Consider the following 123,538-nt stretch of genomic DNA (forward strand, 5'->3'; position numbering starts at 1 on the left):
CTTCAACTGTTAGAAGAAAATGAGGTTGTTGATTGAAATGCTGAAGAAAAGTAGGCTTTTGTCTTCTCCCCTCCTTCCTCCCATCTGAGTTGGTCTGGAAGTTTCCATTAAAGAATGATATTGTAGGGAAAAAATTATTCCTGACATGCAGATGTGTAGATAAGAGGGAAAGAAAGCTTGGAGTAGGAAATAAATTGGCAGAATCAACCACCATCCATTTAACTTGGCTAAAGGCCCCTGACTACTGTTTCCACAGAGATTGTGCCCAGGAAGTGGCCAAAGGAGGTCCCCTTTCTTTCAACAAAGGGCACCTTCAGCAAATATGATAGAGTTAATACTTATATTAACTAATATACAGGTTGCATTCTACAGCTAAGGAAGTATCATCTATCTTCTTATTTGACCTTCACAAGTCTGTGAGGTAGGAATTAGTTTCAGGATGAGAAAACTGAGGGTCAGAGAGGTTAAATGACTTGTCTAAGGACAAACAGCTGGTGAGGAACAAAACAGGCCAAGAACCTAAATTTTCTTACACATTCCATGTTCTTCATATTCTTTCTTCCTAAGTCCTATGGATAACAAAAACCCACCATTCCCAAGATAGAAGCATTTCACAATGTTTTCCATGGACTATTGATTTTATTGTTTTTCCACCCAAGTGTCAGCATTTTCCTCCATCTTAAGGGTTACCTCTTTCTGGTATATTTGGAGAAGTAGAATGGGAAACAAGGTTTGCCTCATCTCATGCCTGTCCCCCAAGTCTTCTGCTTGACTGGCTGGTTCATTCTGTCCTGGGACACTCACTTGGCTGCTAGCCACAGCCTAGAACTCCTGGTGTGGTTCCTCATGCCTGTCCCCCAAGTCTTCTGCTTGACTGGCTGGTTCATTCTGTCCTGGGCCACTCACTTGGCTGCTAGCCACAGCCTAGAACTCCTGGTGTGGTTCCTCTGAATAAAATGCAACTAGATTCACAGTGGGGCACAGATGTGAATTCTCTCTAACATGACTACACAAGGTTATACTTGACTGAAGGGTTGGGGGAAAATGAAAAAGAATTCCAGTGCATATGGAAAAACATTAAAACTTTGGTTTTTAACTTTCTCTACAATCCAAGTGTAAAATAACTAAGAGTCCAGTCTTTATTATTTATTTATTTTTTTGGTACGTGCCCCTAGCGGGAACTGAACCCGGGACTCTGTGGTCAGCAGGCTGATGCTCCAACTGCTGAGCCAAACCAGCCAGGGCTGTTTAGTCTTTATTAAGGAGTCAGGTCCTTTCATGGATATACCCCAGACCCAACCTGGCTCCCTATTCTCAGGTCTGCTCCCTCCCTAGGGACTCCTCCTTCAAACCACTCCGTTCTGGGAAGCCCCATGTCTGTCCTCCTTCTGGTTCCTTAGCTATCCCCAGAAGTACATTTTCCCAAATCTGACATATTCAGTCTGGAACAGGTGAGTGTGTGGAAGTGGAAACAGGGATAAGGCACCAAAGTGCGTCCCAGTGAGCTTTGGCACACAGCCCATCCAGCAAAATTGTCTAGGGGAGGCTGGCACCCCAAGTCCAGACCCCTTCCAGTCTTCTGAGATGCAAATGAGGTTGTATTCTTCTAAGTGCCCTTTGGAAAGTATGTAACCTTTGGCGCACACACACACACCCCTGGAAGAATAAAATTAAATCTCAACCCGTAAACCAACAATTGTTGTGTATGTTGGGAGAGACAGAGAAAGAAATATCCATCAGTTGCCCCCCTGGTGATCAGGGATCAAACCTGTAACCTAGGTATGTGCCCTGACTTGGAATCAAACTTGCAATCTTTTGGTATATGAGACGATGTGCCAACCAACTGAACCATTACTTAGCGTTTTAAAAAATTACTAAATGAGGCCGGTTTGGCTCAGCGATTAGAGTGTCAGCCCACAGACCAAAGGGTTGTGGGTTTGATTCCGGTCAAGGGCATGTACCTTGGTTGCAGGTTCAATCCCTGGTCTGAGTCGGGGTCATAAGGGAGGCAACCAATCGATGTCTCTCTCCCACATCAATGTTTCTCTCTCTCTCCCCCTTCCTTCCTCCCACTCTCTCTAAATAAATAAATAGCCCTGGCCAGTTTGGCTAAGCGGTTAGAGCATCGGCCTGCGGTTCCGAGAGACCGGGGTTCAGTTTCCGCTAAGGGCATGTACCTCAGTTGCAGTTTGTCCCCGGCCCTGGTTGGTCATGCGGGTGGCAGCCACTTGATGTGTCCCTTTCACGTCAATGTTTCTCTCTCTCTCTCTCTCTCTCTTCCTCCCACTCCATCTGAACAAAAAATGAAAAAGTGTCCTCGGGTGAGGAAATAAAATAAAAATAAATAAATAAATTGCCCTGGCCTGTTTGGCTCAGCAGTTAGAGCATCAGCCTGTGGACCAGAGAGGCCCAGGTTATGTTCCCGCTAAGGGCACGTTCCTCAGTTGCAGTTTGTCCCTGGCCCTGGTTGGGGTCGTGTGGGTGGCAACCACTCGATGTGTCTCTCTCACATCGATGCTTCTCTCTCTCTCCCCACCTCTCTCTCTCCTTCCCACTCTATCTGAAGATAAATGCAGAAATGTCCTCCGATAAGGATTAAAAAAAAAATCAATGGAAAAATATCCTCAGGTTAGGATCAACAAAACAAAACAAAAATGATTCTGATACAGTGATGCAGGTGATTTGGGATTTCATAGTGGAAAAAACTAATCAAAACCCCAAAAGAAGAGACACTGTCTTCGGATCTACTAGGCTGCCCAGCTACTGTGGAGTTAGCCCTGCACACTATTAGGCAGAGCAATGTTAGTGCCTCTCCTACAAAGGCTTGCCAGAAATAAGCAAGGAGGGGTCCATTTCTGAGTCATATATCTTGTAGTCCTTGTTCCCCTAGTTATACAAAGACCAACCAAAGCTTTGAAAAGGCAGCTTCAAAGAACCTGATTGGATTATTTTCTTTTCCCCTCATCTGCCCCCTGCTCCCCATCATCAGAGCCTGATTGGATTATTTTGCAAACCTTCACTTTACCAATCTGGGTTAGGAAATAGGTGTTTTTTTTTTTTTCTAGTTACATAAGTGAAGAGCACACACACAGTACACATTCAATAAAGGTACATAAAAAGCTCTAATCAGCCCTGGCCAGTTTTGCTCAGTGGTTGGAGTGTTGGACTGCAGACTGAAGGGTAGAGGGTTCGATTCCAGTCTAGGGCACATACCTTGGTTGCAGGTTTTATCCCTGGCCCTGGTTGGGGTCATGTGGGAGGCAACCAATCCATGTGTCTCTCTCACATAGATGTTTCTCTCTCTCTCTCCCTCCCTCCTTTCCACTCTTTCTAAAAAAAGAGAAAAAAAAAGCTCTAATCAACCCAGCTGGTGTGGCTCAGTAGTTGAGCACAAACCAATACACCAAGACGTCGCTGGTTCAGTTCCTGGTCAGGGCACATGCCAGGGTTGCAGGCGTGTTTCCCAGTAGGGGGCGTGCAAGAGGCAGCTGATTGATGTTCCTTTCTCATCAATGTTTCTATCTTTCCCTCTTCCTTCCTCTTTCTAAAAATCAGTAAAAATGTATCTATTTTAAACAGCTCTAATCAGTCTTATTAACTGGGATTAGGGGACCCAGCAGGAAGAGGCACCATTGTTCTCTGAGCCCTCAGAGCACAGCTTACTCACCTCTTCTATAGCATTTACCGAGTTCTGCTGTAATTTTCCTTTCAGCACATGTCTTGCCCAACCACATTAAAAGAGTTCATCAGCCATCATCCTTGGCTTTTTTCTCTTCTTCGACCCCACACTATTTTTTTTTTTTTTATCCTCACCCGAGGATATTTTTCCTTTTTTGTTCTGGTAGAGTGGGAGGGAGAGACAGGAACAGAGAGATAGAGAGAGAAACATCGATGTGAAAGGGACACATCAAGTGGCTGCCACCCGCACGACCAACCAGGGCCGGGGACAAACTGCAACCGAGGTACGTGCCCTTAGCGGGAACCTAACCCGGGCCTCTCGGGACCGCAGGTCGACGCTCTAACCGCTGAGCCAAACTGGCCAGGGTTTTTTTTTTTTTTTTTTAATCCTCACTGAGGACATTTTTGCATGTATCTTAAGATAGAGTGGGAGGGAGAGAGGGGGGAAGAGAGAGAGAGAAACATCAATGTAAGAGAGATATATCCAGTGGTTGCCATCCACACGACCCCAACCGGGGCCGGGACAAACTGCAACTGAGGTATGTGTCCTTAGTGGGAACCAAACCTGGGACTCTCCGGTCCGCAGGCCGATGTTCTAACTGCTGAACCAAACTGGCCAGGGCTTAAAACACTTTTATTGAGGTGTAACTAACATACAATAAACTGCACGTTTCAAATGTACAATTTTGTAAGTTTTGACATGTACACACCCATGAAACCTTCAAAATCAAGATAATGAACATATTCATCACCCCCTCAAATTTCCTAGTGTCCATCTCTCCCTCCTGTTCCTTCCTCTCCCTTTACACTGGCAATTACCAATCTGTTATCACTGTAGATTAGTTTGTATTTTCCAAATTTGTATATAAATGAAAACTTACACTATGCACTCTTTATAAAAAATTTGATTTCTTTTACTCACCATAATTGAGGTTATTCATGTTGTATGAATTTGTGGTTCATGCCTTATATTTTAAAAACCCTCACCTGAGAATATGTTTATTGATTTTTTTAGAGATAGGGAAAGGAGAGAGAGAGAGGGAGAAATATTGATTAGTTGCCTCTTGTACTTGCCCTGACTGGGGATGGAACCCACAACCTAGGTATGTTCCCTGACTGGGAATTAAACCCTAAACCTTTCGGTGTACAGGATGGTGCTCCCACCGACTGAGCCACATCAGCCAGGGCCATAGTTCATTCCTTTTGATTGTATGGCACTACCACAATTTATTTATCCATTGACCTGTTGATGGATATGTGGGTTGTTTCTAAGTTTTTGACTATTACAAATAAAGCTGTTATAAATATCCATGTATAAGTCTCTGTGTGTCACTTGAAACTAATACAAAATAATACTGAGTGTAAACTATAATCGAAACATTTTTAAAAAAGTCTGTGTGTGCCCATATGCTTTCATTTCTGTTGGGTTAATAGGAATAAAATGACTGGATCATATGGTATGTATATGTTTAACTTTTAAAGACCCTGCCATACTTTTTTTCAAAGTGATTTTGTACCATTTTATACTCTTACCAGCAGTGTATAAGAATTTTAGTAACTCCACATCCTCACCAACACTTGAAATGGCTAGTCTTTTTCACATCAGGCATTTAAATAGGTGTGCTGACATTGTTTAACTTTTTGAATTGGTAAGCATCCACATGGTTCAAAAAATTTTTTTAATTAAAAGTATATAATGAGCCCTGGCCAGTTTGGCTCAGCAGTTAGAGCGTCTGCCTGCGAACCAGAGAGTCCTGGGTTGGGTTCCCGCTAAGGGCACGTACCTCGGTTGCAGTTTGTCCCTGGCTCCGGTTGGGGTCATGTGGGTGGCAACCATTTGATGTGTCTCTCTCATATCTATGTTTCTCTCTCTTTCTTCCCTCCTCTCTCCTTCTCACTCTATCTGAAGATAAATGCAAAAAAATTTCCTCGGGTGAGGATAAGAAAAAAACAACAACACAAGAAGTATATAAAGAGCCCGGCCGGTGTGGCTCAGTGGTTGAGCATTGACCAAGAGGTCGCAGGTTCGATTCCCGGTCAGGGCACATCCCCAGGTTGTGGGCCCAATCCCTAATGGGGTGCATGCAGGAGGTAGCCAATTGATGTTCTCTCTTATCCATGTTTCTGTCTCTCTCTCTCTCTCCCTTCCTCTCTCTAAAATCAATAAAGAAAAATAAATAAATAAATAAATAAATAAAAATATATAATGAAAAATCTCACTCTCACCTCTGTCTCCTCACATCACCGGTAAACACTTTTTAAAGAACTGATTTTAGAGAGAGGGACAAAGAGAGAGAGAGAGGAGAGATCAGTTGGATGCCTCCTGCATGTGCCCCAACTGGGGATTGCCCACCCTAACTGGTGTGTGGGATGATGGTCCAACCAACTGAGCCACACTGGGCAGGACCCAGTAACTACTTTTATAGGTATCTTGTGTATTCTTCCAGAATTTCATTACTCAAATACTAATGAATATTCTTGGTTTTCCTGTTCTTTTACACAAAAGGCATTATGTGAAGTACACTGTTCTCAAACTTTACCTTTAAAAAAATTAAAAAAAAAAATGTTTTTATTGATTTTTTTAGAGAGAAAAGAAGGGAGAGATAGAAACATTGATGTGAGCCCTGGCCAGTTTGGCTCAGCGGTTAGAGCGTCAGCCTGCGGTCCACAGAGACCTGGGTTCCTTCCCGCTAAGGGCATGTACTTTGTCTGCAGTTTGTCCCTGGTCCTGGTTGGGTTGTGTGGGTGGCGGCCACTCGATGTGTCCCTTTCACATCGATGTTTCTCTCTCTTCCTCTCTCTCCTTCCTGCTCTATCTGAATAGAAAATGGAAAAATGTCCTCGGGTGAGGATAAAAAAAAAAAAAAAAAGAAACATTGATGTGAGAGAGAAACATCGATTGGCTGCCTCCTGCACACCACTTAAAAAATATTTTGGAGCCCTGGCCGGTTTGTCTCAGCAGTTAGAGCGTCAGCCTGTGGTCCAGAGAGACCCGGGTTTGGTTCCCGCTGAGGGCATGTACCTCGGTTGCAGTTTGTCCCTGGCCCTGGTTGGTGGTGCGGGTGGCAGCCACTTGATGTGTCCCTTTCACGTCGATGCTTCTCTCTCTCTCTTCCTCTCTCTCCCTCCCACTCTATCTGAACAAAAAATGGAAAAATGTCCTTGGGAGGATAAAATATATATATATTTTGGGGAGCCCTGGCCAGTTTGGCTTAGCGATTATAGTGTCTGTCGGCCAAAAGACTGAAGGGTCATAGGTTCGATTCCCGGTCAAGGGCATATGCTTGGTTTGTAGGTTTGATTCCCAGCCCTGTCAGGGTCTTTAGGGAGGCAACCAATCAATATGTCATCAACGTTTCTCTCTCTCTCCCTTCCTCCCTCCCACTCTATCTAAAAAATAAATGGAAAAATATCTTCGGATAAGGATTAACAAATATATAAATGCAATGTTTCACTTTTGCATTGATGTTTCTCACTCCCTCTCTCTTCCTCTCTCTCCAAAAATCAATTAATAAATGTAAAGAAAAGAAAAAGTAGAAAGTGACATTTACGGACTATTCACAAAAAAAGGAAATAGAAATGGCTTCTAAACAAATGAAAAGATGTTCAGCCTCATTCTTAATAAGAAAGCAAATTAAAACCACACAGATACCATTATCAGATTGGCAAAACTCCAAATATTTTCTAACTTTGCTAACTTCATGTGCAGGGCTGTGGATAAGCACACACTCTAATTTATTGGTGGTGGGCTGTAAATTGGTACAACTTCTATAGGATTACTTTGGCAATATCATCAAAATTACAAATTACCATTCCCATTTCTAGGAATGATTCCTACAGATATATTTGCACTCTTGAGAAACACTGTACATGAGGCTGTTCACTGAAGCATTGTTTGGAATAGGTAAAAGATTAGAAATAGCCCATATATCCATCAATAGGGAACTGGTAACATAAATCTTAGTACATCTGTATAATTAAATACTGTGTGGCTGTAACAAAGCTCTCATATATATATGAGATTGAACCTGAGTATGTGCCCTGAATGGGAATGGAACCCATAACCCTTTGGTGCACAAGATTATGCTCCAACCAACTGAGCCACACCAGCCAGGGCTATTCTGGTATTGTAACTGGCTTCCTAGACACACCTCCACTCTTACCTTTTTCTAATCTATTCTACATTCTGTAGCCAGAAAGACTTTTCTCAAATAAAAGCATGATCATGTTACTTTTCTGCTTAAAATTCTTCAGTGGCTAACCAGTGCCTGTAGGATAGAATACATGTCTTAAGATAGGATTTTCCACGGGCCCCCTGCAGGGTCTGGCTCCTGATTCCCTCTTCAGCTTCATCTCTTCCCAGGCCGTGCTCCAGCACACTGAACTGTTTCCATGTCCTCCTTCTCCATAAGCTCTCTCACCTCTAGGCCTTTGAAAAAGCTGTTCCCTCTTTGAGGAACCCTTTTCACTTGCTTACCTTCCACTCACCCTGCAGATTTCATCTCAGATATCACTGGCAGCAGGAAGCCTTCCCTGACCACAGTAGAGAAGATTGGGTGTTTTCATAACACCCCATACTGTCCTAGCACTCTATATTATGATTATCTGTTTACTTTTCTGTCTTTCCTATTAGGTAGACTAAGTTCCATGAGGGTAAGAATTAAGCCTGATTCTTCACTGTTGTTTCCCTAATGCCTGTCACAGTGCCTGGAACCTAATAGGTGCTCAATAAATACTTGTTAAATTAATTCAAGAAAGGATGTTTGATAAATGACTAAATGAACATCTTCACCTCCTTGGGAGATCCAGGAGAATGAAGAGAACAGAAAGGCTCTTGATTCCTGTCCAAGAAAGTAGCTAGTTCCTAATTAACCCTACCTGCCAGAGAAAGCAGTGATCTGCAACCCTTCGATTTCTGTTGGAATCTCATTTTGCTCTGCCTTGGCATTCCCTATGCCTAGGTCCCAGGGTGATAAGCAAAATATCTAACATTCTGTACAGGAGGCACTGACCAATCTGAGGGCAGCTTACCTTAGCTAGGTCCTGGAGGCTTCCTGGGTTTCCAGTTAATTAACCCTTTAATCACTGGACCATGGAGAGGTCCAGGGGGGTGAGGGGATTCCAGTGGAGGGGATTCCAGTGGAGGGGGCAGGTACTTGGGGGGAGGGCTTGGGGGCAATGGCTGTTTACCATCCAGGAGAAAAATTTTAATTTTTAATCTTCACCTGAGGATATTTTTTCACTGATTTTCAGATAGAGTGGGAGGGAGGGAAGGAGGGAGGGAGGGAGAGAGAGAGAGAGAGAGAGAGAGAGAGAAACATTAATGTGAGAGAGACACACCGACTGGTTGCCTCCCACACAATCCTGATCAGGGCTGGGATCAAACCTGCAACCAGGAATCAAACCTGTGCCTCTTTGGTCTGTGGGCCAGTGCTCTAACCACTGAGCAAAATCGGGCAGGGTGTATTTGAAAAATTTTTTTTTTTTCTATTTTTTGTTCAGGTAGAGTGGGAGGGGGAGAGAGGGAGAGAGAGAGAAACATCGATGTGAAAGGGACACATCGAGTGGCTGCCACCCGCACGACCAACCAGGGCTGGGGACAAACTGCAACCGAGGTACATGCCCTTAGCGGGAACCAAACCCAGGTCTCTTGGGACCGCAGGTCGACGCTCTAACCGCTGAGCCAAACCGGCCAGGGCTGTATTTGAATTTTTTTTTTTTTTTATCCTCACCCGAGGACATTTTCCATTTTTTGTTCAGGTAGAGTGGGAGGGAGACAGAGGAACAGAGAGAGAGAGAGAGAAATATCGACGTGAAAGGAACACATTGAGTGGCTGCCACAGAGGAACAGAGAGAGAGAGAGAAATATCGACGTGAAAGGAACACATCGAGTGGCTGCCACCCGCACAACCGACCAGGGCCGGGGACAAACTGCAACCGAGGTACGCGCCCTTAGCGGGAACCGAACCCGGGTCTCTCAGGACCGCAGGCCGATGCTCTAACCGCTGAGCCAAACCGGCCAGGGCTGTATTTGAATTTTTAACACTTGGTAGGGCCTGACCAGAATTTACAACATGATTATCAACTCTGCCCACTTCCCCTCTGTCTTCTCAGGCTCCCTTTGCTCTTTTTCTTCTCTCAAACAGAGTCTAGGTTTAGAGCTGGAGGTGACACAAGGATTGTGATTTTGGGGGCAGATGATGAAATTGAGACCCTTGGGAGACAACAGATTAAAAACACTATAAACAGATTAAACAAGGTAAACATGAAAAACAATGCTTGTAAAGTCAAACAAATCTGAGTTTGAATATTGGCTCTTCAGCTGTGTAATTTAGTTTAGTTACCTAAGCTCTCTGAAACAGTTCCCTTACCTGCACCTTTCCTTGGAGTCTGCTATGGATATTGAATAGATACTATCTGTAAGATCACTGGCATAGTATCAGATTCATACGTAGTAGGGAATAAGGGTGAGCTGAATGGATGAGAACCAAAGTCAGTTAAGACCAAAGTCAGAGTAGGACCAGAACCAAGATCCATCTCCTACATCCTCATTGAAATGGGCTGCTATAGACCCTGGCCGGTTTGGCTCAGTGGTTGGAGCATCAGCCTGCGGAGCAGAGAGTCCCGGGTTCGGTTCCTGCTGGGGGCACGTACCAAAAAAAAAAAAAAAAAAAAAAAAAAAGAAAGGGGAAAGTTGGTGGAGCTTTTGCCCTGGCCGATTTTGCTCAGCGGTTAGAGCGTCAGCCTGCAGTCCACAGAGACCCGGGTTCGGTTCCCGCTAAGGGCATGTACCTTGGCTGCAGTTTGTCCCCAGCCCTGGTTGGGTTGTGTGGGTGGCGGCCGCTCGATGTGTCCCTTTCACATCGATGTTTCTCTCTCTTCCTCTCTCTCCTTCCCGCTCTATCTGAGTAGAAAATGGAAAAATGTCCTCGGGTGAGGATAAAAATAAGAAATAAAAAAAGAAATAAAAAAAGAAATGGGCTGCTATAGTCAACACAATTCCAGGATTTCTGAGGGCTCAGAAAGATAAGCCCTGGCTGGTTTGGCTCAGCAGTTAGAGCATCGACCTGCGGTCCTGAGAGACCCGGGTTCGGTTCCTGCTAAGGGCGCGTACCTCGGTTGCAGTTTGTCCCCGGCCCTGGTCGGTTGTGCGGGTGGCAGCCACTCGATGTGTCCCTTTCACATCGATGTTTCTCTCTCTCTCTGTTCCTCTCTCTCCCTCCCACTCTACCTGAACAAAAAAATGGGAAAATGTCCTCGGATGAGGATAAAAAAAAAAAAAGATAAATAAGGGAAGTTTCCTTTCTTAGTTTCACTCGTTTCATTCCTTTATTTTCTGAGGCCCTGAGCACAGGGAAAGGGTGGGGATAGATTAGTGACCTCTCTCTCCAGTTTCAGGCTTTAGGCTGAAATTAATTTAAGATCTGATATGGGGAAAAGTTAGGATATAAGGAAAAAGATTTGCCTAATCTGACCTCCAAGGATTTATTCACTCATTTACTCATCAATTACTGATTGCAAAACCCCTGGGGACAATAGTCCACCGAAAAACAGCACTTTTTAAACTGTGAGTCCTTACTTGTTAGTGAGATGTGAAATCACAACCAGAATTTAAAAAAAAAAAAATAGGAGAGAATAGAAAATATCACAGTACATTCATTGTACATAGAAGGATAAGTACTAGGGCATACAAGTTTGTTTCAGTTACATGTATTTATAAATGTGAATGTGCAGGGTCATGATTTACAGTGAATTACTGTGGATTTTGGTAAAAAATTTTTACAAGCTCCTGTCCTAAAAGGTAAGCTTCAGGATAGCAAGGGCTATCCTTTTTCTTTTGGGACAGTGCCTGGAGTTGGTAAGTGCTCTACAAATAAATGTTGCATGAATGAATGTCTAACACTGTGCTTGCCTTCAAGAAGAACAAAGTGAGAAATACAGTGAAAACCCTGGCCAGTGTTTCTCAGTGGTTAGAGCACCAGCCCATGCTCAAAGGGTCACAGGTTCAATTCCTAGTCACGGGTTGCAAGTTTGATCATCGATCATCGGCCCTGGTTGGGCTGATTCACATATCTCTCTCACATCAGTGTTTCTGTCTCTCTCTCTCCTCCCTCCCACTCTCTCTAAAAATCAATGGGAAAATATCCTTGGGTGAAGATTAACAACAACAAAAAACTAAAAAAATAAAAATACAGGGAAAGGTAAATGTTAGAGGCTTTATAATAACAATATTAGTCTGAGTCAAACTAATAACATGAATATACTGCAAGGGAGAAAAAATCCTAAAAGAAGTCCCCAAACAAAAACTTTTGGAAATCATACTTATAGAGTATTTTAGTCATAATAGGCAGCATCAAGTGTTAAGAAAAGAAATAAACAAAAAGCATAACAGCCCTGGCTGGTTTGGCTCAGTGGCTGGGGTGTCAGCCTGAGGACCAGAGTCCCGGGTTCGGTTCCTACTAGGGGCATGTACCGAAAAAAAAAGCGTAACAGAACAAAACAAAAACACTGTCTTGGGAACTCGGGAGCCAGGACACAGGACCTAATTCTGTAATCAGTTCACTGTGTGACTTAGGACAAATCTCTTTAATCATTTCTCTTATTTAAAAAACACAAAAGCTCAAATAAGCCTTGCCTGCCACACAGGGCTATTGTAAAGATCCCTTGAAATAATGCATTTTAAGGGTGCTCATACAATATTGGAGACAAAAGTGAGAGTTGAAGTGAGTTGGTGTCTTTCTAGTGGTTTAATTAGTTAATCAGCAAATATTTATCAGGCTTCTGATGTTTACTGAGGGTTTTTCAAAGCTTTTCCTCTTCAGATGCTTTTCTACTACTGTTATTACTACATACAATGTAGAATGTAAACTCCATGAGAAAAGTGTTGAGTGTCTTGTTCAGCTTCATCTCTGCACCTGCACATAGCAAGCGCTCAATTGGTATTTTAAAATGAAAGATGGAAGGAAAAACTTAATTGCTACCCTAAAGGATGGTATCTTTGCCCCTAAGTACAACTAAGTTAGAGGCAAAGCGATACAGAGAAAACACACACAAGGCACTCTACTGGTCACCTGTAACAGGTGCCAAAGGAAGGGCAGGGCCACAGGCGCTTCTCGGGTACCACGACTATGCCACTTTCAGTGTTTGCTGTTGTGGATGCCCTTACTTTTGGTGAGAAAGACAGCGGCATGGAAGTAAATATTGACAGCCTGTCGGTGGAACAGACAAGGTAGCAAAGATTCTAGTGACGGTCTAATTCATAAAAGCACTGATGTGAGCTGGACTGGCTAAGTCTTCACCGAGTTGAGGCTTAAGCTGGGATTGGTAGGAACGCGCGATAGATGAGGGTTTAGGGAGCACGTTTCAGGAAGTTAGATAAATTACTGAGCCCCATGCCCGTCGTGGGAAGGCCGTCAAGGTGAGGTGACCTTGAGCTGATGCGCGTAGGTGGGAAGTTAAATGGTTCTGCCTTCAAGCACCCTAGAGCAAAGGTCCTGTTGTGAGACGATACCTGCACACGTAGGTAATATTTGGTTTTCCACCAGCCGACCCACAGGGTGAGGGTGTCGGAGCACAAGACCGAGGAGGCGGGCCAACGCGAGTGGGCGGGACCACGCGGGCCCTCCATTTGGCTCCCGGAGGCCAGGCAAAGGGGCGGGGTTTCCGGCGGCAGCGGCACTAGGGCGTCGGGTGACGCTAGAGGACGAATCGGCACGTGACACGGAAGTGACTACGAACAGGAAGAGGACGAAAAAAATAACCGTCCGCGACGCCGAGCCGAACCAGACTCGCAGCCACCATGAACAGCAAAGGCAAGGACAGGGGGCGGCTGAGGCCGTCGGGGGGAGTAGTGCTGCCCGGAGCGGGCGGGCCTGGAGCGCGGGGTCCCCCAGCGCCGAGCGTGGGGCGAGCTGTACCGCCCTCCTCGGCCGGCTGCAGTCCTCGGGGCTGCGCCAGACGCCTTCGTCATCCCCGAATTACGGCTGCTCGCTGCCTCCCGGCCCTTTCCCCCTTCAACTCTGTGGCGCAGTTTGGAGCTGCGGATCCGGGGGGAGGGGTGAGGGTGGGGGGTAGGTTTGTCATGATGGGCAGCTGCAGGAGCAAATGGGGAGTTAGAGCAGGCATCTGGGCAGGCCAATGGACAGCCGGTGGAGGCGGGGCGCCGCGCTCCGGAACCACAGGCAGGCCCCGCCTGGGCTTAACTAGTAAGGTGCGGGCGCTGGTGGGCTGGCCAGCGCCTCAAGGGGCACTTTCCCCTTCTCTTCCCTGGCGGCCAGAACTTATCCCGGTTCCTGTGATGCCACCACTGTGTTTGGGAGAATGCGATCCTCGGCTTTTCAAGTCAGGACCTTCCCCTTCACCCTCTGTCCAGTCTCAGGATTCACTTCCACCATTCACGCCTTCCATTAATTTGAAGTCGACCTTGAGTGGACATCTGTGAGACAAACACCGTTACTCACGAGTTCTTGGCTGGTTACAGCTAGGCCTGTGGAGACTACCCAGATCAGCGGCAGGGTGCAGCCTTGAAACATGGGCAAGAACTTGCCCTGCATTTTGGAAGGAACTTGGGCCTAGCTAGACTTTCCACTCACACCAGTATACTAGTGGGAAGAGCGACTTTCCTGTCCAGTTATAATCTAGCATCTTCAGTGATAAGGGTGCAAAGAGAATGCTTATTATCTTGGCTTCAGGAATCAGGCCCTCCGGGGCATTCTGTTTTTGCAAATCCCCTTCTACTTGCTCCCACTAGTTTAGCAATATGCATTTTTTTTTTCTTGTCTTCCAGGTCAATATCCAACGCAGCCAACCTACCCTGTGCAGCCTCCTGGGAATCCAGTGTACCCTCAGACCTTGCATCTCCCTCAGGCTCCACCCTATACTGATGCTCCACCTGCCTACTCAGAGGTGCTTCCAGTTTACCAGATTTGAACTGGTTGAGAATACTTTTGGATCACGTTTTCAGTCCTTAGCTAAGTTTGACTCTATATATTTACAAACAGAAGAGAGTGCTCACTTGAATAATCTAAAACAATATATAGTTTATCAATTTCTGTTGGGTTCAGAATGCATTACCTGATTATTTTACATTATTTGGCACAGGCCGAGGTTAAGATGAGTTTGCGCTCCTTGAGCCTAACATTAGTGATAGCAGGAAGTGATTTAGGAGAATATTGAGTGGTAGGGGAAGGGCAATTTGTATAACTCCTAGATTGTAATCTGCACAAAGAGAATTAAGAATGATTCATGGAAGAGGAAACAGGAATGAAATCTGAAATAGAAATGTCATCAAGTAACATTTTGCCTTCTGCCTTTTCTAGCTCTATCGTCCGAGCTTTGTGCACCCAGGGGCTGCCACAGTCCCCACCATGTCAGCTGCATTTCCTGGCGCCTCACTGTATCTTCCCATGGCCCAGTCTGTGGCTGTTGGACCTTTAGGTTCCACAATCCCCATGGCTTATTATCCAGTTGGCCCCATCTATCCACCTGGTTCAACAGTGCTGGTGGACGGAGGGTATGATGCAGGTGCCAGATTTGGAGCTGGGGCTACTGCTGGCAACATTCCTGTGAGTATGACTTTATGAGAAAAAACTCAGCCCTTGTATATTTTAACTTTCTAAAATGATTACATATTTACCCTTTCGCCATCCCTGGATAATAGTTGCTAATATTAGTGCAGCTAGTGACAGCCAGTAATTAGTCAGAAAGTGATTGAGAGGATAGAACTGTGGCAGGTCAGTAGAATCTGGAACATTTATGTGGGGTCTGAGTTGACCAGATTCCTTTGTTTTCCTGTCCTAAGAGTCTTGCCTGCTGCGTTTGTAGTTTGGTACAGTGAACTGGTCTAGTAACATTCTTTATCTTTGTTTTTATTAATCCTCACCCGAGGATATTTTCCCATTGATTTCTAGATAGAGTGGAAGGGAGGGAAGGAGAAAGAGAGAAACATCTATGTGAGAGAGAGACAATGATTGCCTGCTTCCCCCACGACCCCAACTGGGCCGGGGATTGAACCTGCAACCCAGGCATGTGCCCTTGACCAGGAATTGAACCTCTTTGGTCTGTGGGCCAACACTCTTTTTTTTTTTTTCATCCTCACCCGAGGACATTTTTGCATTTATCTTTAGATAGAGCAGGAGGGGGAGAGGGTGGAAAAGAGAGAGGATGGAAGAGAGAGAGAGAAACATCAATGTGAGAGAGATACATCGAATGGTTGCCACCCACATGACCCCAACCGGAGCTGGGGACAAACTGCAACTGAGGTACATGCCTTTAGTGAGGTACATGCCCTTAGCGGGAACCGAACCCGGATCTCTCTGGTTCGCAGGCCGACGCTCTAATCTCTGAGCCAAACCAGCCAGGGATGTGGGCCAACACTCTTAATTGCTGAGCCAAACTGGCCAGGGCTCTAGTAACTTTCTTTATTCATTCCATAGCATTTATTTAATATTTGCTATGAGCATGGCATTGTGTTAGGAGCCATGATGATTAAAAAAGTAGAATGCATAATCTCTATTAAATAACTTTTAGAAAGATACCAGGGGTTTTGGTTATGTCTCCTGCTTAGTTTCCCTATGCATGGGATTTAGCGCCCAAATGGTCCTTGCTAGATCTTGAGGCCTGTCTGCTCACCACGTATTAGAGATGAGGTGGGAATTGTGTCTTAGGTAGAGCCTTTTGGTTATCCCATTGTCATTTGAAAACTATTGAGGGACCCTGTGGTATAGGGCCATGGACCTGGCACCCCATCCTTGTTTTAGAATGTGGGTAGGAAATCACTGGGTCTTGACTACCATATTCAGAAGATATCCATAGACTTTATCTTGGATCTGAAACTCTTTGAATAAGTGATGCTCCCTTTCCTGTTTGTATCTTTGAGTTCACAGATTTGCTTTAGAACTCACATTGGTGGCAGAACTAGCTCTTAAAGATGCTTTTGGTTAGCACATTGCCATCTTTCTAACAGGTCCTCTTTCACTGGTGTTCATTTCCCTTGTATTTAGCTGCCTTGTGTCCAATTAATCTTGTCTTTTCCTTTCAGCCTCCACCCCCTGGATGCCCTCCCAATGCTGCTCAGCTTGCAGTCATGCAGGGAGCCAATGTCCTCGTAACTCAGCGGAAGGGGAACTTCTTCATGGGTGGCACAGATGGTGGCTACACCATCTGGTGAAGAACCAAGGCCACCTCTGTGCCGGGAAAGACATCACATACCTTCAGCACTTCTCACAATGTAACTGCTTTAGTCATATTAACCTGAAGTTGCAGTTTAAGACACATGTTGTTGGGGTGTCTTTCTGGTGCCCAAACTTTCAGGCACTTTTCAAACTTAATAAGGAACCATGTAATGGTAGCAGTACCTCCCTAAAGCATTTTGAGGTAGGGGAGGTATCCATTCATAAAATGAATGTGGGTGAAGCAGCCCTAAGGATCTTCCTTTAATTCCTCTGGAGTAATACTGTACCATACTGGTCTTTGCTTTTAGTAATAAAACATCAAATTAGGTTTGGAGGGAACTTTGATCTTCCTAAGAATTAAAGTTGCCAAATTATTCTGATTGGTCTTTAATCTCCTTTAAGTCTTTGATTTATATTGCTTGTTATAAATGAAATGCATTAGTTGTCTGCCTTTTCTCTTCCATCCTCTGTCCCACATCCCACCCTCAACCTGTCTTCCATTCCTTCCCGCCAATGTCCATTGAATCAGTGGTGCAGGACAGAAAGCCAGTCAGACTAATTTCCTTCTCTCCTTGCACTTCTCCCCACTTGTCATCTTTTAACTAGTCTTTCACAAGGATCCTTTGAAATCTCCTCTGTGCCCCAAGCGCAGACCCCATTACTTCTGCTTAGCATCTCAGGCAAAAGTGGAGGGTGCCTTTTGGACCTTCCTCATAGGTTGTCTCTTCATACATGAACCAAACCCAAATTTGCTTTGGTGCCAGAAAAACAAAGGATAGCAACACAAACTGTACTGTAACAGTAAACAACAGTTTGTTTAAATGTGTGTGGTGGTGGGGAGGGCAAGGAGGAGGATGCATTTTACAAGCTTGATGACTTTAGAGCCAAATTTAAGGGGAGTTTAGAGATAAAAAATTGGTTACCATTTATTGTCCAAGTGTCTGATGCAGCCACTCATGACTCCCAGTCATTCCTAAGCTGGGTTTATGGGGTCATATTGTGAATGCCTCACTACAAAATGACTTGAGTCCAGCAAAATCTCATTAGGTTAAGAATATTTCAGGGATCCTTAATACTTTAACTTTTGTTTTTGGCAATTGGATTTTATTTTATTTTATCTTATAATTTCAGTTCATCTAAATTTTGTGTTCTGTACATGTGATGTTTGACTGTACCATTGACTGTTATGGAAGTTAAGCGTTGTATGTCTCTCTCTACACTGTGGTGCACTTAACTTGTGGATTTTTTTATACTAAAAATGTAGAATAAAGACTATTTTGAAGATTTGAATAAAGTGATGAAGTTGCATTACACCTCACTTCAAGGATTCTTTACTCAGATTGTTTTTAGATTTCTTCTGTTTACCTTTTATATCCTACCAAGAATTCAGATAGGTGCTGCTGCCATTAAAAAAAAAAAAAAAAAAAAAAATGAAGCCTTTGAAGTAAATGCAGGAGGATAAGGCTAAAATTGGACCATTTTCATGAGTTTCATTCTTGATGTTTAACTTTTCTCATTTTACTTCCTAAGCTCTTTCAAATTCATTTTTTTTTAAGTATTTGAGATTTTTTTCTTTATTTTTTCATCACCATCTATCCTCCATACCCTCTTTCACCTCCACCCACCCACCTTTCAGATTCTTGAACAAAAAAAATACACACACACACACACACACTGATTTCAGAGAGAAGGGAAAGGGAAATAGAAACATCCATGAGAAAGAAACACAGATCAGCTATCTCTTGCACGCCCCCTACTGGGGATCGAGCCTGCAACCCTGGCATGTGCCCTGACTGAGAATCAAACCAGTGACCTGGTGCATAGGTTGGCACTCTACCAACTGAGCCACACTTGCTGGGCCCCTTTCAGATTCTTAATAAGTATGTTATGCCAGAGGAATTCAGAACATAGAAATAAGGTAATGATACAGACTCTCCTAACTTGCCCTGAAGTTTGGGAAATGTTTTTAGTATAACAGTTTGTGTAAGTTCAGGGGGACCTTCAATTTCTCCAGAGTTCTGTGTGGAGAAATACTGAAAAGGAATCTAGGTTGTCAAGATTGATTCCTCAACTTGAGGTCTGTCTTTGGGTGGACTTAGACAATGGGGGCAATACATTTAAGACCTCAAAGAAGATCTAGTTTCATCCCAAAATAAATATCTGGGGAGCTAATGATTTCTACCAAAACAATTGTGCCTTTTAATCCTCACCCAGGGATATGTTTTTTCTTTTTTCTTTAAATTGATTTTAGAAAGGAAGGGAGAGGGAAAGAGAAATAGTTATTGAGTGCCTCCTATATGCTCCCTGACCAGGGATCAAAATCCCACAACCTGGTTATGTGTCCTGACTGGGAATTGAATCTGTGACCCTTTCATGAACAGGAGCACACTCCAAACAGCCACACTGGCCAGGGCCAATTGTGCCTTTTAAACATACATCATTTTGAGATATAGGTTAGATCCAAAAAGCTTCTTTGGGCTTGATTCAAGGACACCAGTGGGAAAAGTGGTAAGTTCCCTGTTCCTGGTTCCCTCTGTATACAGAGAATGGGTTCTGGGAAATGGTGGCCCTTGCCGGGATGGAGAAGAAACCATCCATCTCCCCAGGGTATGTTTGTAACGATACTCCTCTGGGACAGCTTCCCAGGGCCAGCTTTGTTTCAAACCCCAGAGATTATTCTGGGAATTTTCCAAACTTCCCTAGGGTTCTTTTTGCTTGGGAGAGAATATATGCAACAGAGTTAAGCAAAAGAAAATGTCAAAAAAGTTTTCAGGGGTAAGTCAAAATGTGAAGTCTTTCTAGCAGTGATGACCTCCCAATAACACGTGTCTCTCCAAGATCTCCTCCATCGCTCTCCAGAAGAGGAGAGAAAACACAGGAAGAAGAGCCTGGTGCAGAGCCCCAATTCCTACTTCATAGGTGTGAAATGCCCAGGATGCTGTAAAATCACCACCATCTCTGGCCACACACAAATGGTGGTTTTGTGTGTTGACTGCTCCACGTCCTCTGTCAACCAACAGGAGGAAAAGCAAGGCTGACAGAAGGATGCTCCTTCAGGAGGAGGCAGCACGAAAAGCACCTCGAATCAAGATGAGTGGGGAACCATCCCAATAAACACATTTTGAATTTAAAAAAAAGTAAAGGTAGTTATTTCTTGCACACGGGAATCTGATTTTCTTAATCAATGAAAAATTTTAATTCTGATAAAAATAGCATTAAGTATGAGGTTGGGAAATACAGAAAGGAAGGGCTCAGATGAAAGGATGTTGCACATTCATTAGGAGGTAAGTATATAGTCTCCTACCCCTCCTGGCCTGGCCTCTAACTGTGGTATCCAGCCTCTGGGAAGAACTTCTATGGACAGTACCTCCACTTGGGCTGTCACTAGGTGACCAGGTTGGGGACAGAGGAGCAGCCAGTGGCCCTAACTCTCCTCCCCTTTGACCTGTGAAAAAAATTGAAGATGACTGGGCACATACTCAAATGTTGCCTGCTACAGCTCCACTTTGTTGGTCAGTCACAAACCCCACTGTCTTACAAAGGCCGGGCTAAAGACATCATAAGCAGTTTTCTCCATGTCCCTGGTCCCTGGCATCAATGATGCTGGATTCGGGCCTCCTCCTGGAAGGAGCTCAGGTTTGCCCATAGCGACCAATTCTTCTCACTGGCTTCAGATAAAACTTTCACCTAATAAATTAAATAGTTAGTGTTTGCATTGGAGCCTGGATAAGCTCCTTGGGGCTGGGAATCATTAGATGAAATATTCCTCCTTCTCCTTGCCCATGGCTGAGTCACTCTCCATCTGAAGGATGGTGCTGGGCTCTCCTTCTGCAGGTTCGTAGGTGACGTAGCTGCCTTTGTTCTTGTACAGGTAGAAGAAGATCAAGATCACGACTGAGAGCAGGGTGAGGAAGACCACGGTGATAACAACTTGGAAGGAGAGGGAAAATGCAGAGATGTTTCAGGATCGAGTATGTATCAGTTAATTCAAGGGGACCTCTGAATTAGATGATTCCTTCACTTTTCATAAGGATCCTCTTGGTCTAGTTAACTAGTGTCCACTTCCAAATCCATATTCCTCCCCACCAAGCCCCACTCCTATGGGACACAATCTCTGGAGTCTTAAGCTAAGGATAAAACTGAACTTTCTTTCCACCAGTTCCTGATGATTATGATAGAAACAGGAAAGAGGCAAACAGGAAATAGCTTATTCCAACAGGAAGAGTTGTTTAAATCCATAGTCTCCTGTAGGGGGTTTTCTGCTCCCTCCCATCCTCTTCCTCACCCACCCAGCAAACTACACACATCCTCCTCCCTACCCACGTACTGCAGTGTAGTGCCCATACACTCCTATATGTATTTGCGGCCACCTCCCCACCTATCCTTTACGGTAGTACTTCTGACAGAAGCCTCGAAGTGTGTTTCAGAGCTGTGAGTGTGTGTGTAAGATAACCTACATGCCAAAATGACCCCTTTGTGGATTTGGTCTCTGATTTGTAGTGTTTTCCCATATAGGGAAATCTTAGTTCATCACGCTGGTTCCTGGCTGGCTGGGATGAGGTGCCCCTGAACTCTGAAGGTCCCTTGGCTTTGGCTCAGAGCCTCTGTTACCTGCAATGAGTGCTGTGCTGGCTTCATCTTCGGGGGACAGGGCCTCAGTGACCTGCCGAATTGTGGTGATCAGTCCTGGGAAATTTAGAAAGTGGAAAAGGAAATGGGGTAAATTTTTTGTTACAAAGCATACATTTGTCCCTTGAATTTCATCACCCCACCTTCTTCCCTATTAAAAAAAATTTTTTTTTTTTTATCCTCACCCGGGGACATTTTTCCATTTTTTGTTAGATAGAGTGGGAGGGAGAGAGAGGAAGACAGAGAGAGAGAGAAAACATTGACGCGAAAGGGACACATTGAGTGGTTGCCACCCACACAACCCAACCAGGGCCGGGGACAAACTACAACCGAGGTACGTGCCCTTAGCGGGAACTGAACCCGGGTCTCTGGACCACAGGCCGATGCTCTAACTGCTGAGCCAAACCGGCCAGGGCACTATTAAAAAATTTATCATTCAACTGCTATAGTAAATCCACATAGAAAACTTGGGCAATAGAGAGAAAATAAACCACCACCCAAAGACAGAGAACATTTTTATGGATTTCTCTCTGCCTCATATAGCAGTTAAGAGTATGGGCTCTAGAGTCTGACTAACAAGGTTCAAATCTGAGCTGTCCTTTACTTGCTGTGGAACCTTGGGAAGATTACACTTCATCAGCTTCCTCATCTGAAAACTGGGGCTAATAGTGCCTACTTTATAGGGTTGTTGTGACATATAGTAACTCAATAAGTAACTTAATAATTATTAATTAGTAATGCATATTTTTGCATAAATGAAATAAAATGATGAGTGTATATACATATATAGATATTTATATGGTACATATATTTCTTCAATGCTTTTACATACTCTTTGTAAACATTATTTTTGTTTATTTATTTTAAAGTGTTTCTATTGATTTTTTAGAGAGAGAGAAACATCAATGTGAGAGAGAAGCATTGATCGGCTGCCTCCTGCACGCCCACTATTGGGGATGGAGCCCCCAACCCAGGCATGTGCCCTGCCCAGGAATTGAACCAGACCTCTCAGTCCATGGGATGACACTCAATCCACTGAGCCACGCTGGCTGGGCTATAAACATTATTTTTAAATAAAAAAAATTTTTTTAAATCCTCACCCGAGGATATGTTTATTGACTTTAGAGAGGGAGGAAGGAAATGAGAGAGAGGGAGAAATATCAATATGAGAAACATCGATTGGTTGCCTTCTGTACAACCCCCGATTGGGGGGATACTGAACCCACAACTTGGGCATGTGCCCTGACTGGGAATCAAACCCAAAACCTTTTGGTGTATGGGACAATGCTCCAACCAACTGAGCCACACCAGCCAGGGCATGTAAACATTATTTTTAAGTAATGTGATAAGATTCCTCCCTTATTAAAAGCCCTTTCTACACTTCTAGAGTAGACCCTGCAATTTGAAATGTTCTGAAACAAGGTCTCTCCTGTCCTAAAATATATCCCACACTCCCTTCTACTCTTTGCCTATCTATTCCTCAGAGCCTAAACATCCCACCCTGAAAGCCATCTGGCTGGGAACACCACAGAATCAGTGGTCTCGAGAAGTCCCTTTTAAATGTTTTTGTGGGAAGTCAGGAAGCCCTTCAGTTCTTCCCTAGTTAGCATTTTAGTATAAAAGTTTGAAAAGGTAACAATTAAGGTTACTACAGCACAGAGGTACCCTGGGGAAAACAGGGGGGCTGCTCCTGGAATGACCCACAGGAGGCATCTTAATATTCATTCAATAGATAATAGCAACACTCATTAACTGCCTACTGTTTGCCAGGCACTGTATTAGGCATGCTGGGGATATAACGGTGAGCAAAACAGACATGAACCTTCACAGAACTCACCCTCCACCACACCACAGTTCATAGTTATGAACTGAGATACATGCGGCAAAGGAAATATCTGGGCTCTTAGCATGTGACAGAGGGGCCTGGTCTAATCTTCCAGCAGGGACAGCCTCCCTAGGAAGTAAGATTTGCATTGGGAGTTTAAGCAAGGGTAGGAGTTTACAAGGTAAAAGGACACATTCTGTGCGGAGAGAAGAGCCTGGGTCAAAGCTCTGAGCAAGGAATCAAAGGCCTGTGAAGCTGGAGCACAGGGCATGAGCGTGATTCTGGTCTGATGCCTGACACCCTCAGGTTCCAGCCAGGGCAAGTGAAATTAAGTGAACAGCGGTGGTCTGGTGAGCCTGGCAGCAGTGCTAAGATGGGGCAATGGTGTTGAGGGGTCTTTTCACACAGGCCAAGGGGAGGCCTGACGGACCACCTGGTTCGGCAACAGAGAAGGCCAAGGTAGGCTGCCCGGAGCACCTCCCCTCTCAAGGCCAGGCCAAACCCTTCTCCACTCTTCTTTAGGAATGGGGATATACTCAGCTACTTTGTGGTCTTGGGCAAAATGGTTTTATCTCTGAATTCATTAATGGACTTTCATCTGTTACAGATGGAAACCGTATTTACCAACTTTGCCAGGCTATTGTGAGGATTAAATGAGAAAACATATAAGCATCACATATAGCAACTATTTAAAATATTATTATTTTTTAAAAAAATTTATAAAATTGATTTTAGAGAGAGGAAGGGAGAAGGGGAGAGAGAATATCGATTGGCTGCCTCCGGCATGCCCCCAACTGGGGATTTGGCCCACAACCTGGGCATGTGTCCTGACTGGGAATCAAACCAGTGGGGTGCAGGGGTCGACGCTCAACCACTGAGCCACACCAGCTGGTCTTAAAATATTATTAAGATGAGGCCTGCTGGTGTGGCTCAGTGGACTGAGTGTGGTCCCAAGGACTGAGAGGTCCCAGTTTGATTCCCAGTCAAGACACATGCCTAGGTTACGGGCGTGTAGGAGGCAGCCAATTGATGTTTCTCTCTCACATGGATATTTCTATCTCTCTCTCCCTTCCTCTCTCTCTCTAAAAAATCAATAAAAACATATTTAAAAAACCTCATTAAAGTGACTTTGTTTATACGCTTAGTGATTAGAAGGGAAAGCTGTTCTGTGTTTGACTCCTACCCCAGCATATAACTGGGGTGACTGAGGAAGTCACTAACTAAACTTCTGAGCCTCAGTTTCTTAATTTGTAAAATGGGAGTGTGATAGGAAGCTTCTAAGCTGACTCCCAATGATCTGGCCTCCTGCTAGTTACACCCTTGTGTAAGGGCCTCTACCTGTGTGAGGGCTGGACCCAGAGACTTGCTTCGAACAAACAGAACACCACAAAAGTGATGAGATGTCACTTGTGATATTATACTGTGACTTCCATAAATTTAAAGAGGGAAAAAAAAAAAAGCCCTGACATTTATCTACCTGATCATTGCATCATACTGCTGCTTCTTGCCAAGCACACTTTCTCTCCCCCAAATCTCCTAGGGCTGACCTCCATCTTCCCACCACTGACCCAGAGTTCTATATAGTTGATTTGAGAACTTAAGATAAAATACCGAGAAGAATAATGTATGCACAGAAGCTTAAAATAAAGGTGAGTAAGATTCAGTTCAATCACCCTGGCTGGTTTGGCTCAGTGGTACAGCGTTGGCCCTCGGACCAATGAGTCACGGGTTTGACTCTGGCCAAGGGCACATACCTTAGTTGCAGGTTGTCCCTGGCCCTGGTCGGGGTCAGGCAGGAGGCAACTAGTCGATGTGTCCCTCTCAAGTCGATGATTCTCTCTCTCTCCCTTTCTCACCCTCTCTCTCCCTCCCACTCTATCTGAAGATACATAGAAAAATATCCTCGGGTGAGGATTAAAAAAAAAAGTTTCAGTTCAATCAATGAACAATTTACGTTGCATCTACTGTGTCTGAGGCACTGCCATAGATGCTGGGAAACAGCAGTGCTGAGGGCAACCAGACTGACCATGGAGCTGAATTTTAGTGAGTGTTCAGGGAACAGATACATGAGTCCCTGAAAGAGAATCTGGGAGGAAAGATGGTTCCTAGTTGGTAAATTCTGCTAACGATCCCAATGATAATAGCTGCCATTTACTAAGCCCCTGCTTTGTGCTAGGTGCTTTATAGACATAATTATTAATCCTTAGAACACCAATCACTTCAAAGTAGGTGTTTTTATTTGCTAATGTAGCAAATAAAGGAATATTACAAATGAAGGAACAGTGGGTGAAGCCATGATCTGAATCAGGATGACCTACTCTAAAGCCCAAGAAAGGTATTAATACTAAACCTTCTGCCTGGCTGGTGTGGCTTAATGGACTGAGCATTGTCCCATGAACTGAGAGGTCCCAGTTCCATTCTTCATCAGGGCACATGCCTGGGTTTCAGGCTCGATCCCCAGGAGCGGGTGTGCAGGAGGCAGCCAATCAATGTTTCTCTCTCACATTGGTGTTTCTATCTCTCTCCTTTCCTCTCTCTCTAAACAAAAATCAATAAAAACATTTTAAAAGTTTTTTTTTTTTCTATATTGATTTTTAGAGAGAGAAAAAGGGAGAGGAAGAGAGATAGAAACATCAATGAGAGAGAACATTGATTAGCAGCCTCCTGCATGCCCCTACTGGGGATTTGGCCTGGGCATGTTCCCTGAGTGGGAATCAAACCGGTGATTTCTTAGTGCATGGGTTGACACCCAACCACTGAGCCACACCAGCTGGGCCAATAAAAACATTTAAAAAACAACTAAACCTTCCTATCACTGTCCTTTTCTTTTTTCCAATAGGGATAACTATGAGGCAGCTCAACAAGCTTTCTGAAAAGTTCAATGTTTTAAAAGACATAGATATTTTATATCAATAATGAACACTCAGAAAGAGAAACAAAAAAACCAATCCTATTTACCATTGCAACAACAACAAAATACCTAGGAATAAACTTAACCAAGGACGTAAAAGACCTGCTCTCAGAAAACTACAGGACATTGAAAAAAGAAATAGATGTCTTATGGGAGCTCCTTTGTAGGTGTCTGGAGACGCCAATGAAACGCAGACTGCAGAAGCATTGAAGCAGTACAGTGATCGGGCATTCTTTGTTGGAAAGCTCTATTTCACCTTTTTGGCCCAACTCATGGGATGGTAAAAAACAAAGCCAGAAATTTTAAAGCCTGTGGTCACTGGGATGAGAAACCACCCTAGGAATTTGCTGCACAACTTGCTGCAAGTGCCTGTGTAGCTAACTTAACCAAGCAGGATATTGCTGCAGGAATGCCTGTCCGACTCCTGACTGTTGTGGCCCATTTGCTGCTGAAAGCTATGGAACATTTTCCTAATCACCAGCAGCTACAGAAGAATTGCCTCCTTTCACTTTGCAGTGACCAGATTCTTCAAGATGTTCTATCTAATAGGGTTGAAGCAGCCAAGCTTGTCAAGCAGTGGCTCTGCAACCATGAGGATCAAAACATGCAAAGGATGGCAGTTGCTATCATTTCTATCCTGGCTGCCAAGCTTTCTACAGAATAAACTGCACAGCTTGGTGCTGAACTCTTCATTGTTAGGCAACTTCTTCAAATAGTGAAGCAGAAAACCAATAAAAATTTGGTAAACACTACTTTGAAATTCACTTTGAGTGCACTTTGGAACCTCACAGATGAATCTCCAACCACTTATAGACACTTTATTGAAAACCAAGGGTTAGAACTCGTCATGAGGGTTCTATACCTTTTTCCAACTGAGTTCTCCATTCAACAGAAAGTCCTAGGACTTTTGAACAATATAGCTGAAGTACAAAAATTGTATTCTGCATTAATGTGGAAGGATTTTACAGACCACATCAGTAGCCTCCTACATACTATTGAAGTGGAAGTCAGTTACTTTGCAGCAGGAATTATTGTCCATTTAATATCTAGAGGTGAACAACAAGCTTGGACATTGAGCCATAGCTGGAGGAATTCTCTTCTGGATGATCTGCATTCAGCTATTTTGAAATGGCCAACTCCAGAGTGTGAGATGGTAGCATACAGGTCCTTTAATCCATCTCTCCCATTACTTGGCTGTTTCACAACACCAGCAGTCCAGCTATGGGCAGTTTGGGCCATGCAACATGCCTGCAGCAAGAAACCTTCAAGGTATTGCAGCATGCTGATTGAGGAAGGAGGATTGCAGCATTTATACAACATCAAATAACATGAACAGACCAATCCCCATGTCCAACGAATTGCTGTGGCCATTCTGGACAGCTTAGAGAAACACACTGTACGCCATGGGAGACCACCTCTCTGTAAAAAGCAGCCCCACAGCCAATCAATGTTCTCTCTCATCAATGTTTCTAGCTCTCTCTCCCTCACCCTTCCCCTCTCTCTAAAATCAATAAAGAAAAACAAACAAAAAAAGCAGCCCCAGACCAGACTAAATTGATAGTCATAGGCAATTGGATAATTAAATCACAGGAATCCTTTTTGTGATAGGTTAATTTGGAGTACCTTTACCCTCTGTGATGTTTTAGGGTTTCTATGACAAGAGTTTTAGTTCAGTATGGGATTGATGATATATAGTGCTGCCCATGTGAACAGTCTCTAACTTGTTTTGTGATTCTTAACTTATGAGGTAAGAAGGGTCTCTTCCTTCATTACTGCATTTTAGGAAATTTTCCACATCTTTCAGAGTTTGAACTCACCTGTGCTTGAAATTCTACAGTTTTATGATAAAGTTTGTATGAACGCTTAGGTCAGACTTTTCTGATCTCAAAGACCCTTCCAATCAGTTTGCAGCTTCAGATAAGCTGTTAACCTGATTTCTGGCACTTCTTCAGTTGTAAATTTTATACTGCTTCTGTATAAAATGCCTTTATTCTCTGTCTGTGTACCCTTTATAAGATGCCCTTCTTAGTGTAAAAGAATGGAAATCTGAATCCTCTCCTTGGGAAAGCTACTCACTGGCTGGAGCCTGGCTGGCTGGAAGAAAAATATATTAAAAAAAAAACAAAACTATTAAGGGAGAACAGAGTTTAGGAACTGGAAAAAGGTCTGGTCTTATGGTATAGTTTTTAAACTGGAGTGGGCTATCTTTCTGGAGCCCACATCTCCTAGGACAGTGAGCACTAGCTGCTTCTGCATATTTATTCCTGGAAGCACGGGCTTCTGCTTCCTACTGCTGGTTACTCTCTAGAAATATCTCCCCAAGCATCACAGTGTAAAATATTACAGCATTCTCTGTTAAAATTAATTGTCTGAATCTATATGTCACATTGTTGCAAAAACGTAAATTTTTATGTATTTTTTATTTTTTTTGGTACGTGCCCCTAGCGGAAACCGAACCCGGGACTCTCTAGTCCTCAGGCTGAGGCTCCAACCGCTGAGCCACACTGGCCAGGGCTGAAAATGTAAATTTTTAAACTGCCTTGTTAAAACTGACCATTCTTGTCCCTCTATTTCAAAGTCATTTTGTTCAGTGGAATAGAGACTACACATGATGTTACCTGCTCAGTTAAAATACATTAACAACAGTAAATTTTGCCATAAGAAGTTAAAACAAAAACAAAAAAAGAGGAAAATATAAAAAAGAAACATATACCATGTTCATGGATCGGAAAAATCAACATCATTAAAATGTTTATACTATCCAAAGGCATCTACAGATTCAATGCAATCTCTATTAAAGCACCCATGGCTGCCCCGGCCGGTTTGGCTCAGCGGTTGGAGTGTTGGCCTGAGGTTCAGAGAGATCCGGGTTCGGTTCCTGCTAAGGGCACGTACCTCGGCTGCAGTTTGTCCCGGCCCTGGTTGGTGGTGTGGGTGGCAGCCACTCGATGTGTCCCTTTCACATTGATGTTTCTCTCTCTCTCTCTTCCTCTCTCTCCCTCACACTCTAAAAAAAAAAAAAAAGTACCCACGGCATATTTCACAGATCTAAAACAAATACTCAAAAAGTTTATATGGAATCATAAAAGATCCCCAATAACCACAGCAATTTAGCCATTGTAATCAAAACAGCCTATTACTGGCACAAGAACAGACATATAGATCAATGGAACAGAACAGAGAACCCAGAGATCAACCCAAGACAGTATGCACAATTAATATTTGACAAAAGAGGCAAGAATGGAGAGAAGACAGTCTCTTCAATAAATGGCGCTGGGAAAAATGAACAGCTATATGAGAAAAAAAGGAAACTAGACCACCAACTCACATCATATAGAAGAATAAACTAAAAATGGATTAAAGACTTAAATAGGAAAAAATTAATAAATGGGATTACATCAAACTTCTTAATGTACATGGGATTACATTAAAAGCTTCTGCACAGCAAAAGAAACCAGCATCAAAGTGAAAAGGAAACCCACTCTCTGGGAGAACATATTTGCCAATGATACATCAGATAAGGGGTTAATATCCAAAACATAGAGAGTACTCATACAACTCAACAAAAGGAAGACAAACAAGCCAATTAAGAAATGGGCAGAGGTCACTGGCTGGTTTGGCTCAGCGTTGACCCGAGGACCAATGGGTCGCAGGTTCGATTCCGATCAAGGGCACGTACCTCGGTTGTCATTTGTCCCCAGCCCTGGTTGGGGTTGTGCGGGAGGCAGCCATTCGATGTGTTCCCTTTCACATCGATGTTTCTCTCTCGCTCTCTTCCTCTCTCCCTCCCACTCTATCTGAACAAAAAAATGGAAAAATGTCCTCAGGTGAGGATACAAATAAATAAATAAATAAAGGGTGGAGGATCTGAGAAGACACTTCTCTAAACAGGACATACAAAAGGCCAGAAGACATATAAAAAAATGCTCAATGTCACTAATCATCAGAGAGATGCAAATTAAAACAACTATGAGTTATCACCTCACACCTGCCAGAATGGTTGCCATCAACAAATCATCAAACAAGTGCTGGCGAGGATGTGGAGAAAAGGGGACTCTAGTACACTGTTGGTGGCAGACTGGTGCAGCCACTATGGAAAACAATATGGTGTTACCTCAAAAAATTAAAAATTGAATTTCCATTTGACCGTGATCCCACTTCTTGGAATATATCCTAAGAAGTCTGAAATACCAATCAGGAAGAATATATGCTTCCCTATGTTCATGGCAGCACTATTTACAATAGTTAATATCTGGAAACAGCTCAAGTGCTCATCCACAGATGAGTGGATAAAAAAGCTGTGGTACATTTACACAATGGAACACTATGCAGCTGTAAGCAAGAGAGATCTCTTACTGTTTTGAGATGACGTGGAGGGACATGAAGAGTATTATACTAAGCAAAATAAGCCAGTCCAAGAAAGACAAGTACCACACGATCCCACTTATTTGTGGAACATAATGAACAAAATAAGCTGTTAACCAAAAGAGATCCAGAATAATGGAAGTGGGGAACAGGCTGACAAAACTCAGAGGGATTGGGGGGAGGTTGGAGGGTAAGGAAGAGATAAACCAAAGAACTTATGTGCATATATGCATAACCAATTGACACAGACACTAGGCTGGGGAAGGTGGGAGAGAGGGAAGGAAGGAATCCATGGGCAAAAAAGGGGGACATCTGTAATACTTTCAACAACAACAACAACAAAAAAAAAAAAAGAAAGAAAGAAAGGAAAAGGCTGGCTGATGTGGCCCAGTGATTGAACACTGACCCATGCATGGTGAAGTTGCCGGTTCAAGTCCCGGTCAGGGCACATGCCCAGGTTGTGGGCCCAATCCCCAGTCGGGGGCATGCAGGAAGCGGCCAATCGATGTTCTCTCTCATCGATGTTTCTATCTCTCTCTCCTTTTCCCTTCCTCTCTCTTTAAAATAATAATAAAAAAAGACATAGATAAAGTCAGAAGAAAATCCAGATATGTACAATCAAATTCAGACTGTCATGCTTCAGAGTGCTCCTTTGACGTTCATGCTTCAGAGTGCTCCTTCGAAAATGAGAATGTTATCAGTGCAATGTGGAGATCATGTTAACTCATAAGCAACTTTTCCAGCTTTCATGTTTGATGTTTTACACCTAAAGTGAACATTTCAGCAATATCAAGACCTTAAGAAACATAAAATTCAATGGAAGTGCCTTTCTTGGATGCAGTTATCAGTTGTCTTCCTCTTTTATTAAGCCATCTGGTGAAGCAGTAAGTACAAATAAAAGAGGTACAAAGACATTCACCTCTATGTGAAAACCAAGGATTAATGATGAAGGCAGACTCTGCATCATATTTTTAGTTTCGATGCACAACTTCACTCTGTTAGAAGTGAAGGCTCTCTGGAACCTCATTCTAAAAGGAGGAACACCCCAGGACACAGGGGCAAAGGACTGACAGGGGTTGGAGATTCAGATGCTGATGGAGACTTAACCGTCAATAATTTAACTGAGATTGTTGTTATTTTTAGGGTTCTCGTTACAGAGTTGCACAAGTGTTGAGTGGTCAGCCTTAATCCTGTTTTTCCTGTAAGCCCATTTTCAGTAGCGTAATTTCAGAATGTGGGTCTTTAAAAAAAAAAAGCACACTTCCGGGCAAGATGGCGGTGTAGGTAAATGCGGTATCGCATCCTACCACAACCACATCAAAGTTACAACTAAACTACAGAACTATCATTCAAAACTGCCTGAAATCAAGCTGCATGGAAGTCCTACAACTACAGAATTAAAGAAGCAGCCACATCGAGACCGGTAGGAGGGGTGGAAGTGGACAAGCTGGTCCCACACCCACGTGTGGCGGATAAAAATCAGGAGGATACCTCGGCTGGGAAGGTCCTCCCTGAGGACTGAGGGGTCCCCATCCCACACTAGGCGCCCCGCTCAGGGTTCTAGTGCCAGGAAGAGAGTCCCCATAACTTCTGGCTGGAAAAACCAGCGGGAACTGAGGCTCAGGGAGGCTGACGCGGCTGGAGCCCCAGGCAGCTCCTTAAAGGGCCTAAGCACGGACTTATCGGACTCTCTCCCTCTAAGCTCAGAGGGGAGGCAGCTTGAGGGGCTCCAGAGACATGCAGGGAAAAACTGAGCTGTTTGACACTGGAGCGAGGGCTGGAGAGGCGGCTTTCTCCTGGACAAACATACTGTCAGAGGCCTTTGTTCCTTTGGTGAGCCCTTCCCTGGGGCGGCAGACAGTCGCCTTATCTGGGACTCCAGCAACCTGGCTCACACTGGTTGCCCCGCCCTGGGGATTCCCTGAGGCCACGCCCCGCCCCACCCAACTTTCAGGCCCCACCCAAGCTGTTGCCAGTTGCTTAACCATAGGATTGGCCTGTCTTGGATCCTGCTTCAGGTTTTCCTAAATTTTTTCAAACAAGCAGCATCTGGTCTCAGATAGCCCCATACCTCTCATTAAATAATACACAGAAACAAACGCAGGGAGGCAGCCGAAATGAGGAGACAAACAGGTCCCAAATGAAAGAACAGAACAAAACCCCAAGAAAAGAACTAAGCAAAATGGAGATAAGCAACCTAACAGAGGCTGAGTTCAAAATACTGCTTATAAGGATGCTCAATGAACTTAGTGAGGGCCTCAAGAGCATAAAAAAGGACCAGTCAGAAATGATGAAGGCACAGTCAGAAATGAAGGAGGCATTAACTGAAATAAAGAATAATTTACACAGCCCTGGCCAGTTTGGCTCAGCGGTTAGAGCGTCGGCCTGCGGTCCGGAGAGACCCGGGTTCGGTTCCCGCTAAGGGCACGTACTTCGGTTGCAGTTCGTCCCCGGCCTTGGTTGGTCGTGCGGGTGGCAGCCATTCGATGTGTCCCTTCACATCGATGTTTCTCTCTCTCTCCCTTCCTCTCTCTCCCTCCCACTCTATCTGTACAAAAAAATGGAAAAAATATCCTGGGTGAGGATTAAAAAAAAAGAATAATTTACACAGATTCAATAGTACAGTACGTAAATCCAAGAAGCAAACCATCGATTTGGAATATAAGGAAGCAAAAAACGCCCAATCAGAACAGCAAAAAGAAAAAAGAATCCAAAAATATGAGGCTAGTGTAAGGAGCCTCTGGGACAACTTCAAGTGTGCCAACATTCGCATCTTGGGGGTGCCAGAAGGAGAAGAGAGAGAACAAGAAATTGAAAACCTATTTGAAACAGTAATGGCAGAAAACTTCCCTAACTTGTTGAAGGAAACAGACATACAAGTCCAGGAAGCACAGAGAGTCCCAAACAAGATGAACCCCAAGAGGCCCACACCAAGACACATCATCATCAAAATGCAAAAGGTTCAAGACAAAGAGAGAATCTTAAAAGCAGCAAGAGAAAAGCAGTTAGTTACCTACAAGGGAGTTCCCATAAGACTGTCAGCTGATTTCTCAAAAGAAACTTTGCAGGCCAGAAGGGAGTGGCAAGAAATATTCAGAGTGATGAAAAGCAAGAACCTACAACCAAGATTACTCTACCCTGCAAAGCTGTCATTTAGAATCGATGGCCATATAAAGAGTTTCCCAGACAAGAAAAAGTTAAAAGAGTTCATCACCACCAAACTGTTATTATATGAAATGATGAAGGGTCTTTTTGAAGAAAAAGATAAAATATATGAACAAACGAAATGGCAATGAATACATATCTATTGACAATGGAATCTATAAACAAAATGAACAGGCAGAACAGAAACAGTCTCATAGATACAGAGAACATTTTGTTGGTTGCCAGATGGGAGGGGGGTTGGGGGAATGGGTGAAAAAGGTGAAGGGATTAAGTACAAATTCATTGCTAGACTGACAAACCTCAAAGGGAAGGGGTTGGGGGATGGGAAGAAATAAACCAAAGAACTTATATGCATAACCAATGGACATAGACAACAGTATGGGGAAAGGCGGGAGGGGGCGGAGGGGGTCAGTGGGGGAAAAATGAGGAACATCTGTCATACATTCAACAATAAAGATTTAAAAATAAAAAATAAAATAAAAATAAAAATAAAAAAAAGCACATAAAGTTTTTTTTTTTAATCCTCACCGGAGGACATTTTTCCATATTTTATTCAGATAGAGTAGGAGGGAGAGAGAGAGAGAAGCATCGACGTGAAAGGGACACATCGAGTGGTTGCCACCCACACGACCCAACCAGGGCCTGGGACAAACTGCAACCGAGGTACGTGCCCTTAGCGGGAACCGAACCGGGTCTCTCTGGATCGCAGGCCAACACTCTAACCGCTGAGCCAAACCGGCCAGGGCCACAAAGTTTTAAAGCAGTAATGCCTATATTAGAGGCTACTAGAGACTTAGGAGAATAGTGTCAGGAACTCTATATAGCTCAAGTTGGCAAACAAACTTTAAAAAAGTTATATGTGGAGCAAGAACAGGGAAAGGGCTAAGTTTGCTGTTTGGGCCTGCAGATATTAGGTAGGAGGTAATGGAAAAGCAGAATTCCTCCAGCCCCTTTTGCCTCTGTCTCCTATCAAAGAGAATGATTTTTGCACAAAAGGAGCAGCAGGAGCTGGGTGATGTGGGGAAGTCAGCTTAAGAGAAGGGATGCGATCCAGAAAGCACCAGACTAATCTAAAAGGGATCCAGATAAATGACAGCCAAGGGCACTGAAAGAACATGTAATGGGTCACTATCGGTGATGTAGGAACTTCTGAGGAAGAAAGAGGGGCCTGGCCCGGCTGGTGTGGCTCACTGGTTGAGTGTCGACCCATGCACCAAGAGATCGACGGTTCGATTCCCGGTCAGGGCACTTCCTAGTCAGGGAGCATGCAGGAGGCGGCCAGTTGATGTCCTCTCTCATCAATGTTTCTCTCTCTCTCTCCCTCTTTCTTCCTCTCGCTCTCAAAAAAAAAAAACCAAAAACAAAAAACTATTTAAAAAAAGAAAGAGGGGTCAGGAGCCTGACGAGCCATAGGAAGAAGGTAGATTCTGTAAGCAGCTGGTGATTGTGACGTGGTTTCCCAGCAAAATTCTAGAACAAGTTATTAAGGCCTACTTTGGGGGCCTTGACAGAAAGAGCACATATTAGGAGCTAGTACGGGACCACTATGAGCAAGCAGCTCAGACAAGCCACACAGCCTTCTGAGACCGAGAGTCCAGGTTCATAGAGGAATTAAAAGTTAATTCAACAAGTATTTACTGACTGTGTACTCTGTGCCAGGCTCTGTGCTAGGCTCTGGCCATAGATCAGTGGACACAACAAACAGTAGCTCATGTCTCCACAGTTCCTTAAAAAATTAAGCACAATTACCATATGACCCAGCAATTCCACTTCTAGGTATATAACCAGAAGAAATGAAAGCAGTAACAGATATTTGTACACCTATGTTTAGCTATTCATATAGCTAAAAAGTGAAACAACTCAAATGTCCATGGACAGATGAAAGGATAAACAAAATGTCGTATACACATACAAATGGAATATCCTTCAGTCTTAAAAAGGAAGGACATTCTGACATATAATACAAAATAGATGAACTTTGAAGACATTATGCTAAATGAAATAAGCCCATCACAAAAAGATAAGTATCATATGATTCCACTCATATGAGGCACCTGGAATGGTCAAATTCATAGGGACAGAAAGGAGAATAGTGGTCATCAGGAGGTGGGAGAAGGGGAGAATGGAAGATTATTGCTTAACAGGTAGAGTTTCAGTTCGGGATGCAAAGTTCTGGAGATGGATGGTGGTGATGTTGTACAACAACACGAATGACATAATGCCATAGAAGTATATACTTAAAAATTGTAAACTTTGTTCTGGCTGGTTTGACTCAGCAGTTAGAGCGTCGGCCCATGGACCAGTGAGGTACTGGCCAAGGGCAGGTACCTCAGTTATGGTTTGCCCCGGCTCTGGTCGGAGTGGAGCGGGAGGCAACCAATGTTTCTCTCTCATTGATGTTTCTCTGTCCCTCCCCCTCCCTCCTAATCTGTCTAAAGATAAATGGAAAAATGTTCTTGGGTGAGGATAAAACAACTGTTAACTTTAGCCCTGGCCAGGTGGCTCAATTAGTTGGAGCGTTGTCCCCCACACCAAAAGGTTTCGGGTTTGATCCCCAGTTGGGGTGCATAAAGGAGGCAACTGATCTATGTCTATGTCTGTCTCTCTCTCTCCCTTCTGCTCTCTCTCAAATCAATAAAAACATCCTCAAGTGAGGATTAAAACATTTTTTTAATTGTACATTTTATGTTATGTATAATTTACTACAATTTTAAGGAACATTTTTTCATACAACTTAACATTCTGAGGGGGAAGATAGACAATAAAATAAATAAGTGAAAAAACTATTCGATCCTGATTAGTGCTATGTAGAAAAAGTAAGCTGGAAGGGGACAGAAGTTTGGATGTAGATGGGGTGGTTTGGGAAGTCTCCCTGATGAGGTAACTTCAGTAAAGACCTCTAGAGGGTGAGGAAGGCAGCCATGCAGAGACCTGGGAGAGGAACATTCCAGACAGAGTTCAAGGGAGGGCTATCAGTAACACTGAAACGCACCTGGGCCACTGCATACTAGCATGTTACAGGTGCAGCACAAAGGTCACCTGGAGGGAGCAGGCCAGGAGAGCAGGAGAGGAAGTCGAGGGGGCTGTATGAGTGAGTGAGATGGGAATCCTTTAGAGGTTTTTGAGGAGAGATTGGTTGGATTTATATTTTAAAGCAGTGCTTCTCAAACTCTGGTGCATAAGAGCCTCCTACGGATCAGGTGAAAATGCGGATTCTAATTCAGTAGGTCTGGGGTAGGGCCTGAAATTCTGAAGACCACACTTTTGGAACACTGAGTCCACTCTGTTGTGAGGAAGCCGAATCCGGCCCACTGAAGGATGAGAGGCCACGTGGAGGAAAACTGAGGCACCCCAGTACCGACTGCTACATGTGTGAGGGAGGTCATCTTGGACTTTCTGGACCAGCGGACCTTCGGATGGACTGCAGCTGCATCAGTGAGCACAGGTGAAGCCAGCAGAGGAGTGTCCGGCCCACTCACAGAATTCTAAGCAATAATAAACTGCTATTGTTTTAAGCCACTAAGATGAGGTGGTATGTAATTGAAAAGAAATGGGTTTTAAAGAACCCTGTGTGAACCCTGGCCGGTTTGGCTCAGCGGTTAGAGCGTCCACCTGCGGTCCAGAGAGACCCGGGTTCGGTTCCCGCTAAGGGCATGTACCTCAGTTGCAGTTTGTCCCCGGCCCTGGTTGGTCGTGCGGGTGGCAGCCACTCGATGTGTCCCTTTCGCATCGATGTTTCTCTCTCTCTGTCTCTTCCTCTCTCTCCCTCCCACTCTACCTGAACAAAAAATGGAAAAATGTCCTCGGGTGAGGAAAAAAAAAGAACCCTGTGTGAAGGTGGGGGTAGAAGTAGAAGCAGGTTGTACCTGGCACAAGGTTGCAGCTGCACCCACCCAAGGCAGGAGCCTTGTTCTAGTTGGCACGACAATATTGACTGGGTCTAGCAGCAGCTCACTGAGAAAGTGGTGGGATTCTGGATATATTCTGAAGACTGACAGGATGTGGGGCGGAGTCAAGGATGACACCTAGGTTTGGGCCTGAGTGACGGGAGGGAGAGAAGGCATGGTGTTACCCGAGATGGGAAGCCTGCAGGAGGAACCGATTTGAAGGGAAGATCCAAAGTTTAATTTTGGACATGATTGCTTACTAGATATCCAAGTGCAGATGTTAAGGCTGGAATTTTGGGAAGAGGTGTGCACTGGAGATTTAAAAAGTTAGCATATTTAAAATCATGAGAGTGGGTGAGATCACCAAGGGAGTCAGTACAAATAAAGAGGACCAAGGACCACTGGGTTTTGCCAAGCGTAAGTTCTAATGACCTTGACAAGAGGAGCTTTGGCAGCCCTGCCGGGTAGCTCAGGTGGTTAGAGCATTGTCCAGATATACCAATGTTGTAGGTTCGATACCTGGTCAGGGCACATATAAGAATCAACCAATGAATGCATAAATAAGTGGAAGAATAAATTGATGTTTCTCTCTCTCTCCCTTCTTCTCTCTCTAGAATCAATACATAAAAATTAAAATAGAAAAAGAGAGAAGCTTTGGTGAAGTGCTGAGTATAAACCCCTGGTTTAGAGTGGGTTGAAAAAAATGGAAGGAGAGGAACTGAAGACATAATAATGCACTTAAAAAAAAAATTCATCTTGCCCTGGCCGGTTTGGCTCAGCGGTTAGAGTGTCGGCCTGTGGTCCTGAGAGACCCGGGTTCGGTTCCCGCTAAGGGCACGTACTTCGGTTGCAGTTTGTCCCCGGCCCCGGTTGGCCGTGAGGGTGGCAGCCACTCGATGTGTCCCTTCACATCGATGTTTCTCTCTCTCTCTCTGTTCCTCTCTCTCCCTCCCACTCTACCTGAACAGAAAATGGAAAAATGTCCTCGGGTGAGGATAGGAAAAAAAAAAAAAATTCATCTTGTCCCGGCCGATTTGGCTCAGCGGTTAGAGCATCGGTCTGCGAACCAGAGAGTCCTGGGTTCGGTTCCTGCTAAGGGCATGTACCTTGGTTGCAGTTTGTCCCCGGCCCTGGTTGGGGTCATGTGCGTGGCAACCACTTGATGTGTCCCTTTCACTTTGATGTTTCTCTCTCATATTAATGTTTCTTTCTCTCTCTTTCCTGCTTCTCTCCAGCTCTATCTGGAGATAAATGCAAAAATGTCCTCGGGTGAGGATAAAAAAAAAAAAAAAATCATCTTTCTTTTTAAATTATTTTTGCTAATCCTCCCCGAGAATATTTTTTCATTGATTTTGAGAGAGAGTGGAAGGGAGGGAGGGAGAGAAAGAAAGAGAGAGAGAGAAAAAGAGAGAGAGAGAAATGTGAGACACATTGATTGACTGTAAACTTTTTTTTTTAAAGGTGAACAGAGAAATGGGGAGGGAGTTCAAGCTTTTTGTTTACTTTTGCTTTTTTTTTTAAGGATGAGAGAAATGACAGCATGTTTATGTACATATAGGAATGGTCCAGGTGAGAGGGGACAACTGGTGACACACGAGAGAGGAGAGAGGCTAGAACTGAGGCCTGGAAGGGTTTCGGATCTAGTGCACAAATAGAGGGGTTGGCGGCAGGCAGGGCAGGGATCATTCATTATTAGTGTACCGTGCACACAGGAACAGAGGCAAGCAGTAGACAGATGGGGGAGTAGGAGCCTTCTTTGGCAGTTTTCTTACGAGAACTTTAATTTGTTCAAGAAAACAGAATGCAAGGTCATTCATTGAGAGTGAGGATTGGAAGGGGGTTGAAGGAGAGTTGAAGGTGCTGCATGAGCAGACATGGGCTCATCACAGAATGTATGATTTATACTCTCCTCGTGGAGTGATACAGCCTGGCTGTAAGAACTATGTGGAGTAGTAACTGACTATCAAGGAAGGAAGGAAGTCAGTGATGCCAGTCTAAGTAGAGGTTCTTCCACTAGGATTTGACCTTAGTTCTTTTTGAATTGATGTTATTGTCTGAAACCATGCTAGGGCTAAATTAAGGCCTTTATGCAATTCAAAATAAAAAGATTAAATCATAAGACAGGTAGAAGAAAGTCCAATAATATAACTTATTTCTTATGATAATGACCCTGACTTTTTATTTTATTTTTTTATCCTCACTCAAGGACATTTTTCCATTCTTTGTTCAGATAGAGCGGGAGGGAGAGAGAGGAAGAGAGAGAGCGAGAAACATCGACATGAAAGGGACACATCGAGTGGCTGCCACCCGCACGACCAACCAGGGCCGGGGACAAACTGCAACCAAGGTACGTGCCCTTAGCGGGAACCGAACCCGGGTCTCTCTGTACCGCAGGCCGACGCTCCAACCGCTGAGCCAAACCGGCCAGGGCTGTTTGTTTTTTTATATATATTAGATATTAAGTTCTTTGCAAGCTCTGTTTTTAAAAATATGTTTTTATTGACTTTTAGAGAGAGAGGAAGGAAGTGAGAGATAGAAATACTGATGTGAGAGAGAAACATTGATCAGCTGCCTCCTACACACCCCCTACTGGGAATTGAGCCCTAAACCCAGGCATCTGCCCCAACTGGGAATCGAACCAGGACCTCTCAGGCCATCGGACAATGCTCAGTCCACTGAGCCACACTGGCCAGGCTGCGAGATCTTTTGTTTTGGTGTCCTGCTTGATTGGTGCCTTCCACATAGGCTTAGTGCCTTTTGGGTAAACGTAGGTGCCGCAGACCCAGCGAAGGAGTGACAAGTTTGTGAAACACTCAAAGCTAGAGGGACAACTAGTAAGCTGATAAACAGAGAGATTTCAAATAACTGGAGAAATAGGCCAAATTGAACAAGATGAGACTTTAACAGATTCTCTGCTTTTAGGTCCTGGAAACCAATGAACTCACAAGTAAGATGGGGAAGGGGAAAGAATGGGGAAGCCACGGTTAGTGGTGGCATATATAAGAGGCGTATAGTGGAAGCCCTAGAAAGCTACTGACACTGGCCCTGGCCGGTTTGGCTCAGCGGTTAGAGCGTCGGCCTGTGGTCCAGAGAGACCGGGTTCAGTTCCCGCTAAGGGCACGTACCTCGGTTGCAGTTTGTCCCCGGCCCTGGTTGGTCGTGCGGGTGGCAGACACTCGATGTGTCCCTTTCATGTCGATGTTTCTGTCTCTCTCTGTTCCTCTCTCTCCCTCCCACTCTATCTGAACAAAAAATGAAAAAATGTCCTTGGGTGAGGATAAAAAAAAAAAAAGAAAGCTGTTGACACTGAAAGGATATACCCTAAATTAGCAGCAAGAGTGGTAGGCAGGTCATAGAAGTTGGAACAATTTTAATTTTCTTCTACTATCTGCTTTCCTTTATCTTCCAAATTTCTTACAATGATAACTACTCATAAAAAAATTTAAACTTGCTGTTATATTAGGCACCATTAATATGGTCTCTAATAATGGAGGCAACAGTGCAGCCCTCCTCTGCGCCACTCCTAGACTGCTGAGTTGTGGCCGGGTGTCACAATTTTGAGGTGAGAAGCCAACATTGTAAATTGTTTGGAAACCATACCAGATAAAGAAAGCTTGCAACAGAAAGCTCAGAAAGAAAACTTAGGGGAAGCCTAGAACTTGAATGCCATCTTCAAATATGCCAGTGGGTGACCTGTACAAATGGCAGCAACTAATGGAAGACAGATGCCACCCCCACCGCAGGAAGAACACCATGGGACAAATGCTTCAGGTACCGGACAGAATTCTAACACAGAGTGGCTAGTAGATCTAGCCGACCCTCAGGACCTTTCTCAGCCTTAATTTTGGAATTTTTATAAATTGAAACTATTCTATCAGAATTCACTTCAAAATCACATTTTTGAACTGGCGAAATCTCAGTGAAATTGTGGTTGAGTTAACAGTATTGTACCAATGTTAATTTCTTGTTTTTTTCACAAATGTACCATGGTCATGTAAGATACTGACATTAAGGGGAAACTAGCTGACAAGCATATGTAAACTCTCTATACTATTTTTGTAACTTTTCTAGAAATCTAAAATTATTCCAAAATAAAATGGTTTTAAAAAATTAAAAATTTTGAACTCACACAAAAATGCTTTTCTCAGACTAAAGGTCACAGAATGTCCTGAGAGCTGATGAGCTAGTGCCCTTCAGGCTTCAAGTATCAGAATTGTAATCTATATTCATGATTTACAGTTTACAAAACATACATTTAAAAAAAATGTTTTTATTGATTTTTTAGAGAGAGAGGAAGTGAGAGATAGAAACATCTATGTGAGCCCTGGCCTGTTTTGCTCAGTGGTTAGAGTATCAGCCTGTGGACCAAAGAGTCCCGGGTTCAATTCTGGCCAAGGGCACATACCTTGGTTGTAGTTAGTCCCAGCCCCAGTTGGGGTCTTGTGGGTGGCAACCAGTTCATGTGTCCCTCTCACACCAATGTTTCTCTCTCTCTCCCTCCCACTCTGTCTGAAAATAAATGTAAAAATATCCTCGAGTGAGAATTAAAAGAAAAAAAGAAACATCAATGTGAGAGAGAAACATCGACTGGCTGCCTCCTGCACGCCCCCTACTGGGGATTGAGCCTGAAACCTGGGCATGTGCCCTGACAGGGTATGGAACTGGGAACTCTCAGTCTATGGGACAATGCTCAATCCACTGAGCCACACTAGCTGGGCAAAACATACATTTTTAAAATCTCCACCCCAAGAAGGTGATGTAAGCAGCTTCAGTATTATCATTCTGTACAAGCCAAGAAACTGAGGCAGCTCAGCAAGCGCAGGGTCACTCAGCTGTTGGTTGAGCCGGCCTTCAAATCTGTCTCTTCATTCCAAGATTCTTTCTCCCAAACCACCAACTCTCCAGGATCTGTCTCCAGTGAAACTTTGTTTACATGTCCACTGGGTTTGGTTCTCTGAGTTTTATTGCAGATGGAAGAGGTTTTCACTGTCGCATTGTTTGCAAGTGACACATATCTGAATGTGTCCATTGGCAGAGGAATGATTAAATAAATTACAGGCCATTCATTCTGGAAACACTATATAGTTGTTAAGAAGAATGTGGCAGATCTGCAGTTACTGGGACAGGACATGTGGTCAGATGAAAAAAGCAAATTGCTGGGGCAGTATGCGTAATATGATTACATGTTTGCAAAAAAAGTAAATTAAAATAAAATTATAAACACACACACACACACACATATAGAGAGAGAGAGAGGGAAAAGGTCAAGGAGGCTATTCTGAGGGGCATGGAATAGCTTTGTAATGAAAACAACAAAAACAACAATAAAGGTAAACAAAGTTCAGAAAGCCTGGGATAAAAGGGGGGAAATGGCTTACAGCTTTCCCTCCATCATCTCCTGTTTCTTTCCTTTTTTAATCCTCACCTGAGGATATTTTTCCATTTTATCTTCAGATAGAGTGGGAGGGAGGGAGAGAAAGGGAAACATCTACTTGAGAGGGACACATTGATTGGTTGCCTCCGGCAGGACCCCGACCAGGGGCCAGGGACAAACTGCAACAGAGGTACATCCCCTTGACCGGAATCGAACCCATAGATCTTTGGTCCAAGGGCCAACACTCTAACCACTGAGCCAAACTGGCCAGGGCCATCATCTGTTTTCACCGCATTTCTATCCTATCTCCTGTCCAACAAAGGAATAATAATGTTACTCACTTCCTTCCCTTCTCAGGCTTAAAAGGAAGGTAGCACTGTTTTTCCTTTTCTTTTTCTTTTTTTTATCCTCATCCGAGGACATTTTTCCATTTTTTGTTCAGATTGAGTGGGAGGGATAGAGAGAGAGAGAAACATCGACATGAAAGGGACACATCGAGTGGTTGCCACCCGCACGACCAACCAGGCCCGGGGACAAACTGCAACCGAGGTACGTGCCCTTAGCGGGAACCGAACCTGGGTCTCTCTGGACCGCAGGCTGACGCTCTAACCGCTGAGCCAAACCGGCCAGGGCAGCACTGTTTTTTCTTTCAGGGGAGGCGTGGGGCCGAGGACCACAACAAGATGTGAGCTTTTACCCAAATATTAACCAACAGCAAATGAACTTCAAGATCTATTTTGCTCACTCACCCTGCTTTTTTTCCCCTGTTGTTGTTAACCCAGATACAGGTTGGTTTCTTTGTGGCCCTTGTTCCCCTAAATCTCTTATCACTGAGGCATCAGATCCTTTGCCACCTGAGTCTGCCAACCTACTTATTTGTTCTAGAGCTGCCCAACACAGGGCGGCTCCCCCAATCCTCCTTCCCATGGGAACCAGCCTTGGAATTCTGCTCCCTTTCTCCTTCTTTCTCTTTCATGTGTCCTGGCCGGTGGGTGGAGCGACACTTTAAGAGCAGTATACCATGACGGAAAGAACACAGGCTCTGAAGTAAATCAGAGTCGGCACAAACTCCCGCCTCTGCCACTGTTAGCCACAGGACCTTGGGAGAATTTCTTAACCACTGAAAATTTCTTAACTTCCCTAAACCTCAGTTTTTGCTTCTATAAAATGAAAATAAAACGTGCTCACAGGACTGTGGTGGAAAAATGAGACCAAAAATACTGAGTGTCTAATCCAGAATGAGGAAAATCTAGGAAGTAGCTAGTGGGATTAGGTAGAAAGGGATGGGCTTTACTCGTGGGCAGGCAAAGCCCACAATGTCAGGTTCCACTCCATCCTACTTCCAACAGGGTGACCTATGTGCTAGGCACAGCCGGCACAGTGCCTAGGGTCCACAATACTTCTAGGGGCCCATGAAAATGGTTTTCATGATTTGAATTTCTTTTAAATTCACAAGAAGAAAATTGAACATTTAGATCAAGGAAATTGTGATATTGTTATATCAACCAACTATTAATTATAAATGCAGCTGTTAATGATTTTATTATATTTTTCCTTAAACCAACACAGTTGTAAAACAAAAAAAAAATTTTTTTAAATCCTCACCCAAGGATATTTTTTTTCCCATTTATCTTCAGATAGAGTGGGAGGGAGGAAGAGAGAGAGAAACATGGGTGTAAGAGAGACACATCGATTGGTTGCCTCCCGCATGACCCCAACCAAGGCTGGGGACCGAACTGCAACTGAGGTATGTGTCCCTGGCTGAAATCGAACCTGCAACTCTTTGGTCTGTGAGCCGATGCTCTAACCACGGAGCCATACCACCTAGGGTGTACAATACAATTTTTAATATATATCTTTGAAAATGGAGGAACAAGCCCACAAAGGCAAAAGTGCCAAGGGCCCATTAAAGTCATAATGCGGCCCTCAATTTCAACATTCCAAGAGGTTATCTCCTTTAGGAGATCTTTACAGACTGACAGGGGGAAAGGATTGAGGGGACGGAGGTGGGGACATGGGGAAGGGATGCAAGACCCTCAATGATCTCACCCTGTTTGTGATTTTTCCTTTCCTATCTCTAAACTTAATTTTTCTTGGACCCAGTGGATAGGGGACTGCATAAATCTTAAAATACCACATCACTCATGTCACTAGTTGAGTCAAGAATGTAAATATACAACTCGACAACAACAAGAAAACAAACCTATTTAAAAATGGGCAAGTTCATCTGGCCAGTGTGGTTCAGTGGTTGAGCGTCGACCCATGCACTAAGAGGTCGCCAGTTTGATTCCTGGTCAAAACACATGCCCAGTTCTGGGCCCGATCCCCAGTGGGGGGCATGCAAGAGGTGGCCAATCGATGTTATCTCTCATCGATGTTTCTATCTCTCCCTCTCCCTTCCTCTCTCTCTAAAATCAATAAAGGAAAAGAAAAGAAAAAAAAAAGGTCAAGTTCTCTGGCCAGTATGGCTCAGTTGGTTGGGGGTCAGCCCATGCACCAGGAGGTGGCTGGTTTGAATCCTGGTTGGGGTACACACTTGAGTTGTTGGCTTTATCCCCAGTAGGGGGCATGCAGGAGGCAGTCAGATGTTTCTCTCTCTCTTCCTCTCCCTTCCTCTCTCTAAAAATCAATAAAAGCGTTTTTAAAAAATGGGCAAAGGACTTGAATAGACATTTCTCCAAAGAAGATATACAGCTGCTCAATATCACTAGTCATTAGGGAAATGTACATCAAAACCACAATGAGATACCACATCACACTCATTAAAATTTGACCCAGGGCCCTGGCCAGTTTGACTCAGCGGTTAGAGCGTCAGCGGTTAGAGAGTCCTGGGTTTGGTTCCTGCTAAGTGCACATACCTTGGTTGCAGTTTGTCCCTGGCCCCGGTTGGGGTTGTGTGGGTGGCAACTACTCGACGTGTCTCTCACGTTGATGTTTCTCTCTTTTCCTCCCCCTCTCCCTCCCGCTCTATCTGAAGATAAATGCAAAAATGTCCTTGGGTGAGGATACAAAAAAAAAAAAAAATTGACCCAATGATCCCACTTCTTGGAATATAACCTAAGAAGCCTAAAACACCAATCAGAAAGAATATATGTACCCCTAGCAGCACTATTTACAATCACTAAGATCTGGAAACAGTCCAAGTGCCAATCAATAGATGAGTAGATAAAAAAGCTGTGGTACATATACACAATGGAATACTCTACAGCTGTAATAAAGAAAGATCTCTTATCCTTTGAGATGACATGGAGGGACCTGGAGAGCATCATCCTAAGCGAACCAAGCCAATCAGAGAAAGACAAATATCACATGATCTCACTTATTTGTGGAATATAAAGAACAAAACAAGCTGATGAACAAAATAGACCCAGAGACATAGAAGTAGGGTACACACTGACAAAACTCAGAAGAGGGGGATGGGTGGGAAGGAAGAGATAAACCGCAGAACTTATATGCATATATGCATAAACATAGACATAGACAATAATGCTGGGGGGGCAGAATTGAGAGGAGGATGTCAATGGGAGAAAAATGGGGGTGTCAATAGGGGAAACATCTGTAACAAAAATAAATAAATAAATTTAAACTAAAAAAAAATAGCTACTACATGTGCATGTGTGTGTGCGTGTGCATATATACATATATATAAAGTAATGAGAATGTAGAGCAATTGGAACCCTTGTGCACTGCTGGTGGAAATGTAAAATGATGCAGACACTGTGACAAGCAGTATGACTCTGAAACAGTTTTACTCAAAATATTAAACACAGAATTACCACATGATTCAATAATTCTACTTCTGGATATATATAACCCAAACAATTGAAAGCAGGAACTTGGAGAGGTATCTGTACGCCCATGTTCATAGCAACATTATTCACAATAGCCAAAAGATAGAAACAACCCAAGTATTTATCAATGGACAAATGGATAAATATACAACATATATACACACATATATGTATATGTATATAAATAATATATTATTCAGCCTTAAAAAAGGAAACAAATTCTGACACATGCTGCAACATGGATGAACCCTGGAGATGTCATGCTAAGTGAAATAAGTCAGACACGAAAGGACAAACGGTATGATTTCACTTATATAAGGTACTTAGTCAAATTTATACTAAGATAGAAAATATAATGGTGGTGGTTACCAAGGGCTGGTGGGAGAGGGAGTGTGGAGCTATTGTTTAACGAACATAGAGTTTCAGTTTAGGAAGATGAAAAAGTTCTGGAGATAGATGGTAGGTGATGGTTGCACAGCACTGTGAATTAACACTTAATATTACTAAACAGTCCACCAAAAGATGGTTAAAATGGTAACACATTATGTATAATTTACCACAAACTAAAAAAAAAAAAAAAAGAATGTAAATAGTTCCTCTTTTGCCCAAGTGCTGATTCCTCAGCTAGCTACCAAAGCATCAACTTGTTTCCCTATGGGCAGGTTTATTTGGAGGTTCTCAGTCCTCTCCTCCAGAACTCCCTCCAGGGGAAATGTGATCTCTGCAGTTTCACACATGGTGCTGCCTTTATCTGGAATACTGGCTATACCCCGCTTTGACTGTACATACCTCATCTATCCTTCAAGGGTAAGGGGCTCTACCCCATCTCCACTCATGAAGCCTTTGCTGACCAATCTAAACTTCTACCTATTTCTCCCTTTTCTTTGTTCTCACCAGACAACTCACAGTCTGAAATGTGTGCATCACTAGTCATAGAGGACACTGTTTTAGCTTTCCCTGGGGTTGTCACTCAATTGTTTCCATATCAGTAAAACAGAGAATGTCTGTCCTAATGACAAGTGAAATTGTAGAGGAAAACAAAGGTGTATGGACCAACCAAGTTAACCTACCTAGCACATAAAGAAAATAATCAACGAATGTATTATTTCATAACCAGCTTGGTTTGGTTATGAAACGAAAGGTGAGAATCTATTCTCAATGTGATGAGAGCATAGCTTCAGTAACAATGTTTTTTTTTTGTACATGCCCTTAGCAGGAACCGAACCCGGGACTCTCTGGTCCGCAGGCCAATGCTCCAACCGCTGAGTCAAACCGGCCAGGGCAGTAACAATGGTTTTAAAAAAAAATTTTTTTTTCTCCTTTATTGATTCTTAGAGAGAGAGAAAAGGAGAGTGAGAGAGATAGAAATATCCATGAGATCGATTGGCCACCTTCAGCATGCCCTGCACTGGGGTTTTGGCCCACAACCTGGGCATGTGCCCTGAATGGGAATTGAATCAGCGACCTCTTGGTGCATGGACTGACGCTCAACCACTGAGCCACACCAGCCGGGCAACAATGGGTTTTTGATACCGGAGTGTATCATCAGAGGAGTGAACATTAGAAAGCAGGCAGAATTCCTTTCCAGGAAAAGATGGGTTTCTAACAAATACCTAATAATGATAATAATAATAATAATAATAATAACAATAACCAATGTTATCAAATGCTTACTAGCTCTGAGACACTGTACTAGGTGTTTTATAGGAATTGTCTTATCTAATCTTCACAAATAACCCCATAAGATAGGTACTATTTCCTCCATTTTACAAATGAGGAAACAAGCTTAGAAGTTAGATAACTCACTCGGTAACAAAGCTTTAAGTGGTAGTGCCAGGAACTGGCCCAGATCCATGAGACTTAGATGCATACTGCACTAAAGTGCACACTCTAGTTGCCTTCTGTTTCCTCTCAGTAGCTTTTCCTGTGTGAAGCAGCCAGAAAGAGGTGGGAGGGTCATCTCATCTGGTCTGAGGCCTCAGGGAATTCAAGGACTGGGCTGGGGGTGAGGGTGTTGAACAAGTGTCTACCATTCTACAGGAAAAGGCATTCACCTACCTCCTGGGGAAGGTGTGGTTGGGAGGCTAGTCATTGCAGCAAGTGGATGGGCACCTTGCGGACCTGGAGAAGGCTTGATTGGGAGGCTAGACATTGCAGCAAGTGGATGGGCACCTTGAGGAATGAGCTGATCTGTAGGAAGAGGGGAAAATACAGGAATGAGGTGGGTGGGCCACTGACTGGGGCTGGAGACTGGAAATTACAGAAAAGCCACTGGTGCCAGATTTTTCTGAGTCCCTTCCCTATCCCCTCTTTTCCCTGTGGAGCTAGTCCTAAACCCTTGCTGGTTTCCCTGACTATCTCCTCAAGCTTCAATTATCAAGAGCTGATCCGTGAGACCACCTGTATTTGGGCTGCATTACCTTTGAACGTTCTACCCCGAGATCCTTTCACTGGGTCATGACATCTGCTTTAGAGATTTCTGAAGCTGAGAAAGTTAGGCACAGGAATACAAACTAGCAGCGGCCCCAGTTTCACCAAATCTCGGTCACGGGTACCCAGTTCTGTGAGTTTGGGCGGAGCCATTCTCTAGGTGTCAGGCCCTGCGCCCAGGCTCGGCCCGAGTGGGGGCTGAGACAGTGGTGGTAGGTGAACCCGGCAAAGGAAACTGGAGGTAAGGGTCCTTAGTGGCCTTTTGGCCTGAGACAACCGGTCCACTGGGCTTGGCCACTCCCCTCAGTCCTCCCTTCATTGTCCACTGGCCCCGTCGGTGCACATTCTACCGAACCCCACTAGCTGGCCACCGGGTCAAACCCCACTTGGCCGAGCCCAAGCCGCGGGCGCCGCCCGGGACCCTCGATACTTCTGCGGACGTCGGGTCTCACCCCGCGGCCCCGCCCCCTGGACCCGGGCCTCAGCCCTCCTGCGTTACCGGCACCGGCGTGCTCCCTGCGCTCGAGGTGGCCCAGAACCGCGACGGGAGCTCCAGCTGCGCGCCGAGCTCCGGCCGCTCTCGGTTTCAGTTCCAGCCGGGCCGAGGTGGCTGCTGCGTGAGTGTGGGCGACCGGGCTCGCCTGGCTCTCCGCCCTCCCCGGTCCCCTCCTCCGCGTGCTCACCTTACCAGTCGGACGGGCTGCCGGGGAAGGGCCGGCGCCACTGCGCGCGTCCCTGTGAGCTGGACGGGGGCGGAAGCGCAGAGATCCGCGCAGACCCACCGAGGGACACCGGCTGCAGGAAGCGGCGGAGAGGCGCGCGGAGTTAGCTGCGGAGGCCGGCGAGTGGGGGTGGGGGACCCGCCGAATGGGTGGGACAGGAAAAGAGGAGAGAAACCGCCCTCTGCAGGTTCCCTCTGCCCGCGGGACGCCTCTGCTCCCCCAGGAGGAAAGTCTGCTTTTCCTTCTCCGATTGTCACTTTACCCTCCTTCCGGAGCCGCTTCCTCCCTCGCCCCGACGCTGGGGACTGGGGGGTATGGGGTCTGAACCCTGGACTAGCTGGGATCCGCCCGCTTTCCTCGCGATCGACATTATTCGAATTTTCAACGAATGTGGAACATTACATTTACTTGGGTTTCCACATAATGTACTTAAATACTAGGTTTGTGTCCAGAAACTTGGAGCGTAAGGTAACGTAGTGACACACCGCGGGCCGGGAATCCAGGAGGCCAGATGGAGACAGGATCCCCATCCGGATCCTCCTTGTCCATATTCATCCAAGGCAGTGGAGCGGCGTGGACTTTGGATTCAAACAGTCTCAGCTCCGCAGCTTGTTAGTCGTGTGACTTTGGGCAAATTACTTACCATCTCTAAAATCTGTTTCCTCGTCCCTGAAATAGGGGACTAAAACTGATAATGCCTATAAAACCATTTCATTTCATAGACATGGTCCTTGCACAAGGTAAGGACCTCGCTTTAATCAATGCCATACTTTAGCCACTTCTTGACTCACTTCTTTGTGGCAGGAAATGTTACCAAATTAATGATGAACTCAATGACTAAGGATGATAAACACAGGCTCTGGAATATACTCTGCTGTGTGATCTTGGACAAATTACTTGTGTTTCATTTATTTTATTGGGAAAATAATTGTCTCATATAGGAAGGATGGAATGGTTAATACATCTAAAGCAGTGATTTTCAACTCTTTTCATCTCATGGTACACATAAACTAATTACTAAAATTCTATGGCATATAAAAATAGGTATTTGATTCCTTCACAGTAGATGACTATTGTGTTGGCTACTGTTATTTTTTTTTAGTATTGACCTTTTTCCATTTTTTGTTCAAATAGAATAGGAGGGAGAGAGAGGAAGAGAGAGAGAGAGAGAAACATCGACATCCACATGAAAGGGACACATCGAGTGGCTGCCAACCGCACAACCCAACCAGGGCCGGGGACAAATTGCAACTGTGGTACATGCCCTTAGCAGGAACCGAACCCAGGTCTCTCTGGACCACAGGCCGATGCTTTAACCGCTGAGCCTAACAGGCCGGGGCTTGGCTACTGTTACTTTTGACAATCTAAGGAAAAAGAGGTCAATGCCCCTGACTACATAGTCAAGTATTAACTGTTTAAAAATAGCTGTGGCCCTGGCGGGTTTGGCTCAGTTGTTAGAGCATTGGCCTGCGGACCAGAGAGTCCCGGGTTTGGTTCCCGATGGGGGCACGTACAAAAAAAGAAAAAAAAAAATTGTGGCACATTGGTAGAAAGTTGCTGATCTAAAGCATTAGAACCTTATCTGGCACATAGTAAGAGCTCAATAAATGCTAGCTATTATCCTGGCTTCCTACTTGGTGTTAAAACTCTTGTGGTGCCCTGGCTGGTTTGGCTCAGCGGTTAGAGCGTCGGCCTCAGGTCCGGAGGGGCCAAGGTTCGGTTCCCGCTAAGGGCATGTACCTTGGTTGCAGTTTGTCCCCAGCCCTGGTTGGGTCGTGCGAGTGGCAGCCACTCGATGTGTCCCTTTCACGTCGATGTTTCTCTCTCTCCCTTCCTCTCTCTCCCTCCCACTCTATCTAAATAAAAAATGGAAATGTCCTCGAGTGAGGATAAAAAAAACAAACCAAAAAACTCTTGTGGTTATTCTGCCTTACATCCCAGTGATACAGACTTCTGTGCTTACTTCTTATTTCTGTAAAGAGTTCACTAGGTTTGGGAATCAGTATTTATATAGATGGATAGATAGAGAGGGTTTGTGCATGTTCATATGGGAGACCAAGATGGAAAGAAAAGTATCAGCTAATAGAGGTATTGAGTGAAAAAAAAAAGCAAAGACATGAAATAAGCAAGGGTAGTTGCTTTCATTCCTAAAGATGTTATTTGGTTGGTAAAAACTGAGGATAGCCTGGCCGGTGTGGCTCACTGGTTGAGTGTTGACCCATGCACCAAGAGGTCGCTGGTTCGATTCCAGGTCAGGGCACATGCCCAGGTTGTGGGCCCAATCTCCAGTGGAGGGCATGCAGGAGGCAGTCAATTGATGTTCTTTTTCATCGATGTCTCTCTCTCTCTCTCTCTCTCTCCCTCTCCCTTCCTGTCTCTCTAAAATCAATAAAGAAAAAAACAAACCCTGAGGATAAAACAGTAAGTTGATCAATTTGTTTTATTTAAATATATTTTTAAAGGCATAGCAGTGATCAGTGAAGAAGAAAGCCTAGGGTGGGAAAACTGCCACTCCAACCAAGAAAGGCAATGAGAATAACACATAGGCAAGATGTACATATGTTAATAAAAAGGTCAGCTGGCTGGTCTTCAGATAAAAGAATATTCAAGAGAAAAGGAAATTCAGATCCTAAGGGTTAAATTCTAAAGGTGGACAATTGCTTGCATTTACTGACAAGCTGACCATAAATTCCAGGTAAGGCTGAAATCTTTCATGTATCTTGGTTTTTCTCATAGCATATATTCCATTACATATTGAAAACTGGTAGAACCACAGACTCTCAGAGGCCATGAACTGATCTGCTATGTTACTTTCACAATTTAAAGTCTCTCACAAGCAAAGTTTTGCTGGCCTGGCCAGTGTGGTTCAGTAGGTTGAGCGTTGTCCCATGTACCCAGGTTCTGGGTCAGGGCACATACCTTTGTTGCGGGTTCAATCCCCAATAGGGGTCATGCAGGAGGCAGCAGATCAATGTTTCTCTCTCTCTGTCTTTCCCTTCCTTTCTCTCTAAAGTCAATTAAAAAACATATTAAAAAAAAGTTTTGCTGGTATGTGATTTTATCCCTGTAGGCACATACCATTCATTTTAAAAGTGCAAACATGCAGAAAAACAGGACCCAATATGCACACGCTCCACACCAATTTAACATATAATAAACAACACTGTAAGCAGTGCCTATACTCTGCTTTTTGGTGTATCTTAGATGTCCTGGATGTTTCTAGTGTACTCTAGATATATTATGTAGTCTGTCAATATTATCCTTCAAATTGCTAGAAGGCAGGGACTGGGTGATGTTCTTGCAATTAATTCTACGTAGATGCATACAGGTAAATGATGAATGAGGCCTCATGTGGTGACTTACCAGTGTTCTCCAAGGACTAAAGGCTAAACCTCAGAAATCAGAGCAGCCATCCCTTTGTCAATAGACCTCCAAGGGCCTCAGGACAGGGGAAAAGAGATATTCATCTCCACCCAATTTGATTGGATTTCAGCTCCTTGTGCTGTTGCCAAGATGGCAGTTATTCTAAGTCCTGACCTTTTTTCCCTGGACTTTACCATTCTGTAAATCTCGGTAAACAGTTTGGTTCCTACTTGGGAATATCTATCCTAGATAAGCACAGTTATTACTCATGCCCAACGTAGTAGCCCTTTCTCCTCCCCTCCTGGAACCTCCAGTAGCGCCATATACAAATGAAGTGTCCATTTCACAGTTTAGCAAAATTTTCTACTTCAGCTGTGCCTCTGTTGTTACCTTGTGTGCTTGTCTCCCCCCACAAGAGTGTTAATCCCTAGAAATTCTCTCTGGCAACTCCTCAAAGAGAATCAGTTTCCCAGGAGAAAATTGAAAGCCCTGCAGAGAAAAGGTCTGAACTGGGTTTTACCAGATGAATGATGGGGCATTCCAAACAGCTCATGGAGGGCCTTGGACAGCTAGGAGCCTGTATTCCCAATATTTCCCCCACCCTTCCAATACCACTGGAGTATCACTCACAGCAGTGATTCTGAGTGCCAAAGGACTGGGATGTCTTCTAGGAGAGGTATTAAAATATAGGCAGTAGGCCTTTTAGAGGGGAGCATGCAACTCTGTCTACATTGTAACAGGAGAGGTCCTCTGAAGGTTTTTAAATAAGAGTAGTAGGATTAGATCTTGGAAAAAATGACTTCTAAATATAAACATGTATTTCCAGTTTCCTAACGGATGCATCTACTGCAAAGTCCTGTAAGTTCTCATACTTGTGTCCAATATTTGTAGGAGATACCCCAAAATCTGCACATAAAACATAGTTTGCTCAGTTTTGACACATGTATACATCCAGTAAACTATCACAATCAAAATTAACATTTTTATCACCCCTAAAGTTTCCTTGTATTTCTTTGTAACCCAGCCCCACCACTGGTCTTTTTTTTTTTTTTGTCCTCACTCGAGGACATTTTTCCATTTTTTGTTTGGACAGAGTAGGAAGGAGAAAGAGGTAGAGAGAGAAACATCGATGTGAAAGGGACACATCGAGTGGCTGCCTCCCACAGGACCCAACCAGGCCGGGGACAAACCGCAACTGAGGTTCGTGCCCTTAGCGGGAACCAAACCCAGGCCTCTCTGGACTGCGGGCCGATGCTCCAGCCACTGAGCCAAACCGGCCAGGGCTGGTCTTCCTTGTAGATACTATCATGCCTCCCCCCCAAACTGGGCCCAGTCAGATTCTTTCTCCAAGGTATCCGGATCTGGAAAGAACACAGTGGCAGAGTGGCTGAAGCAAAGTCTTCCAATGACAGCTGCCTAAAGGGGCAATCCACACATTCCTGTTACAGACATCCGGGCTGGTTCTTGTCCTTTCTACAGCATGGTTGTTCTTTCAGTTCTATGAGCTGCCTAATATCCTTTGAACATAATTGTGTCAGTTTGTTGTTTGCAAATAGAGAACCCACATACAATGCACTTCCTCCTACAGTCACCATTTTAGGGGATGGCACCATCAAATTCTAGTCTGTCAAGCCTAACCTAGAATAATTCTTTAGTATTTGAGTCTTCATCATATGTCCTCTTCTAACACATTGCTAAATCCTGCCCATTCTTCTCTCTGCTTAATATTCCGTCAATATATGGTTCTTACTTTTTCTACTCATCATTATTTCTCTAGTTCCCAGGAGTGCTTGGTACAGAGCAAGTACTCAATAAATGCTTGCTGAATGACTGAACAAAAGGTGACATTATCCATCACCCTTAGAAACAGAAGCAAAGATGGACCAATGAGCATTTACTTGTGTCCAGGTTTATCAGGATGGCAAGACTTCAGTTAGCTTTTAATGTTTTCACAGAAGCAAATGATACAACTTGACTCCAGGACTTCTGATTCTCAATTCTATACCATTTCCATTATAATATTATACTTTGTATCCTTTCCCTTCATTTGGAGTGCCACTTATTCTTCCATTCTGCTCATATCCTTACTTATACCAAGTACCAGACTATAAACCCTAGATATTGCTCTAAAATGTAATTCCTTTCCAAGGGTATCTAAATTGAGGAGCCTGTGGCCCATAGCATCATCAAATAGTTATAGCTAGGATGTCAGGTGAGCTGGAGGTCAGTGATATGATTAAAGCTTTCTGAACCTAGGGTAGAATCAATAACCTTGTCTACATGGAGAACAGTGTGCTGGGATGGGACAACCTCCCTGTGTCAAACAATGAATCCATACATAGAATATTGCTTTATTTAACAATTTGAAAATATGTTCCTTTGGATTTAAGTCTTGAAAAATGAGAGGTAATCAAAGATTTGTTTCCTGTTCTCTGAGTTGTGTGTGAATCTATAAATGCTTTTGCTTGTTATAGTCATTTTAGCCCCGCTTTAATTAATATATAATGTCTTATTATTATAACAATGCTAAAACCTGAATTAAATATTCCCTGAGTCTAATGATCTCCTCTCCCAAGCCTGCCTGCCTCCCTTTCTCCCCCAAGTCTGCTTCTCAGCCTCCATTAATGCTAGGTCTTTAGAGACCACCAGCACCCGTACTTGAGAACCTAGAAATGAATATTGGATCTTAAGTTCCTGTGACTTATATATCCTCTGAGGAGTTTCTCTGGGAGGTGTGTGTATGTGGGAGGTCTTGAGAGTTCCTCTTCAGAGTTGTGCACTTTGAATTGTAGATACCTGGAAAGTAAACATGAGTGCATTAGACGCTTACCTGCCCTCCCACCAACCACTCAAGGAGGGTAAAAACTCAATTTGTTTCTATCAAACTATATTTCATGTTATGCACTGTTGAGGGAAGTGAAACTGGTTGTTAGGATTATTGTCAAGACTTGTTGCAGATATTATTCATTACATCCTTCATCATCTCTTTATGAGGATTCACAGGAGAAATTTCTTTTTCATTTTAGTAGCAGGAGTTGTTTAAAGGAATAGCATCATGAATTGGTAAAATGATCAGATTTTTCTCTTCATGGATGTTTAGAAAGTCTGGAACCAATTTTGTGATCCAACCTTAGTAAGTTTATTTTATAGAATGTATTTGTCTAATTCATAACTCCATTTTATGTTACTGTCACTAATATGCTTCTGAGTTATTTTGCTGTATTGTGTGTGTGTGTGTGTGTTTACCTTTTCATATCCTAATTCCTTTTTGAAATAAATTCAGATATAACTAAATAAGTACTTAGGAGATGGGCTATGGTAAGAGGTCAAGAGATGCAAGGCCAAGTGTTGGGAAATGGGCATAAAAAACCACAAAGTCCCAGTTTACTCTTGGTTCCCCTGTTCCCACCTGCGTGACTTTGCCCTAAGGATATTTTTCACTGCTAGGTTCCCTTTGTAGCCCACAGTGAAGATTCTAGTCTGTAGCCAAACTTCTATCCACTCCCAATGTGGTCCCAATGTCCAATTTTACCACCCATCTTGGTCTCTATGTATCTGGCCTCCTTACCTCTTCTTGAGGCTCAGGTGCTGTGGCGTTGCTGTCTTCTGGAACCACAGAGACATGAGGTTGGAGACTCTGGCTCTATAAAAAGAAGAGTTCTGCCAGTGAGAGGTGGTTCTACCTTCCCAGCATCTCAGTTAATAAGGCTCTTTTGTGCCTTACGCTCTACAAAGTCATAGATAATACAAAGGGCAAATATACAATGTTGTTTCACTATAGCCTGAAAGCATCAGGGAAGGTTTTACTGTTCTCTTTCACAGGTCAAGAAGTCAAGATTCAGAGGGTAAAATGACTTGCTGGGACAGGTAACCAGGTCATTGGGGTCCAGAGTTGTTTCCATGATCAGACACTATAATTTGTGACACACATGTATATCTATGTGGGAGTCTGTGAGGGTATAAATATAGGTCTTAAGAACACTACCTACCACTTTTAGACTAACCCTCCTCAAGAAGGCACGCAGCTCTCACACTTAAGATGATCCTAACCTATCGCGGTGAGGAGAAGCAAGTGGTATAATGACTTCTCTGGGAAGAATTCTAGATTCTGTGGTAGGAATCCAAGGTGTAGAAAACTCTGTCTAGGAACTGCTAAGCCAGGAGAAGACCTTGGAACTCTATAAGTATGAATGAATTTATTTATTTAAAAAAATTTCTTTTCTTTTATTGATTTAGAGGAAGAGGAAGGGAGAGGGAAAGACAGAAACATCGATGAGAGAGAACATTGACCAACCACCTCCTTCATGCCCCTCACTGAGGATTTGGCCCACAACCTGGGCATGTGCCCTGATCAGTCATCGAACTGGTGACCTCTTGGTGTATGGGTCAATGCTTGACCACTGAGCCACACCAACTGGGCTATTTAAAAAAAAATTTTTTATAATCCTTACCCGAGGATATTTTTTCATTTATCTTCAGATAGGGTGGGAGGGGTGAGATAGAGAGAGAGCGAGAGAGAGAAACTTTTGTGAGAGAGAGACACATCGATTGTTGCCTCCTGCATGACCCAACCAGGGCTGGGGACTGAACTGCAACCAAGGTACGTGCCCTTGACCGGAATCAAACCTGTGACTCTTTGGTCCGTGGGCTGATACTCTAACTGCTGAGCCAAACTGGCCAGGGCATGAATTTATTTTTTAATTAAAATTTAATTCATACACTATAAAATTCCCTTTTAAAATACCCTTTTAAAGTGGAACCAATTTCTATCAGTATGGCAGCTACTTGAAATTTTTAAAATTTTTCTTTTAGGAAATTTTTCTTCTTCTTACTCCCTCCTCTGATTCCAGGCCATGCATTACCTCAAAGGTAATACCACCTTCCAGAAAGTTATCATTCTCTCTCAGGTATTCTGAATACTAAGCAAGAACAAAATTTCTCATAGTCATCTTTTTATTTACCCATTTTATGTATGATATGTCCATAATTCTGCTTGAGAGAAAATATGATTTATGATGCATCTGTAAGGAAAGTAACAGACCTTGTAGGACATAGGCTTCAGAGGATTGATGACACTGATAGGCTAGGATCTAAGATGCTCTAATTGCTTAATTCCATAGGAAAAATATGTCTCCTTAGCTGATGACCAAAGCAATCCCACAGGAGAGGCTGGGAGTAAAAAACACTATAAATCCCACATATAAGGAGGTAGCCTCAGGGGAAAGGAGGTTGTGTCCTGTACCTCTTTCCAAAGGAGAACAGTGTTACTAGTTTGTTCCTCAAAATAGACAGCATTTTGGCCCCTATAATCTCCCTTTCAATATGATTACTCCAAGAATAAAAATTTGTTTTTTTATTCACCAAAGCCAAATAGCAGCTCATATTATTGCTGTCTCCATACTAAAATCATATATTACAAAATCAAATATAAATTAATTTTGGATTTTCCATACTATTGAGTTACTCTTTTCAGAGCAGAAATGTGAGAAGTGGCTACACTTGACTCAAAGTCCCGCATTTACCTTGTGCTTCTTCACTGTCCACATGCCCCGCCCACATCTCTCTCAATCAGCAGTGAACTCAGACCAGAAACCAGCCAAGGGAAAGTTTTATCTTTTTTCTATTAGGACCTTCAGTACCTTATGTGAATCAAGTCTCGGGGCATAATAATGTTGACGACTTAGATTTCAGTACCTCAGGGGAGTCAGCCGAGATAAACTTATTGTTCTCTTCCTTGTCTTCCATCTTACTTGCCTTGTCAGACTCTGAAAAAACCTGTGGATCAAAGAGGACAATGTGCAAGAAAGTTCTGTACCTTCACACACGGGATGCCACCCTGGTACCCTTTGTGCATGTTAATTCCTCTCAGATAGCAGGAGGCTCCCACGGTAGTGTTGTCAAATTTCAGTTAGGCATAGGCAGTAGTAGGGTGGTACCTGATCTGAGGGGTATCAGAAATCTTATATTCCCAGATATCCACATGGCTCATGCCCTGGCCTTCTTCATTATCCCAATGTCACTTTCTCTGGCCACTCTGTTTAATACTGCAATTGAGCCCTGGCAGGTGTGGCTCAGTTGGTTGAGCATCATCCCATGCACTGAGAGGTGACCAGTTCGATTCCCAGTCAGGGTACATGCCCAGGTTGTGGGCTCAATCTCATAGGAGGCAGCTAATCAATGTATCTATCTCCCGTTGATGTTTTTCTCTCTCTCCTTCTCCATTCCTCTCTCTAAAATCCTTGAGGAATTAAAATATATATATATATATAATTTTTTTTTTTTAAATCCTCACCCAAGGATATTTTTCCATTTATCTTTAGATAGAGTGGGAGGGAGAGAGAGAGAGAGAGCAACATTGATGCAAGAGAGACACATTAATTGGTTGCTTCCCGCATGACCCCAACCAGGCCGGGAACCAAACTGCAACCAAGGTATGTGCCGTTGTCTGGAATCGAACCCGTGACTCTTTGGTCCAGGTGCTGACGCTCTAACTGCTGAGCCAAACCGGCCAGGGATATATATATTTTAAACAGAGAGAGAAAGGGAGAAAGAGACAGAAACATCAATGGGAGAGAGAATCATCGATCGGCTGCCTCCTGCACACCCCTCACTGGGGAGCGAGCCTGCAACCTGGGTATGCGCTTGGACCAGGAATTGAACCTGCGACCTTTTGGTGCATGGATCGACGCTCAACTACTGAGCCACACTGGCTGGGCAATAAAAACATATTTAAAAAATAAAATAAAATGCAATTCAGCCCCTATTCCCTGTGCCTTCCCCTACTTAATTTTTTCCCACATCTCTTACCATCACTAATTGTAATTTTACCTATTTATTCTGTTTTGTGTTTATCTTCTTTAATTCTCTACTAGGATATAAGATGCAGAAAGGCAAGGAATTTTATGTTTTGTTCACTGTAATACCCCACCTCCTAGAAAAGTGCCTGGTACTTAGTAAGGGCTCAATAAGTAATTGTGGAATGAATGAATGAATGAATGAATCTTGGTACGATCTAGACAGATATCTCGGATTAGATCTCTATAATGCCTCTAACAGATGATCATATATCTTAGTTTTTAACATTTAGGAAGGCCCATCCCATTTTGGTGTTTGGAAGCCCCTTGTGTACCCTTTCTCTTATATTCAAAAAATAGTTTTCCATACTGTTTTTTTAACAGAATTAACTGCTAAAAGTTCCCCTTGTATTGATCCAAAATGTACTTTAAAACAATCTTTACACATAGGGCCTTGTTCTACCCTCAGGAATCTCACAGAAGACATCAAATCTCTCTATGATAGCCTTTCTATATAATCTGAACAGAATATGACTTGATATCCGAATTCTCCACAGAACTGGTTACTCTCCAGAGGGTCTGTGTCTCTATTTTAACACAATTCTTTTCTCATCCATATTCTCATCTTTCAAAAGACCATTTCTTTTGCTTTCCTTTCTCTGTGAGGTTCTTCTTCTAGGTCTTTCTTACTAAAGAAATGATTGGAAATTTGCTAATGCCATTTTGGTTGAGGTCTATTTACCATAGTCACAAGTATGACAAACTGAAGTAAGACCCTGTTCCCCACCCCGTATTCAAAAAAGTAAAGCTCAGGATGTCAGTTGTAGAGTCTTTATATTAGAACTTGGAGCAAAAAAAGGAAATTAGTAGAAATCTTCTCATAATATTAGAGATAAGCCCTCTGCAGAAGTCAGTTACCCTAACAGTATAGATCTCTAAATTGCTTTGAAGATGTGAAATAATCCTGAGAACCAAAAAAAGGTGATCAAGAGTATCCTTGAGACTATAACATAAAGACATAAAATCTGATCAACTGTGGAACAACATGGCTACAGTAAAGATGATCTACATAGAGGTTATAAAAGAGAACAGAGACTTCATCAGATGCATTCTCACCTGAGGGATCATTGAGGTGGGGGAAGTACAAAGTTCTGGGTTCAGATTGTCGATGTTTTCCTTTTCTCTGTCCTCAGGAGTTCTAACTGGCTTCTCTGGTGGCTGTGGATCAAGAGAAACCTCCGAAGTGGCCCTAGGACTAGGACTTGGGGTCCCAGCCCCCAAGAAGGCTCTGGGGCTAGTGGGTGAACCCTGTTCAGAAGCTGTAGGACTGGAGGGTATGTTCCCCGTGGAGGTCCTAGGGCTGGGAGTGGCTCTGGGTGGAGGAGGCCTATTAGGGGGTGCTGAGGTCCTCTGGATAGAGGCTCTCTTCTTCAGTTGTTCAGACCCTTCACTTGAGGTTCGGGTTCGGAGAACAACCTCTGGGAAAGATGAAGACTGCTCTGAAGGGATTCGGGCTCTGTCTGGGGATGGAGTTGGGGAGCCAGGGGGATCCTTCTCTTGGGTCTCGCCACCCTCAGTGGTAGAAGAGGGCTGGGCCTGGGTAGGGCCATTGCAGGCTGGCTGAGGCTCTCCCTCCTCAGAGGAGCTTGCTTTAGCCTCTTCTTCTTCTATTTCCTTTTCTTTTAAAGGCTCTTCTTTAATCTCCGAGTTGTTTTCTCCCTGGGCTAGATCAGATGCTAGCTCTTCTTCACTTGCTGAGGTGGAGTCCCTCTCACTCGTCAAGGAGAGTGCAGAGGGACTGGTAGGTGAGGTGAGAGGGCTGGAGGCTGCAGATGTCCGAACTGGGGAAGAGATGACTAAAGAGCGTCTGCTGCTGCTAAAAAACATGAAGGACATTTAGATTCATAAGAGCTAAAAACTGGAAGTTTTATTGGGTATTTTTAAATACCCCCAAATAATGATGCTTGTTACAGAATAATAAAACAGAATAAAGTAATTTAAAATGATACTAGAAAGTTTGTATAATTTTCAATAATGCTTATGTTATCAAGTGGAGTATGAAAGGCTATATCACAATCTCAATTATGTAAAAATATATAAAGAAAAAGAGACTGGAAAGTAACAGCAACATACTAACAAAATATTTTCTCTGGGGAAAAGATTCATGGGTGATATATAGTTAATCTCCATGGATTCTGCATTTGCAAATTCACTGACTCCCTAAAATTTACTTTTAACCAAAAATCAGTATTTGTGATGATGATTTCATGGTCATCCACAGACACGAAATTGTGAAAAATCAGTGCCCGACAGCAATTTCTCAGCTGAGGTCCAACAAGGAAATATTCTGCCTTGTTTCAGCTCTCATTCTGTAAATATGTCCTTTTGCCATGCTTTTTACATTGCTGTAATTTTTGTTAGAGCTTTTGCTGTTTAAAATGACCTCCAAGTGCCCTATCTGGTTTTGCTCAGCAGTTAGAGCATCGGCCAGCCAACTGAAGGGTCCTGGGTTTGATTCCCAGTCAAGGGCACCCGCCTGGGTTGCGCTTGTGTGGGATGCAATCAGTCGCAACCAATTGATGTTTCTCTCTGTCCCTCCCTCTCTTTCACTCTATCTAAAAAAAAAATCCTCTGGTGAGGATTAACAAAATAAATAAATAAATAAAAATAAAATGACTTCCAAGTGTAGTGCTAAGAGCAAAAGACTGTGATGTGCCTTACAGAGAGAAACTATGTATGTTACATAAGCTTTGTTCAGGCATGAGTTACATAGTACTGTTGGCTGTGAGTTCAACATTAATGAATTAAGAATATACATATGAAATAAATAGAAGTACACAGAAGACAAGGTTATGTACTGATCAATTGATGAAAATGTTGGGACCAAGGGCTACCAGAAACCTGACCCTGTGTTTCCCCTAAGAGCAATGGTTCAATATTCGCTAATTCAGTGCTCCTGGTGAATTTATAGAACATAACTACCGTGAATAACAAAAATCAGCTGTAACATTTATTTATTTATTTATTTATTTATTTTCCTCACCCGAGGACATTTTTCCATTTTTTGTTCAGGTAGAGTGGGAGGGAGAGAGAGGAACAGAGAGAGAGAGAGAGAGAAACATCGATGTGAAAGGAACACATTGAGTGGCTGCCACCCGCACAACCGACCAGGGCCGGGGACAAACTGCAACTGAGGTACACGCCCTTAGCGGGAACCGAACCCGGGTCTCTCAGGACCGCAGGCCGACGCTCTAACCGCTGAACCAAACCGGCCAGGGCCAGCTGTAACATTTATTAAGAATGCTGGATACTGTGCTGGGTGCTTCTAAAGCCATCATCAACTTAACTCCTCGCCTCCTAAGTGTCTCCTATGTACTATTCACCAACTGATTAAGCAACCCACAATAATTTACTTGACAGGTACCAACTATGTATTGTGTTCTGGGCACAAGGATGGGAGATGGGGATAGGAAGACAAAGAGGTAAAAAAAAAATGGCCCTGGCCAGTTTGGCTCAGCGGTTAGAGCGTCGGCCCGCGGTCTGGAGAGACCCGGGTTCGGTTCCGCTAAGGGCACATACCTCAGGTGCAGTTTGTCCCCGGCCCTGGCTGGGTCGTGTGGGTGGCAACCACTCGATGTGTCCCTTTCACGTCGCTGTTTCTTTCTCTCTCTCTCCCTCTCCCACTCTATATCAAAAAATGTCCTCAGGTGAGGATAAAAAAAAAATGTTCATCTAAGGGAGTTTCTCATATGACATAAACTGAGTGATATAAGGTTCTTTCTAGCACTATAATTTTAGAGGTCAGTAGGTTTATTTATTTATTTTTTTTATTTTTATTTTTTAGAGGTCAGTAAGTTTAGAAGGCCCAGGACACAGCAAGGAAATACCAGATTTCCCTTCAAGGTTCTGAGACATCTTGGTGTAAGTATTGGTAAGTTTCAGATGGATGGACAATTAGAGAAAACTATGGCTTTCAATATTGGGAAAAGAAGGGAGTGAGTTTTTGGAGCAAAAGGGACTTCTCATAGGAAGCCTACTTTGTCTCCTTAGTGATTCTTTGTAATAGTCTGTAACTAATTGCTAAATGAGTAGTACAAGCAACAGATGTGAGCCTTATTCTTCCTTCAAGTCTCAAGTTCAAGTTCACCATCTCCTTAAAGCCTCCCTAGGCCATCTGTACATTGGCAATTGCTTACCTCTCTGGAATTCCTACCAATCTCATTAGGCCCTTTGGTCTCATTAGGCACTTTGTATGTGCAAGTTTATATTGTTCCTTGTCTCCTTATGCACTTTCTCTGTCCTTTCAACTTTTTGTAAATCACTTTAGGGAAAGGACAAATCTCTTATGTCTTTGGATCCCTATTTCTCAGCATAAAAGCTTACACATAGAAGAAACTTAATAAACTTCCTGAATAAAGACTTCAGAATAAGAAAGTGATCACATTCTGAGGGACCAGTGAATTGCTTACACTTACCAGGATAAAGAATGTATGAAGGCAATAGACACCACAAAAAAAGAAGAAGAAAAAAAGGGGAAAATCAACCCATAACAGATTGAAAAAGGACATTTGCAATCCATATCATTAAAGAATTAATATCCAGAATATAAAAAAAACCCAAACTTCATAAAAATAAATGTTTTTAAAAAGGGTAAACAATCCAAACGAAAAATTTGAAGAAAGGATAAACAGTAGAGTTACAGAATAGGAATCTTAAATGGCTAATAACAAGAAAAGATGTTCAAGCTCACCGGCAGTTGTGGAGATGTGAATTAGAACAGCAAAAAATTACATTTCATACCCATTAGCTTGAAAATTAAGAAGTCTGATAATGTTACACATAGCAAGAATATGGAGCAATGGGGGCTTTTAGTCACTGTTGGTGAGTTGTAAATGGAAACAATTACTCTGTAGAACAATTTGGCAATGGTAATGTCTAGTAAGGCCCAAGAAGCCCAAATGCACAGACTCTACGACTCAGCAATGCCACTCCCTATACACAGCCTAAGGAAACTCCTGATAATATTCACAAGGAGAAATATGAAACATGTTCACTGTACCATTATTTGTAATAGCAAAAACAGGAAAACAAACCAAATATTCATTAGCAGGAGGAGAGATATATAAATTGTGAACTAGCCATAAAACAGCATCCATAATAATATGGAAAGAACAGAGCTAGCAAGGCAGAACAAGAATAAATAAGTCTCACAAACAATACTAAGGGAACAAAAGAAGTTGCAAAAGAGTACATACAGTATAATTCTATTTACATAAAGTTGCAAAACATGTAAAATAATGTTTTCTGTTTGTATATATGTGTACAGTCATAGTAAAAAGACATGCATGGGGATAATAAATACTAAATTTAAGATAGTGATTATTTTTGGTGGAAAGTGAGTGGGGGAAGGGATACTGGGAGCTTCAATTATATATATATATATAAAATAGTTGTTTGCTTAAATTTGGTGGTAGGTATATGAATATTTGTTGTATTATTCTTTATAACTGTAGTTATAGCTGAAATATTTCATAAAAGGTAAAATAATTTATATAGGGGTGTAATAAAAAACAATATCATGCATGTAAGCAGAAAGGAAAGGCTAGGATTTGGGATTAAAAATTAAATATGTTCACACACAGGACAAGTGAAAGAGGAAAGAATCTCAGAAGTTGCTCACCTTGGTAGTCCCTTCACCACAAAGACTTTGTTGGAATGTTGCTTTTCCAGTTTGCTCATCACTTCATAGAGATTGTGGTTTAGCTAGAGCCAGCAAGAGAGAAGGGGATGCTAGTCAGATGGAACCGGAGACTGGCATATCCCTTCTCTACTTTCTTTCAGACAGCTCCCCAAAATAAAACCTCCTGATCTTTAACTATAAAATTCCTCATCTCTTTTGCAGGGTCCTGTTCTACCACCCCTTCTTCCTTGACTTCCTTCTTTTTAACAAAAACCTTTTTTTTCTTTGTTGATTAAATTTTTTTTTCCTTTATTGACTTTAGAGAGAGAGGGAGAGAGAGATAGAAACATCGATAAGAGAACATCAACTGGCCACCTCCTGCATGCTCCCCACTGGGGATCGGGCCCACAACTTGGGCATGTGTCCTGACCAGGAATCGAACCAGTGACCTCTTGGTGCATGGGTCGATGCTCAACCACTGAGCCACACCAGCTGGACTATTTATTGATTTTAGAGAGGGAAAGAAATAGAAACATCAATGAGAGAGAACATTGATTGGCTGCCTCCTGCATGCCCCCCACTGGGGATTTGGCCTGTGACCTGGGCATGGTGCATCGGTCAACGCTCAATCACTGAGCCACACCAGCTGGGCTCCCTTCTTAAGTTCTGCCTCTTCCATCAGGCTGGCTTTCTTAAGGCTAGGTCCTTGATGTTTGATTTGAGGTTCTAGCTTCTCTTAGGTGATCCAGGGAATGAAAAATAATTGTAATATTAATTAAGCAAATCATAATTTAGTCAGAGTAACTGTGGAGAGGAACATGTGTGGATGTGGATGTGAATATAGTTAATAACAGCCAAGAGTCTTGGAATCCCAGGACTAGAAAAGACCCCATGAGGTCATGTTATGTGGCTGCCTGTCACTGAATAGGACTGGCTCTATTCAAGACCAACTAACTACAAAAGAAACTGACATGTACTTAAACACTGCCCTCTCTACTCTGTAGCAACCAAAGATAGAGATTTCACAACTTGGCTCATTTCAAGCTGTTCCTTCCATAGGCCTAACCTCCTTTATTCATCTGAAGTTCAAGTTTGGATGCTATTATTCAGCTGTTAATGGAAATGGAAAGGGCCCTCTGCTGTATGTGTGTGTGTGTGTATATATATATATATATATATATATATATATATGCTTTAATATGATCAATATAGTTAATCAAGTGCTATTATTTCATCATGAGAAAGGGGTAAAATCTGTGGTGCTGATATGGATACTTAATGATTATGTAAATTAGAACTACTTTCATATTTATTAGAAAAACCCACCGAGGTGTCTAAATTGACCAGCTGTGTCTCACCTTGCTCATTTCCCTGTAGAAGACGTCCTTCAAGTTGGAAATGTTTTGAAAGATGGTCACATAACAGCCAATACGACTATTAGGAGGCAAAACAACAAACATACAGGTAAGGGTTGGTAAAGAAAGTCTTTGTTTGAAGACACAAGGTAGGAGCTTTAGCGAAAGCCAGCTATCAAGAAGGCTCCTCAGAGAAAAGCACCCTACATCTTGTGTCTCAGGATGTTCTGGGATCTGATTTATCAGAGCCAGCCCAGGAGCACAACCAACTCTCAGGAATGAAGCCAGAGGCGACACTCAGCCCAGGCTGACATCAAAGTATAACAGATCTCTAGCTGCATGAAGTTATCTGATTCAGGCTCTTTAGGTAGTGAAGCAGACAGTAAAGTGCTTTGAAGAATTTTTATTTATTAAAAAAAATTTTTTTCTTTATTGATTTATTGAAGAGAGAGAAAGGGGGAGGGAGAGAGAGATAGAAACATTGATAAGAACATCAACTGACCGCCTCCTGCATGCCCCCTACTGGGGATCTGGCTCACAACCTGGGCATGTACCCTTACCGGGAATCAAACTGGCGACCTTTTGGTATATGGGTCAACACTCAACCATTGAGCCACACTGGCCAGGCATGAAGAATTTTAAAAGTGCTATGTAAATATAAGGCCATACAAAAAAAGAAAAAAGGATATTATATGTAAATTTAAAAAATAAATATAAGGCCATACAATTATAATTATTATAATAAGTAATTATTATTTCTCATTATGCAATATTGGACTTCTATGAAGCTGTATATACATTAATGGAATTCTACTGGAAATGAATTGGAAAAGTTTACATTCAAGAAACTATTCAATTTAAATTCTATTTAAATTAAGTCACATAATGTTTTAGAACACATATATTTATTTAAAAGGCTCTATCATGCCCAACCGGTATGGCTCAGTGGACTGAGCATCATCCCATGGACTGAGAAGTCCTGGTTCAATTCCTAGTCAGGGCACATGCCTGGGTTTTGAGGTCGATTCCCAGTAGGGGGTGTATACAGGCAGCTAATCAATGTATCTCTATCACATAGATGTTTATCTCTCTCTCCTTTCCTCTCTCTCTAAAAAAAAAAAAAAATCAATAAAAATACAATTAAAATAAAAAAATTAAAGGCTCCATCATATGTAGCCTAATATTAAATGACAATATGAAATACACTGGCTACTATTATATTAAAGCATATCTTGTACAGTGAAAAGAAAATAGAATACAAACAGAATTTCTGCTCAGATTCCTCTTCCACTGTAAAAAGTTTACATCTAAAACACTTCTACCTACTGTGAAGCAAAGAGATCTTCATTAATGGAAATGATCATCCCATGATATATTTGTGTAAATCTAGATGGTCACAAACTAAGCTTGCTTAAAACAATACACCCTTGTGTCATGAAACCAGATACTCTTAGTATGCATGATGACAGCACTTTACTTGCCAAGCTCTCTCCTATCCAAGAAGCATCTTGTCTTTAAACCCGGAAAAGCTGGCAGGGCAAGGATGGTTATCTCTGTTACAGATGAAGAAACCAGGGTCTAGAATGATAAGGCAGCTTGCCTAATATTACATAGCAAATTAGTAACCAGGCTAAGGCTACATCCCACTCTTGGACACTTTTTTCCATGAGGTGACATGTTTGGGTTGCCAGGTTGTCCACTAGCCCAGAAGTCCAGCACTTTCCTGAATCTCAGTTCATTACCTATTATAAAGAACAGGGAGCTCCTCTAGCAGTTCCTGGTTCAGATCTTCAAACACAAGCTGAGCTTTGTTGAACTCTTCATCTGCCTAGGTGGCAAAAAAGACAATCCCTCTCAATTCTGAACCCCAGGATAGAAGCTGCTTCTTTTATCCTCTGCATTTTTGCAGGGACTAGGCTTACTTGGAATCATGCCTCTCCTTCTCCAGACCCACACCCTCCACAGCCTTGACTCTCTGGCTATCCTTACAGCATCATTGTCAAAGGAAACAGGACTTCTTTCAGGACACTGGATGTTGAATTTATAATTTCCAAACCCTAGCATGGCCAGGGAAGTTTTATCAGGCTTTTTTTTTTTTTTTACCTTGGCGATCTTGGCCTCATCTTTCTTCTTGGCATTCTGTACCGCCTCCAGGTGGTGTCGAGCACTGTCATAGTCCACGAGTTTCCTACCCCGCTTGGCGATTCTTTCCTAACCCAGAGTCATGAGAAAGGGCTTGATACTTTCAGTGGCCAGGAGTAGGTAGCAGAGTATCAAAGAGAGAGGCAAGATTCCTGGGTCCTATTATCAGATTTTAAGTTCTAAGAGGGTTTTGTGCCCAAGGGATCTCCCTCACTATCTGGAAAGAATGGGAATTCTCAGGGGAGAGAGAGTAAAGGGCAATACTACAGAGCACTTGGAAGCTTACATTAAATATTAATATTTCCTATGAACTCACTATAAACTGGTTCAGCCTCCAGGATAAATGATCTTGAGAATTCTATGAAATTGAAAGGCAGGAGTTTGGGGTTTTACTCCCAACACTGCCATTTATTAGTCTTATGACCCAGGGCAAGGCCCATCTCTTTTGAAGCCTCAGTAGCCTCATCTGCCTTTTGGCATTATTTTTTTATTTTTTTTTATTTTCAATCCTCACCCGAGGATATTTTTCCATTTTTGTACAGCTAGAGTGGGAGGGAGAGAGAGGAAGGGAGAGAGAGAAACATCGACGTGAAGGGACACATCGAGTGCCTGCCACCCGCACGACCAACCAGGGCCGGGGACAAACTGCAACTGAAGTACGTGCCCTTAGCGGGAACCGAACCCAGGTCTCTCTGGACCACAGGCCGACACTCTAACCGCTGAGCCAAACCGGCCAGGGCTTATTTTAAAGATCAAATGCTGGCCCTGCTGGTGTGGCTCACTGGTTGAGCATTGTTCCATGCACCAAGAGGTCGCCGGTTCGATTCTCGGTCAGGGCACACGCCTAGGATTTGGCCCAGGCCAAATCCCCAGTTGGGGGCATGCAGGAGGCAGCCAATCAATGTTCTCTCTCATCGATGTTTCTATCTCTCTCCCTTCTCCCTTCCTCTCTCTCTCAAATCAATAAAGAAAAAAATTTTTTTTAAAAGATCAAATGTGACTGGCTGGTGTGCCTCAGTGAACTGAGCATCATCCCATGGACTGAGAGGTCTGGGTTTGATTCCTAGTCAGGGCACATGCCTGGGTTTCAGTATTGATCTCCAGTAGGGGGTGTGCAGGAGGCAGCTGATTGATGTTTTTCTCTCACATCAATGCTTCTATCTCTTTCTCCTTTCCTGTCTCTCTAAAATAATCAATAAAAACATTGAAAAAAAAAATCCTGAAGTACAATAAAAATATTATGACCACTAAGATAAAGTCTCCTCATCTCATCCAAACTATAAATTATACCAGGAAGAAGTCAGCTATGTTATTGACCCCTGTTCTCATTCTCACAGTCACAAAATTTGAAAGGATCTTAGCAACTGTTTGGTCCAACTTCTTATATAATACATGAACTGCCTCTACAATATCCAAGATAAGATTAAGAATTAGTTCAATTTTTGTTTTAACAGAGACAACCCACCATCTCACTGTGTATTTCATTTTGGGAAAGCTTTAACTATTAGAAAGTTAAGGCTCCCTCTCATTTCTTCCTATTAATATAAAATCAGTGCCCAACAGACTAGGTGTTTAATAAATATGAATGGAATGCATTCTAATTCTGCTTTTTGGAACTGTTTAGAGCAGGTTCACTTCCTCTTTCACCTAACAGATTTTCAAGTACTTGAGGATAACTATTATGACTCCTTCCGCTTGTGTACAATAAACATCTTTTAATCCAATCAGCTGTTTCAAACTAAAAGGGGTGCTCCAACTTGGATCTAATTTAAAACAAGCCCAAATTGCCCTGGCCGGTTTGGCTCAGTGCTTAGAGCGTCGGCCTGCGGTCTGGAGAGACCCGGGTTCAGTTCTGCTAAGGGCGCGTACCTTGGTTGCAGTTTGTCCCCGGCCCTGGTACGTTGTGTGGGTGGCAGCCACTCGATGTGTTCCTTTCACATCGATGTTTCTCTCTCTCTCTGTTCCTCTCTCTCCCTCCCACTCTACCTGAACAAAAAAATGGAAAAATGTCCTCGGGTGAGGAAAAATAAATAAATAAAACAAGCCCAAATCTAGTTCACTGAAATCTAAGTCTCAAGATAACTTCCATACTACCTCTAACTCTCCACCCAAATGTCTTATCTAACCCTCAACTTTAATTCTTCTCTTAACCTATCCCACTTTGTTCCTAACCTTGGGCTCTAACCCTAATTCTAAGTTTAACCCAATATGGTTTCTAACTTATATGGGTCACTCATAACCCATCCTTGATTCTAAATTGAGTAGGTACCTTAATCTCACCAAACTGGGCCACATAGTTTTCCATGGTCCTCAAAGCCTGGTCAGCCAGTTTCTCTTCATAGTCTTCCCAAAGGAGATCATTATTCTGTGGGACAGAGGTGAAGGGGAGTGGTGAGGGCTCCACTTCTCAACAACTGCATACCAGGGAAATACCCCAAATCTTCCTGCAACAGACTTCCTTTTTTGAGCACTGGAATACATCAGATGAAGAAACAGCCCTTCCCCAACAAATTGCCCTATAAGAGGTTGGACATACATTCAGGGATGAAGAACAGGAACAGATGGTCAGAGTACTGGACTCTAGTGCTTGAAGGATAGGGACGTTTAGGAGTAAATAACTGCATGAAGTTAGTTTTCAGAAACAACCAGTCAGGATTTAAGTAGGTAAAACTTCATTATGTTTTAAAGGGGGGAAGAGGGTAAAAAATGGAGGTGTCCACAGATTAGGGAAAGTTTGTTTTTACCTTCATAGTTGCTGCTATTTTCTTCCACCTGTGACTGAGGCTATACAAATGAACAATGTGAACTGGCTCCTTTTTTCCTATTTGCTTGGATGAAGAAGCTAAGGTGATGTTGAAATGAGGGCAGGATTGAAATCCGAAGAGTAGTAAAGCCCAGAACACTCTTACCCCTACAATGGCCTTCAGCTCCTCATGACCGTCCCACTCACTGCTGTAGATCTCCTGCAGGGTTTCTGACACTCTCTTTGAACTTTCATGCATCACTGAAAGGAAAGAACTCTATAAAGTTTCCCAAAAAGTAGTTTGGTATAATCATATGGGCGACAGGCAAATCAGAGGGTCCAATTCAGGAGGACAAACTGAGAAGGTTTGGGTTATCAGTTAGGGAAGCTGGATGGGGCTGGGATAGAAAAAGTTCCAGGAGTCAGGGGCAGGCAAGTGATTAAAAACCCTGAGTACAGCTGTTGTTTTTTTCTATCCCCTAGACCTCCTAAGAACTGCATAAACACCCTCTGGATTTTCTCCTGTGCTATAATACTCACCTTTGACTGCACTAAGAAAGTTCTTCAGATCCTTGTATAGCTTGAGGCCCTCTGCCTGAAATGGAGAAATGCCTTTGGTGACTAAAGAGATATAGTTGGAAAGATGCTCCAGAGGTCAAAGTATAAAGATAGCTTAAAAGCAGAAATAAATCCTGGAATTTCTTCAAGCATTTCCAAATATTTTAAATTAGCTTTTACTCTCTTTACCAAGAAGCTGTAGGTTGTCTTTTTGGAGCAATTTTTAAGCTGGGAAGTTGCTTCCACTACATTGGCATGTCATCTTTCCTCTGTCTGTTCTTCCTTTCAGTGAACAAGAGCCTAGACCTAAGTTCCTCTGATGAAATTTAATGATTGCATGGCCAGTGTGGCCCAGTGGATTGAGTGTTGTCCCATGGACTGAGAGGTCCCGGTTCGATTCCTGGTCAGGGCACATGCCTGTGTTGCAGGTTAGATTCCCAGTAGGGAGCATGAAGGAGGCAGCCGATTGATGTTTCTCTCTCACACTGATGTTTCTATCTCTCTCTCTCTCTCCTATCCTCTCTCTTTAAAAAAATCAATAGAAACATAACATAGATAAAAGAAAGAATTGAAATTTAATGATCCTCTGGCTTATGCCTTCCTCTCTGGGTTAACAGCTACCATGTTCTGCAGACTTCGGACCCTCTTCCTTCTCTGCTCCCTCACACAGGCCTTTCTTCTCCTCCTTTAATGTCCTTCTCTGCCTTGCCCCACTTTACCCTTCCCTCCCATCAGCTACCTGCTTTACATTTCTCTTCCAAGTAGTCTCGTCATTGATTCTCTTCCTGTTCCAATGTGTCCTCACCTATAGTTCTATCTACCTGATTCTATCTTTGCTCCTGTGTTTGAATCCTCATTTTTTTTTCTTTTATTGATTTGAGAGAGAAAGAAAGGGAGAGAGTAAGAGATAGAAACATCAATGAGAGAGAACATCGATTGGCCACCTCCTGGATGCCCCACACTGGGGATCTGGCCCACAACCTGGGCCTGTGCCCTGAATGGGAATTGAACCAGTGACTTTTGTGCATGGGTCGATGCTCAACCACTGAGTCACACCAGCTGGGTTGAATCTTCATTTTTTTTTTTTTTTATCCTCACCCGAGGACATTTTTCCATTTTTTTTTTTTTTTTTATCCTCACCCGAGGATATTTTGCCATTTTTTGTACAGATAGAGTGGGAGGGGGAGAGAGGGAGGGAGGGGGAGAGAGAGAAACATCGACGTGAAGGGACACATCGAGTGGCTGCCACCCGCACGACCAACCAGGGCCGGGGACAAACTGCAACCGAAGTACGTGCCCTTAGCGGGAACCGAACCCGGGTCTCTCCAGACCGCAGGCCGACGCTGTAACCGCTGAGCCAAACTGGCCAGGGCCATTTTTCCATTTTTTGTTCAGATAGAGCGGGAGGGAGAGAGAGGAAGAGAGAGAGAGAGAAACATCGATGTGAAGGGACACATCGAGTGGCTGCCATCCGCATGACCAACCAGGGCCGGGGACAAACTGCAACCGAGGTACGTGCCCTTAGTGGGAACCGAACCCGGGTCTCTCTGGACTGCGGGCCGACGCTCCAACCGCTGAGCCAAACCGGCCAGGGCTGAATCTTCATTTTTTATGTTAGGACTCCCACGCACAAATTAGGTCTCTTCCCTTTAAAAAAGAAGGTAGGAAGGAGAGGAAGGCATTGTTTAGATTTGGCAGTTCAAGTCTCAACTCAATAGATGAGCCACTTTTGTTACAACTGACAAATGTTCACTTAGCCTCTGCTTCTTGAATACCTCCAGCAATCAGAAACTCATGACCTCTTGCTGAGGCTGAACTTCATTTTAAAATAGCTCCATCAGCCCTGGCCTGTTTGGCTCAGCGGTTAAAGCGTCAGCCTGCGGTCCGGAGAGACCCGGGTTCGGTTCCCGCTAAGGGCGCGTACTTCGGTTGCAGTTTGTCCCCGGCCCTGGTTGGTCGAGCGGGTGGCAGCCACTCGATGTGTCCCTTCACGTCGATGTTTCTCTCTCTCTCTCTCCCTTCCTCTCTCTCTCTCCCACTCTATCTCTACAAAAAATGGAAAAATATCCTCGGGTGAGGATAAAAAAAAAAAAATAAATAAAAAATAAAATAAAATAAAATAGCTCCATCAGCCCTGGCCGGTTTGACTCAGAGGTTAGAGCGTCGGCCTGCGGTCCAGAGAGACCCAGGTTCGGTTTCCGCTAAGGGCACGTACCTCGGTTGCAGTTTGTCCCTGGCCCTGGTCGGTCATGCAGGTGGCAGCCACTCGATGTGTTCCTTTCACGTCGATGTTTCTCTCTCTCTCTGTTCCTCTCTCTCCCTCCCACTCTACCTGAACAAAAAAAAAAAAAAAAGGAAAAATGTCCTCGGGTGAGGATAAAAAATAAATTAATTAATTAATTAAAAAATAAATAAAAAATAAAATAAAATAGCTCCATCAGAACTTTTCCCACTGGCCTTAGATTGGCCTTCTGTACTCATAGCATATATAATTTCTCTTCACATATATTTGAAGACATCTTTCACATGCTCTGTACCAACTCTTTTTCACAGGCTTCCTCAATTGTTCCTCAGGGTGTTGTTTAAACCCCTTTCCCTTCTGGTTTATTTCCTCTTGGGAACTCCAGTTTCTAGCAGTTGGATGAGAAGGAAGTTTGAGGCCAGATCACTGACATTTTGGAGCCTGACTTTAGGAGTATGGGACTGAACTGAAAGTGCGCCCAACTTCAAGGGCCAGGTCTGTGGGTTGGAAGAGTGATCCTTCTACCAGTTCAGGTGATGAAGTATTTGAGCTAAGATGCATTATGCAGTACACCATAAAATACTTGTGAACTTGTTCATTTGTTTTATTTGCTTGTACTCATTTCTAGATAGGCTACTGAGTATATCAAAAGTATAAAATATTTAAAGGAGAAAACCTGAAAATTCAGTAAATTGTATCTAAAAACTTAAATTAAAATTTTATATGTGGAAATCTTTGAGGGAAAGATCATTATTATTTGCTTTTAGCAACAGAAAATCTAGGTCTACTCAGTCAAATAAAGAAAACTAGACTAATTCTTTCATACGTGTTCTTGCCGCTAGAGCTCTCCTCTAAGCCAGTCCAAACTTTTGACCATACTTCTGGTTAAAAGTCTCAAGGGGCTAAATACCAGGGCTCAAGGGACATGAAGACAAAGATAGTCTCAAGGTAGTCTAATACACTGTCAGAGAGAGAGAGAAAAACTGGAATTGTGTAGTGTGTCATAGCATATGAGAATAAAGACAGCATCAGAAAAATGACCAAAGAGCAGTCAGATGCTACAGAGACATTAGAATGCAGGAAGGATTTGTAAAAGTCACTGCACTTGGTAATGGGAGGTCACTGTTGACCGTGAGAAAGTGTTTCAATCGCATGGTGGAGAAAAATTCAGTCAGTTAAAAAAAAAATCAGAAACACTCAGCATTCACCAGAAAGGATGTCTCACTTCCTCCTTGGTTTTTCACTAACAGAAAAAAAGTTTAAATAGTCTAACATGTTAAATGTATATAATACCTTTTAAACAAGGCTATGGTAGGTAGGTAGAAGTTTGAGTTTTGCAAATATGATAACCAAGATATTAAAGAGTTTTGAAAGAGTTTTAGGGATTATAGAAATTAACAAGGATTTAAATTTATTTTTTGAAAGAAAATAATTCGTACTTAACTTTTTACTTCACTATGGAGATTTGGTCTCAAAAATACATATTTGAGGAACACAAGCTGTTAAACTATCTTACATAATTTCTATATATAGAATTCTTAATTTTTTATCCCATTAGATATATGGCCTGAAAAACTAGATCAATAATCAAGGCTACCATGTATGATGGTGCAGGCTGTATGTACACTGTTTAAAACTAGGGGGCATTATTTATACCGTAGTTCATAATATGAATGCCTTCTGCCCTCCTTTACACCTCACAAAGTCCAAATCCATTTCTGTGTTTTAGAATCAAGCCTCCTGATCAAAGTTCTTCCTTTAAACTCTTGTTCTTTCCTCCGAGGAGTTGAAGTGGTGGTAGTGGGATGTGGGGTGGCGGAATAACACTGGATGCTATTTTATTTCTCTGACCTGTCTTCCCTGAAATGTCTCCAGGCTAACTCACCATAACATTTCTTCTTTCCTGACAGATGTGACTCTCAATCTTAGGTTACCACTTGTCTGGGAGTCAAACACTTGTCTCAGCCACCAAGTAGCAAGTTATCCCGTTTCTCTGGCTTGTTTCCTCATCTATAAATGCCAGCTAAGGTGATTTCTAGCTCTAAATCTTTGTATCACTTCTCTCTCTGAAGCCCTGTCAGATTCTTGGCAGCACTATAGTCTGAGTTAGTCCCTCCCATCCCTATACAAACAGTCCCAGCCCTCAGTTAATGAACCACTCACTTTGGAAGCTGCTTGTAAATAATCAGGTAGGTGGACAGAGCTATGTCCTAAGAGACTAGGGTAGTGAGGATGAAGAAGGTCCCTGTCTCTGGGTTCCCTACTTGCTGAAGAAAAATAGACTCAGAGAAACCCAAACATTCAGCAAAACAAAGTAAATAGCATGACCAACCTTGAACGAGTGGTGTAAATGTTTGATCTAAAGGAGGTCCAGAAGGGAAAGATGAAGATAGATTTTTAGATATGATTTTAAAGGCAATGACTTGGAAGCAGCTATCACTACCAGAAATAAGAGATTAAGGCCCTGCTTGAGAAAAAGAATTCTTCCTATATAATATGTTTTGGAGAGAGGGAAAGAGGGAAGCAAGTTGAGCCCTCAAAGAAAAATTACCTATGGAAATTTGATTAGGAACCTAGGCAAGTGCAAGGCCCTGAAACCAGGCTGGAAAGTTTGGAAGTGATATTTATTATTAACAACAAGTTTAACTATAAGTTGATTGTGGGCGAGGAATAGGACACATGACCAAACTGGTCCAATTCCCGGAATACATAACTCAATCTCTAACTTTGTACTTTTCCCTCCTGTTCGTCTTAGCTACCCCAGGTCCAGCCTCAGACCTGACTGTATTATCACTGTTTTTCTTCTTAAACTGTGAGAGTCTCGAGGGCAGATATGTTGTCTTATTCATGAAGCCCAGCATCTAGCACTGTACCCTGCATGCATTAGGCACCCATGTAATGTTTGTTAAATGAAATTTCCAAGCGTGTTCAAACACGAGTTACTATAGAATTCAGCATTCTCTCAGGAGAAAAGTTTGCCCTTTTTCCTAATAAAAATCCATTTCATTTCTGAAATATATTTCCCCCATCAAGTGATGTTTAGTTGGTAGGCTCACAAAAAGAATTCTGAGGGAACTGTTCCATCTGGTCCTCTTTTTCTTCTTGATGACCCCATCTCTTAGCCTTTCTACCCACATATCTGCCATTATAGAGCCATCCTATAAGGCAGGGAGGGAGAGAAAGGACTGAGGGACAAAATAGGCCGAGAGCTGGAAACCTTTTAAAGTGGGTGTCAGTTTACTGATTCCTGTTCTTTTTATGCTGGAGTTGAAAGTAGAACAGTAACTGGAGTTGAAAAGAGGCCCAGGGAGGCCTTCTATTGAGATACAGGGAAAAAAGGACAGGGTTTAAGTTTGAATCTTAGCTCTGCGACTTTTATGCTGTAACTTGATGAAATCATTTCCCGCTCAATCAGATCCTATTTCAAAGGAGTTAGACTAAATCATTGGTTGTCAAATGCTGTTCTTAGACTAGCTGCTACATCATTAATTACCTAGAAACCTTAATGTAAAACACAGATTCCCTAGTTAATGATCACCTATGGTTGTTAATATCACAAACAAAAGGAGACAACCAGATATCATGTGTTTCCAGCTGAAAGAATAGAACACCTATAATAATAAATATTCTCGTCACCAAAAGAAACAAAAACAAAAATCTGAATCTCATCTAACTATTAATTTTCAGAAAATACAAGAGATAGAGGAATATGTTGAACAATACCACAGAGATTCAATCAGCAAAGTTTAGACTGCATGAAACTGCAGGAAAAAAACCTAGTATCATAAAAAAAAAAACTGTTACAAAGGTAAGGATTAAAAACCTACAGATTAAGAGATTTAATCTTGCCTGGCAGGTGTGACTCAGTGGATTGAGCATCATCCCATTGACTGTAAGGTCCTAGTTGGATTCCCAGTGAGAGCAAGTGGCCGGGTTGTGGGCTTGATCCCCAGTAGGGGGAGTGCAGAAGATAGCTGACTGATGTTTCTCTCTCACATTGATGTTTCTCTCTCACATTGATGTTTCTCTCCTCTATAAAATCCATAAAACCATGTTAAAAGAAAAAGAGATTTAACCTTAACTCTAAGAGATTTAAACATGTTAAGTACTTGCTGATGTAAACAAACTGAAAAAAAAAAAGACACAAATAAGGGAGTGTGAACATTGACTAGGTATTTTATGATATTAAGAAATTATTGCTGACATTTTTATTTATTTATTTACTTATTTTTATCTTTAGTGTTGAATGTATTACAGATGTTCCTCATTTTTCCCCCATTGACCCCCTCCTCCCCACTCCCACCCCCCCTCCTGCCTTTTCCCACACTGTTGTCTGTGTCCATTGGTTATGCATATAAATTCTTTGGTTTATTTCTTCCCGCCCCCTAACCCCCTTCTCTTTGAAGTTTGTCAGTCGAGCAACCAATTTGTTCTTCTTAATCCCTTCACCTTTTTCATCCATTCCCCCAACCCCCCTCCCATCTGGCAACCAACAAAATGTTCTCTGTATCTATGAGAATGTTTCTGTTCTGCCTGTTTTGTTTGTAGATTCCATTGTCGATAGATATGTATTCACTGCCATTTTCTTTGTTCATATATTTTATCTTTTTCTTCAAAAAGACCCTTCATCATTTCATATAATAACAGTTTGGTGGTGATGAACTCCTTTAACTTTTTCTTTTGTCTGGGAAACTCTTTATATGGCCATCGATTCTAAATGACAGCTTTGCAGGGTAGAGTAATCTTGGTTGTAGGTTCTTGCTTTTCATCACTCTGAATATTTCTTGCCACTCCCTTCTGGCCTGCAAAGTTTCTTTTGAGAAATCAGCTGACAGCCTTATGGGAACTCCCTTGTAGGTAACTAACTGCTTTTCTCTTGCTGCTTTTAAGATTCTCTCTTTGTCTTGAACCTTTTGCATTTTGATGATGATGTGTCTTGGTGTGGGCCTCTTGGGGTTCATCTTGTTTGGGACTCTCTGTGCTTCCTGGACTTGTATGTCTGTTTCCTTCACCAAGTTAGGGAAGTTTTCTGCCATTACTGTTTCAAATAGGTTTTCAATTTCTTGTTCTCTCTCTTCTCCTTCTGGCACCCCTATGATGCGAATGTTGGCACGCTTGAAGTTGTCCCAGAGGCTCCTTACACTATCCTCATTTTTTTGGATTCTTTTTTCTTTTTGCTGTTCTGATTGGGTGTTTTTTTGCTTCCTTATATTCCAAATTGACGGTTTGCTTCTTAGCTTTACCTACTCTACTATTGAATCTGTGTAAATTATTTTTTATTTCAGTTAGTGCCTCCTTCATTTCTGACTGTGCATCCTTCATTTCTGACTGGTCTTTTTTTATGCTCTTGAGGCCCTCGCTAAGTTCATTGAGGTTCTCACTAAGTTCATTGAGCATCCTTATAAGCAGTATTTTGAACTCAGCATCTGTTAGGTTGCTTATCTCCATTTCGCTTAGTTCTTTCCCTGGAGATTTTTTCTGTTCTTTCATTTGGGATTTGTTTCTTTGTCTCCTTATTTTGGCTGCCTCCCTGTGTTTGTTTCTATGTATTACTTAACGAGAGGTATGGGGCTATCTGAGACCAGATGCTGCTTGTTTGAAAGAATTTAGGAAAACCTGAAGCAGGATCCAAGACAGGCCAACCTATGGTTAAACAACTGGCAACAGCTTGGGTGGGCCTGAAAGTTGGGTGGGGCGGGGCCCTAGGGAATCACCAGGGTGGGGCAACCAGTATGAGCCAAGTTGCTAGAGTCTCAGATATGGTGGCTGTCTGCTGCCCCAGGGAAGGGCTCACCAAAGGAACAAAAGCCTCTGACAGCACGTTTGTCCGAGAAAGCCCCCTCTCCAGCCTTTACTCCAATGCCGAACAGCTCAGTTCTTCCCTGTATGTCTTTGGCGCCCCCAAGCTGCCTCCCCTCCAAGCTTAGAGGGAGTGAGTCTGATAAGTCCGTGCATGGGCCCTTTAAGGGGCTGCCTGGGGCTCCAGCTGCCTCAGCCTCCCTGAGCCTCAGTTCCCACTGGTTTTTCCAGCTGGAAGTTGTGGGGATTTTTCTTCCTGGCACTGGAACCCTGAGCGGGGCACCTGGTGTGGGATGGGGACCCCTCAGTCCTCAGGGAGGACCTTCCCAGCCGAGGTATCCTCCTGATTTTTATCCGCCACACGTGGGTGTGGGACCAGCCCGTCTGCCTCTGCCCCTCCTACCAGTCTCGATGTGGCTGCTTCTTTAATTCTGTAGTTGTAGGACTTCCATTAAGCTTGATTTCAGGCGGTTTTGAATGATGATTGTTCTGTAGTTTAGTTGTAACTATGATGTGGTTGTGGGAGGATGCGATACCGTGTTTACCTATGCTGCCATCTTGACCAGAAGTCACTTTTTTTTTTTGGTGGCACGTGCCTCTAGCGGGAACCGAACCCAGGACTCTCTGGTCTGCAGGCCAATGCTCAACTGCTGAGCAAAAGTGGCCAGAGCTTTTTTTTTTTTTTTTTTTTATTGGTACGTGCCCCTAGCGGGAACCGAACCCAGGACTCTCTGGTCCGCAGGCCAACAATCCAACCACTGAGCCAAACCAGCCAGGGCGACATTTTTAGATATTACTAAAACATAGGTTTTAGTGGGATAGTTAACATAAAATATCTGAAAGTATATATACATATATATTTTAATCCTCACCTTAGGATATTTTCTCATATATCTTCAGATAGAGTGGGAGTGGGGGAGAGGGAGAAAGAGAGAGAGAAACATCTACGTGAGAGGGACACATTGACTGGTTGCCTCCTGCACGACTCAGCCAGGGACAAACTGCAACTGAGGCCAGGGATGAATGTGCCCTTGGCCGGAATCGAACCCGTGACTCTGGTCCACAGGCTGATGCTCAACCACTGAGCCAAATCGGCCAGGGCTGAAAGTATATTTGTATTATTTTGTTAAGTGAAAAAGTCAAGTTATAAAACCATATAAATGGAATAATTTCACTTTTGTAAACCCCTTTTATTTATAGTGGGTATAGTTAGAGAACATACACACACATAAGAAAGTAACTATAAGGACATAAAGCACAGTAGTTGTAGCATGGGAGGGTATAGACACATTTTATTTATTTATTTATTTATTTATTTATTTATTTATTTATTTATTTTTTAATCCTCACCTGAGGATATTTTTTCCATTGATTTTAGAGTGGAAGAGAGGGATGGGAAGAGAGAGAGAGAGAGAGAGAGAGAGAGAGAGAGAGAGAGAGATATCAATTGGTTGCCAGAGATCGAACCTGCAACCCAGGGATGTACTGTTGACCAGGAATCTAACCGGAGACTCTTTGGTGCTTGGGCTGAAGCTCTAATCGCTGAGCCACATGGCCTGAATTATTTTTAAATTAATTTTTTTCTTGATGTACTTTCTTTCTGATTTGTTATGAGTAAATGTTTTATAGAAAAACATTTTAGGTGCAATAATGGTTTTGTGATTATATTTTTAGAGTCTGTATCTTTAGCGATTGATAATGAAATATTTGCAGAGAAAATAATAGGATATCTAGAATTTGCTTCATAATAATCAAGCATGGGGGGAAAGTGGGTGGAGACAAAGATGAAACAAGATTCCCAGGAGTTGATACATTATTGAAGCTGAGTGATAGGTACATATGGATTCATGATACAAGTTTTTCTATTTTGTGTACATATGAAATTTTCCATTAAAACAAGTTTAAAAAATACAGATTCCAAGGCCCTCCTACCAATGACCTTGCATTTAAAAATATTTCCAAATGAGTCTGATACAGTGAGTTAGATAATAGCTAATATCCTTTAAATATAATTCTAAAGAATTATTTTGCATATAATTCAACTAACTGATGTTGAACAATAAATGTTTTGGCTGGTTTTTGTCCCTGGTTCCTAGGAAGTAAGCCCCAAATATTTGGGGTTTCCCCGAGTGATGGGAATGTCTTTGTTATTCATGGTGGGTCCCTCCAACTATACCTTAGGATGGTGGCAGGTCAAGCTGGAAAGAGGAACCATGGGTTTTCTCAACTTTCCTAATGCCACGACCCTATAATACAGTTCCTCATGCTGTATGTGGGCCTATCTGCATGTGGGCGGGCCCACCTAGAGACGGATAGAGGAGCGGTGTCTCAGTTCCTATGACCATTGGAAATACGTGTTTTCTGGTGGTCTTAGGTGACCCCTGTGAAAGGGTCGTTTGACCCCCCAAAAAGTTGTGACCCATAGGTTGAGAATCGCTGGTTTAGAGGGTTAGGGCTCTAAGAGAGGTGATATCAGCCTAACCTGAGAGGAGGAGAGGGGAGAAGAGGGGAGGAGATGGGAGGGAAGCTAGAGATTAAGTTCAATTACATGGCTGATGATTCACTATGCAATGAAATCACAATAAAAACTCTAGATACCTGAAGCTCTGGTGAGCTTTCTTGGTTGGTAATACTAGATTAGTGTGCTGGGAGGGTGATGTCTTGTGCACACAGAAACTTCACATTTGGGAACCTCCCAGTTCTCACCTTATATGTCTTCATTTGGCTGGTCTTGACTTGTATCCTTTACAATAAAACTGTAGTTGTAAGTAAAACAGTTTCCTGAGTCTGTGAGTAATTCTAGCAAATTATGGAAGCTGAGCAATTAGTAGGAAGCCCCAAATTTATAGCCAGTTGGTTAGTAAAGTAGGAGGCCTGGGAACTCTGGAGTTTGTGCCTGGTGTCTGAAGTAAGGCAGTGTAGTAGGCGACTATGCCCTTAACCTGTGAAATTTGACCTAAATGTAGGTAAGTCAATGTCTGAATGCAATGCAACTGGATATTCATTTAAGTTAACAACTCTCTTCTATTATAAAGATCGCAATCTCCAAGACTGATGTAAGAATTAAATGAGATATGTGTAAAGCACTGAGCATGATGCCTGGCACATGAAGATGGAAAATTAAATATCCCATGGAAGGTTAAACCTCTGTTGTCCACTTCTTTTTTTAAAATTTGTCTTTATTGTTGAAAGTATTACAGATGTCCTTCCTTTTTTCCCCCATTGACACCCTTTTCCTGCTCCAACCACTCCCTGCCTTCACCACACTATTATCTGTGTCCATTGGTGACGCATATATGCATATCATCAGTTCTTTGGTGTATCTCTTCCCTTCCCTCCACTCCCTTATTAATGTAAATTTTCTGCATTAAATTACACATACTATCCAGTGAAGACAGAAGGAACAGTGAGAATAGGAGGTGTTGGTGAGAATGACAGGTAAAAAAATGGAGGTAATATTTTAGAATAAAGGGCATAGGTGGGGTAGGTATATGTAGTGAACAAAGAGGCCACAAGGAAAACATGGGGCTATTGAGATAAGAACCCTAGGGTGGGAGAGAGGCACCCTGGGAAGTGAATAAGGTGACAAGGGCTCATTTTGACTTTGTCTAAGGACCAGGTGATGCCACTGTACTCTGGGGGAACCACTAAGAAAAAAGAACACCTGTCTACCCACCCCCCACCGCCCCAAACTAGGGTCACCAGGAGCAGGAAAGGTGAGTTCCTCTGGTTCCAGGGGAAGGATAAGCAGTGGGCACCAGGTGGCCCCTACCCTGAGGGGAAGATGGGTTAGTAGGAATGCTTGCTGGTTTGAAGAACATGTTGCTCCTCTGCCTTTCAGCCCTCATGTCTTCTTTCTTTTTCCAAGCTTCCCTTCCCCACTCTCCAGATTACCTGTTGATGGTAGAAGTTGTTGGCACTTTGTTCAAATCGTTCATCTTTGGTTTCGACAGTTTTCCCCAACTTCTGCAGTACCTAAGGACATAAGTCATAGATATCCATAAGGTTACATATAGTCAAGTCTCTTATCTGTTGGCTTCATATGACCGTGGCTTCTCAGAGTTTCAGATGCAACTAAAAGGCCACTGTACTCATATCAGCCCAACAGAATTAGAAATATAGCACACTGCTGAATAAACAATCATGTTCTGTGGCTCTTTTCAAATTTGGTACTCTTGGGAGTATGCAGCAGTGTGCTAGAGAATATATATAAAGCCTAGAGTAAATAAGGTATATGTTCCTGGAATGACATTGTTATTTACAGTGTTTTTCATAGGGAGATGGGGAGAGTATTATATTAAAACAAGAATTAATAAGAAAAATGTAAAATGTGCATGGTTTTTAAAGATATAACATGAGCCTTCAAGACATTTTTCACTTGACAGACCCTCTTCCAGCCATAGCTGCAGGTTCCTCTATAGATGAGGTTACAGAAGTGGGCAGAAGACTCTTATAAGTGCCCTTGTGGAAAACTTTAAGAAGCCCTGACAAAATGCTTTTAAAACTCAGCTAAAAATTAATGTTATCCATGTCTATTTCCTCTCCACTAAGAACCTGAGAACTAAACATTATACCAATCTTAGTGCTAATGCAAAGGGCGTGGAAATAAAAAACATATAGTAACTGTTCTCAGAGAGGACACTCACAAACAAGGAAGAGAGTCCTGCCTCTTCTGTCCGTAACCCATTTTGGAAGGAGATATCACCGTCCCCCAGGTCCAAGTTGGAATCTCAGGAGTACCTATCCTCAATTCCTTCTCTTTCACCTCCTTCAATGAATCCCTCACCATCTCTGAAAATCATCCCATGCTTTCTAGTCTCATTGCCACAGCTTCAGCCCAGGCCCTGATTGTTTCTCACCTGGTCTGCTATAACAGGCCTATCATGCTGCTACTTAAAACCTTCTGATGATTCTCCATTTATCTTCTCAACAAATTTTTATTACATACTCATTATGTATTTGTAAGTTATAGTTCAAGCTCTAGCATGCATATAGGTCTCAATGATCTGACTACTCATTTAGCCTCAGCTCTCATAGTTCCTCCTTCCTGTAGGTCTCCCCCTAACATTTTGTTTCCTGAATAAGCCATACTTCTGCTTGTTGTAGATGCTGTGCTCTTTCTAGAATGTTCTTCCCCACCTTGGCTGTCAGACCACTTCATAATCTATTTCATAATCAAAACCCAATTCATAATCTATATCCTTTGTGACAATCACATCTACTTCATCTTATTAATCAAGGTAATCACTCCCTCTTAAGTGCTTACAGTTTCTGTACCTTATTTGCACTTCTGTTACTGTTTTATTATTTGTATTTATCTATGTCTCCTTCTACATTGTGAGCTCCTTGAGATTTGGGTACTTGTCTTACTCATCTAGATTTCTCAGTATCCAGCAAATAGATAGTTAATACTTATAAAAGGAAGGAGAATACAGGAGACTCTCCAAACATGTCTGCATGATACAGGAGAAGACCAATGCTGGGCCTTGGATTAAAATTTTGATAGACTGGAATACAGTATAAAAGGTGAGGGTGGAAAGAGGCTTCTAGGCAAAGACAACATCAGCAAAGTCATGGGAGTATGCAAATTTATAGCAGCTTCATGAGATAGTTCAGCATGGCTGGTTCAGGGTGTGTTATAGGGAATGTGTGTAAGGAAGCTAGAGAGGGAGATTGGGCTTTGAATCATATGCAAGACTGCCCAGGTCTTGGGAGTGAGGATGACTCCATTCTTTTTTTTTTTTATCCTCACCCGAGGACATTTTTCCATTTTTTGTTCAGGTAGAGCGGGAGGGAGAGAGAGGAACAGAGAGAGAGAGAGAAACATCGATGTGAAAGAAACACATCGAGTGGTTGCCACCCGCACAACCGACCAGGGCCGAGGACAAACTGCAACCAAGGTATGCGCCCTTAGCGGGAACCGAACCCGGGTCTCTCAGGACCACAGGCCGACGCTCCAACCGCTGAGCCAAACCGGCCAGGGCAGGATGACTCCATTCTTAATCCTGGAGTTAGTGTCTCTCACTTCTGGAGCTCTCTATAATGGTTAAGATCAAGGACTCTGCAGTCAGACAAATAGATATATGACCCCATCTTGGCCTTTCCACTTACTGGCTATAAGCCTTTGGGCAAATCACTTAAACTCTTTTCAAAATTGTTGACAGTATTATAGATGTCTCCCATTTTCTCCCTCTTAGCCCCACCCCGTACTCCCGCCCGCAACCTCCACCCCCCAGGCCTTCCCCATACTATTATCTGTGCACTTAAACTCCTGAGCCTTAGTTTACAGAAATCCCTTTCTCCTAGTAAGACCATAGTATCTCCTGGGGTTGTTGGTAAAATTAAATGATACCATATATGTAAATTACTTTCACAGTGCTGCCCTAAAGTGAGTACTCAATACAAATCCACTATCACTATGTCTAGTTCCACTCCCTCCCCTGTTTCCTTTTCAGTTTAATTATATGTGTTTGTTTCTCTAACTCCACCTTACTTAACACCAATCCTGGGTGTGCAGAATCTGCCACCTTCTTTGGCTCCACCCTTCCCCTCACCTCCCCCCAAACACTGTCTTCTACCAAGCAAGTTGCAAAACTACCATGTTCAGTGGTTAACACAGCTCTCACTTCCTTCCTGCTACCCCTCCCTTCCTTTGTTTGGGGCATAGTTCTTGGGTGAAGGGGGCTGAAAGGATAGAGGAGTCAACTGAGTCTAGAATCAATGTGGCATATCCTAAAGCAGACCTGTATTCCCAATCTCCAAAAGACTCAAGGCAAAAAGACTTGGAAGGTGTGCCGAGGGAACATGCCCATCTTCAATTCTGAAACTGAAAAGATGAGTATTATCACCCTGGAAACAACCCAGTGCCCTGGGCTCGAACTCATTTGTTGCCATAAGCAACAGGGCCAGGTGTCACCGACTTATACTGTGTTGTAGATGCTCTTTTTAAACTAGAATTCCTTGAGGGAAGAGGATGTACAGGTGTTCCACAGATGTTTGTTGAAAGAATTAGTAAGTTCTACCTTAGGATCACTTCTTATTGAAAGCCCACGTAATGCCAATCCCTGAAGTTCTGCACTGAGGAATTCTGGCCCAGTTTGCCTGGCTTAGCAGCTGGGAAGTTAGAATATAGATATTTAGGGAGAAAGAGCAGGGACAAGAAGAAAAGTAAATGTGGCAAAATGTTAACACTTAGTGAAATAGGTAAAGAATATTCCAGTGTTCATTGATTTAACTTTTATATAGGTTGAGATGGGAGGGTAAAGCTTAAAAAACAAAAAAATCACTGCAGATGTTTTGTGGCTATAGTTCCTCACCATGACCTGTAATCATTTGTTATATCTTATTTAATCTTCTCCACTGGGGTCATTTGAATAGGGCCTGCGCATCAGATATTACGCAATTTTGTTAAAATTTTTTTTCTCAGGTGCAATAACGATACTGTAGTTATGTAAGAAATCCTTATTTTCAGGATATATGCTAAAGTAGGGTCTCCTTAATATGGCCCTAATATACTTTCCAGCCTTTTCTCCCACCAACCCTTGCCTAAAAGGATTTCCAGATGCCATGCCTTACTCAATTTGCATTCCTCAGCTGGAATGTTCTATCATTCCTTTCCTGAGAAACTACTCATTGGCCATAATTCCTATTTCAAATTCAGCCTCCACTACAAAATCTCTGTCTGTCCTCTGAATTTCCACAGAGGTGCAGCTCTCTCAGGTCCCTTATTTTACTTAAAAACAAAAAACAAAAAACTAGCCCTGGCCGGTTTGGCTCAGCGGTTAGAGCGTCGGCCTGCGGTCCAGAGAGACCCAGGTTTGGTTCCGCCAAGGGCACATACCTCGGTTGCAGTTTGTCCCCTTGTCCCCGGCCCTAGTCGATCGTGCGGGTGGCAGCCACTCGATGTGTTCCTTTCACATTGATGTTTCTCTCCCTCTCTCTCTCTGTTCCTGTCTCCCTCCTGAACAAAAAATGGAAAAATGTCCTCGGGTGAGGATAAAAACAAAACAAAACAAAACAAAACAAAAAACTAGATTGTAAGCTTCTGACAGGCAAGAATGCTTCTTACTTGTTTTTAAATTCCCTCCTGGGTCCAGCTAGGTATCCTGGACAAAGGAGTTCTTCTCTAAATATTGTTGATTGAACCATCTGGGATACAAGTTGAATAAAAGTTAACAGAGGAAAAGACCAACAAAGGAGTGGTAAAGGATGCCCTTTCATGGGGTGGGGGTGGGGAGGTGTTAGCAACCTGAGAGGTTTGCCACAGAGATAGCACAAACAGTTGGTGAAAGCATTATTTTGAAATGTGAAAATGTACCATATTGTAAAAACACAATAAAGCCAGTTTGAATGGTCTCATGTTGAGTCTGGGTGGGAACTGGAAAATAAAACAAGAATGTTTCATCTCCATTGTGTTTAACAGTGACCAGACCTTCACTCCTAGCTTTTCAGAGGAGGCGGCCTGAGCAAAAGGTGTTCCCACATCCAGCTTTGCTCCTGAAAAAAGTTCAGAAGGAAGTGGGCAGGCCAGCAGGAAGTGGAGAGGCACAGATGTCAGAGTGGTTTATCAAGAACTTTGTAAAGAGAGCAGCCTGAGTTTGGCATCCAAAGGCAAGGCACCTGGGTTCCAGTGATAATTCTGCCACATGCCAATCTCTTTTGAGCCTTGTTTCCTCATTTCTAAAATTGGGATACTAATAACATGATTAAGGGTTGAAAAGATGAAGTGAGATCATATTATGAATATGTTGACTCCACAAAGGAAAAGATCATGTCTTTCTCAGTGGACACTTGATATTTGACTATTTGACATGTTAGTTAATACATACTACTCAAAAGATGCCATGCCTGCTTTACAGAAAAATTGCAGTTTTCCAGGGAGTCATTTCTTTTGACTATAACTTTTGCTGTCTTTATCTTGCCTTTAACAACTTCCCATTCAACAATAAAAAATAAATAAAAATAACTTCCCAAGACTCAAGGATTCTGGCAGGCTGAGCTGAGCTCCTCCCCACACCCTAGGCCATTCCCATTCTATCCAAGCAGCAACCACTATCTTTTGGGTGCTGGCTGAATTACTACTCCAAGCGCAACTTCTGCCTGCTCCTGTGTCTAAGTCTGGGTTCAGAGTATCTTCTTGTTTTCTGAAAAAAGTTGAGAATTCCCCATGGCAGACTTGAGTTTGTTCCTCATTCTGCCTTCTTGGGGTTCAGACCAGGAAAAACAGGGTGTACCTGGGCAGCTGGTTTTCCCTTTGGGAAGTATTTTACTCTTTCTGTGGTTCAAGGAGCCCTCTCCCCTTCTTACTCTGGTGTTCTTACCAGATTGAGTTTCCAAATCACTGAACACCAAATCTCTCATTTTAGAAATGCAGAATCTGGAGCCCAGAGCAGGGATATGATTTACCTTAAGGCTTAGGAGCCCATGCTTTAAAAAGGAGAGAAATCCCAAAGCGAGGACATAGTGTTGATGATAGGCTAGATAAGGATAAGAGGTGAAAGAGTGAGGTAAATCAATCTCTACGTCTTTTAAAAACAACTATTACCCATAACCTTCTATCTTTTGGATTTTCTTTTTGTTTTTTCCAACCCATAGTGTAGCTAGCCTTCCCCTCTTCCCTAGTACCTCCTGTTTCTCCACACCGCTTCTAACTAGACCTGATCTCTGTGTATCAGATCTGAGACCAGACAGCCTTTTGAGAGGCTGAAACCAGGACTGAGGTGAAGTTAGGGTAAGGTGAGGTAACCAAGCCTAGTCACACAAAATCTTTCATTCCTCTGCTCTTTCACATGACCTGGCTTCTCCCCCACCCGACTTCCCTCGCTTCCATTGTCAGCCTCTCAAAGGCAGCGAGTAGATCTACATTCCATGATGCTGCTGAAATCCCATTTGGGAGGGCTGATTGCCTTTCAGCCTTCCAGGCCCCAAGCCGTGCTCTGCTTTTGGAAGATGACACAACTGTTTCAATTCTTAAGCGAGTGGTATTTGTCCAAACGCTCCTAGGCCCAGGAACCCTTAGGAAGCCACAATTCTGTCAGGTCCTTGTGTCCCCCTCCCCTTCTCTTCCGGCGTAGTCATCTCCCCACCCCATCCCGGCTACCAGAGTGCTGGCAGGGAGGCAGGAGCTGCAGTGAGAGGCAGGGAAAATATCCGGATGGGGAGAAACAAGAATGTCACTAGAGCCCTGGCCGGTCTGCTCAGCGGTTAGAGCGTGGGCCGCGGACCAGAGAGACCCGGGTTCGGTTCCGCCAAGGGCACGTACCTCGGTTGCAGTTTAGGGTCGTGTGGGAGGCGACCACTCGATGTGTCTCTCTCACATCGATGTTTCTCTCTCTCCCTTCTGCGCTATCTGAAATTTAGAAAATGAAGAACATAAAGAACGTCATAGGTGTGGAGAAGTGAAGTGTCCAGAGTCGACACAGGAGACACAGGTAGGCGCATCGTGGACGGACAGCCGGCCTGGGGGCCGGCGCTGGGGCAGGACCCCCCAGAGCGCCCCCAGGGCGCAGTGTGAAGGGAGCCGCACCTTGTCACCCGTTGTCACCCCGGGACGCGCAGGAAGCAGATAAGGGTCACTCTTACATCAGCTTAAACAACGCGGGGCCAGGCAGGGTGGGGCCCAGCGCCGTGCAGGGACCGAGTCCCGAGTCCGGGGCTCCCAGTCCCAGCCCGGCGGCGCTCAGGGCAGCACAGCTGGCCCTTCCCTCTGATGCCTTCGGGGGTCCGCTGCTGCGAGCCCGCAGTGTCCTCGTCTGTGAGAGCCGTCCTCGCTGGAGCGCCAGGGCCAAAACTGCCCGCCGCAGTGGCCAGCGCTCGAGCCTTCCCTTCATCTTCTCCGGCTCAGCCGAGCGTTGAGGCCCCGAGAGACCGCCGCCCCCTCGGCTTCCCTCCTCCTGGGGGAGGCCAGCTGGTGGTCTCCCTCTCGCTCAGGTCTGCCTGTTCATGGACGCCCTCTCCCTGGTCCCGTTTCTGGGAGGCCGGGGACCCTTCTCAGCCCAGGCCCCCCGCGCCCCGGAGCACCCGGTACGCCCCCCTCGAAGCATCGGCGGCCTCGGGCCTCCGCTCGCGCTTACCTTCTCCTGGGCCCTGCTGAACTTCTTCTGCACCTGCTTGGCAAAGAGGCCGGCGGCACCGCCAGTCTTGCCCTCAGCCATCCTGTCGGCTCCCTGGGGGCGGCAGGCCCGGCGAGAGCCTGTGGTTTTGTGGAGGTTCCTGAGGAGGAAGTGCGGTTCCCGGCATGCCTCGCATCCGGTGCTGGGGGCGGGCCTCCTACTTCCCCGCCGTGGCCGTGCGAGGCTGGGCAGGTCCCCCCGGCCGCCTCGGGACCACTCCGTGGCCACCTGAGACCACCCCGAGAACACCCCAGGTGCCTCAGGACCACCCGAGACCACCCTGAAGACACCCAGGACCACCCTGAGAACACCCCAGGTGCCTCAGTACCACCCTGAAGCCACCCAGGACCACCCTGAGAACACCCCAGGTGCCTCAGGACCACCCCGAGACCACCCTGAAGCCACCCAGGACCACCCTGAGAACACCCCAGGTGCCTCAGGACCACCCCGAGACCACCCTGAAGCCACCCAGGACCACCCTGAGAACACCCCAGGTGCCTCAGGACGACCCCGAGACCACCCTGAAGCCACCCAGGACCACCCTAAAACACCCCGGGTGCCTCAGGACCACCCTGAAGCCACCCAGGACCACCCTGAGAACACCCCAGGTGCCTCAGGACCACCCTGAAGCCACCCCGAGAACACCCCAGGTGCCTCAGGACCACCCTGAAGCCACCCAGGACCACCCTGAGAACACCCCAGGTGCCTCAGGACCACCCTGAAGCCACCCCGAGACCACCCCGAGAACACCCCAGGTGCCTCAGGACCACCCTGAAGCCACCCAGGACCACCCCGAGAAAACCCCGGGTGCCTCAGGACCACCCCGAGACCACCCTGAAGCCATCCAGGACCACCCCGAGACCACTCCAGGTGCCTCAGGACCACCCGAGACCACCCTGAAGCCATCCAGGACCACCCCGAGACCACCCTGAAGCCATCCAGGACCACCCCGAGACCACTCCAGGTGCCTCAGGACCACCCGAGACCACCCTGAAGCCACCCAGGACCATCCTGACTCCACCCTGATGCCACCCCGAAACCCAGTGCAGCAAGCCTGGGCCCAGACAACGGCCACCCTGAGACCCACTCGAGCCCAGCCAGCACTGACCCCTGAAGCCCTCCCCATGGTCCAGCTTAGGGGTGCGGCCCAGGGGCCAAGTGGGAACTTCTGGAGCTCAGGGTAGTAGCTGGGCCTGTTGGGAGGAGGCCGGAAACTCGGGCCTGCCCTCCGGGGCGCTCCCTCAAGACCACCGTCAAAGCTCTCCAGCCCTAAGGTATAGGAACACCAGCCCCAGTGAACAGTTTTCAAGGGGGGGTGCCTAGACTCATTCATTCCCGAGAGCCAGTTAGCTACAACCATCCACGCTGGAAAATAACGGAAACAATGGGGTAAAAATATTGTGATTTTCACTCAGCAAGAGTATTTTTTGTACAGGAAAACGCGGTTCGCTTATCTGGGTGGCCAAGTAAAATGTACTTCTTACTTCAGGTTACAGTTTTGGTTTTTTAAAAATTTATTAATCTGGCCCAGTGTGGCTCAGTGGTTGTGTCAACTCATGCCCCAAGAGGTCACCGGTTCGGTTCTGGACAGGGCACATGCCCAGGTTGTGGGCCGAATCCCCAGTGGTGAGCATGCAGGAGGCCTCTAGTTGATGTTCTCTCTCATCAATGTTTCTATCTCCCTCTCCCTTTTTCTCTAAAATCAATAAAGAAAAAATATTTTAAAAAATTTATTAATCTTCACCCAAGGAATTTGCTTTGATTTTTAGAAAGGGTGGAGAAGAGGGAGGTGGGGTGAAAGAAAGAGAGAAACATCAATGTGATTGATTGGTTGCCTCCCACACACCCCAACTGGGGCTGGATTGTTGGTGCCCTTGACCAGGAATTGAATCCTCCACTCTTCGGTGCCAGGGCCAATGCTCTAACCTGGACCACATCAGCTAGAGCCAGATTACAGTTTTTTTTTAATTTTATTTTTCTTTATTGACTTTAGAGAGGAAGGGAGAGGGGGAGAGAGATAGAAACATTGATTGGCCACCTCCTGCATGCCCTCCACTGGGGATTGGGCCCACAACCTGGGCATGTGCCCTGATGGGGAATCGAACAGGCAACCTCTTGGTGCATGGGTCGATGCTCAACCACTGAGCCACACCGGCTGGGCCAGATTACAGTTTTTAAAGATGGAAAGCCTCTGTCAGAGAGGTTGGTTCTAAACCTAGAACTGGTAGGGATAGAGTCCACACCTGGATTCGAAAGGGAAGAACAATTGAGGTAGAGATAGAAATAGGGAAGGAGAGGATCTTATTGGGGAAAAAATGAGGAGAGTATGAAAGCCTGTGCTGGGGATGGAGAGCAATTCTTTCTAGCTTGATAAATTAGTACGACTTATTAGAAGGAGGCAGAATGTGAAGACAGATTGTGAAAGTTGGCGTGGAGACTGCTGCTATTGGCAACTGTTGCTTCTCTAGGAAGAAGGTCTCCAACAGGAAGTTACTCTCTGACCTGTTTGAGGAGATAGCTGGAAATTAGGACACTAGGTTCAGAGAAACCATTTACTCAAGGATTTTTCAATGCAGATAAAATAACCTTAAGGAAGGGAAGAGGGTCAAAATACACTTCCTAAGGAGTGGAGATGGGAGCTGGAGGCCTGAGACAATATTAGAGGACCTTGATAAGTATTGTTTTCCAGGTCATTCCCCAAAATTGATGTACTACACAAAGGATCAACCATGTGACAGGCATTGCTGAGTGTTGGGAAGCTGAAAATGAATTTAAAATATGTGATCTTTGCCTGGGCCAGTTTGGCTCAACGGTTGGAGCATTGGCCTGCAGACCAGAGAGTCCTGGGTTTGATTCCCATTAGGGGTACGTACCAGAAAAAGAAAAAAAATGTAATCTTTAATCTCAGATGCTTAATGTCAGGAGATGGAGAAAGGCTGGTAATCAGATGATTATAATGTTATGTTATATATGTTATTCATTTGTAGATATAGATACAATATTTTCAGGTAATAGATCAATAGTTTATTCTGAATGTTAGTTGTGAGGATGGTCTAGAAAGGACAGAATGAAGAAAATGGAAGAACTTGATGTTGGATAGGGAGAAACCCAGAGAATGGTGGTACTGTGGGGACAGTTGAGAGAAGATGGTGATGATAACAGGTGTGTCACTAGTAGAAGGAGGCCAATACCTATGTCATTCTCAGGAATCCACAGCATTGTCAACAATGCAGCCCAGTCACTGCCTCCTAAGAAACTCTCTTCAGTGCTAATCTCTCTGGAACTTAAATCGATGGTCACCAAATCATGTAATATTAGAGCAGGAACAATCGTTAGAAGTTAACTAGATAGGAAAATTGAGTCACAGAAAGGGCTGGTGGCTTGCCCGAGGTTACCCATTCTTTAGTGTGAAACAGATTGGGAATACAGGCATCCTGATTCCAGCCCAACTTCTTACAGTGTATACACTGTTCTAGAGGCCTCTACTGACATAGCAACCTACAAATCCCAGGACTTATCTTAGCTGGTTACCCTCGTACCTCTTGTCTGGTCTTCAGTGACTGCTATGGAAAGTTCCTTCTCAAAATGACTACCCCATGGAAGCCTGCACCATACAACTAGTTGAGTGTGGGAAAGGGGGAGGAGGATTCTAGGAAGAACTGTGGCCAGGACAAACGCCACCCTGAGCTGCACAGTGCTCTTTTGCGGAATGTAAGGATTTTAAGCTGATATATCAACACTATGCAGCTCTTATCATCATAGTTGGAGTTAATGACACTGAGAATGAGATGGCGATTTATGACTTCATAACTTTATGGAAGTTTTAGATGAGAACTTCAGCTGAGTGAGTGAATTGGATAGAATGTTTAATTTGGATAAAGTACACATCATTTTTGATGAGATGGTGTTCAATGGCTGCATTGTAGAAACAAACCGGGCAAGAATTTTTGCCCCTCCACTAATTCTGGATAAGATGTCAGACAGGTGAATAATAGAAGGCTCTGTCAGGCATTATTGACATAGGAAATGAGAACATGGACTACTTCTCAACATCCATAGCCCAAAAGAATCTGAAAGAGCACACATTGCAAAATGGGGCATCTTCCCAAAGACATTTTAATCCTTACCTGTAAAAAGACATGCTTTTTACTGGTTTTAGAGAAAGAGGGAGAGAGAGAGAAACACTGATTGGTTACCTCCTGCATGTGCCCTGATCTGCCTGCAACCTTTCGTTGTACAGGACAATGCTCCACCCAACTAAGCCACACTGGCCAGGACCAAAGACATTTTAAATATGTGTTTTTCACAGTTCCTAAATGGAAAACAAAACTGCATTTTAAATATGATATACATGCCCTGACTGGTTTGGCTCAGCGGTTAGAGCTGAGGTCCAAAGAATCTCGGGTTTGATTCCGATCAAGGGCATGTACCTCGGTTGCGATTCAGTCCCTGGCCCTGGTCAAGGTCATGCAAGAGGCAGCCACTCGATGTGTCCCTCTCATGTTGATGTTGTTCTTCTCTCTCTCTCTCCCTCCCTCCCTCCCTAGCTGAAGATAAATGGAAAAATATTCTCAGGTAAGGATTAAAAAAAAAAAAAAAGATATACAAAAAAACATTTTCTCTGAGAGATATGTTTTATTTTCTAAAAATTAGCATTTTCCCTCACATGTTTAATTTTGTTAAATAAAATTTTTGGTCTCTGCTTCCCTTTGCAAATTAAATTCAGGAATAGAAGCATGAGATGGGAAGAATGTGTGGTAGCTCTTTATCAGCCAATAAAAATTTAAACTGACTTAAAAAAGAAAAGATGCTTCTCATCCTCTTAGTCTTCTCCTCTCATTTTCCTCTTCACTTTATCGTAGACCACTCTAACAGACTGAACCCTGGCCAGGATGAAATTATCAGCTTCACAGTTCTCTCTGGTTATAGAACCCTGGATTAGGTTGCCTATTTTTGTCCCAGCCTTGAAGTGCTGACTCATTCTTAGTTTGGAGATTATATATATATATATATATATATATATATTTTTTTTTTTTTTTTGAAAAGCACACAGGATTCTCAACATTCTAATCTTCCCTTCAGCTTGTTGAAAAATATGGCCATCATAATGACAGGCTGCTTTGGGAGCTTTCCCTTCCTCAGAACTTTGTAGTAGCCCGTTCACACCACATCAATGATAGGAGCAGCTCCAGTGTTGTTTTTGGTAGCATTTACTCATGTCTACTCACTGACAAAGGTCCACAGTTTATCAAGGTTGACAGTTGGACAGAAGCTCTGGTTTCTCTTTAAGTGGTAATTCCTCATACCAACTTTCCCCTAGTAACCTGAGTGATAGTTATCCAACTTGATCCTGTGATGATGCATGCCACCGGCATTACCTTGGCCCCCCGAGTGCTTCTGGTGCAAGTGGATGTGCCTGTGGCTGTGGTTTACATGAGGTCACATATTATTGTCTCCTCTCTCTTTTTGTTCTGCCTCTTCCCCTTAATTATTTCTTTTCTTTGTTAAACATTGTTTTGTTTTGTTTTTGTCCCTTTTTCTATTTTTTTTTCTTCCCAGTGTCCTTTCTAATTTGCCACTTTCTTTGCTGGCATCTGACCTACCAACTAATCCTGTACTCCTGTCTCTAGTGTTCCCTAGTATGAAGTTGCCATCATCCAGAACCTTGGGGTGAACACTTGTTCTAGGCACTGAAGGGGGAAACAAAAGAAGGAGGAGCCCACAGTGTACCTGGGAGATCAGTGCACATTTTGTCACTCAGGAGCATTTAAAAGTACTCTGGCCTTAAAAAAATTTTTTTTTCTTTATTGATTTTAGAAAGAGAGGAAGGGAGAGGGAGAGAGAGGAAGAGAGATAGAAACATTGATGAGAGAGAACATTGATTGGCCACCTCTTGCATGCCCCCCACTAGGAATTTGGCCTACAACCTGGGCATGGGCCCTGACCAGGAATTGAACTAGTGACCTTTGTGCATGGGTCAATGCTCAACCACTGAGCTACACCAGCTGGGCTAAAAGTACTCTGTGCCTTTGAATATAGCAAATATGCATAAGAGGAGCGCAGATGGGCAGATTAATGGATAGGTAGATCCTAAAATAATATAAAACCACTCCCACATGGCTTAGTTTGTGAACTGGTAGAGGTGGCAGCAAATGGAAGAACCAGTTCAGAAATGTGGTGAAATCCAACTTGGGATCTATAACTGCATTTTTCGAGAGAGCCTAATTACAAATAAAAAGACACAGGTTGACAATGTATATGCAGTTTTATTTGGTTTTCTGTATCTGGCTCAATAGTCTTCTAGAATGTTTTTTTCGTGATGGTCTCAAGTCCTGCTGTGAATTGAAGAATCATCTGAGGATGGCTGTTGTACTCAGGAAGAGTTCAGTTGCTGGCGATGACCTGAAGGAAAAGCCAGTTATATCCACAATCAGTTACTTCTGCCCACCTCCTTTATTTTTCCTTCAGGGTTCTTAGTTGAGTATGGCCCTATATTGGTTTATGGGGAGTTAAGAGGTTGTGGGGCAGGAAGTAGGTTTCAACTGTGCCTCCTGCATGCCCTCTACTGGGGATCGAGCCTGCAACCCAGGCATGTGCCCTAACCAGGAATCGAATCAGGACCTCTCACTCCATGGGACAATGCTCAATCTATTGAGCCACACTGGCCAGGCATCAGTGTTATAGGCACATACCCAAGACTTAGTGGCAAGGACAGACTTTGAAATGTCTGTGAGTCAATGTTCATGCCATAAGACTCCAGAATGTGTTAGAAGGCTGGAAGGCACAGGAGGGATGCTTGTGAGGCTCTCCCACCAGGCCACTATAGGTAGAGTCTCACCTAACCCTCAAACATTGTTTAAGTAATGAAACCTCTTTCCAAAGGGTAGAGCAAATCTCACATTAGGAGAGAGTGTTAGTGCCTCTTTTCTTGTCCAGAAGCATGCAGGCCTTCAGAAGTTGTTTTTCCTTTGGCTTTAACTTAGGACAACAGTGATATGTGCCTGGTTCAGATCTGTTGTCACCACCACCTTACCCTAAGCAGTAAACAATATGGTGAAGCCTGCTTGGTGAGTATGTGAAGGGGAACTCAAGATGATATTGAGGGAAAGTACGCTATGGAGGGAAGGGAAAGGAATAAAACATATGAATGTGGTGAGGAAAATTATGGCTTCTTCTGTTCAACTTTTGCTCCCCAACCCAGCCAGTGCACAGGTCTCCAGGTGACCCTGTTTTAACCAATTATTTGAGGGGACTCACATTATTCATCCAAGAGATGTAAGCAGAGACCCGGGTGAAGACTGTAGGCTTCCTGGAGACGTTACAGCCCTGGCTGGACACAAAGCTGGTCACTCCATGGACAGCATACTGGCCATTCACTAAGCAGTTGAGGGGGCCACCAGAATCACCCTGCAGGGAATAAAAGCAGAGTCCTGAAATTCTAGATATTTTGATCTTTGGGCTTTTGCTTATATCCTGCACTCCCCCATCTCTGTTTGTAAAATTCTGTACAGTTTTAAAACTCCAATTAAAATCACCACTTGCTTCATAATCCCATAATCAGGATGAATCTCTTCTTCCTTTCTTTCTTCCTTTTTTTTAAATCCTCACCTGAGGATATTTTTTTATTTTTCCATTGATTTTTAGATATAGAGTGGAAGGGAGGAAGAGAGAGAGAAAGGGAGAGGGAGGGAAAATCAATGTGAGAGAGACACATTGACTAGCTGTCTCCCGCACCAACCCAACTGGGGCCAGGGATTGAACTTGCAACCCAGGTACATGTCCTTGACTGGGAATTGAACCTGAGACCTTTTGGTCTGTGGGCTGATGCTCTAACCACTTAACCAAACAGGCCAGGGCTCTTTTTCCTTTCTAAACAACCATAGTACTTCTTCCTTTATTTTGCATTATTTATGTCATGGTCTGCCTTGTATTTTGGTTTTATAATTTGTTTCTACCTCCCACACACATCTAAGAGCTTGAGACAGGAGCTGTGTCTTACTGATATTTTCTTTCCACAATGCTAGCATAGAACTTTGAACATCTAGCAATGGTTCTCAACCTTCCTAATGTCGCGACCCTTTAATACAGTTCCTTATGTTGTGGTGACCCCTAACCATAAAATTATTTTTTGTTGCTACTCCATAACTATAATTTTGCTACTGTTCTGTTTTAGGCAACCCCTGTGAAAGGGTTGTTCGACCCCCAAAGGGGTCGCGACCCACATATTGAGAACCGCTGAAAGCTTAATAGCTTTTATTGACTTAAATTGAACCTGGGATGGGAGAAATAGGGTCTTCCAATGATTTCTTTATCTCCAGCATTTAGACCAATGGGTCTAATTAAACAGCATTTAGACAAAAGGTAGGTAGTCAACACATGTTAAACTAAACTGGGGTGAAGAGGAGAGAAAGTAATGTATTGGGGGTAGTGGTTACATGCTCAGGCTTAGAATCAGGAATCTGGGTTTATAGAATATGATCTTGACATGCTTCTTCTTACTTAGTCCCCAGAATACCAGTTCTGTAATTCCAGACATAAAATTGGAAGATATTTCTCGGGATAATCTGATCAGCATAAGAGGGCAGACCTAAAGATACTGACATTGGAAGTTCTCCAATGAAGTGGCCTAGCTAAATCACCTGAAAAAGCTGTTCGCTATAGATGAACCCCACTTAAAGTTCAGAGCTACCTATCTGCTTTTTACAACCCCACTCTGAAGTAAGAGCAGATAGTCAAGGATCGTCAAACATTTGAAGAAAGCCTCTAATGTAAAAATAAAGATCAGCCCAGCCAGTGTGACTCAATGGATTGAGTGTTGTCCCATGGACTGAGAGGTCCTGGTTTGATTCCTGGCTAGGGCACATGCCCATGTTTTTGGCTTGATCCCCAATAGGGAGCGTGCAGGAGGCAGCTGATTGATGTTTCTCTCTCACATTGATGTTTCTCTCCTTCTCCCTCTTCCTCTCTCTCTAAAAATCAATAAAAACATATTTAAAAAATAAAATAAATAAAAATAAAAATAAAGATCAAACAAAAAACGAAGGCAACTAAGATTATGCAGGGAGAAGAAAACAGACAATAAAACTATGATTAATATTGCATCCATGATACAAGAACAGCATGCTATTACACAGAACATTCAGAAAACAAAAAGAGCCATTGGAAATTATGAATTTGATAGTATAAATAAAATATTGGTAGTGTTGGAAAATAAAGTAGAACAAACAAGATATATAGAAAATAAGAGGGCCAATTTAGGAGGTAAACATGTGAATAATAAATTCTAGAAAGAGCAAATAAAAATGGAGGGGAGGAAATCAACAATACATGTTTTCAGAAACAAAGCTCTGGACTTTCCAGAATGAAAAAAATCATGATAAATGCAAATAGACCCATACCAAGACACAGACCACTAGGAATAAGAGAAGACAAAATAAGTCCCTTACAAATTAATGGAGTGTAGGGGTTGAATTAGCAATTAGTTGAGTATATATTATGCAAATAAAAAAAATAATTATTATTTTCCAGGGAAAACAAATTTATGCAGGAAATGAAAAGCAGTCTTAGAATACTTGGTTTGGTTACGAATAGCATTTTACATAATCATAATAAACATTAAATGTTAATCTAAACATTTATTTTTGGAGATTGAGGTGGTGATAGGAAAAGTTCAGGCTTGGGGGCAAGTATATATGTGTAAAAAGAAGAGATATCTGCATCTCTCATAATGCCCGAACGGAAAAATTAAGAAGCAATATAAATATATATATTTTAGAGTGGTATGGAAGCAGTAACCAAAAGTCAGCTGAAAAAAGTTGGAAGTAGTCCCTTCTGGGGAGCAAGAACTCAAGGTGTAGAAGGAACACAATGACTATTCTTTTCCATTATTAAGCCTCATAGTTTTATTCGCCACCTTAAGCAATTTAATACATATAACTTCAATAAAAAGTTAAAACTAAATTAAAAAAAGAACCATGGAGAGAGACCAAAAGTTCAAATTGAGGATTTCTTTTAAAAAGAAACTAGTGCCCTGGCCAGTGGTGCTCAGTGGTTAGAGCATCAGCCTGCACACTGAAGGGTCCTGGATTCATTTCCCAGTCAAGGGCACATGCCTGGGTTGCAGGTTCAGCCCTGATCGAGGTCATGTGGGAGGCAACCAGTCCATGTGTCTCACATCAATGTTCCTCTCTCTCCCCCTCCCGCCCTTCCTTCCACTCTTTCTAAAACTCAATGGAAAATATATCCTTGGGTGAGGATTAATAAATAAATAAATACATAAATACATACATACATAATAAAAAGGAACTAGCTGTACCCCACCTTAACTACTGCTTAGGCAAATAAGATGCTTTATTTAGATTATTGTACTCAAAACAAAACAATTAAACCTCTTCTACCCAAATTCTAATAGGGGTTTGAGAGTATTTCTGGGCTATTGGACAGAAGGGTAATTGAATTGTGTGTGATACTATTGTTTTATGTTAATTGACCTGAAAAGAAACAAAGGCTCCAGCGAGATGGAGGGCATGGCTGAGGATTTTAGGACAGAAGGAAGAGATGGACAAGAGCTCAGTGGGAGTACATGGATTGAGTAAGAGGAGCTCAGAGAATTCATTCTCTGGAAAGGGGTTGGGGATACAGAAGTCTGAAAACCTAGAAGGCACACTATTTGGAAAACTCCAGTGGGAAGGGACCCAGAGACACAATTCTTAAAGAACTGTCAATTTGGAGTGGCAGCCAGAAGAGAAGTGCTCTAGTTTTCAGAATTCGAGACCCTGGGAGGGAACAAGAAATTTGGACACAAAAAGAACATGCATGCATAGAGATGAGCATGCATAGAGAAAAGACTACATGAGAAATCAGCACAGTCACCATCTGAAACCTAGGGAGAAAGGCCTAAGAAGAAACCAAACCTGCTGACCCCTTGGTTGGACTCCCAGCTTCCAGAACTCACACTTCACTGACCTGATCTTAGTTTCTTACCTACGTGATTGTTGACCTCTGAAGCAGCAGAATGTAACTACCAAGTTTCGACTAAAGGTCACAAGGTTTAAGCGCCTGGCAGGCTAAAGATAACATTTTAAGCTAAATTCTGTTTCAGTTTCTGAGCCATAAGGCTGGATGACCCCCTTGGCTACCTTTCTTTGAAACTGGTTATGGACAACTGGACTCTTCAAAAATGTCAGTGTCATGAAAGACAAAAAATAACGTAAAATAAAATAAAAGTAAGGGACAATAAAGAGACTAAAGAGATATTTCTATTATTAAAAAAATAAAAAGACCCCGGGAGAGAGCAGAGGCAAGTGGATTAGCTCAAAAAGGTTAACCCTTAAGAGGTTACAGGTTAACCTGGCTGATGAAGACCTGAAAGAGGTTGCCTTATGCCTTTGTTTCTTTTTTGCCCCTCCTTGCATGTAGTCCTAGGATACAGGACTTTTAAGTTTTAACACTGGGAAAGTCCTGGGAAAACTGGTCACCTTACTTCCATAGTACTAAGCGCTCACAAAAAACGAATCTTTTGCTTCTAGAATTTTAGCCAGCCTACCGGTTTCCTGCTCGCTTCTCTTTTTCCTTCACCTAGTTTGGACCTTGCATTTAATCTGCAGTCCTGTCCTTTTGCCCCAGTAATGCAGGAAAACCTAAATCCTGGATTATTCCATTCTCTACAACTGGGTCTTTGAGTGGTTATTGAATGGTTATTGTGTGATCTCTAACCTCAGCTATCAGTAATATTTTGGAGGCCAATCTGTCTCCCATTCACTTTAATCCAGACCCATTCAACCCTTTACTCTTCATTTTCAGCATCCAGTCTAACTCTTAGTTTATGAATAAATAGAAGCAATAATGCAGAACACCTGCCAACTTCCACCTACCCAGCATGCACACACTTTCATGTTTATGCACATTTTTATGTCCCTCTCTCTGTTCAAAGCCAGCTCCATCTATGCTCTTGGTTCCATTTTTTTCTGTCTTCTCTGGGATCTTTTGCCATCCATTTATTCTCTCTCTTTGACTCTACAGGATCATTCTCTCTCTGCCTATTTAACACACTCAATTTTCTTCCCTCTTAAAAGATCCACCTCCTTCTTGACTTCTCATCCTTCTTAAAGCTACCAGATTTTTATTGTTCCTCTCTTTCAAGCACTCAGTATTTATGTTATCACAGTTCTTCTGCTAACTCACTGCCTTTTTCTTTTTCTAGCAGTTTTTCCTGGGGAAGGGGGACATCTCAGTTGTTGTTAAGGGTACCTCTATTGGCCAGTTTGGCTCAGTGGATTGAGCATCATCCCATGGATTGAAAGGTCCCCATTTGATTCCTGGTCAGGGTTGTGGGCTCGATCCCCAGGAGGGGGTGTGCAGGAGGTAGCCAATTGATGTTTCTCTCTGACATTGATGTTTTTATCTCTCTCTCCCTTACTCTCTCTAAAAAAATAAAACCAATAAAACCCTTTTTTTAGAGGGGTATCTCTAGCCATCTTTCTCCCCTAGGTTCCACTTTCTTTAGATTTGATTTCTTACCAGTTAACTATACCAGAAAATCCCACAGGGATCTCAGACTCAACTTATCCAGAACCAAACTCATTACCTTGCCTCCCAAATCCTATAAATCTTGTCTCATTTAAGGGAGCAAATCCTTCTCTCAAGTCACTTAAACCAAATGCCTGTAACTCATCTTATATCCTCCTTCTTCCCTCTTCTCCACTGTCCTAATTCAGGCCCTCAAATTTCTTGCCTGGATAATTCCAGTAGTTTCCTAATCAGTCTCCCTGTCAACCTTACCATCTTCAAAAACATGATTATCTTGTCATCAGAGAGTGCTTCTAAAAGGCATATCTGATCATGCTGTTCTCCTGTTTAAAATTCTTCAATAATTTCCCAGTACCTAAGTGATAAAGTTCATGTCCCCAAGCATGACATTTAAAGCCCTAAGTCATGTGGCTCCTACTTGCCCCTAGGGTTATCTCCTGACATTCCCTAGTATGATGATAGTTTATGTTATTCTAGCTCAAGAGGCCAGCAAACATTTTCTGTAAAGGGCCAAATAGTAAATATCTTAGGCTTTGCAGGCCATACAGTCTCTGCAACTACTCAATTCCACGAAAGCAGTCATAAACAATATGTAGTAAACAACTATGCTATTTTCCAGTAACATACTTTTTATGAACATTGAAATTTTATATATTTCATGTGTCATGACTTTCATTTCCCAATCCCCACCAACCATTTAAAAATGTAAAAACCATTCTTAGCTCATGGATCAAACAAAAATAGGCAGCAAGCTGGATTTGGAGGCTGTGGGCTTTGATCTCTGCTCTAGCTGGCAGTAGGAAACACCCTATAATTCTCTATGTGTCCTACCTAGGTTCTTGGCCCATACATTTCTTCATGCTATTCCCTTTCTCTGAATAGCTTTCCCCTTTTTCTCCAGTTTAACCTTCAGGACTCACTACACACTCCACTCTCTCAGGGAAGGCAAATCTTTTCTGACCAACAGATAGAGGTAAGTACCTATTTTTTGGACTTCCATATCACCTGGTACTTATCTTTATTTTAATACTTAACCATATTGTATTACAATGTTCTATAATATGTCTGCTCTTCCCATTCCTCCACTGTGTTTGATTTATCTTTGTGTCCCTAGCACTTAGCACAGTGCCTGGCATTTTATTTAGTAGATAATCAAGAGCATTTATTGAATTGCACTAAGAAATCTATAGATGATGTATTGCTGATTGATCTTGTCTAAATAGAAGATTCTATTATTCATATATATAAGTATATATATAATAGTGTAAATATATAGTGTAAATAAATATATATATTTACACTATTATAAAACCATTTGTGTACTTTCCCCTGCTATATTCACCTGTATGTACAGCTGTAAATACTAAAGGGCAAAAGGGTGGTAGTAGAGGAGCTATAAGCATAATTGGACAACAATGAGGTATCACCTCACACCTGTCAGAATGGCCGCCATCAACAAATCATCAAACAACAAGTGTTGGCGAGGGTGTGGAGAAAAGGGGACTCTAGTACACTGCTGGTGGGAATGCAGACTGGTGCAGCCACTATGGAAAACACTATGGTGTTACCTCAAAAAATTAAAAATTGAATTTCCATTTGATCTAGTGATCCTACTTCTTGGAATATATTCTAGGAAGCCTGAAACACCAATCAGAAAGAATATATGTACCCCCATTTTTATAGCAGCACTATTTATAATAGCTAAGATCTGGAAACAGCCCAAGTGCCCATCAGTAGACGAATGGATAAAAAAGCTGTGGTACATATACACAATGGAGTTCTATGCAGCTGTAAGAAAGAAAGATCTCTTATCCTTTGAGACAACATGGAGGGACCTGGAAAGTATTATCCTCAGCAAAACAAGCCAATCAGAGAAAGACAAATATCACATGATCTCACTTAGTTGTGGAATATAATGAACATAATGGTCTGAGGAACTGGGTAGACCCAGAGATGTGGAAGTAGGGTACAGACTGACAACCCTCAGAATAGGGGGTGGTGGGGGGAGGGAAGAGATAAAACACAGAACTTCTATATGTATGTGTAACTGATGAACACGAACAACAAAGTTGGGTATGGGGTAGGGGGGATGAGGAGGAGGGTGTCAATGGGAAAAAAAGGAGAAACATCTATAACAAAAATAAATTAATAAAAAAATTAAAAAAAAAGAATAATTGGGATTGATGGGAAGGGGGCTACCTTATACAAAATTACAACCACTCCAGGCTTAGCCCCACTGCATCCATAAAAAATCTAGGTCATGAATAAAATCTAAACAGCACACACATTTACCAACACAAATGTTAGGCCATGTACAAGCTTTTGAGGTGGGGGCTTTAGGCAGGATGCATTTTAAGATTCTTTTCAACTTTGGGATCCTGTAAGCATAGAGTTACAGCACAGAATTACTCTCATTCAGAAACCAGAGTAGACAGTTGAGCGTGTGCATGGGTTGTGAGTAGGTGTGGAACAGGAGGTGAGGAAAAGGTGGGGTATGGTAGGCAGAGAGGGGAGGGACCTGGGTGGGACTTTGGACACTTCCTACATGTATTCACCTGGCATCCAGAGCGAACTCCATCTCCTCCAGCGCACACCATGGTGTTCTTCACAGTGGAGCCCCAGTAGGAGGTGCTGGAGCAGGTGGCGTAGTCCACAGTGGGCAGGTAAGCCTGCTGCAGGGTCTGGGCCAGCTGCCCATTGGCTGAACAGGACACACAGCATTGGAGATCAGCCCAAATGCTGTCTAAGGGAAAACCTTCCACATCCTCCCAAACTTTCCCCAGCTCTGATGAAAGCTGAACTCAGGGAAAGCTCCTTCTCTCTGCCCGTTGCATGTCATACATAGATCCTCCTCTTTTCGCTGTATGGAATCTACAGGCCCCTTCCTTCAGGGAGTCATCCTTGATTACTGTTCCCTGGCTCTAAACAACCAATCTTACTCCTGCTTTTTTTTTTTTTTAAACTCATGAATACCTCTAGTTAAGTAACTAGAATTATTTGCTGGTAACTTATCTGCCTGTCCTGCCTTTTCCTTACACTGCAAACCCCAGGAAGCAGAACTAGGACTGCACACCCTTGTTTCTATTTTTAAGAGCTTGGTGCAGCTTTTCTTTATTTGTGTTCTTTGACTTTTCAAAGCCTTTGCACATGAATTATTTCTTTGGATCCTTACAACCCTTTCCTGTTAAAGACCATGAAACTGAACCACAGTGACATTAAGTGAACTGAGAGCAGAGCTGGATTAGAAGTTTGTCTCTCAGCTCCAGGTTTTCTCAGTAGACTGGTTCTCGTAACAAGGTCTGGCCTCTCTCAGAGCTCAAACACTGCCTGGTGGCTGATAGACTTCTATGTCAGGCCTACCATCTCTGGATTTCTTAACTATCTCTGCTCATAGCCTCTCCCACTTTGTACGTTATCTGAATGACATTCCCTACCAGAAATCTTCCCATGACAACCAGAAGAAGGCTGAGGCTTCCTCTGCATTGACTTTTCTGGACCTACAGGTACCCCTGGTTCACTCACTCCAACCCAAAACCCAGTAACTATCTATGGAGGTAGCATGATGTTATAATGACCACAAAAGTGGGAGCTAGGATACCTGGGTTCTGGCCCCAGCTCAGTAGTTAATAACTAGTCATGTGATCTTGTACAAGGTCTTTAATTCCTTGGGCCTCAGTTTCCTCGTGTATAAAATGAGAAGTTAGTACATAATACTCTTTTACTAATAAGTGTCTATGAAACTCTGACTTGATTCCATGGCCTGTTCTTAGCTTGATTTCATGTCTCATTTATTTTATCTGTGGTTCCTTTGGTTTCTGGCCCCTGGCTATGAATACCCAGGACCAGAGAAAATTGTGTCCTAGAAGCTCAACTAATCAAGATTCATGTGGTAGATGGTGCCCATGTAGATGACTTACTTCTGGTCCTGCCCCAGCCTGTGATGTAGCAGGGACTGTTGTTAGCCAGGATGGTTCCCTCGCGGGGCAGTACAGCCAATTGGACATAGTTGTTGAGGGTAACGCTCTGGGCCAGGCGCAGCAGGGCGATGTCGTAGCTGTGGGAGGAGAAGAGACTACTCACTCGTGGCATCAGGCTTCAGGTCAGCATATGGGCAGGCCCTCACTGAGCCTTTGTGTCCCCATAGAGTTGGAAACCAGTGATTTTGAAGAAGGAGGGGGCTGACTTGCTAAGTCTCAAACTTGAGGCATTATACATTTGGATTGTTAGGACATTATATATTTAATAGCAGCACGTGCTGGTGAGGTCTTGGTGTTGTAGTCTAGCTCTGGTCCCTGCAACCCAGGGGAGTGGAGCTTACATCTTTCAGTTGTAAGTGGGGAATCAGGAAGGAGCAGAGTGGTGTGATGATGGTAGCAGAGAAGTTCTCAAGGAAGAAAGATGTAAAGATCTGTGTGGTTCTGAAAGCTCTGCAGAAATATACCAATTACTTGAACCGATTCCAACCCCCATATTCTATAGAATTGACCCATTTTGACAACTTCTTTTCCAAAAGAGTACATACAGTTCATTTTTGGAGGAGTTTTCTTACGTAAGATTTATTTTAAGAAATTTACTTTTGCTGATGGAGTGTATTCCATAAATTTAATAATAAATAACAATAAAAACAGAAACATTCAACTCTGCAGAGGAGCTTCAGGTGATCCAATCATGTAAACCAGCCTAGATCAAATAAATACCAGAAATCTTAAAAAAAATTCTCAAACTCTCCAAAATCTAAATTCTCACAGTCCTCCTGAATGAATGTGAAGGAAGCCAAAACCCTGTTGTTAGTCAGCCCTCCACCTCCCAGCCCACGGCCAGCCCAGCCTTGCCCGTACCCGGCAGCCACATTGTTGCTGTTCCAGTATGGATGCACCACGATCCTCTGCACACTCACGTACTGCTCAGTACCGTCGTTCTGGCTCAGATTGTGGTCTCCAACCACCACACGGAATGTCATTGAGCTGGAATGAGAGAAGGAAGCACTGGGTGATTCAGGGTGCTCAAACCTTCTCTTTCCCCCTTAGGGAAAAATTGGGAAGCCAGATTATATCTTATCTTTAGGACAGGAACTCATTTTATCTGGCCCAGGCAAAGGAAGGATGAAAAACCTTAGATGATGAAGTAACAAACTCTCTCATTTCCTAATTCACTAACTTGTGGGAATGACAAGAACTACCGCACCTTCATTTTCCCAGTTTATTAAACTAAATATCATGAGCTGAATATCTCATGAGAGAGGTGAGGTGAGCATAAATGACATAATGTCTTTTGGCCCACAGAGGGATTTTTGAGGAAAGTATAAACTTCTAGACCAGGAATTCTTAAGCATGGCCCCTAGACCAGCAGCATCAGCATAACCTGGAAACTTGTTACAAATGCAGATTATCAGGCCCCACCCTGGACCTACCAAATCAGAAACTGCTAGATGGGGCCCAGCAATCTTTGCTTGCCAGGAGATTCTGATACATGCTCAAATGAGAACCATTGCTCCATAGGAAAAAACTGTTAGCAGCCATGTATCCATAGAATATATATATATAGGATATATATTCTATATGCTTCCCACAGGCCCCCAAACAGCCCCTTAAAGTCTTGCCCTGAGTGGTTAAAGATACATATTCCTCCAGAAGGGCCAGACCCTTCCCCTCTCAGGGGCTCAGTAAAGCTGATCTTTGTTTTTCCTCACCTGTCTACACAGTGAGCAGCTGTCATCACCCAGTTCTGTCTGATGAGGGTACCTCCACAGGTGTGATACCAGTTACTTCCGGATCGGTACTGGAGGGAAATCTAGATGGGGAGGGGAAAAAAGGAAGAATAAGTGGTGTTTCTTAAAAGGCTTTGTCCTAAAATACATGTTACTCCTTTAAATTCCTGCCATCCCTCAGAACATTCTCCAACTTTCTGGGCTAGAAATGGCAAATAGGTTTCATTTGGCCTGTCAATTGCTATTGACTGATTGGTAGTGGCTACCTGGAGTGGTGGTGAGAAAGGGGGTGTAGATGATCTAGGATCAGCAGGAAAGAGAGCTCCATTGTTTGGTGGTGTTTGCTGGGTACATAGGTGGGTTGGGGGAGGTAAAGGCATACACACAGAGTGTATTTGGGCCCCCAACTCTAGGTTGCTGCAGAAGGCCGAAAACTCAGGTCCTTCTACCTCCATTTCCTCTTGGGAAGGAAATGTAGCTATGGACTTGCTCCATCACTAAGACCCACAAGCTTAGGTCTCAGAGCTTCCCCTCCAATGTTTTCAAGGTTTACCCTGTCTCCTACTTCAGGGAATATTTAGAAATACCATTGGAATGTTCATTATTATCAGTTCATGTCTCCTCCTTCAGCACCTCACATTACACAATAGCTCTACTCCTGAAAACTGGGGATCAAACTTTAGTAAATTAAATTTAATTCTAATTGCAGTGATTCCTCTCAATTTGCCAGTTTTATACATTTAGAATTGATTAAATCAGAGCCTAGCTGTCCTGTTATGAAAATGGAAACTCTTGTCCTGGATGGTTTGGCTCAGCAGTTAGAGCATCGGCCTGCGGGCCAATGAGTTGCAAGTTTGATTCCAGTCAAGGGCATGTACCTTAGTTGTGGTTCGTCCCCGGCCCTGGTGGGATCACGAGGGAGGCAGCCAGTTGATGTGGCTCTTTCACATTGATATTTCTCTCTGTCTCTCTCTCCCTCCCTCCCTCCCATTCTATCTGATAATAAGTAGAACGATATTCTCGGGTGAGGAACAAAAAAAAGAAAATGGAAATTCTTTAAATGGCCAAATAAACAACATGCTCTACTTGGGGGCAGGCGTGCACTTGAATGTGTGACACATACCGTGTGGAGGGGTGTGTGTGTGTGTGTGTGTGTGTGTGTGTGTGTGTGTGTGAATGTTTGTTAAGGTATGTGGAGTCTGAATTGCGGGTCTAGCACACAGTCTTGTTAATGTGGCACAAGTGGTGTTGCTGGGAGTGTAAATGTGATTTGTGTTTAGGTGAGTACCTTGGAGAGTGAGTGTGGTTGGTGTTTAAATGCCCTTCTTCAAGCCTTTCGCATTTAGAAAAACCAGCTAAGCCTGGTCCCATTCATCTTGAAAATCTAGAATCCAGGTAGTTAGTTAGAGAGCTTCCTGTTGGTAAGGATATACACTAACACCTGTAATACTGTGTATCAGTGCCTGGGCAACTCTTATTTTATTGGAAGTCTGAGGCTGTGAAGATTCACCCACCTGAGAAGGCCAGGAATTCCTCCGGGCCTCAATTCCTCCAACTACCCGGGCGTTGGTTTCCGGAAAATCCTGGGTGCTGTGTCCTTTGTGGGGCAGAAGAAAAGTGAGTGATGACTAAGCATGGGGTCAGCCCATGGTGGCGGTGGAGGGTAGTTGTGCTTTGTCTGCAAATTCACAGTTCCATCCTAGCAAATGAGCACCACCTCCCCCTGCCAAGTTCTCTGAGCCCTTGTTGAAAGCAGGGAACTCTGAGTGCTTTCTGCTTTCCCTGGGTGTCCTCAGAACTCTGGCGTGCTATGAGAGGCCTACCTCAAATCACCAGGCTAGGGCCTCAGAGGCAAATTGTGGTCTCAGTCTTGCTCAGGGTCATTCCTTGGCCTGAGGGGACCCCCCTTGTTTCTCACCCCTGCCCCAGTCCTCGGCAGGATTCTTCAAGGGGCAGGGACAGCAGTGCTCATCCCAGCCAGGCACCTGCTGAGGATGTCTTCCTGATAAGGGGGGTGGTAGGGAAGCCCAGACCCCTGGGAGAGGCTTCTCTCTGCTTCATGAGGGGCCTGCATGAAGAGTTGCCCTGACCTTTCTTATCATGGGCCCTAGGAGAATAAAGATTTCGCTGGACTCAAAGGCAGTGTCCCACCTGCTCTGGCGTAGAGAGCAGGTCTGGGCTTAGGGATAGCTTTCCAACCCTCCTGCTCAAATTCCTCTCCCTAGAACTCAGGCCACATGACCCACTCACCATAAAGGACCAGGGTGGCAAAGACCAGTAAGCTCAGCATGTTGCCAGCGGAGTAGACCACTGTCCCTAACCATGAACCAAGCCCTCTTTATACTCCTCTTATCAGCAGCTTTGCTGACCTTCCTGCCAGCTGGCAGAGCTGTGGGTAGAAGGCAGGGAAAAATCACAGGTGACATGGAAATATAAATGAAAAGATTTCTTTTCAAGTAAGCTAATTTATCTGTTATTCAAAGACAGAACAAGGTCAGGGCTGAATTAATCACCTTCTTTTAGTTGAAAAGCATCCAACAAAGTCTTTTTCAGAAATAAGATGGAAATTCAGGACTGGTTTTTCCCTCAGGGTGCTCCCCTTGTAGTCTGTCACTGCCCCACTGTCCTTGGCTCTACAAGCACAGAGACCTCGCCTGTGCACTAGGAGGTGGGAGCAAACGAGGTTGGAGGAGGGAAGAGTGGTTAGCAAGAGGAAGGAAGAGACAGCAACATCTTCCTGTGCACAGAGGGAGATGGGGCGTGTACATATGCCTGTACACATGGAGTCATAGGTGTAACTGCAGGGAGGCAAAAGCAAAGTAGGCGCATTGGAGAGAACTCTTGTGGAAGAGGGTTGGGGAGACTCAGATGGAGAGCTGAAAAGAGAGCTCCTAAGGAAAATGTGCAGAGAGTTAGAAGAGGGAGCCCTCAGGGCAGGGAGATAATTTGAGGGTTACAGGGTAGAGGGCAGGGGGAGCAGAGGTGAGGAGCAGGCATGTCCTGCAGGAGATGAAAGGCTCTGCCCATCAAGGTCAGTAGAGGAGGAAAGAGGGAGATGCAGTGTGCCTTGAGGTAGGCAGAGGACTTTGGGTTGGGAAGCCCCAGAGCAGAGGACTATGGGTGGAGAGTTCTTTTCAGGCAGAGAGAAACCAGGAAGCTTGGAAGCCTAGAGGGAAACAGCAAAATTACCAGGTCCCTAAAACTGAAGGATTCAACTTTTCATGTCTGTGCGTGCAGGAAAGGCCTGGAAAAAGCTGTTAGAAGGCATTCTGTACAGTCATCTTTTCGGGTCCTTGAGCTATTCAGGGGAATTGCACTATGATGCTCGGGTACTTTGGAGGGCTCCCTCTCCAGCCCAACCCCCAGCATTCTAGCACGAAGGAGAGCTTGGGGAGGAGGACTAAGCTGGAATGGGGAACCAGGGCCTCTTTAGTTACTCTCTTTCCACCTCTGCCTCCTTTGGAGAGTGAGGAGACAGCTCTAACCCCAGGATAAGGAATTTAAGAGGAGGTTTTAGGGCCTCCTATAGGTTACCCCTCACCATCACATACTCTAAAGCGAACCTTTAAGGGCAGGGCCAATATCACATCCATCTCTGTACCCAGGGCTTAGCCCAGAGAAGCCCAATCTATATTTGCTTAAAAATCGTACTCTTTAAGCTCTGGCTGGGTGGCTCAGTTGGTTGGAGTATTGTCCCATACACCAAAAAGATTGTGGGTTTAATTCCTGGGCAGGCACATACCTGAATTGCAGGTTTGATTCCTGGTTGGGGCGTGTACAGGAGGCAGCTGATCAATGTTTCTCTCTCACATCAATGTTTCTCTCTCTCTCTCTCAAATCAATAAAAACATATCCTCGCCCTGACCAGTTTGGCTCAGTGGTTAGAGCGTCAGCCTGCGGTCCGGAGAGACCCAGGTTCGGTTCCTGCTAAGGGCACGTACCTCGGTTGCAGTTTGTCCCCGGCCCTGGTTGGGTCGTGTGGGTGGCAACCCACTCGATGTGTCCCTTTCACGTCGATGTTTCTCTCTCTCTCTCTTCCTCTCTCTCCCTCCCACTCTATCTGAGCAAAATATCAGGTGGGTGAGGATAAAAACAAACAAACAAACAACAACAACAACAAATATCCTCAGGTGAGGATTATAAAAACAAAACCAAAACAAACAAACAAACAAACAAAAAACACACAAAAAAACCCCCCAAACTCTTTAGGACTGCATTGAAGACCCTCACAACCAGTGCCTAATCTACATGCCCTGCATCACCTCCTATGCTGGTCATACTCTTTTTTATTCTAACTCTTAGGGGTAGGTATAGATTGTGACTTTGGCTTAACCTTTTATTTTATTTATTTACTTATATATTTTTTGTGAGGGGAGGGAAGAATTTCTCTTTCTTTTAATGTTGCTGATTGCTTGAGGGCAGATAGAAAAAGCAGAGGCATCATGAATGCTGAGTCTACATTTTCTTGGTGTACAGATAACTTCAGTGGATGTTATTCTGCATCACACCAATGAGGAAAAGATCCTGGAAATGCATAACATTTGTGAAACATTGTTTACAAATCTCATGCATTTTCCATGGCACTGGGGACCTAGTGGGGCTGTGACCCAAAGAATTTCTATCCAGATGGGATGCATGTAGCTGGAACCTTCTAACATTGTATCCCACACTTCCCCAGGCCACACTAACTTTGAGAAGGACACTCAGAGTATAACAATTAGAATGATAACAAACCATGTTTGATGCAGAGGTCTCAGATAGTGGAACTATTGGGACCCCAAGCTTCTCTCTTCCCTGGCACAGTCCCTGGTGGCTTCTGTGTTCTACTTGGCACCGTTTAAGTTCTCCTGCAGCTACCAATGCATAGCTCAGCTCTTGATGGCTACGGAGTCACATTCCACCCTCTAGGGAAGGCGAAGTCTCCATTGCTAACCCCAAACCCCAAATTTGCCTGGTTTGAGGACCACTGATTTGGTTAAAAAATTTTTTTGTGTTAATCCTCACCTGAGGGTATTTTTTCACATTGATTTTTAGAGCGAGTGAAGGTGGGGTTGGAGAGAGAGAGAGAGAGAGATTGGTTGCCTCCTGCATGTATCCTGACCAGCGTTGGGGATCAAACCTGCAACCCAGGCACATGCCTTTGACCAGAATTGAACCTCAACCCTTTGATGCGTGGGCCAACGCTCTAACCACTGAATAACACTGGCCAGGGCACCACTGATTTGGTTTAAAGACAGGGTGGAATTTGAAGAAGAAGAAGGAAAGAAGTTAAAAGTCATCATTGCCTAGGAGAAAATCCTTCTTTTGTGATCTTTCCCTTCCTTAGTCATACTTTGGGGTTCCATTCTTCCCGCTGTCAGGCTTAACTTAAAAAAAAAAATTTAAATTTATTTTTCAATTACAGTTGACATTCAATATTATATTAGTTTCAGGTGTACATAGTGGTTAGACATTTATATAACTTAAGAAGTGATCCCCCATACAAATCTTGTACCTACCTGACACCATATATAGTTATTACAATATTATTAACTATATTCTCTAAGCTGTCCTTTATATCCACATAATTATTTTATAATTGACAATTTGTTACTTCTTAATCCCTCCACCTTTTACATCCAATCCTCCAACCACAGTCCCATCTGGCAATTATTAGTTTGTTCTCTATATCTATGTGTTTCTGTTTTGTTTGTTTATTTTGTTTTTTATATATTTTTTTAATCCTCATCCGAGGACATTTTTCCATTTTTTGTACAAACAGAGTGGGAGGGAGAGAGAGGAAGAGAGAGAGGGGGAAACATCGACGTGAAAGGGACACATCGAATGGCTGCCACCCGCACGACCAACCAGGGCCGGGGACAAACTGCAACCGAGGTACATGCCCTTAGCGGGAACCGAACCCGGGTCTCTCCGGACCGCAGGTGGACGCTCCAACCGCTGAGCCAAACCGGCCAGGGCTATTTTGTTTTTTAAATTCCACGTATAAGTGAAATCATATGGTATTTGTCTTTCTCTGCCTGACTTATTTCACTGAGCATAATACCCTCTAGGTCTATCCAAATTGTCACAAATGCTAAGATTTCATTACTTTTTTTTTTTAATCCTCACCCGAGGATATTTAAAAAAAATTTTTTTTAAATTTTGTTCAGATAGAGTGGGAGGGAGAGAGAGAGAGAGAAATGTCGACTGATGTTCCAACTACTGAGCTAAACCGGCCAGAGCAGATTTCATTATTTTTTATGGTTGAGTAATATTCTATTGTATATGTACCACTTCTTCATCCATTCTTCTTTTGATTGGAGCATTTAATCCATTTACATTTAAGGTAATTATTGATAGATATGTAGTTATTGCCATTTTATTAATTGTTTTCTGACTTTTTTTTGGTAATTCTTCCTTATTCCTTTCTTATTCTCTTGCATGTTGATGACTTTCTACAGTGCTGTGTTTGAATTCCTTTCTTTTATTTCCTGTATATCTCTTGTAGATTTTTTTGTTTGTGATTGCCATGTGCTTCTTATATATATACATAAGCTATGTTTATAGCAATCTATTTTAAGTTGATGGTCGCTTAAGTTCAAACTCATTCTTTTATTTAACTATTTAAAAACATTTCTTTATTGATTTTAGAGAGAGAGGAAGGGAGAGAGAGAGAAAGAGAGAGAGAGAGAGAGACATCAATGAGAGAACACATTGATTGGCCGCCTCCTGCATGCCCCCCACTGGGGATTTGGTCCACAACCTGGGCATGTGCCCTGACTGGTGACCTCTTGGTGCATGGGTCAGAGCTCAACCACTGAGCCACACTGGCCAGGCAGTTCAAACTCACTCTAAAATCACTATCATTTTTACTCACACCCTCCACATTTATGTTTCTGTCATTTTTTTTTACTTCTTTTATGTGTGTGTCTGTGTGTATCCCTTAATTTACTGTTGTAATTACACCTGTGCTTCCAACTTTTGCCTTTTAACCTTTGTGTTAGCTTTAGTGTTGTTTGATCCACTGCTTTTATTATGTGCTTGCTTTTATCAGTGAGAATTATTTTTCTTTGAAATATTTTCTTATTCATTTCTTTGATTTGTCTTCCTCTTTTTAAAGAAGTCCTTTTAACATTTATGATAATACTCCTTCAGCTTTTCCTTATCTGGGAAGCTCTTTATCTTTCCTTTGATTCTGAATGATAATTTTGCTGGGTAGAGTAATCTTGGTTATAGGTCCTTGCTTTTCATCACTTTTTATGCCAATCCCTTCTGGCCTGCAAAGTTTCTGTTGAGAAATCAGCTGTCAGTCTTATAGGGGCTCCCTGTAGGTAACTAATTGCTTTTCTCTTGCTGCTTTTAAGATTTTCACTTTGGCCCTGGCCGGTTTGGTTCAGCAGTTAGAGTGTCTGCCTGCGGTCCAGAGAGACTCAGGTTCAGTTCCCGCTAAGGGCACGGGCCTCAGTTGCAGTTTGTCCCCAGCCCTTGTTGGGTCGTGTGGGTGGCAACCACTTGATGTGTCTCTTTCACATTGATGTTTCTCTCTCTCTCTCTCTCCCTCCCACTCTATCTGAACAAAATATCAAAAAAATGTCCTCGGGTGAGGATTAAAAAAAAAAGATTCTCACTTTGTCTTTAGCCTTTGGCATTTTAATTATGATGTGTCATGGTGTGGGCCTCTTTGGGTTCATCTTGTTTGGGACTCTCTTCATTTCCTGGGCTTGTATATCTACTTCCTTCACCAGGTTAGGGAAGTTTTCCATCATTATTTCTTTTTTTTTTTGTATCCTCACCTGAGGACATTCTTCTCATTCTTTGTTCAGATAGAGTGGGAGGGAGAAAGAGGAAGAGAGAGAGAGAGAAACATCGACATGAAAGGCACACACCGAGTGGCTGCCACCCACACGACCCAACCAGGGCCAGGGACAAACAGCAATTGAGATACCTGCCCCTAGTGGGAACTGAACCTGGGTCTCTCTGACCCACAGGCCAACGCTCCAACCGCTGAGCCAAACCAGCCAGGTCTCCATCATTATTTCTTTAAATAGGTTTTCTTAAAAAAATTTTTTTTTCTTTATTGATTTTAGAGAGAGAGGAAGGGAGAGGAAGAGAGAAATAGAAACGTCCATGAGAGAGAACATTGATTGGCCACCTCCTGCATGCCCCCCACTGGAGATTTAGCCTACAATCTGGGCATGTACCCTGATTGGGAATCGAACTAGTGACCTCTTGGTGCATGGGTCGATGCTCAACCACTGAGCCACACTGACTGGGCAAATAGGTTTTCAATTCCTTTCTCTTTCTCTTCTGCTTTTGGATGTGAATATTGGTATGCTTGATATCCCAGATGTCCCTTAAACTATCCTCATTTTTAAAATTCTGTTTTCATTTTGCTGTTCTGATTGGGTGTTTTCCATTACAATCTTCCAAACCACTTATCTGATGTTCTTCATCTAATCTGAGGTTAATTCTATCTAAAGTAGTCTTCATTTCTGTTATCATATTCTTCATTTCTGACCGGTTATTTTTTTATGTTTTCTATCTCCTTTTCATATTTACTCTCTTTGTTGAAGTTCTCACTGAGATAATCTAGTCTTCACCTAAATTTATTGAATATCCTTTTCAAAAAATATATGTTTCAATTGATTTTTTAGAGAGAAGAAGGGAGAGAGAGATAGAAATATCAGTGTGAGAAAGAAACATGGATTGGCTGCCTCCTGCATGCTCCCTACTGGAGATTGAGCCCTCAACCCAGGTTCCCCTGACTGGGAACTGAACTGGGACCTCTCAGTCCGTGGAACAATGCTCAGTCCACTGAGCCACACCAGTTGGGCTCATTGAATATCCTTATAACCAGTGTTTTAAACTCTGCATCTGGTAGATGGCTTGCTTCCATTTTGTTTAGTTTTTTTCTCAAGTTTTATTCTGTTCTTTCAGTTGAGACATGTTTCTTTGTCTCCTCATTTTGGCTGCCTCTTTGTGTTTGTTTCTATGTATTAGGAAGATCTGCTATGTTCCCCAGTCTTGGAAGAGTGGACATATATAGTAGGTGTACTGTGGGGCCAAGTGCCACAGTATCCCTGTTTATCTGAGCTGGGTGCTCCAGGGGTGTCCTTTGTCTGGGTTGTGTGTGACTTCCTATTGTAGTTGAGCCTTGATTGCTGTTGGCATATCAGTGAGAGGGATTGAACCTCAGGCTGACGGGCTGTGAGGATTGGTCATGACTATAGTGGGCAAGCTGTTGTATGGGAGCTGGTCCCCTGAAGCATGATTCGATTTAGGGGTGCCTGCCATGTCCACCCCTTGGGTGTGTCCTTTGTGGCACTATTTGGGTGGTGTAGTCTGAAACTGGCCACCAGGTATGTTGGTTCTGGGCCTCTTAGGAGGGCTCCTGTGCAGGTCAAGGTCAGATGCTGCCTGTGTCCAGCTCAGGGCCACCTGGTAGGAGCTACAAAGTGATCTGTGGTTGGTAGCTGCCTGTGCTGGGCTTGGAGGTGCCTGAAAGAGGTTATGCTGTGAACCAAGGCTGGCTACCACTAGAGCCAGGCATGGGCCCATTTAGCAAGAGGTACAGAGCACAGCGAAGCCAGCCAGTTTGTTTGGGGTTGGTGGACCTTTGAGAGATTTTTAGGAAAGTCCTCAGTTGGGTCCAGGTTAGTGGCTTGTGTGGATTAGCCTCTGAATAAGGTTTGGCAGGCACATGAATTGGGTGGGGTTTTGAGGTAATCACTAGGGGCTGGGCGAATGGTGTTAATCAGGTTGATGGAGACTCACATTTGGCTCCCACCTGAGCTTGCAGACTATATGGAGGAGGGCTCAACAATGGAACAATGGTGCACTTTAGTTGGGGAGAGAGCTGCTTCTCCAGCCATTGCCCTTGAGCCAGTTTCTCCCCATATGTCCCTAGTGCTTTTTGGTAAGCTGTTATTTCTCTGGAGCTTTGGGTGAGTATTTGTGAGCAAGTGAGTTTGTGCTTGGGCCCTTTGAGAGCACTCCTGGGTCTACATCTGCCCTGCATTTCACCAGGACTGAATCTCTGCTAATTTTCACAGCCAGCGGTTGTGGGGATTCCTCTTTCTGGTACAGGTAGTCTGGGCTGGAGAGCCTGGTGTGGGGTTGGGACCCCTCACTCCTCAGTGGGAACCTCCATAGCAGGAAATCCCTCTCAATTTTTAACTGCCACACATGGGTGTGAGAGCATGTCTTTACCCCTCCTACCAGTCTCCAAGTGGCTTCTTCTTCTTTGTATTCTTCTTCATCTTTTTTTTATCCTCACCCGAGGACATTTTTCCATTTTTATTCAGACAGAGTGGGAGGGAGAGAGAAGAAGAAGAAGAGAGAGAGAGAAACATTAACGTGAAAGGGACACAGTGAGTGGCTGCCTCCCACACAACCCCAACTAGGGCCTGGGATGAATCGCAACCGAGGTACGTACACTTGACTGGAATCAAACCCGCAACTCATTGGTCCGTGGGCCACACTCTAACCGCTGAGCCAAACCAGCCATGGATGGCTTCTTTGTATTCTTAATTATAGGAGTTCTATTCAGCTAGTCTTCAGTTGTAATTTACATGGTCAATGGGAAGAGTGAACACAGCGCTTACCTACTCCACCAGCTTGGCCAGAAGTCCGGCTTAATTTTCAAGGCACTGCATTTCTTCTGCCTCTGTGGAGCATGCCTGTGCCTTTCCCACCTCCTTTTTCTTCCCCCAGGTGCATTACGTCTGTCTTTCTCTCTTCTAAGCAACATGGGCCCTTCTTTTTCTTCAGTAACTTGTTTCCTGAGCCTACACAGTCCTGTGAGCTCACTTCTACTGTTAGCGGAGAAAAATATGCCTCGTCTTCCCCATTGCTAGTGGGAGTGGGGTCCTTGCGATATCCCGAGAAAAGGGATTTTCTAAAAATTGCACAGGAGGATGCGATATAGTGGAAAGCTTTATTTTCATGAAAAGACACCCCTGAGTTTCCAAAGTCCCATTTCCCTTAGTCCAGTCATAGAAGAAGTATAGCTGGGTTTCTGTAGGACTACATTCAGAGCCAGTGTCCAGAGTTTCCATTCCATATTGGAGCAGGGCCCAGTCAGCATTAGGTTAGCAGCAGTCTATTAGTCCATTGTGTGGGGGGTCCGCGTGGCTGTGGGCCACACAGGAGAATGCTAGGAAGCCAAGTGTGAACCAGGAGCCAAGAGTACCAAGAGAAACCAAGAGCATAAGAGAGCCAGGCTCCTTTCCTATTATTTATTTATTTTTAAACATTAAAAAAAATTTTTTTCTTTATTGTTTTTTTATTAAATAAATTTTTTTCTTTATTGATTTTAGAGAGGAAGGGAGAGGGAGAGTTAGAAACATTGATGAGAGAGAACATCGATTGTCTGCCTTCTGCATGCCCCCCACTGGGGATTTGGCCCACAACCTGGGCATGTGTCCTGACTGGGAATCAAACTGGTGACCTTTTGGTGCATGGGTCAACGCTCAACCACTGAGCCACACTGGCCGGGCTCCTTTCCTATTATTAAAACAAGCTAATTACAATGGTATCATTCCCCTTAGAGAGAAAGAACCTCTTTGTAATCTTACAAAGGATAAATGGACAAAGGTCTCCATCTTCTTGTAACTGCTTCCTGCTGTCAGAGGGCATAGTCCTGTCTATCCCAAGGTTCAGAGGTTCTTCCTGTCTGACCGAGGGAGGAGGAGCAAAAGGGAAGGGAAGTCTTCATGCAGGGAAGGGGGATTTTGCGAAGTCCGGGACAGTCTGGTGTCCCTGGAGGGTGACACAGGTGTCCCTGGAGGTGGATGACACATTGGACAAGCTTGCATCCTTGTATTCTAGAAATGAAAAACTTGGCAAGAGGGATAAAAGGCAGAATTAAAAAGTGAGGAGACCTTACAACAACTGAAAGTCTAGTGAGAGGTAAAAACCCATGTGATAAAGGGAAAGGCTAATTTAGTGTCCCAGATTAGGTTGGAGGAGTGGTTTCCCTGGAGGCAGGTGTGTCGCACCTGTCTTAAGCGCTTCTGTCCACCATACTTAACTCAAATTAAGCTAAGCTAAGGGAAATATTCTAAGATTTCCCCTGTGAGCAACTGTGGGCCTTTTCTGTCTGAACCGTTTGGGCAGAAAAGGGAAAGTAGTTTCCAGTGAAGCAGATAGACCATTCGTATTTCATTGAGTCAACTGTAAGTTCAAACCATTGAGTCTTATTTTCAGGACACGGTAATGCAGATGGTTTCTACAGTGTGGCTTATGTTGTGTGCATAAGCGATCAGGTAAATAAGGACATGGGCATACATTCTATGAAAATAGAAGAATACAAAATATAAAGGTTAATGCACATAGCAAATCATAAGCCAATTGAGAAGATTTTCAGATGCAAGTTTTCTGCTGGAATGAATGTACACAGTGACAACCTGATAGACTGTCTGCAGTTAGACTATTTTTGGTGATGCCATCAGGTGCTGAGGCCTGTATGGCATACACAGACACAGTCTTGAAAGCAAAACTGAAGACAGTTAACTGCACTGGAGTCCAATATCCACAAATGGACAGGATGGTTTCCACTGAAACATGGCTTTTCTAAGATTACCCTCATTTTCAGAGATTGCATTAAGTCCAGTTTTAGTTTGGCCTGCTCATTTACATACATACAATCACAGTAATTGGTCAAATTGATCACACAGACACTTTTAAATCTGCTTTGCTGGAATTTTCACAAGGAATTTTAATAAACATTCTCTTGTAATTTAGAATAAATAAATAAAAAGAAAAATGAGTTGGAATTAAGTAAACTGACATGAAAAGATGTCCTTGATATATTAAAGAAAGAAATCAAGTTGCAAGCATTATTGTGTTCATGCGTATTTGTAGATTCATAGAAAAGCAGTGTGGAAGGGTTTATACCAAGCTGTCGAGTTATTACATCTAGAGAAAGAATCAACAGGTATGGGAACATTGTGAGGATGAATTTCACTTTTTAAACTCATATTTTTCTTATTATTTGACTTCTCTAAAGAATTACTTTGTAATTAAAAATAAGTAGAGAATACATTCTGGGACATTTAGCTATTTCTGACAATGGTATCAATAGTCTTCAAGTGGGAAAGAACTCCTCCATCCAATGCCAAGGCAAGAGGCTTCTGGAGCTCCGAGAGTGGTCAGAGGGGTGGACTTTAAGAACAGTGCAGATGTCAGGTTAGGACGACGCCCGTCTCGGCTAAAGAGAGGCGGTGGCGCCGGTTTCTTGAGACTTTCCACAACCTGTTAGTGCCTTTCCTTCCTGACCATCTCCCTTCCCTAGTCCTCGCCGCGCCCCAAACCTGGGCCTCTTCTGTAGGTATGTCGTACGGTCTTTTCTTTCTTTTGTCGCATCTCTCACTTACTGTGAGCTCTTCTTATCTGACTGCTCCTGGGAGAGGCTATGCTGTTTTTGGGTAGGGGTGAGGAATCGCATCAGGGCACCCTGGTTGGGCATACATCATATGATCGAGCTGGAGAGCTGTTGGGTGATATTACAGACTGTATGAGTGATATTGGGACAAATGGCAAATAATGCCTGATAAGTTATTAGATGTTTAATGCAATCAAGAGTAGG

General features: G+C 43.4%; 4 protein-coding genes and 2 pseudogenes across 6 annotated transcripts; 3 read left to right on the forward strand and 3 right to left on the reverse strand.

Annotated features, from left to right (window-relative positions):
* The first annotated feature begins 13,374 nt into the window (after nucleotides 1-13,374).
* Nucleotides 13,375-18,168, forward strand: DAZAP2 (DAZ associated protein 2). The gene is made up of 4 exons (XM_036251724.1): nucleotides 13,375-13,490; nucleotides 14,465-14,583; nucleotides 14,997-15,242; nucleotides 16,718-18,168. The coding sequence occupies exons 1-4, from the start codon at nucleotides 13,478-13,480 to the stop codon at nucleotides 16,844-16,846; spliced, it is 507 nt and encodes a 168-aa protein (XP_036107617.1). The 5' UTR covers nucleotides 13,375-13,477; the 3' UTR covers nucleotides 16,847-18,168.
* Nucleotides 18,169-19,396: 1,228 nt separating this feature from the next.
* Nucleotides 19,397-20,128, forward strand: LOC118623712 (annotated as a pseudogene).
* Nucleotides 20,069-50,052, reverse strand: LOC118623910 (small cell adhesion glycoprotein). Of its 2 annotated transcripts, XM_036251725.1 has the most exons (4): nucleotides 49,911-50,052; nucleotides 48,856-48,987; nucleotides 21,462-21,536; nucleotides 20,069-20,780 (listed from the first exon to the last, which is right to left on the reverse strand). In XM_036251725.1, exons 2-4 carry the CDS (start codon nucleotides 48,947-48,949, stop codon nucleotides 20,602-20,604), a joined length of 348 nt encoding a protein of 115 aa, XP_036107618.1. In that variant the 5' UTR covers nucleotides 48,950-48,987; nucleotides 49,911-50,052; the 3' UTR covers nucleotides 20,069-20,601. The 2 variants fall into 2 exon arrangements, with proteins under 2 accessions (XP_036107618.1, XP_036107619.1); XM_036251726.1 differs by lacking the exon at nucleotides 49,911-50,052 and having other exon boundaries at nucleotides 48,856-49,535.
* Nucleotides 24,927-27,665, forward strand: LOC118623225 (annotated as a pseudogene).
* Nucleotides 50,053-54,515: 4,463 nt separating the features above from the next.
* On the reverse strand, nucleotides 54,516-91,843 carry BIN2 (bridging integrator 2). 2 transcript variants are annotated; one of them, XM_036251151.1, is made up of 13 exons: nucleotides 91,698-91,843; nucleotides 84,520-84,600; nucleotides 72,567-72,621; nucleotides 72,193-72,287; nucleotides 71,553-71,648; nucleotides 69,245-69,352; nucleotides 68,884-68,969; nucleotides 67,145-67,220; nucleotides 65,787-65,869; nucleotides 61,223-61,982; nucleotides 59,007-59,087; nucleotides 56,881-56,955; nucleotides 54,516-56,108 (listed from the first exon to the last, which is right to left on the reverse strand). In XM_036251151.1, the coding sequence occupies exons 1-13, from the start codon at nucleotides 91,776-91,778 to the stop codon at nucleotides 56,079-56,081; spliced, it is 1,707 nt and encodes a 568-aa protein (XP_036107044.1). In that variant the 5' UTR covers nucleotides 91,779-91,843; the 3' UTR covers nucleotides 54,516-56,078. The 2 variants fall into 2 exon arrangements, with proteins under 2 accessions (XP_036107044.1, XP_036107045.1); XM_036251152.1 differs by having other exon boundaries at nucleotides 61,223-61,979; nucleotides 91,698-91,831.
* A 6,159-nt stretch (nucleotides 91,844-98,002) lies between these two features.
* Nucleotides 98,003-112,273, reverse strand: CELA1 (chymotrypsin like elastase 1). The gene is made up of 8 exons (XM_036252310.1): nucleotides 112,222-112,273; nucleotides 111,486-111,568; nucleotides 109,954-110,054; nucleotides 109,103-109,228; nucleotides 108,182-108,318; nucleotides 106,820-106,965; nucleotides 98,994-99,143; nucleotides 98,003-98,138 (listed from the first exon to the last, which is right to left on the reverse strand). Exons 1-8 carry the CDS (start codon nucleotides 112,259-112,261, stop codon nucleotides 98,121-98,123), a joined length of 801 nt encoding a protein of 266 aa, XP_036108203.1. The 5' UTR covers nucleotides 112,262-112,273; the 3' UTR covers nucleotides 98,003-98,120.
* Between the last annotated feature and the right edge of the window lie 11,265 nt (nucleotides 112,274-123,538).

This window comes from Molossus molossus, unplaced genomic scaffold, assembly GCF_014108415.1.
Source record: "Molossus molossus isolate mMolMol1 unplaced genomic scaffold, mMolMol1.p scaffold_m16_p_10, whole genome shotgun sequence".
Taxonomy (NCBI): Eukaryota; Metazoa; Chordata; class Mammalia; order Chiroptera; family Molossidae; genus Molossus; species Molossus molossus.

Excerpts from the sequence above, each read along its gene's own strand:
- DAZAP2 (XM_036251724.1), top strand. Across the intron at positions 14,584-14,996 it reads CTCCACCTGCCTACTCAGAG|CTCTATCGTCCGAGCTTTGT; the intron begins GTGCTTCCAGTT and ends TGCCTTTTCTAG. Across the intron at positions 15,243-16,717 it reads CTACTGCTGGCAACATTCCT|CCTCCACCCCCTGGATGCCC; the intron begins GTGAGTATGACT and ends TTTTCCTTTCAG.
- LOC118623910 (XM_036251725.1), bottom strand. The coding sequence starts at position 48,949 with ATGTCTAGCCTCCCAATCAAGCCTTCTCCAGGTCCGCAAGGTGCCCAT. Across the intron at positions 21,537-48,855 it reads AACCACACCTTCCCCAGGAG|GACTGATCACCACAATTCGG; the intron begins GTAGGTGAATGC and ends TAAATTTCCCAG. Across the intron at positions 20,781-21,461 it reads CAGCACAGCACTCATTGCAG|TTGTTATCACCGTGGTCTTC; the intron begins GTAACAGAGGCT and ends TCTCCTTCCAAG.
- BIN2 (XM_036251151.1), bottom strand. The coding sequence starts at position 91,778 with ATGGCTGAGGGCAAGACTGGCGGTGCCGCCGGCCTCTTTGCCAAGCAG. Across the intron at positions 67,221-68,883 it reads CTCCCTGTTCTTTATAATAG|TCGTATTGGCTGTTATGTGA; the intron begins GTAATGAACTGA and ends GCCTCCTAATAG. Across the intron at positions 56,109-56,880 it reads CACCTGAGCCTCAAGAAGAG|GTATCTACAATTCAAAGTGC; the intron begins GTAAGGAGGCCA and ends TTTACTTTCCAG.
- CELA1 (XM_036252310.1), bottom strand. The coding sequence starts at position 112,261 with ATGCTGAGCTTACTGGTCTTTGCCACCCTGGTCCTTTATG. Across the intron at positions 110,055-111,485 it reads GGAATTCCTGGCCTTCTCAG|ATTTCCCTCCAGTACCGATC; the intron begins GTGGGTGAATCT and ends CTCCCCATCTAG. Across the intron at positions 109,229-109,953 it reads GCTGCTCACTGTGTAGACAG|CTCAATGACATTCCGTGTGG; the intron begins GTGAGGAAAAAC and ends CTCTCATTCCAG.